The 144,179-nt window shown below is 38.2% G+C and overlaps 1 long non-coding RNA gene and 1 pseudogene across 1 annotated transcript; both read right to left on the reverse strand.

Annotated features, from left to right (window-relative positions):
• Nucleotides 1-15,813: 15,813 nt before the first annotated feature.
• On the reverse strand, nt 15,814-121,541 carry LOC142858957 (uncharacterized). Its single transcript, XR_012912104.1, has 3 exons — nt 121,482-121,541; nt 79,753-79,795; nt 15,814-15,852 (listed from the first exon to the last, which is right to left on the reverse strand). It is a non-coding gene; the product is annotated as an uncharacterized LOC142858957 (long non-coding RNA).
• A 19,195-nt stretch (nt 121,542-140,736) lies between these two features.
• Nucleotides 140,737-143,020, reverse strand: LOC142858143 (F-actin-capping protein subunit alpha-1-like; annotated as a pseudogene).
• Between the last annotated feature and the right edge of the window lie 1,159 nt (nt 143,021-144,179).

A 144,179-nucleotide genomic window follows, 5' to 3' on the forward strand; every position in this document is an offset into this window, starting at 1 on the left:
ATACACACAAACTCTACGACTAAAAAAAAAAATGACCAGAGTTAACAACCACTGGTCATTAATATCACTTAATGTCAATGGTCTCAACTCACCTATAAAAAGGCACAGGCTAAGAGATTGGATAAGAAAACAGGATCCAACATTCTGCTGTCTACAAGAAACACACCTCAACCACAAAGACAGGCACCTACTCAGAGTAAAGGGTTGGGAAAAGGCCTATCAAGCAAATGGACCTAAGAAACAAGCAGGTGTGGCCATACTAATCTCTAACAAAGTTGACTTCAAACTTAAATCAATCAGAAGAGATGGAGAGGGGCATTTTATATTCATAACAGGAACAGTTCATCAGGATGAAGTCTCAATCCTGAACATCTATGCCCCTAATATAAAAGCACCCACGTACATAAAAGAAACATTGCTAAAATTCAAGGCAGCCATCAAACCGCACACACTAATAGTAGGAGACTTCAACACTCCTCTCTCACCAATGGACAGGTCAATCAGACAGAAACCTAGCAGAGAAATAAGACAATTAATGGAGGTAATGAAACAAATGGACTTAACAGACATCTATAGAACATTCCACCCAAATAGGAAAGAATACACCTTCTTCTCTGCAGCTCATGGAACCTTCTCGAAAATCGACCACATAGTCGGTAACAAAGCAAACATCCACAGTTACAAAAAAGTATTACTAACCACCTGTGTCTTATCAGATCACCATGGATTAAAGTTAGAATTCAACAACAAGGCTACCCCCGGAAAGCCCACAAAGTCATGGAAACTGAACAGCCAACTACTGAACCATACCTGGATTAAGGAAGAAATAAAGAAAGAAATTAAAGTCTTCCTGGAATTCAATGAAAATAAAGGGACAACATACTCAAATTTATGGGACACTATGAAAGCAGTCCTAAGAGGAAAGTTCATAGCACTAAGTGCCCACTTAAAGAAAACAGAGAAAGCTCACATTGGAGACTTAACAGCCCACCTGAAAGCTCTAGAAAAAAAAAGAAGCAGACTCACCTAGGAGGAGTAGGAGACTGGAAATAATCAAACTGAGGGCTGAAATCAATAAAATAGAAACACAGAGAACAATCCAAAGAATCAATGAAACAAAAAGCTGGTTCCTGGAGAAAATCAACAAGATTGACAAACCCCTATCCAAACTAATCAAACGGCAGAGAGAGAATTTGCAAATTAATAAGATCAGAAATGAAAAGGAGGACATAACCACAGACACAGAAGAAATTCAGAGAATCATTAGATCTTACTACAAAAGCCTATATGCCACAAAACTGGAAAATGTAAAGGAAATGGATACTTTCTTAGATAAATATCATTTACCAAAGTTAAATCAGGACCAGGTAAACAATCTAAATAGACCTGTTAGTCGCGAAGAATTAGAAGAGGTTATCAAAAACCTCCCTACCAAAAAAAGCCCAGGACCAGATGGTTTCAACGCGGAATTCTACCAGAACTTCCAAGAAGACCTAATACCTATACTCCTTAATGTATTTCACAATATAGAAACAGAAGGGTCATTACCAAATTCCTTTTATGAAGCTACAGTTACTCTGATACCAAAACCACACAAAGACTCAACCAGGAAAGAGAATTACAGGCCAATCTCACTCATGAATATCGATGCAAAAATCCTCAACAAAATACTGGCAAACCGAATCCAAGAACACATCCGAAAAATTATCCACTATGATCAAGTAGGCTTCATTCCTGACATGCAGGGCTGGTTCAACATACGAAAATCTATCAATGTAATCCAGCATATAAATAAACTGAAAGAAAAAAACCATATGATCATTTCATTAGATGCTGAAAAAGCATTCGACAAAATTCAACATCCATTTATGTTAAAAGTCTTGGAGAGATTAGGGATACAAGGGTCATACCTAAATATAATAAAAGCTATATACAGCAAGCCGACAGCTAACATCAAATTAAACGGAGAGAAACTCAAAGCCATCCCGCTTAACTCAGGAACACGACAAGGCTGTCCACTTTCGCCATACCTCTTCAATATAGTGCTGGAAGTTCTAGCAATAGCAATAAGACAACATAATGGGATCAAGGGGATTTGAATTGGAAAGGAAGAAGTTAAACTTTCGTTATTCGCAGATGATATGATAGTGTACAAAAGCGACCCCCAAAACTCCACCAAAGAACTTTTACAGCTGATAAACAGCTTTAGTAATGTGGCAGGATACAAGATCAACTCCAAAAAATCAGTCGCCCTCTTATACACAAAGGATATGGAAGCAGAGAGGGAAATCAGAGAAGCTTCTCCATTCACGATAGCCACAAACAGCATAAAATATCTTGGGGTAAACCTAACCAAGGAAGTGAAAGATCTATTTGACAAGACCTTTAAGGCATTGAAGAAAGAAATTGAGGAGGATACCAAAAAATGGATGGACATCCCTTGCTCTTGGATTGGGAGGATCAACATAGTAAAAATGGCAATTCTACCAAAGGCAATTTATAGATTCAATGCAATCCCCATCAAGATCCCATCAAAACTCTTTACAGATCTGGAGAGGACAATAATCAACTTTATATGGAAAAACAAAAAACCCAGGATAGCCAAAACAATCCTATACAATAAAGGATCTTCTGGAGGCATTACCATCCCTGACTTCAAACTCTATTACAGAGCTACAGTAATGAAAACAGGGTGGTACTGGCATAAAAACAGAGAAGTCGACCAATGGAATCGTATAGAAGACCCAGATTTTACCCCACAAACCTATGAACACCTCATTTTCGATAAAGGAGCTAAAAGTATACAATGGAAGAAAGAAAGCATCTTCAACAAATGGTGCTGGCACAACTGGATGTCAACCTGTAGAAGAATGAAAATAGACCCATATCTATCACCGTGCACAAAACTCAAGTCCAAATGGATTAAAGACCTCATTATCAGCCCGAAAACACTGAACCTGATAGAAGAGAAAGTGGGAAATACCCTACAACAGGTGGGCACAGGTGATCGCTTCTTAGGTATAACCCCAGTAGCACAGACAATAAGGGCAACACTGAATAAATGGGACCTACTAAAACTGAGAAGCTTCTGTAAAGCAGAGGACACTGTCACTAAGACACAAAGGGAACCTACTGACTGGGAGAAGATCTTCACCAACCCCGCAACTGACAAAGGTCTGATCTCCAAAATATATAGAGAACTCAAGAAACTAGACTTTAAAATGCTAATTAACCCAATTAAAAATGGGGCACTGAACTGAACAGAGAATTCTCAACAGAAGAACTTCAAATGGCCAAAAGATACTTAAGGTCGTGCTCAATTTCCTTAGCAATCAGGGAAATGCAAATCAAAACAACTTTGAGATACCATCTTACACCTGTCAGAATGGCTAAAGTCAAAAACAACAAGGATAGCCTTTGCTGGAGAGGCTGTGGAGGAAGGGGTACCCTCATCCATTGCTGGTGGGAATGCAATCTTGTGCAACCACTGTGGAAGTCAGTGTTTCGGTTTCTCAGGAAATTCGGGATCAACCTACCCCTGGACCCAGCAATACCACTCTTGGGAATTTACCCAAGAGATGCTCTATCACATGTCAAAAGCATTTGTTCAACTATGTTCATAGCAGTATTATTTGTAATAGCCAGAACCTGGAAACAACCTAGATGCCCTTCAATGGAAGAATGGATGAAGAAAGTATGGAATATATACACACTAGAGTACTACGCTGCGGTAAAAAACAATGACTTCTCGAATTTTGCATGCAAATGGATGGAAATAGAAAACACTATCCTGAGTGAGGTATCCCAGACCCAAAAAGAAGAACATGGGATGTACTCACTCATAATTGGTTTCTAGCCATAAATAGGGGTCACAGAATCTACAATTGGCGAACCTAAAGAAGCTAAGTAAGAAGGTGATCACAAGGAAAAACATATCGTTATCCTCTTGGATAAGGGAAGTAGACAAAATTGCCGGGGAGAAAAGTGGGATCTTGGGGGTGGGGTGGGAAGGGGGTAAGGGGAGATGGGGAGAGAAAAGGTAGAAGGGAAGGAGGGGGGACTTGGGGAAACAGGAGGATCGGGATAAAGGAAGGTTGGATAGGGGAGCACGGAACCACAATCCTTAGTTAAGGGACCCACTTTAGGGTGGGCAGGAGAATTGACCCTAGAGGGGCTCCCAGGTGCCCAAGCTGAGGTCCCCAGTTAGTTCCTTGGGCAGCTGAGGATAGGGAACCTGAAATGACCCCATCCTAGCGCAATACTGACGAATATATTGCATATCATCTTAGAACTTTCATCTGGCGAGGGATGGAGATAGAGACAGAGACCCACACTGGAGCACTGGACTGAGCTCCCAAGGTCCCAATGAGGAGCAGAAGGAGGGAGAACATGAGCAAAGAAGTCGGGACCACGAGGGGTGCACCCACCCACTGAGACAGTGGAGCTGATCTACTGGGAGCTCACCAAGGCCAGCTGGACTATTACCAAAAAAAGCATGGGATAAAACTGAACTCTCTGATCATGACGAACAATGAGGGCTGATGAGACGCCAAGGACAATGGCACGCAGTTTTGATCCTACGCAATCTGCTGGCTTGGTGGGAGCCTAGCCAGTTTGGATGTTCACCTTCCTAGATATGGACGGAGGGGGGAGGACCTAGGACTTACCACAGGGCAGGGAACCCTGACTGCTCTTTGGACTGGAGAGAGAGGGGGAGAGGAGTGGGGGGAAGGGGAGAGGGGTGGGAGGAGGGGGAGAAGAGTGGGAGGAGGGGGAGGGAAAGGGGAGGCTGGGAGGAGGTGGAAATTTGTTTTTTTTTTCTTTATTCTTCTTTTATCAATAAAAAAAAATGTTAAAAAAAAACTGTAAAGGTATACGGACGGACTTGCGAACTAAAATCAAACTCCGGGGGTCCTTATGAACAGGTACAGAAAAAAAGGCATTTGCTAGATCAATAGCTGCATACCATATACTAGAAGATGTGCTAATTTTCTCAAGTAAGGACACCACATCTGGTACTGCAGCTTCAATCAGGATCACTACCTCATTGAGTTTCTGATAGTTGACTGTCATTCTCTAATGTCCCTCTGTTCTCTGCACTAGCCAGATAGGAGAGTCATAGGGTGATGTGGTAAGAACCACCACACCTGCATTTTTCAAGTCACCAGTGGTGGCACTAATTTCTGCAATTCCTTCAGGGATGTGATACTGTTTTTCATTCACTATGTTCGTTGACAGAGACAACACTTAAGGTTTCCATTTAGCCTTTCCAACCATAGCAACCCTCACTCAGGGAACCAATGTGAGAATTCTTTCAACTTTTAAGTATATCCATCCCAACAAATCATTATGGACCTGGGGAATAGACACAGAATGGGTTCAGGAATCCACCGGAGGCTCAGCCAAAATTCCATTAATCACCTGACCACCATAAGCCTCTGTTTTAACTTAAAGAGCCACAATGATCCTTGGGTCTCCTGGAATAGGATCAATTCATAGCCTGTATCTAATAGATCCCAAAAAGTCTAAAGATTTCCTTTCCTCCAGTGTACAGTTACCCTTGTAAATGGTTATATGCCCTTCTGAGGAACATCTGAAGAGAGGATAAGAGTAAAACTTTTAGGTATCTTATCAAGGTTCTTTAGAGGATCCTGACCATCCTTTCATTCAAAGAGTTCTCCGTCTGCAAACTGGATCATATCTGGAATTGATTCACCAGCCAAGACTGTAACTATAGTCCAATGTAACCATTCTTTCTGTTGTTTGAGAATTTTTCCACTTATACAGATCAAAACTAATTCAGTAGACTTATCTATTTCATACCTAGAAACACCATGATTAATTAGCTAGTACCAGAAGTCCAAAGGAGTTTTGCCACCATGAAATTCACTTTGCCTGTGCTGAGTATTATGGGTTAGGCCATTACAACTATTGTTTTGTCTATACTTCCCATTATAATAAGGATCACCTTACTTTTAGCAATTCAATACTTCCACTTGGCCCCTGCTATGTCAGGGCCAATTAAACCCATTGCAGTCAATTTATTCAACTGAGCAGCAGCATCTGGAACCCAAAAATCTGGCACAAGGAAAAGCAGAAGAACAAAACCCTTCAAATATGCTGGTGCCGCTCTCACCATTTTGCATCATAGAGGATTAGCGAAGGCCATGCCTTTTAAGTCTTCCCAATGTGTAGGACTAGGTTTTACACAGAGTGCCCACATTAGCACTGTAATTTCCCTGATCCTTAAAACTATCACCATCAACACTAAGTCAAGGAATATCAGGCATCTCCTATGCTTCTTCAGTAGGCCAACTTTTGATAAATGCTTCAGCCAACCAGTCAAAACGCCTTTTGACACATTTTTTTAAAACTCTCCAAGCTTTGATATTAAACCTAGACTCTTCACTCAGAGGGCCAATATCTTTGCATCATTATCCCATACACTAAAAATCCATTCACACACACATTCCTCTGATGTTTGCTTGAATGAATTAAGAAACTCATTAAGCTCTTCAGTAGTGTAGCATATCTCTTCCTGGACTATACGTGCTCCCTCTCCATTAAAAGACTACTTTCCCATCAATCTTGTAATAGGTCTAGAAACAACTATTGGTAGGCCCTGAAGAATATCAATATTGTCTCTCCTGACATTTTCTTCAGGGAAAGTCACTAATGGTTTAGCAGACAATGAAGAATTAATTGCTTTGATCAACTATGAAAATGAAATATTTCAAGGGATGTGGCTTGAGGGACTACTTCCTCAGGTGAGAGAATCTGAGGATTAAAAGTTCTCAGCTCCAATAGCATCTTTTTTTGATTTTTATTTAGTTTTTTATTATTTTTTTATTAAAAATTTCTGCCTCCTCCCTGCCTCCCTTTTCCCTCCCCCTCCCCCCACTCTCCTCCCCCTCCCTCTCCAGTCTAAAGAGCAGTCAGGCTTCCCTGCCCTGTGGGCAGTCCAAGGTCCTCCCCCCTCCATCCAGGTCTAGGAAGGTGTGCCTCCAAACAGGCTAGGTTCCCACACAGCCAGTAAATGCGGTAGAATCAAAACCCAGTGCCATTGTCCTTGGCTTCTCAGCAGTCCTCACTGTCCACCATATTCAGAGAGTCCGGTTTTATACCATGCTTTTTCAGTCCCAGTCCAGCTGGCCTTGGTGAGCTCCCAATAGATCAGCCCCACCGTCTCAGTGGGTGGGTGCCCCCTCGCGGTCTTGACTTCCTTGCTCATGTTCTCCCTCCTTCTGCTCCTCATTTGGACCTTGGGAGCTCAGTCCATTGCTCCAATGTGGGTCTCTGTCTCTATCTCCATCCATCGCCAGATGAAGGTTCTTTAAAACAGTTTCCTATACCAAGTTGTAGGATCCCATTCTTTACCAATAAATGCCCTTATTTTAACTGACAACAGCCTCTCAGGCTGTGACTAAAGTTCTCAATGTAATTTAGCCAACATTATAATGAAGGCTTCAGTTTGATTCTCTACAGCTCAAGCCCTGTGGCTGTGAGAGAGAAGATTCTTTTCCAGGGCACACTTAGAAATCTTTAGATTGCTTACGCACATGTGCAGCTGGTCTATTTGATAACTAAGTTTTTTGTTGTCCTTCCTTGTGTTCTGAGATTCTGGAAGTTGGTTAATTTAATCACAGAGCTCATCAGTATCTTTTATCAACTTATTCATGGATGGTAAAAGCAACCATCCAGCATCATTTTCCTTATTTCCTCCAAACTGTCAAAAGTTTCATAAACGGCATCACCACATACATTGCCACTCGCAATGGGTGAATGAGGATAAAATCAAGTGCATTTATCTCCATAAGTGTGTAATATAGTTTACATCATTGGCTCCCAGTACTCTCCAGCTCCCAGGAAAGGGAGTGACTTAGAGAGACTTTGAAATCTGTAGGTACTGGGGTTTTGGCAAACTAGAAAGCTTCTTTCAGATACTTAAAAGATTTATTCTTATACTTTACATCAGGTACAAAAATCTGTATTAACAGGGGTTATCTAATGTAACAGAACTTATAGAATGAATCTTTCACTCTCTATCTCTATCTATCTATCTATCTATCTATCTATCTATCTATCTCTTTCTCTGTCTGTACACGCACACACATATGCACATCTAGAATTTATTGGAATAAATTACAAGCTTCAGTATAGCTAATTAAAAATGGCTGGCTATGATCAGATGCTATAGAGATGAATAATTTGCTTTGGTATAGATCTTGGTTTATTGATACAAATTGAAAGTCAGGTTTGTTATACGTATATGTATTTCTGATCTTAATTAAGCTATTATGTTTGTGTAGCTCATTTAAAAATGTAATGTATAATTAAGAAATATAGCTTAATAGATAGCCATCTATAATAGTCAAGATTGTAGTCATTTTAGGTTTTCTAGATATATGGAGAGATATTTTGGTTAGATAAGTATTCTTCAAATCTTTCAGAGACCTTCAGAATATGGTATTTAAATGTTTTAAAATTTTAGGACTTTTTATGACAGTGGGACACATCTGCTCCTGGCAGCATGTTTCCTACTTCAAGAGGAAAATGGGTGTAACATGAGGGCCTGCTTTTGGGGTTTCTTTCCAGCCTGGTTCCCACAGTTGTTAGGTCCCAAAGTAAATCACACAGAGGTCTCCATAAGTTATAAACTGATTGGCCCATTACCTCAAGCTTCGTATTATCTCTTATAACTTATATTATTCTCATCTATCTTAGCCACAGGGCTCAGTGCCTTTTTTGGCAGGGCAGTTCACACCCTGCTTCTTCAGTGTCTGGACAGAACTGGGGAAAGAGATTCCTTCTTCCCAGAATAGTCCTGTTCTCATTGCCCTGCCTGTACTTTCTGTCTGATTGTCCTGTCTATACTTCCTGCCTGGCTACTGGCCAACCAGCATTTATTTAAAACATAATTGACAGAATACAGAATTGTCCCACACCAAATGGGCATTGAAGAATCTTCTTATGGAGTTGGTTAGCCATTTGGCAAAAAAAACCTGCTCTTGCCTGGACTGCTGAACTAGACATGCAGGACCACAGAGAAATGACTGCTACACTTTTCTAAAGGTGAGATGGTCCTTTGGGTTTGCTGCTTCATGAAAGAGTCTAAGAGATATTCTGCAGGTTGTAGAAGAAAGTGACTGGCAAACTGCCTACATAGGCAGACCTGTCTTTGAAATTTCCTGCTTCATGGAAAAATCTACTGGATACTATGGGCCTGTAGGCTAAAAATGGATGCCCCAACAGTACAGAAGAACTTTGGGTGACTGTCCAGGCAGCGAGATGTCTTTGTCAATTCTAGAGTTTTGGAAGTTGTTTGCAATGCACTTCCTGTTTATGTAAGTAAAAGTATATCCTTCTGGATCTTTGATGGAGTTGAAGAATAGATAGTAATAGTTATAGTTTTCCTTAGTTATGATAAAATATAAAGTAAATAGAAGTATTGTAACTGTAATTCTTGCTTGATAATTGTTTTGTTATATGTAATTTTGCTATGTTAATGTTAAAACCTACTTTTTTATTTAAACAGAAAAGTGGAGGTGATGTGGGGGTCCCCTCTCTGTGCTGTGACTGCTATTAATGAATAAATAAACTGCAGTGGCCTGTTGATAGGGCAGAACTCAGGTAGGCGGGGACAACTAAATGGAATCCTGGGAGAACAAAGGGTGGAGTTGAGAGACACCATGGATCTGCCAACAGAGATAGACATGCTGGAAATTTGCTGGTAGGCCACAACCTCGTGGTGATATACAAATTAACAGAAATTGGTTAATTCAATATGTAAAAGTTAACCAATAAGTAGTTAGAGCTAATGGGCCAAGTAGTGATTTTATTAATACAGTCTTTGTGTGGTTATTTCAGGGCTAAGCTAGCCAGGGGTCCAGGATGAACAAGCAGGCTCTTCTCCTCTTACTATCAGAGAGTCCAAAACTTCAATAGTTGCTCAGCCCACAGGATGATATCACTGTTGATATTTAGTACTTGCTGGAATCCTAAGGAAATAGGCTCCAATGCCAATGTAGGTATGACTATGCGAGCAAGGCAAGGACAAGCAGACAAGAAGCAACAGGTTTTTTCTTCCATGTTATTACAGAGGTTTCCAGCAGAAGGTGTGGCCCAGGTTAAAAGATCAAATGTGTGTCTTCTTACCTCAAAGACAAGAAATAGATTCACCCACTTCAGAATAAGCAAAAATAATCTCTCATAGGTGTGCCCTCCATTTCTAGAATTCAGTTCATTTCAGATGTAGTCAAGTAGACACAACTAAGAATAACCATCACAAACACCAAGGTGAGGAATATGGCAGCCAATCAGCAGGCATTGTGTTGACTTGGGAGCTAAGATCCACAAACACAAGGAAGAAAGAGCTAACTGGGAATGACATATGTTTCTGAAATCTCAAAATGGTGTGTTTATCTGCATGGTAGTCTCCTGATTTCAACCAGCTTACTCTCTTCTTGGATATATGGAAAGAGTTGCCTGGAAAATGTATACAGGGATTTGATTTATATGAGGAAAAATGCACAAAATGGATTGTGTGGTCCAGAAGAAATCAATAGAACTTTATTGACTTCACAGATTATAACTCAGCCACATCACAATCGAATGATAAGAAAAGGGTTCTATTATGAATGAGGTGTATTTTCTTCTGGAGAGAAGATGTGTTATCCAGATTCACAAAGGTGATTGATTCTTCCTAAAAACTCTTTCATGTGCTTTTCATCTGTGCCACTTTACAGTGCTTGGTTGATCTCCCTTTTCTTTTTCTCAAGCTTTCCAGCTTTCTCTCCCAAATGACATAAATTCTTGAAGAATTGATGCTATGTTTTAAAGCCCTTGTATACTTTTCAAACCATAGTTCAATAAAAGGATGCTCAACTATATTACAAGGATACTTCCTCTACTACATTTATAGAAGCTTTAATTGTAATAGCCAGAAACTGGAAGCAACCTAGATGCCCCTCAGTCAAAGAATGGATAAAGAAAATGTGGCACATTTATACAATGGATTATTACTTGACTACTAAAAAATTATATTATGAAATTTGAAGGCAAATGAATGGAACTAGAAAAAATATCATCCTGAGTGAGTTACCTCAGACCCAAAAGCAAACATAGTATCTACTCACTCATAATTGGATATTAAATGTAAAGTAATAATATATAATATTATATTTTTATATAATAAAATAAAATAATCACACTACAATCCACAGACTCAGAGAGGCCAGGTAACAAGAAGGACCCAAGGTAAGGATTCCTGGATCACCTTGGGAAAGGAAAATTGAAGTGATCTCCTGGATGGACAGGGGACAGGTGGGGATGGGAACTTGAGGGATCAGGTTGGGAGGTAAGTAAAGAGGAGAGTACTGAAAAAGAAGACTGGAAGGGGGTGTTTTGGGAGCACCGGATACAAGGGAAACCTCCAGAAATCTACAAGGGTGACCTCAGCTAAGACACCAAATAATTTTGGGTATGTAGTCTGAATTTGCCATCTCCTGTGATCAGATCAGTGACTATTCTAATTATCATCAAAGAGCCATCACCAGTAGATGATAGAAATAGATGAAGAGATTAACAGCCAAACATTAGGCCAAGCTTAGGGATCCTGCTGAAGAATGAGAAGAAGGATTGTAGGAACCAAAGGGCAAAAGGGCTTCACAAGAAAATTCATAGAAACAACTAACCTGACTCACAGGACCTCACAGAATCTGAACCGGCAACTAGGAGCCTGTATGGAACTGATCTAAGCCTTCTACGCATATGTGAGAGCTGTATAGCTTGGTCTATTTGTAGAACTCGTAACAGTGGGAATAGGAGCAGTCCCTGATGCTTTAGCTGGCCCTTGAAAACCTATTCCTCCTACTGGATTGCCTGTCCTAGTCTAAATACAAGGGGAAGCGCTTAGTGTTACCACTACTTAATATGCCATACTTTGTTGATACCCATGGGAGGCCTGCCCATTTCTGAACAGAACCAGAGGAGGAGTAGATTTAGGAGGAGAAGGTGGGGCAGGGAATGACAGAAGAGAGAGGAGAACCTGCAGTCAGGTTAAGAAAGGAAAAAAGAAAAGAAAGAGAGAGAGAGAGGGAGGGAGGGAGGGAGGGAGGGAGGGAGGGAGGGAGGGAGGGAGGGAGGGAGGAAAGGAAGGAAGGAAGGAAGGAAGGAAGGAAGGAAGGAAGGAAGGAAGGAAGGAAGGAAATAATAGGTAGAATTAATAGCTACCATTAATACATTAATAAATAAAATTACTAAGAAATGAAGCAACAAATGATAGCATCATTCTTCTTTACTTCTATTATACACTTAACACCATTTTACTAAAGTATCTTTATCACTGACTGCTGCCTGTAACTGTCCCTGCTAACAAGGAAAACCACCCCTCACATGTTCATGTTTTTCCTTCAGGTTCACAACCAAACTGGATTAAGATTTGTGGGCTAATCAGAACTTCTGGCTTTGTTGTTTTTCTAATAATTTAAGCCAGTGCACAGCTATAATACTCTGAATATTTCTGTCGTGTCTAATTATTAAATCTGATTACTTCTCTCTGTATGTGTTGTTGTTGTATTGCCATGAGTGCACTATAATTATTGGCTTCTTCCAACACAGGTTTGCACATTCCTAGTTTATTAATCCCCATGTATAATTTGGCTCTGACTACCTGCATGTCTAACAAGTTCCTAGATAATACCCATGCTGCCAGTCTAAGAACATAAAATTATAGTCACTGAATCAATCATTTATAGAATTTTATATCAAATTTTCAAACTTAGTTATTAGTTTTTAATGATAAAAAGGAGATTAAAAGGTGAATAAAGTTAGGTAGGGCTAGAGTTATAGTTAGTGCTAGGGCTCAAGGTTAGGAATCACGGTTAGGGTTAGGGTTAAGGATAGAAAACAAAAGAAAAGAGTGAATAAGACCGGCAACATGTAGATCAAACTGTATTTCTCCCCACCAAAGTCATGAATAACAGTTCTTCATCAGAAGGAAAATAACAGAATTGGCTGTTTCCTTCTTTGCTGAGATTGTGAAATTTCCCTATTAATAAGAATGGAACACACATGAATTTCGAATTACTAAATTACAATTACTGACATAATAATATTGCTGACATCATTTCATTATTTCTACAGAGGACTAGCTAGCACCCTAACTTGTTGTTGTTGTTGTTGTTTAACTGAAAAAAAATCTACTTCTGCTTTGAAAAATTAGTTTCTTGAAGCAAAAGAAATTTGGACGTCTTATTCATTGAAGACATAGATGCATTTTTTAAAGTTATGTTTAAATGTAAATATTAAAGTCAAAAGTATTTAATTTATTGACTTTCATATAGTATCTGAATAATACTACCTTACATAAAATTAATATATTTGTGGTAAAATAACAATAAAAGTGATTTGAATGAGAATGTGACTCGTAGATTCAGATATTAGAATACTTGGTACCCAGTGGATGGTACTGTTTGTGGGTATTAAGAAGGTATGGCTTTGGTGGAGGAAGTATAAAAGTAGCAGAAGGCTTCAATAGTTAAAGCCTCACACAACTTCAAGTTCATTGTTTCTGCTTCATACACATTTGAATGTGTAAGATATCATCTGTGCCTGCCATTTCCTGCCATGCTCCCCCACCATGATGGACACTTACCCCTCTGGAACTGTAAGTCAAAACGAACTTTTCCTTCAACTGTTTACCATGGCCATGATACTAATTCAAAGCAACAGAAACCTAACTCATGTAGCTAGGAAATAAATCTTGCAAAATGTGAAATCAAAATTTTACTGTCAATTACTATCTCCAAACTGGGAAGGATTTCTGTCAACAAAAAATTGGTAGCTCTTTGGAACAGGTAGAATTAACAATGATTAAATATAGCATTAATGTAATGGGGAGAAGCTATTATCAAATCCAACTACATCTATTGGTTAAAAACAACAACAAAAAAAATCAAAAACTTTCTGGCATTAAAAGAGTCAACAAAACAGCAAAACACAGTTTGTCATTGCTTCATCTAGAACTGTTCCATATGTGTACATCTGGCTTCAAGGAAACGGGGGAAACATCAGTGCACAGACAGGGGTTGGGATGGGTGCGGTATGGTTGTACGGTCTCAGCTGCAGAATCAAAATGATGTGCCCAAGAATGGAAGGTGACCAATATGCCACCAAACTCAGATGTAAGCTGTATCAGTATATGTTTGACATATGTATCAACAATTGGTTCTTGAAGCAATGGTAAATTTGAGTTTGTGACAAAGTCAGGGTGTGGTGGCTTGAATGAAAAGGCCCCCATAGACACATAGGTATTGGCATTTTTGGAGTTGTGACATTGTTAGAGTAGGTGTGACCTTATTAAAGAACGTGTGTCACTGGGGGTGAATTTTCAGGTTTCCGAAGCTTAAGTTAAACCCATTGGCTCAGTCTATCTTCCTGCTGCCTGCCAATTCAGATGTGGTACTGTGGCTCCTTCTCCAGCACCACGTCTGCTTGTGTACTATCATGCTTCCTGCCATGACAAAGACAATGACACATCTAAATTGTAAGCCAGATCCAATTAAATGTTTTCCTTATTAAGAACTACCGTGGTCAGGGTGTCCCTCCACAGCAATACAAACTCTAGCTAAAGTACAAGGGAAAATGAAAAGGGCTTGTATTATCTCACAAAGTTGCTAATTGCCTGATTTAAACATTCTGCCCTTCGACAACAGGATGAAACTCTTCATTTCTTGTGATGAGTTCACAAGTATTATACAGTAAATGCACAGCTGACAAATCTATTGGACTATCCACAGGAAGTGTATTCATACACATCCCCTTGGACTAACTCATTTTACAGAGCTATGGACACACCTATCCTTTGGAAAAGTCACTGTCAATTCTGTAAAAATCTTGTGAAATTATAGCATTTTCCTCCTTCTATAGTATCCCAGCAGTATATAAACCTAACTTTTCCTGTAGGACAACCAGATACTTGCCCCCACATCATGAAGCCAAGGTGTGAAAAAAAATTCATTCAGTCAAAACTTTGTTCTCACACTCAAAATCTACATAAAAATAGTCCCCCACAGACTTTCTTTATTTACAGTAGTCACTGATAAGGAATGAGCCTCATACAGAAGGTAATATGTCTGCTCTTACAGCAAACTCAGAAGGTGTAATCTACTGGTCTTCTGCTCTGCCTTAACAGGCTACTAATATTCTTGGTGTCAACTAACATTTCAATGTCCCAGAAAATAACTGTTCATAAGAAAGAAACCTGGTTTGCTAAAACTAGCTGCAGAGAGAAATAGTCTCACCTGGGCACCCTGCTGGAGTCAAAAGCAGCCCCCACCCCAAGAGATTCCTTTTAACTCAACCAGCTGGGTTTTGAGACAAATCAAACCTGCAGGTTATTATTTTTATTCCTAAGATGTTTCTAAGATGTTTGCGGGCCGGCTGGCGGAGCCCGCCATGAGACAAGCGGCTACAGTTTCCCACCAGCGGGAGGGCACACACCATAGACACAGGAAATAGCCATAAGTATTTATTAAGGGAGAGAGAGAGAAAGAGGGAGGGAGGGAGGGAGGGAGAGAGAGAGAGAGAGAGAGAGAGAGAGAGAGAGAGAGAGAGAAGGAGGAGAGAGGCAAAGCCCCATGTGTACACCAGGAGAGAACAGGAGAGAGAGAAAGATGGCCGTGGAGGTCAGAGGTAAAAAAGGAGTGGGCGTGGCTAGGGCAGGGACCAAAAGAATAACAATTATAGCTACCAATGCTGTGTTCTTAGTTGCAGTAGAACTTCATAGCTATGCCCCCTCTGAGACATAAGGTACCTCTTTGCCAGATCCAGATCCACCGGTTTCCTGTGACCCTATGAAAATGTATAGTTGATAGTATTGTTACTGCCTATGGTATTGTTACTTGTCTGTATGCTTATAAAAACTGAAAGTTTTGTGGAGACCACCTTTTTTTTACCCTTATGCCCTATGTCTTTATGCTTCTTCTTCTTTCCCCCCCCCCTTTTCTTTGCATCTTTCCCAAGGAATAAAGAATCACGCAAGAAAAATGTGCCTAAGTCAGTCAGTTTGTTTTACCCTTCAGATCCTGTTCCCAAGTCAGTTTTCACTTGTTGGAAAAGTCCTATTCTGAACCCTGAGGGAGTGCTGAGCTGGTACTCAATAGTGCCTGATAAGTTTTAGCTGAGATAATAAAATCAAGATTTCCCAAATGTCTTTGTAGGTGACAAATTATGGTTAAGAAGATGTAGGTGAAAACTTCAAAATGCTGAACTACAACACAAATAACACCAGAGGGGTAACTCTTCTGGGAAGGGACTCTCTTCTGCCCCTCCTCCCTCATGTGAATGGTAGCTTAGACATATAATGAAAGGGCTCCAAGAAAGAAGTCATAAGAAAATACCAGAAAGGTGCAAATAAAACATCCCTGGAAATGCCTGAAAGTTATCAATAATCCACTTTGTCCTTTCCTCCCAACACTCACAAAGAATGTGACAGAAAAAAAGAGCATTTGTAAGTCACTATTGTGCCACGTTTTCATTACAGAGGTGAGCTAATATGAACTGACAAAGAAAATGATGAGTAAAGTTAGGAACAAAGGAAGGAGGAAAGGGAAGGAAGCAGTGACTATAACAATACATACACTGATATTTAATTTAGGGATTAAGAAGGATGTTGTAGGAGGCTGCTTGTTTAACCTGGCCACCTAGAACTGAGATAATCACATGGAAACTATATTAATTAAATCACTGCTTGGCCCTTTAGCTCTAGCTTCTTATTGGCTAACTCTTAAACCTTAATTTAACCCATTTCTAGTAATTTGTATATCGTCACATGGCTGTGGCTTACCAGGTAAAGTGTCAGCCTCTGTCACTTTACCTGGGCTATATGGCTTCCTTTGATTCCACCTTCTTTCTCCCAGCATTCACTTTACTTTTCCCCACCTACCGTATTCTGCATTGTGCAGGCCTAAGACAGTTTCTTTATTAACCAATGGTATTCACAGTATACAGAGAGGAATCACACATAAAAAGGAGAGGCTGGGAAAGATAGCTGAAGGAGACCTTGAATAATGGTAATGTGTGTATGTGTGTGTGTGTGTATGTGTATCACATGCATTTGAGTTTGCATGCATCTCTCTACACATATATGCTGAGTCAGGAGGCAGACAACATGTCTCCCTCTTTCATTCTCTGCCTTATTTCATCGTGGCAGTGCCTGTCATGGAGCCTAAAGAGCCATTTTGGCTAGACTGGTTGACTAATGAATGGCCAGCATCTACCCATCTCAGTCTACCCTCACACCCCATCGCCAGGACCCCTGGACAATGCTGGGGTTACCGTTTCTTACAACCATACCTGACTTTTTATGTGAAGGCTGGTTATGCAAACTCAGAACCTCTTATTTATACAGAAAGCATACTTACCCACTGAGCCATCTCCCCATACTCAAAGTTTATTTTTAAGGTACAAGCATAAACAATTTGGAGAAAAATAAATTGCAACTAAAAAGTATAGACAAAAGGTATTACTTGTTTAGAGATCATACATTTATATTCATGAAGCAGATAATGTACAATAAAACAAAACAGTGACAATTTTAATGCTCCAGATAATACAGTACAATCTATTGCAAAACTTATTACACATTTTTGACTAACTTGACAGAAATATAACCATAAAACATGAAGTTCTTGCAATTCCTTAGTTAACAGTAATGAAATATAAGCAGAGAGGACCTGAATGATGTAAGTAGCTTTTACATTGTTGCTATAAATCAAACTTATAAATGGCTGTAGATGGTTCCCTGGTGTAATCACAACAATTAATGTACAAAGAGAAAAGCTACAAGGAGTATAAAATAGAAAAACCACATTTTCACCACAATACAAAAAAACTGGCATTCAATAAATAGCAGTGTAATAAAAATAAGCCCTGTTACCTAGGAGTTTCAGAACACTTTTCAAACTAACTTGTCCATCTTAAAACATTTAAAATTGCTGCTTAGACATAAAATAGTAAAAAGTGCCTTTTTGAAGAAAAAAGGAAAGGAAAAAGAAACACTTATGGAAAGGTAGTGGGGTTACAAAATATTTAGAACCATAAGTTATGGACTACTCAAAATGTAGAAAACTAAAATAAGAACATATGGGAATTCAACTAATATCTAAGACAATAGAAATTTTGAATTCCAAAGCTAATATCTGGAGCTCCAGGTGTGATGGAAACTCCAGGATATGTCTATACAATCAAGTGGGAAACATTCAGATGCAAACAACAGATTCTATTATTTATCCTATGAGAGGTGAAGATAATACCAGCAGCCTGAGTGGAGATTTCTTCAAGTTAGCAGTGTCCAGCTGCAGTATGCTGCTTCTGCTGAAATCAAACTCTGTTAACAGGGAAGTGCTTTCATGGCTGAGAACTAGGAAAGGGCTGTCAGAACACACACACATACAGAGAGAGAGAGAGAGAGAGAGAGAGAGAGAGAGAGAGAGAGAGAGAGAGAAACTTAAGGCAGTATGAAGAAAGGGAAGCTTGTTGAAATATTGCGGTGAAATAGTAGCAGATGTGTGGCACAAGCCTAAAGATGAGACTAATAGATATGCCTTGAGAGGGAAACCTCCCTCCTCTACCACTGCTTGGAAGAACAAAGACGAAGCTGTAAGACTTTGCCCAGTATTCTGATGAAGACAAGTAACAGCGGGTTATTTGACTCACAACTTTGTTCTTCAGCCACACAAAGCCCTGAAAGTGAAAGAATCATTCCCCAACACCAGACCCAGGGTTGGGGTTCACTGGTGTACCACCTCAGATGAGGGAGTTATGACAGAAAAGAGATGTTTGTCACAGATAACTTGATATCTTCCTTACCCAGGGCAGTCTGACGCAACTGAGCTAACTATATAGGAACTCTCCCTACTCCTGTGGAAATGGATACTAATGAGAATTTGGAGAAGAAACAAACAATTGTCACAGTAAGAAAGAAATACTGGCAGGGACAAGTTGTGCTCTGTTTTCTATTCTTACATATTTTGAATATTTATGTTTTTGTACTTTAACTGCTCAGTTGTGTTTTAACTATTACCTCATTGGACAAGGCAAGTAGGCTACCATTTCTTTTCACCTACTTTAGAATATTTTCTCAGCTCTTTCTCATTTATTTAAGCCATATGTTCTTCTCATTATTTACCTCTCTTTGAGTCCTTTCTTATTATCTCCCAATTTCACTAATATCCCTGTCCTTAACTCTCAAAGCAACTGTAAGCCACATTCCTCCAATCAGTCTTCCAGTATGACTATCCAAAACTTACCAGAGATGCAAATTAAATTCACATCATTTTTCCTCTGCAAAAGCAATGCAAAAACATGATATTAAAAGCCACTACAGGAATAGGCTAACACATATGCAAAAGCAGAAACAGGCAAATGTTTCAGATAAATCAAAGCCAGGAAAGCATGATACAGTCCAAGCCTAGAAAAGAAAAAAAGTGTCAACTAAGATTCCTGTACTCAGTAAAATCATGCCTTATAATTAGAGACATAAAAATATTTCAAGACAAACACTAACTAAGGTGATACAAAGCAACCGAACCATCAATATAGAAGTCACTATGTGGAGTGAGAAGAAAGTCACTGTCACCCACAAGAAAAAAAGTAAATAATGGACGGATAAACAGAGAAGATTAGGATTAACTCATACAATTCAGAAGCACAGAAAATGCCTGATGTGGACAGGACAGGAAGAAAAGAAAAAATAATAATCCAACCAATGAGAAAAAAAAACAAACAATAGGATACAGCCAACATTTTTTTCAAAAATGCACACAAATGTAAACAGCATAAACTCATCAATTAAATGATGCATAGTAACAGACTGAATTCTACTTTAAGATTCCTTCTTTTTTTTTTACTTTTTTTTATTAATTTATTTATTTATTAAAGATTTCTGTCTCTTCCCCGCCACCGCCTCCCATTTCCCTCCCCCTCCCCCAATTAAGTCTCCCCCCAGCCCGAAAAGCAATCAGGGTTCCCTGTCCTGTGGGAAGTCCAAGGAACCCCCACCTCCATCCAGGTCTAGTAAGTTGAGCATCCAAACTGCCTAGGCTCCCACAAAGCCAGTACGTGCAGTAGGATCAGAAACCCATTGCCATTGTTCTTGAGTTCTCAGTAGTACTCATTGTCCTCTATGTTCAGAGAGTCCGGTTTTATCCCAGGCTTTTCCAGACCCAGGCCAGCTGGCCTTGGTGAGTTCCCAATAGAACATCCCCATTGTCTCAGTGTGTGGGTGCACCCCTCGCGGTCCTGAGTTCCATGCTCGTGCTCTCTCTCCTTCTGCTCCTGATTTGGACCTTGAGATTTCAGTCCTGTGCTCCAATTTGGGTCTCTGTCTCTGTCTCCTTTCATCGCTTGCTGAAGGTTAATATTCAGGAGGATGCCTATATGTTTTTCTTTGGGTTCTCCTTATTTAGCTTCTCTAGGATCACTAATTATAAGCTCAGTGTCCTTGGTTTATGGCTAGAAACCAAATATGAGTGAGTACATCCCATGTTCCTCTTTTTGGGTCTGGCTTACCTCACTCAGGATAGTGTTTTCTATTTCCATCCATTTGTATGCAAAATTCATCAACCCAATTATAAAATGGGGCATTGAGCTGAACAGAGAATTCTCAACAGAAGAACTTCAAATGGCCAAAAGACACTTAAGGTCATGCTCAACTTCCTTAGCAATCAGGGAAATGCAAATCAAGACAACTTTAAGATACCATCTTACACCTGTCAGAATGGCTAAAATCAAAAACACCAATGATAGCCTTTGTTGGAGAGGTTGTGGAGAAAGGGGTACACTCATCCATTGCTGGTGGGAATGCAAACTTGTGCAACCACTTTGGAAGGCAGTATGGCGGTTTCTCAGGAAATTCGGGATCAACTTACCCCTGGACCCAGCAATACCACTCTTGGGACTATACCCAAGAGAGGCCTTATCATACAACAAAAGTATATGCTCTACCATGTTCATAGCAGCATTGTTTGTGATAGCCAGAACCTGGAAACAACCTAGATGCCCTTCAATGGAAGAATGGATTAAGAAAGTATGGAATTTATACATATTAGAGTACTACTCAGCAATAAAAAACAAGGACTTCATGAATTTAAGATTCCTTCTTATACCTCCCAGAAGGCTAAGATCAAGAACACAAGGGACAGTTAATGCAAGGATGTGGAATAAGGGGAACACCATTTCATTGCTCGTGAGAATGCAAACTGGTGCTGTCACTATGAAAAACAGTATGGTAGTTATTCAGAAAGGTGCAAATTGATCTACCTCAAAAGCTAATATACTATTCTTGGGCATATACCTAATGGGTACTTCATCCACTTCATGCTACCATGAAGACATTTGTTCAACCATGTTCACTGCTGCTCTATTCATAATAGACAGAAAGTGGAGACAACCTAGATGTTCCTCAACAGAAGAAAGGATAAAGAAAATACGGTAGATTAACACAATGGAATATTACTCAGTTGTTAAAAAAGCATCATTAAATCTGAAGGTAAATGGATGCAACTAGAATATATCGCACTGAGTGAGGTAAGCCAGACCCAGGAAAAATAAATATGTAATGCCCTTATATGGATATTGGGCATTAAATAAATTATGATAAAACTACAATCCATAGTCCTGGAGATGTCAGGTGTATAGGAAGGGACAAGGAATGGCACATGGATTTCCCTGAAGGGTGTAAATAGAATAGATTTTTAAGGGTGGATGAGGAGTGAGGGACAGGAATAGAAAAGTCAGGTGAGGAGGGAGAGGGGAGATGGGTTTGAAGGAGGAAATGCAGGGAGAGACTGACAGAACTGAAGGGCACTTGAAGGGTGTCTTGAAAATCCAGTGCAGTGGAAGCTTTCTAAAATATATGACGGCAATCCTAAAGAAGTCTCCAACTATTGATGGAACAACGCGTTTGATCTATAATGCTGTCCTGCCTGCAAAATCTGCTATAGCAATTGTCTCAGGGTTTCCAGTGCTGTGAAGAGACACCACAAGTGGAGATGAAAAATATCAGGAGAACAAGACCCTCTAAATCAACTGAGCAAAGCTCAGATGAACTAACAGAGACCAAAGCAGCAAGCATGGAGCCACCATAAGTATATATATCAGGTTCTTTGTGTATATAGTATAGATTTAGTTTAGTATTTTTATGGGACTCCTTCCAAGTTTGGTAATTTTTACCTTATTATGTATTACTTTGTTATTTCCTAGAATCCTGATATTTTCTGATGAGAGACAGAAAGGGAGTGTATACAGGGAGGGGAAACTCTACTTAGGAAATACTGTAGAAAAAAAGAATCTATTTTCAGTAAAAAGGGATAAAAATTTACAGCTATCTTTGTCTCCAAAAGCATACTTTACAAGAAAATGCATGCAAAATTGAGAATGAAAGTAATGAAATACTCCCACCAGATAAACAGAAATGTTAAACTAGCTGGTGTAGTTATTCTCATATCAGGTAGCATACGCTTCAGACAAAATCTGGTCCATATTTATACAAGCATCAACTCTTTTCTTTCATTGTGATTGCTATTTGCATATATATATATATGCAAATACATTAAATGCACCCTGCTCAGGCCATTATTGTTACTTGTACATGATTTTAGTTCTGACTAATTGCATGGAGACCCTTTCAGAAACTCACAACTGCTCAAAATGCAGAGAATCACTGATTATGGAGTGTGTAGCACCAATAAAATTCATCTATAAAGCAGCACCTGCACATAAGGCTCAGTTAACATTGATGAGAGTGGGCAAAAAGATTGTAAGAGCAGGAGGAACAAAAAATCTGATGTGAAATGGTAGCAGGGGAACTTTACCAATGATACCTGAACAATCTGGCTGCCTTAGCAAGACCTGGTCAAGAACAACACCAATAGACATTCTAAAAGGGGAAGAGGAAACCTCCTGAGGGTTCATCCCTAAACAAAGAATATAGGTTACTAAGGAAGCCTTAGGGCAGAAAAAAAATAGTTTTCTCTTGGGATGAACCTCCAAATGGGTTATGCTATAAAATTTTGAATGTATTTGAAGAGAGAAGCATAGATTAAGAGAAACATTTTTATTTTTATGCAATAGGCATATATTACAAAATGACTATTAGATAAAAGAAGGTAGAGATGTGCTTTGTTAATTTGATATATGTGCCAGTACTCAGACACTTGAAGCAGAAAGTCCCAATGATGGATGCTAGCTTAGGCTACAGAGGACATTGATGCCAACCTATGATGCAGGAGAGATCCCTGGTTCCAACAAATAAGCAAAAAAAAAATGTAGGTTACTATTTCTTTTAGAGCAATTTGTTGTTTTCATGGTAGTGGTGATGACAGTATTTGCTACATTTTAGATTTTACCTTGCTTTTCTTTGTCCAGGCAGCTTCTCAATATACAGCCTCCAATGGCCTCAAACTCAAGACCTGTTCCTCTACTTTCCGGGTGCTATGATTTCAGGTTTGTGTTACCATGCCCAGCTCAAAAGATTGTTTTGTTATTTTTTATAGCATATTAACCTTCCCTGACCATGCTTTACTGTTTTAACACTATGATAAATTTATATTCAAGGGAAAATATATTTGACTGATCATCTGCAGAATATAGTGAAATAAAAAGTCTGGAATTAAACTTGACTAGAATAATATGTTAATAGAAATTCAGAATATTTTATTGGTACTTCTATATTTATATTTTATATTTATATGATGTTATTGTTTGTTGACAATGGCTGAAGAGAAACCTTTTCAACTATTCTCACACAGGCAAATGCTAAATTATTTGCATTTATTGAGTGACCATTTTGTTCCAGGACCTTCTTTTCATATCACTATATATGATAAGATAAATATGTAGGAGAGGTTTGATGGGTATAGTTGTTCAATTTATTCTACTAGAGTTTCATTACCAACAAGTAATTGAACCATGTGCTTTCTTGGTTTGAAAGAATAGTGGTGAAATAAGGTGGGCCTGCAATTTTAGTTTCTGTCATGTATTTCCCCTAAAAGGATCCTTGCTCTATGTCACCTCAAAATGGTTTATTAGAACTACTTGTCCCTAAATTCTGTTCCTCCAGATTGCCCTATTTTCTCTACTTTTGAATTGTAAAATCAAAGCTATTTTCCCACAGAGGTGGCTGGAGGGACATGCTAATTTTCAAGGCATGTGAAAACCAAATTTTAAAGGTCAATGACAGATCCAGACTTCTGAGTTAAACAGCAGTGTACAAGCTATAGCTAAATGACCTCATGAAAACACAAAGTAAAATATAGGAAAAAAAACACAAAAAACAACCAAACAAACATTCAAAAACAAAACCAGAAGTAAATTGAGGCAGAAATTCTTTTTTCAGAAAAGAACAAATTTTTGCCAGCTCTATGTTAAGCCAGAGATAATACAATTTTCCTAATCCATAAATAATAGACTAGAGAAATTAATGGACAGTTTCCAAAGAATTCCTAATAATATTTTAAGAAGTATTCAGCATCCTTAGGCATTAGAGGGAAAAAGAAGAGGTATTTTGAGATTCTAGCTCTACCATGTCAAATGCAGGGGAGAATGTGGAGAATGGGAAACCCTCATTCACTGTTGGTCGGAGTGTACTGACACAACCACTGTGGAAAGATGGGGAAAGCTTTCAGAACTTATGGCACAGTGATGCCACTCCAGGGTACTCACCTAAAGAACTGACCTCGATCCTCCCACTTAGGTCCTTATAGATCCACGTATGTAGGTAAAGAGTTCACAATGGCTAAAAACTGAAGCCATGCTATATATCCAGCAGTGGATGACTGGGTAAAGAAATATGTGTATACACAATGAAATTTATTGAGGCATAAAGAAAAAAGAAATTACAGGATTTATAGAAAATAAATAGAATTTGGAATTATCAAATTAAGGTAAGTAATTCAGACTCAGAAGGAGAATACCACATGATTTCTTTTGTATATGGAGCCTAGATTTATAGGAGGAAGCAATGATCATGAGGAAAGGGACAAAGGTGGAGAATTAAGATCAACAAAAACAAAATATGCAAGACAATATCATAATAAATCAAATATATTTTATGCTAATTTAAAATTAATGAGTTAATAAAAAAGTCTAATGGCAAAGATCCAAGAATTATCTTTTGTAAACTGACTATTTCATTGCCTGGCTGTGTTTCTCCCACCTCAGCCCGATTTATTCTAGAATAAGGTAGTCATTTGCTGGAATCGTTAGCAACACAATCAGTACTAAAAGATGAGTATGCATTTCTCGGTGACTAGCAATGATTCCAGAGAGGCTGGGGCTGTCTAAACTCATGCACAGCAGCGTACCATAAAAGATTCTCTGCTCATTGTTTAAAAGTTTTAGTAAAGTAGACATATAGAGATTGCATAGATCCTAGTAAGATAAGTCTATATCCCAGCAAATCATGGTGCTAAAATAAGAAGATCTTAAATTTAAGGTTAGGCAGGGCATCTTAGCAAGATCTTTCCTTCAACTAAAAATGTTAAAGGTTTGTATTTAAATATTAGAGCATGTGCCTGTCATGCCTGAGAACATACGTTCCATCCCCAGCATCATATGACCAAACAAATGTTTAAGGCTTTGTGGGCCAAGCAGTTTCTTTCCCAGCTCTTCAGCTCCATAGCTTTAGCACATATGTAGTTTGTAAGCAATTGAGCTGTGTACCAGTAAAACCCTATTTGCAGAGAACACACCAGCTATAGTCATACTGAATCCTAACCTACAAACACACATAAACTTCATTTGATTTGTTTACACATTTATTATCCAATATAAGGATAGGATTTCGGATATAAAAACTTAGAAGTGTCCAGGCTAAGGAGGTTAAATAAAATATAAGAGATAACATCTAACATGCCAGGCACCTAATAAACATGAAATGAAAGTTGGCTGCATTGAAAATCTAATTCACACCTCAAAAATAAATTCAAAGCACAATGTTAGCTAAAACTACTTGAAAGGGAAATTTTTTTTTCTTTTGTGTTTACCATCCTTTGTTTTCAATCTTTAGACTTTTAAAAATATTTTTCAATATCTTCATCACTTTGCCATTTTTATATTTATTCAGCAACTCTACGCTTTCAAATAAGCTGGAGTTCTTCAATATTGCTGTCTTAAGGGAGATTATAATAGGCTATTGACTGCAGTTCACTCAATGTTCCATTCATTATTGTTTTGAAGGCTAAGTTCATAAAATAATGGATGTCATCACAAAAATCAATGTAAGTTCACATGCAAGGATGAAACTAGCTCAAGCAGTTCGTTATTACTTTTGTGATATTTTGAAATTATGTTGGACATATTGTTCTATCCACTGTCATTCTTTGACATTCAGAGATATCTATATAGATACTTCAATAGTTTAACAAGTTGTTTTATTATGGGGTCAAGTAAAATTTTGTATTTTCCATTTATATTCAAATCATTATTTTCTGTTTCCTTGAATATTCCTGCCAACGCAAAAACACAATTTTTGTCTCAAAGTAGATAAGAGATAGTTTATCCTAGAGTCAAATATGAGAGACAATAGTTCAGGAGCTCAGATTTAGAATATCTCAGATTGTACATCCCAAATTTTTAATAGTAACAGAGCAAAGAAAATCAGAAACATGGATGACGACGTTGGGCGGTTACAGGAAAACAGGCAGACCTCATCTACAAGCCTCGGGTAGTACTAATGACTCAGTCTTTTGGTTGCTGGGACCAAGGTTTTAAGTTCACATATTCCACACATTTCCAAAATATTTCATATGTCAGTCACAGGATGCTAGATCAGACATAGAGATGGACAAGAAATGCCTTCTTAGGCCTCTAATATTAGTAATAGATAAATTGTGATTTGGTTCTGAACCTATAATACTCCAACCTCAAGGTCATGCAAATTCTAATTAGTTAATCAGCTTCCTCGATGATTTGGTGAAAGCTGTGGTTGTTTCTGGTTACTTTAACTCATACCCAATATTTTACTAGAGACAGGCATGTACAAAATGGTTGCAAAGAGCCACTTGTTCGTCCCGGCTGCCAAGAACCAAAATAATCACACAGAAACTGTATTAATTAAAATACTGCTTGGCCTGTTAGCTCTTGTTTATTATTGGCTAATTCTTACATCTTAATTTAACCCATTTTATTAATCTGTGTATTGTCACATGACAGTGGCTTACTAGATAAGGTTCCCATTGTCTGTTTCCAGAGTCTCCATAGCTTCTCTCTGACTTTGCTTTTCTTTCTCCCAACATACAGCCTACCTTTCCCCCTTTCCCCACCTAGTTCTGTTCTTCCCTGCCATAGGCTCAAAGCAGTTCTTTATTTATTAACCAATAAAAGCAACACACAGACAGAAGAACCTCCCATACCACAAAATGTGGGATCCACACTGAAAAAGTCTGCACATAATCCATGTATTCTGGGTAATGCCATGAAACACTGTCACGTGTTCACAGACTACTTGAAATAACTATCCAGACATACATTCAACCATATAACGCAGTTTCTACCATCCTGCTTAAAGTAGGAATACATGTTTTATAAATAGATTTAGAAATGACTTGGACTACACAATTTGTAACAGGCTCCTGCTGAATTTCATGGATGGTATACTCCAAAAGTGCATACTCTTAAGACAGAGTAGCCTGTCTTTTTTGCCAAGCATTTGTGATTTCCCACACTGAGGTTTCTGTTGACCTTCACTTACTCCTGCTTCCCTGCTTCATTTCTCCATGAACATGAAGGAGTGTCTGACTGGACTGAACTTTCAGCAAGAAAACATTAGTTCTCCAATGTCAGCCATTCTTTGCAGTAGAATAGTTTTCACTGAAAATTTTACCGTATTTTTGTCCAAAATGCAGAATACTCTCCATTGCTAAGGCTTTTTCCCATATGACCTAGAAACAACTCTTTCACTATGCCAAGTTTATAGTAAATCTTTCTATCCTGTCTCAAATTCACTTGACAGTTCTCCAGGCTCAGACTCTGCATGTAGTAGGCATCAGCACTGAGAAGGGGAAAACTAAAAAACTATTTACAATTTATTCATGTTGTCTTTGCAGAGGGAAAATCAATATATATGCAATAGAGTGTTACTGGGTATATCAAGCCCACTTCTGGGCAAGTACATGACTAGGAGTAGTTGGCCAACACAAAATTGACTCCATGTTTGTTTGTTTGTGGTATTTTTGTTTTCACCTCTTTTTTTGTCTTTTTACTTTTTGTCGAGAGAAAGAACATGAATTTGATTAAGCATGAAGGTGGAAGAGGATCTGGGAGTAGTTGGAGGAAGGGGGAAAATGATCAAAGTATGAAAAGAATTAGTAGTTAAATATTAGTATGAAAACTAATAAAAATAAATAAAACCTTGTCTTCTTCAAAAATATTGCACATAGTGAGGATAAGGTTGGTACCTCTAACAACGTCGTTTGCTTCCCCCTGAACAGATCAGACAACCTGTAGCTTTCCATAAATATCAGCTTTATGCAAGCCTCAAAGAGTAGTTTCCGACTGTTATTACTGAGGAAAGAAACCAAGGTTGGTTCATGAACACCTACTCCCATTAACAGGATATTTTAAAATGGACTCAGAGCCAGGTGTGGTGGCATCTGTCTCTAATCCCAGTCCTGGGAAAGCAGAGGCAGGTAGACTTACATGAGTTGAAGACATCTTAGCCTATGTAAAGAATTCCAGGCCAACCAGGGCTATTAGTGAAACCCAGTCTCAAAATAATAAATGAAAGGAAGGAATGTAAAAAATAATGGAAGGAAGGAGGAAAGGAAGGAAGGAAGAAAGAAAGGAAGGAAGGAAGGGAGGGAGGGAGGGAGGGAGGGAGGGAGGGAGGGAGGAAGGAAGGAAGGAAGGAAGGAAGGAAGGAAGGAAGGAAGGAAAGAAAGACTAGGAATGCTGTTTGAGAACAACTTTACCAAAGTTTGAAAGAAAAAACAAAAAACAAAACAAAACAAAACAAAACAAAAAAAACAAGACAAACTGAGAATCCAGGCAGGCAACAGGAGAAGATAATGCCATGACTTGTCAATGGATGTCAGCAAGCAACTACACAGTTCAGGGAGAGTCTAAGGATTCAGAAAAGGGGTAAGAAAGTCCAGAGTATCAAGAACATTTTTAATTATTTCACTAATGAGAGTAAAGACTCAGATAAGGGATCATAGTTTCCTGGTAATCTGTCGTCCCTCAAGCATGGGTTGGGATTAAATCCCCATTTCCCTATTAACTCTGAGGACAACTGGAGGAGGAAATTAGCTAGGCAGGATAGGGTTAAAAGATCTTAAAGAAAAGTAGCCAGTATGATTCTTGCCGGAAAGTCAGAAAGGTCCTTGGGTCTGTTGGCAGAACTGTCTTAGCTGAAGACCAGAGATGACAGAGGTGTTAAGTCAAAGAATCTCTGATTCCACCATGGCCAAAGTGTGAACATTTCCAAAAGGTGATTGCTTTTCAATATTCCTTTTCCTGAGACAGTACTCTTTTCTGGAAATAGTACTGAGGCCCTGGCTGAAACTGCAAACACCTGAACACCTGAAACAGGAGCTGGACTAACCATCTCAATCTCTTTTCCTTCTCCTATCCCACAAAGCCTTAACTTCTAAGGCAGTGAGGCAAAATCCCACTGTCAGGTACCTCTCTGCCTCTCTGCCATAGGGCACTATGCCTTCTTTCTTTGCTTAGGCTCCCTATGGAGAAATAGTATTTTTCTAAAGCTCATTCCCCATGGTCCATGAATTACATTCTTTGAGTTTGCAGGAAATGAACCTGATAGCAGCTGGGGTATTAAGTCTCTAGGACCCTCACTCTACAAACAAAAGGCTGAGAAAGGCTCTACCACACCGAAAGGCACCCCATCATTCTATTTCAATGCTGTTACATTATCTTCTCTATATTATAAAAAGAAACCAAAATGTAATATTGCACTGTAACTGCCCGTGGCCTGAGGATTTTGCAAAAGTAAGACTTAGGGACACAAAAGAAATGTCACCGGTAAGGTGTTAGAAAACTTACAGAGTCAAAAATAGAATGAATCTTGAAGGCTTTTCTTCCTTTTATGGTTGAGGAAATGGGGGTCAACTCGATGATTTCCCAAAGTCAACCCATCAGAGTTTAAAATTAGATCTGAGGTCCTAGTTCAACTGTCCTATATTCTGCAGTTCTTCCCTTGAATGTGTGTGTGTGTGTGTGTGTGTGTGTGTGTGAGAGAGAGAGAGAGAGAGAGAGAGAGAGAGAGAGAGAGAGAGAGAGAGAGAATGAGAGAGAAGAGAGAGTATGTAAGATGCACAAAGAGAGAAACAGAGAGATGATGAAAGTTAATCACATGGTTTCAGAACAGACAGTAGATAAAGAGGTATTAAAGAATGTAAAGGATGGAAGAAAGAGAGAAATGCCATGGGTGTGTTTATTAAGAAGATGACTAAAGACAGGAAAGGAAGAAGGAAAGGAAGGACAGATGAAAGGAGAAAGAGGAAAAAGGAGAATATAGTGGTGGTCCTCACTGGAAGGCATGACAAGTGACTTGACTTGATAAAAACTTAAAGACTCATAGGGATGTTTGCATTAGTTTCTTGACCCTGAGGTTCAGATTTACTACCCAGTAGAAATCAGTTAGCAAATGCTAACTGATATTCTTAAATAAACCAAATGGACTAGCAGATATTTAGAGAATGTTTCACTCAAACAGAAAGAATATACCATCTTCTCAGGACTTCATGGAACCATTCAAAAATTGATGATATACTCAAACACAAAGCAAGTCTCAATAGGCATAAGAAATTTTAAATGGAACCCTGAATTCTATCTTTAATCCTACCCTGGATTAAAGTTGGATATCATCAACAACAGAAAGCTTACAAACTTATGGAAATGGAACAACAAAATGAAAAAAGTGGGTCAAGATAGAAATTAAGAATAAAAGGTAAATACTTTCTTGATTTGAATGAAAATGGATAAACAACATATCCAAACTTATAGAACACAATAAGAAACTTTTAATACAAAAGTACAGGTCACTAAGTGTATACATACACACAGAAAGAGAAAGAGAGGGAGACACACACACACACACACACACACACACACACACATAGATCTCATGTTATCAGCCTAATGCACTTCTGAAAACTCTAGAATAAAGAGTAGAAATCTCATACTCAAAAGGAGTAGAAATTAAAAAATAAACTCACCGCTGAAATCAGTAAAATAGAAAAGCAAACAACAACAAAAAATACAAATAATCAATGAAACAAATGGTTGGTGCTTTGAGAAAATAAAATTCACAGACACTTATCCAAATTAATTAAAAGACAGATAAAGAACACTTAAATTAGTAAAATTAGAAACGAAAATGAGGACATATTAAGAGTCAATGAAATAAATCCAGAGAATAGAAAAGTAATACTTTTAAAGCCTAAGATCTATGAAATTGGAAAATCCAAAAGAAATGGACAATTTTATCAACACATACTATTTACAAAACTTAAGTCAAAATCAGATAATCAATTTAAACAGACCTATAAGCCCTAGTAATATAGAGGCAGTTTTTAATAGTCTACCAATCCAAAAAAAAAAAAAAAAAGCTCAGAGTCAGATGGTTTTAGCACCGAATTCTAATTCTACTAGACACTCCTGTACATTTTATATTATTTATAGATTTGTAATTACTGATTCAATTAAATTCTCCCTAACAAAATGTTTTTTACACTGTCATATTTAGAGAGATGACAAAGAACCATGTGTTCATTATAAACACATTTATTTCAAGTACTTTTGAATTGTAGTTGGTGGAATCAGTGAAATAAGAACTAGCAGATATAGTGACTAACTACATTTCAGAAAGATTGTTGAGAGCTGGAAAGATGCTTTAGCAGCTTAAATTTTAATTCCCAGTACCCACATTGGGTAGCTTCCAACTACTTCGAACTCCAACTCCAAGGGATCCATTACCCTCTTCTAGCATCCACTGGCACCTGAAAACATTCAAATTTCTCCACATAAACATACATACATATACATAATTAACATTTTTAGTCTTTGTGTTTAGAGATGGGATTAGTGCATCATATATATGGGAAAAATGTGAACTATCTGTGTTTTCTTTTTTGGTACCTACGCTGTAAAATAACATTTGACTTAAATTGTACCATCTATTTTCAAGGATTCTACTATTGGCATATAGATATTGTCAATATAGATTTGTGCTGGATGAATCACTAAGTTCTTACCCTGTATTTTCAGGTTATATATCTATTTCTCACAGTGTTTCTTTTTGATTCATATTCAAAATCATGGACAGCTTTAAAAATATGAAAATAATAAATACCTGACATCTCAGAATCCAAATATACTTATAGAAAATCCACCCAATTTTCAGACATGCACATATAGTTTAATCTCAGTTTAGTATTTCAGTGCCTCTTTTTTTGTCAAATAGCATTGTATCATAAGCACTATTCTAGAAGGTTAAAAATATCTTTCTAGATGCATGCAATTATCTATCTAGTTGCTCCTAAATAATTTTGTAGGCTGAGTATTTCATCATACTCTCCCCCTCTTTATCACACACAGAAATAATAAAATACTAAGATGAACAAAAGAATGTCTATATCTCTGATAATTTCCTCTAAGAAGTGTTAATTAGACAAAGGACGGGGACATTTAGGGATCTTAAAATAACAAGATGAATTGCTAGTCTTCAATATCTGCCCAAATTGACACTACAGATGCTATATGAGGGCATTGCTTTCCTAGTCCTGGTGGTGAAGTGAATTACATTTTAAAGAAATTTTAACAGCTTTCTTGACAAATTATCACAGTACTGCCATATTAATATTCTCCTATATTATTGTTGAAAAGTAAAGGTTTTCCCACAAATTTGCATTTCTCAGATTTGGTGAAGCTTTCTAATTTTGTGGGAATCTATATTCATCTCCATGTCTCTTCAGGATTTCAATAAATATCCTATTGATTTTTTAAGAGTACTTAACATACTTGAGATATTAGCATTTACATACATGTTTAAGATGAGCTTTATAGTCAAGATATATGAGGTTCACAAAAAGTGATGCTGCTTTTAATCATTACATATTTTGTAATGTGAAATTAAACTTGTATAATTGACATTTTGGGGTTTTGAATTTTGGAGATGTATGGTGTAAACATTACATATCGGATGGAGGTTTTTATATGCAGTTCTTGCTTTTGCTTTGATGTGACTCTGAGTTGGCAATCACTTGGGGACCTGAGTATATGTACTGATGTGTGCAAAATTTCCTAGATGACAACTCTAGAGTTCTGGATTTTATCCGATAATATGGTGATTAAAGCAGAAACCGGAGATGTCAATCACAAGCTGAGCACTGCTAGTTTTATGAGCATGCAAGAGGTATTTAATTTTCATAGAAATTTGCCTCATTTGCTTCCTGTGGAAAATGGCCACCAGTTTTGTAAAATGGAAGGAAAAGTATTTCTGTTAGGAATACAGAAGTTAGAGCTTTGAAAGCATGAACAGTCAGTCATCTAGTATGCTGAGCAATGGACACTCTGCAGAGATGGTAGTGTGCATATCCCCTATATCAAAGAAAACATCTCTTCTGGCTTATTTTTCAGTTGTTTGGAGTGAATTACAAGTCTACCAGTGATAACAATGGCTAATGTTTTTCTGAAGCACTTGGCAGCATTTACTGATAGCCATGACTTATTCAACACTTAGCTATTGACTATTTCCTCAGCTGTAAATAAGACCAAAAAGAGCCCTCTGGGTGGAAAGTTTTCATGCCAACCAAAAAGTTTTAAAAAGAAAACGCACACACATACATACACACCCATGCATACATATATGCGTACATGTGTGTGCACACAAGCATTTCAGACAGAGATGAATAATATGAATCAAGGGGTCAAGAGAATATTCTAGATTCTCTGAGTTAATTCTGTAAGTAGTCCTAGTAGTACAGGGACAAGGAGAGGCATGTTCTGGAAAATTAGGAAGAAAACCCTTGGGAATGTGTGTCATGTTTACTCCGACACATAACCAGAACAGGTAGACTATTAGAACTAAATATTTTGGAAGTTTTTGTTTCATTTTGTTTTTCAAAACAGGCTTTCTCTGAAGCTTTGGAGCCTTCCCTGTAATTCACTCTGTAGACCAGGCTGGCCTCAAACTCACAGAGATCCTCCTGTCTCTGCCTCCTAAGTGTTGGGATTAAAGGCATGTGCCACCACCGCTGGGCTAGAATGAAATATTTTTGTTTCACTAAAATACATATATTTTGTTGTAGGGGAAGCCCAGCCAATCACCTTGCTTGTAGGGCAGGGTTCCCTGAGGATATTATTTACTTATAAATATTGCGGGTGTGCTCCCCGGCTTCCCTTCTGTTTTCCTGTTCTCCGCAGGAACCTCGGCTTTGTAAGTCCTTCCCTTATTAAAGCTGAATGTTTTATTATAATTTCTGTCTGCCGTTCATTTACGCAGTAACATCTTGGTGTCCAACGTCGGGCTCTTTGCCTCTGCCCCTCACGGGGATCCTCTTGTCTCTGCCTCCTAAGTGTTGGAATTAAAGGCATGTGTCACCACCGCTGGGCTAGAACGAAATATTTTTGTTTCACTAAAATACATATATTTTTTTCTTAATGCAATTGTAATGTTCATGCATAATACAAAAATATGGCTGGGGACGCAAAGAACAAACACCATCTGTCATCCAATGGCCAATACTTTGTGTTTATGCCTTTTATCCTTTCTTCTGTATTTATCCATATAATGCATTTAACATACAGAATTGCCTCTTACATAGAGTCTGTAACCTGATTTCTCCAAGGAGGAATTTTCTCACAGCGTTAGAGAGTCCTCGAGAACCCCTCTTGAAAGCAATACAATCTTACATTGTGTGGAAGCTTAAAGGCTGGGAGATATACCCCATAAAGTTAGGGTGCTCATTTAATGCTGCTTTCCACCTCATCTTTTCCCTGTGTAAGCAATGAGGCCACTGGGAAGACTAAGAAAGAGATAAATAGATATTGCTTAAGGAACTGATAATGTCTCAGATAGGCCAACAATAATTGTGATACTCAAAATGAGGCACTGCAGGAGATGATCCTACCACTGGGTAAGAGTAATTTCAAACGCTGTGCTGCATTCTCTTTCTTCTTGTTCTTATATGAGCTGCTGCTTAGAAAGAAGAAACAATTTATATCGGTTATTTTATGAGACTTCAAAGACAATCAGAAAACAAAAGTTTCTATTTTAGCAAAAGTTCTTGGAGTACAGGATGCACTCTATTCTCCATGTGGGCAAATGGTGGAGATTTTACTGAGCAGTTATCAATCAAGTTGATCTTTCCAGATAGCAGATGTTCACACTTGAAACAGAGTGTGGTCTTGTTTTGCTTTGTTTTGTGCTATTTATCAAATCCTGAACTATGTGTGTTCTAGAAAAATACTCTAGCACTGAGTTACATCCCCAGTACTTGTTATTGGTAATTTTTTTTCTTTCTTTCTTTTTTTTTTTTGTGAGATAGGATCTCACTAAGTAGCTTAGATTAGGCTGAACTTGAACTCTTTGGGTAACCCAAGCTGAGCTCAGATTTCTAATCTCCAGCATCCAGTTCCCATGTGCCACCATCCTGGTTGCATAGTACTCTTTAATAATTGCTTTAACCACACACTACTTTTTATCTCTAAAACTCCCCAAATTGCCTAATTTCACAAGTACCAGACAATACTGTAAAATCCAGGACCATGACAGCATGTTACCACAAAGGCTTGGTCTATAGAAGGCAAATCTCATTATGCATTCCTCCTTTTAGAATGACCACAGCTATTTGGCTCATGGACAAAGCACAGTGCCTAGATGTCCTCGCTTTTTTTTATATTAAAGAGAGAGCACCAGCCAGAGGACCATGGCTGTATCAGTCTCAGAAGAAGCATCACTTCCCCTCAGGCTACAGGATAGGAACCACAGAACATGAGACTTGAAAAAATAAAGCCCTTGGGAAAAGAATCACCGATCTGCACCTGGGCTACATACCATTTACTATGTCAGTCTGTGCAGACTTGAGAAAAAGGTTATAAATGTGTGCAGCAACACACAAGACACCAGGGACTCTGGGCTAATTAAAGATTTCTAATTGAAGTGTAGGAGTTATGCCTACTGCAATTCCCTGATACAAATGAGAAGTTGTTTAGTTTTACAGAATGTTTTTAATTTGAACTTGAGCAAGGAGACAAAGTAGAAGTTGTAAAACTCAATTCAAGGCAGGAAAGTGGTCACAGTTTCCTTCTTCGTAATGGTAAGTGCAGAAGAGAACTCCCGAAATGACGTAAGCACTCTAGCAGTCCCTCAGTTACACTATACAGCTGAATCAGTCATTCAGAGTAATTCCGTTTAGTGTTTCTGTGGGGGCACAATTATATGCTTTCATCCACATGCTCAAATACGTCCTAACAACATTCATTTTCATAAACATTTTCAAATATTTTGGGAGGCTGTATGGGTCACAGGTGTATGTGGAAGTCAGAGGACAACTTACAAGAATAGGTTCTCTCCTTCCACCATATGATCCTTCCACAATGATCCATCGGAAGTCATCAGGGTTAGAAGTAATTACCTTTACCCAATGAGCCATCTCACTCCCCATAATCTTAATCTTCTAATAAACAGAGAGGGTCCTAACTAGTAATGACAGGAATGGGAAGAACTTCTAACAGAAAAAAACTTCACTGATTGTTATATGATTCCCTCCGATAGAGTATAACACAGAATATGAACACACTAATTTTATTCATCCAAGAACTGTTCTTTCTTGTTATTCATGATATATTAGGCAATACTTCAAACGTTTATACGTAATCTATTAGTTTAAATCATTCCCAGGGTATGTGGTATATTAGAAAGACAATCTCAGATTCCCTTGCCCTTGTGAAAGACTGATGTAGAGCTGACAGAGAACATACTTTTACATAGTTTGCCATCCTTGAAAACAATATCACTTATTGATAATGCTTTTCAAGTTCGAAAAATGATGCTGCCAGTTCTGTTTGTTTTTACTTGCAGTACATGGAAACTTCAATCTGATGGAGATTCCTCATGCATAGCAAGTTAACATGACATAAATTCCATGCCAAAGTTTAGAAGAAATTCACGAGAATTTCAATGATGAGACAGATGGATTTGATATCAAAGGACACCTTGAAGGCTATAGGAAGACAGACTTATTCACAGAGATGTGGTCACAGAGAGAATAAAGAATTAAACCACTTTAATTCACAATAGGGCACAATCAAGCCAATGTCAATCTCTCTTATGTCTTCATTTCTTTATCTTTTATATTAAGCAGGATTATTTTGCCTATCAGAAATATTAGCAAAGTGAATTGGACTCTGGAGTAGCAGTTCTCTCCACTTATGTAGGCTTAGAACTCAGTCAATGTTCACGGATTGGAATCTACTACTGGAATAGATCTTTCTCTTTTTTCAGCAACTTAAACTTCTAGTGAAGAGAGATGGCTCAGAGTTTAAGAGTTCTTGCTGCTTTTCCAGATAGATCTGAGTTCCCTTCCCAGTACTCACATCAGACAGCTCTCCTCACAGCTGCCTATAACTTTAGCTCCCAGGCATCTGACACCCTCTCCTGTCCTCTTTAGTCAACTTCTTACAGGTTTGCATTGACAAGTGTGCACACACAAAAATTTAAAAAATGGTTTTAGAAAATCCTAGTGAATAATTTTTAAATTTTATATATGCTATTTTCTATAACAGAAGAGGCACAATGGTAGTGAACAACACAAACTTAATTTAAAGGACCTTAATTACTTGGTCAATAAATTATATAGACTGTCAGTAGAAGTCGAACAAGCATCCCATTGAATCTAATCTGTAGACTACATTTGGTAATATGGACATGTAGCTCTTCAGCATATGCATAACTTTGGTCCATATCACAGGTTCTTTTTGACATGTATCAGGTTAAGACTCATTAACTCATTAAGCGAGTTAAACACTTCACTCCAAAAGCAGAGTACTAAGTGAACCAAGAACACATTTAGATGCCAATCAAGCAGGTTGTTTGGCAGGCCTTGGAGTAACAGAAGTAAATAATATATGTTGAGACAGAGGCCCTAAGGTGTCTCCTATTAGTTACTTCCAGGAAGGTTTAATAATCTGGGTTTCCTCCTTTCCATAACATATCATGAATATATTCACTTTGCAGTTCAGTGATGTTTTTATGTACAGACAAAAAAAATGAAAGAAAAGAAAATCTTGAATTTGAAAGCCAAATTCTCCTTTGGAAACAATTTAAATCCTCCAAAGTGCCTATAATCCTGGTATGTCTCCATTTAAGTCTGTAAGTAGTAAAGCTTAACAAATGCAGTCAGAAACAGGCGAGAAAATGGCTAGGATACTTACTGCTAGCGGGTTAAAATTAACTCAGAGTATTTTAAGGGATTGCCAGGTGTGTAGTGCTTGAAAACACAGTACTGTCGGACCAGCAATAGACTACAGAGAGAGATGTGGTGTTATATAAAGTTTTATTCCCTAATATTTGTATTAAATCCCCTAATCCTAAACCAGCTATAGAAAGCTTAGAAGAGTAGTAGGGTTTGGGGGATCATGGATGGAACATGTATCTTTTCCTTTTCTACCCCTCAGATTTTTATAGGAGAGAGAAAAGTTAAAATTTCAAAATCTGTTCACCAGCATATATACATTATTAAAACTATAGAAAACCAATTATTTCCTAATGGTTTGGGTACAGAATTGCAGAATGCTGTCAGATATTTTCTCTGACATTTGAATTATCTGTGCTGACTTGGCCTCTGGCTGAACTTTATCTCCTGGAATTTCCAATGACCCTTGGTGAGAATTAGGAGCTCATAACCAAGATAAGCAGAATTGCACGGGTTTGACCTGTGTAGGGAAATATAACCATCATCACACTTCTCTTTTGCTTTGTTCTCTGATTGAACAAATGCCACATACTGCTTCTGTTAGATTTATGAGGAAAGGGAGTGAAAGTAGAAAGCGTTGAGTCTGTAATATGTAAAATTAACCATATCTATAACTTGTGTTATTTTAAGCAAACTGCCCGGCAGTCTAGCGCAGAAGAGTGATGAGGTGGGTAGAGCCAGGACGGGATGCATGGAAACATGAGGTGTATAGATCTGAACTCACATCTCTACTCTCTCATATTCCACTCCAGAACTGTACTACAGCTTCCTTCCGTTTAAGCAACTGTGAGCAATCACGTTGTAAATTTTCTTAGTCATGCATCTTCATTCAAGGGCTTGGGAGAAGTCTCAGGAGCTAGGGTCACTTGCCTAGAACTCACATGGCAGCTGACAACTGCCTGTGACTCCAGCTCCAGGAATCCAGTTCTCTTTCCTGGACTATGGGAGCACTCACACATACATTTACACATATGCAAATACACAAATATATATACAATAAAAATTTTGGAATCTTAATTCACCTTTGCACCTGTCTTTCTATAGTATATAGATAATGAGGAGTTGATATGCTGCCAAGCAAGGAGCTAAGATGTTTTTCAAGCCACATGTATTAAGTTTCTTCTAATAAGTATGAAGGTTCTCATTATTTCTTTTCAGCAGACTACAGAGTACTGCCACAATTTTTACATTCTTTCCCAATTTAGTGGGTTTGTAATGGTGTTTTAACTTGCATATTTCCAATTATTAACAGTATCATCTATTTTACAGTATACTCTTGGGTCCAACTTCCTTCTTTTTAAAATGTTTGTTGGAGTATTTTCTGATTTTCCATTGATTTACATATTTTTGCTGTAGATCTGAATGCATAAATCTAGATAAATTAATTTTAAATCTGAAATATAAACATAATAGTTGGTGAAAATGTCAACACACAAATGAATATAAATATTATTTCTTTTGTATGTACTTTAAGTAGAAACATTAGCTTGCCAACAAATGGATTTCATAAAGCATAAAGTTTTTAGAAGCAACAAAGCAAATCAACAAAGCAAAGACACTTTAATGCTGGAACAGACTTTGTTATAGGAAATGATCTTTGTACCTCTTATCTGTCAAGGCTCTTAATCTTTGTCATTTAACCTTCAGTGTCCAGGCTTTTTAAAACCAAAAGTGAACCAAATCCAAACTCCAAAATCAAAAGAAAATTGTTTATGGGAATGAAGAGATGGCTCAATAGTTATGAGCACTTTGCTCTTCCAGAAGTCCTGACTTTCTTCCCCAGTACACATGCTGGGAGGTTCGCAACCACCTGTTATAGAAATCTGACAGCCTCCTTGATCTCCACAATCACAGATGGCATTCATTAAAACAGAAACATCACACAAACAAAAAAATAGTATAAATGTTTGTAAAAGAAAGAGAAATGTGAGACCATGTTTACATTAGATAAAGTAACATCAAAATGAAGAAAATGATCAGATACTAAAAGAGAAGCTGCAAAGTTATAGAAGAATCAATGTACTAGGCCTGGCAACTTTTAGGATGCCAAAAAAATGAAACGACAACCTGAAAAAGATGCTGTTTGGGGCAAATTAATATGGGTTAGATCCAACTTCAAATACTATACTTCTGTCTATATGATTATCATTGTTCTCGTCGTGAACAAGTTAAAACTTCAAAGAAGTTGATTATTTTGCCTAAAGTTAGTGATCACCAGTACCTAAACCAACTTTCCTTCACTTTTTATTCTGCCTCCTTTAATATTCCTCTTATAAATATTTAGAACATAGCCATCATGGTTATCCTATTTAACACTATATTCAACTGTCTGCCTCACTGGCCATAAAAATGCCCAGAGTATGTTTCAGTAGAAACAACAGCAAAACAAAATATCACTGAGTTCTAATTGAATCACAGAAAAGAAGTAGCCCTTGAAAACATCAGTAAGAACAAAGAAGCAGAGAGGGATATAAAGTAGAAGATTTTGACGAAGATGAGAGGCACAATATGGCCAAGGTGATCCTTACGTTGTCACAACTGCCTTATAACATTTGGAAAGCTAGAAACTATACAACTACAGAGTTCATATTAAGACAAACTAAACAGATCATCATGTAATATCTATAGTCAGAACCTACAGCAGGTGATACTTCATGGGATTTGAGATAGTAATAATACTTCCAGAAATTAATGCCTTCAATTCTGCTAGTACAGAATACTGTTTGTAGCATCTATATAGGTCCTATGCTCTTGAATAGAGACAACTGCCCAATTTATAAAAACTAAATCTTTCTGCAGTACCCAGGCAGTTATGGATTATTAACCAGAAAAGTATCTCCAACATTTAAATGAATCTACAAAAGTTTGGAACTTTTTATTTTGCCACCCACTTCTTTTCCTTTAAATTTGTGGTTATCATCAAATTTACTAAAATAAATAAACAAGAAAACAAAACACATATTCCTCATTTTATTCAAGCCTCAGATAATTAACTTATAAATAAGCATCCACAGATAAATGAGCACCTTGGAATAAAGTCACTGAGTGAGTACGTTAACTTTGCATAGCTATGACAAAACAATGAGAAAATCAACTTGAGAGGAACGATTTATTTCACTTCATAGTTTCATAGGTATCAATCCAAGGTCAGTAGATCTCTTGTTTCTGTACCTGGAGTCAGACAGAATATCAAAATAGAAGCACATGGTGGAAACCACTCACCAGGAAGCAAGGTGAGAGAGAAGGGGTCAGGCTCTCAATATATAATTTAGTGTCTACCTAATGCTCTACTTCCTCCAACCAGACGCCACCTTCCCAATAACACCACCAGATGGTAACAAACTTTAAAAATTGGCTGGTAGGATCCTTTTCAGATACAAACCGTAGTAGCTAGCAAGTAAGGGTGGAAAGACAAAACAGGAAACATAGGGAGAAAAAAATGTTTTTAGTTGGGGCTGGAGAGATGGCACAGCAGTTAAGGCCACTTACTGTTCTCACAGAGGGAGTAGGTTTGGTTCACAGCACCCTGGGTTGTTGTACAACCACCCAACCCTTAGTTCCAGGGATCCACTGCCCTCTTCAGACCCCCAAGGTTTCCACCATGAATATGGTGCACTCTACATATACTCACGCACATACACGTAACATAAATTCAAATGTATTATGTATTTCAATGAAAAAACATCATTCATTGTGTCCTCTCTAGAGTTTGCTCCCCCCATCCTAAAACCAAAGGATGCACCACACAACTTGATGATAATTTCTGATAAAGCCCTTACTAATAAATGACCCCTAAACTATCTAAAAACACTTGCCTTTGATGGAATCTGTCAGCACAAGTCTGAATCTGTCTTTCTAAGCTATTAGAAATTGCAATTGTGAAGGCCCATTTCCACATGCCATTTTTTCTATGAAGCTTAAATATCAAGCAGGAGACAAACTCTAGATACAACATTCATTTATGTAATTACTTCTATCTTGTCTCTCTTCTTGGAATCTAACACTATAGCAAACAAATATGCACCATACCAACCATGAGAGCCCAAGAATGTAACACGGTAATTTTCTATATAGCAATGGCCAACAGTAGTCTATTCTTTTAAATAATTCTCTGTATTGATTACATTACAGAGTTAAAATCATATCTTAGATACAACAAAAATGCTACTTGAATTAAATGCAATTTTAGGTAGAAAAAAATGTCCAAGCGACTCGGTGCCTTATAGTAAAAGGCAGACTCCTGTATTCAGGAAGAGAGAAGGTGGAAATAATCACATAAGTGAATGCAGTGGTTTGAGCATGTCTCTTGTTGGAAGATTAACTCCCAGAGCTAACTGACATTTGGAGGTGGTCTTTGTGATCACAGAGGCTGTGGAGGTGGGGCTGAGGACTGCAGGCTCCCCACCTGCTGTCCCTGACTATGTCTATCATATACAACAGATGGTAGTACTGGAATTCCAGGAAAATGAAGGAAATAAGCCTCTTTTCTTTATAAATAGCAAGTCTTTGGTATTCAGTTTACAACAATAAAAATTGAAATAGGGACAATGAGTTTGAATTCTGAACTTGGGTCAGAAGCTGGTATGAATTGTTCTTGTCCTGCAAGTTTCAAAACAGCCAACAAGGTGGAGGGATGGGTCACAGATGCCACTGTGAATTGTTTTCCTGATACAACAGAGGACCTGCATAGCTTCATCAGGCAAGCCTGGTTTACCACCTTGGTTCTTTTGAAAAAGAGCTTCTGTCTATGGTTCTGTTGTTACATATTTATGTTATTTATGTTAAAAGTAAAATGTTCCAGAATTGAACCAGATCCTGGATTTCAAATTTCAAATTTTCATTCTGGAGTTAGCTACTTACTTGATATGAGACTCCAAGCTAAATTGTTAACTTTGTGAAACCTACATTTCCAACTTGTAAGAATGGTTTCAACCTCACAAGTTCCTGAAGAAAAAATGAGATGGTGCATGTAGAGCTCACCATTTCTATGTAGCTCAATGTAAGTGCTATTTATTGTTATTCTTTGAATAATCGAACTGATTAGGAATTTTGAAGAATATTTCTATACTCTGAAGTGTGATGGCAGCACTTCTGGGAGACATCAAAGGAGGATAAGAGGATTTGAAGTTGAACAAAGATAAATAGCATGGTACAATATGTAAAAACATTGTTTCTTATAGCAAGGAGAATAAATTGACTGGACTAATCCTCACTCATGTTATCTATTAATTAGTAGTATCTTTTAATTACACAGAAGCAGATTTCATGGTAAATAAAGGACTACTTTTTAAATTCGGTTTGCTTAATTCCCACTTCTCTATATCAGAAAATCTATTTCTAAAGGATCAAAAAGCTCTTCTAGACCAAGGTTTATGAAAATCACCATACAGCTACCATATACTCCATAGCTGAATCAAAGTTAACAAATTCAGAAATATTTACACATCTATTTATTGCTGCACTATTTACTGTAGCTTGAAAATAGAATCAGCTTAGATACACTTCAATGAATAAATTAAAAATTTGTATGGAAATTCAAATAATGCACATAAATACAGTGAAGGTTAATTAAGCCATGAAAGGGAATAGAGTTGTATTTTTGCATATGTTTGCGTAGAATTAAAGAAAATCATGTTAAATGAGTAAGGCCGTTTACAAGATAACTGCCCATCCTCTTAAGTGCAAGGTAAGATGGGAGTAAGTTATGTCAGCAAAAGTAGGAGCCCTGTTAAAGAAGGAAAAATGGAAAGGGAGCATTAAGAAATAGTAGAGAGGATTAATGTGATCTGAGAATATTACATATATGCAGATGAATTTATAATAAAACTAATTTCATCATAAAACTAAAATTTAAAGTCAATACTAAGAGGCAAAGGATATCATAAGTTATTCAGGCCACTTGATATAACACTGCCAATAAATTGACTTTTGTCAAAAGTTCTAATACTTGTGATTTTCTACTTCAAATGTGAAAAGTGCTTGAATGGGATTGACAGAAGTATATCCCTGATTTGCCCTTGCAACAAAGACTATAGAAAGCAGCCTTCCCCAGCCCTGAACCCTAATAGAAAACCAGGCCAACTTGAAGCAAGAAAGCGAAAATGTGGTGGTTTCACCTTAACAGAGACCCTCCTGTATATAAACACACACACACACACACACACACACACACACACACACACACACCTGCCTTTTTTTAGAGTATGGCTTCCTGAGCAAATTGATCACCACTGAGATAGAAGACAAGAGAAATCAGATGTTAGAGAAGCCATACTAGTATCTGAACAAAGAAGAGAAGCCAACCTCTAGAATGATTCCCTTCCTTAGGTTCTCCATATGACATCAAAAAAAATCATTAAATCTGCACAGTGCAAGAACCTGTGCCACTAAAAACTTCCTTGAGATCTACCACTGCTTGCCTTTCTAACTTCTGTTCATCTTTCAGCATATGAACTATGAACTACTACTTGGCAGAGATCTTTTGTTCATGTGGCAGTGTGTATACACTGATCCTTTTAAGGAAGGCGCCTTATTTTCCTACTCATTATGAGGGAAACTCTTGATTTACAAGCCAGACATTCAGATTATCTTTACAGGAAAATTTCCTTTTGTACCTTGCCTAAGTTCCCATTTTAAGTCCATTAAATGTGATTCATGCTAATTTATGTTCAGAACACTTGCTGTAATCAGTAATTAATTTGTTCCTGGTATATTTGTGTCTCTAAGACTGTGATATCTTTGACAGGAATGAACAAGACATTTATACTTAGGTCAACAACATCTAGTACACAGCAAAACTTTACACATTTAATAAATGTGTCAAGTGGTTAAGAAAATGTCTCTGTAAGAACAGCAAAGTATTGTAGTTTTCTTGGGTCATGCAATTTGTAGTAACTTTGCCATTTTATTCAAAAGACTTTGGTTCTTTCATGATAGAACAATGCCTATAATCAATACAAAATAAGCAACTGTATATATCTATAGAACAACATTTACCCAGTTGTTATGTGGGTAAGATTTGGTCCATTTTTGAGAGCTAACTGACCACTGACAAACTAAAAGAATCAACAGGAAAGCTGAAACTTAAAAAAATAACAGAAAAGTCATGTAAAAGTTGTTTTGTGTTTTGCTTTGTTTTGTTTGTTCAGAGGAATCTGAAGTCTTAGAGGAGACATGGTGTTAGATTGGTAAAAAGTGGGAACAGAGACGGAATGAAGATGTAGCACAAAGAAGGACTTTGCCTGCATGGGGAATAGAAGAGGTCTCGCTTAACCCGAATGTAACTGAAAAGGCACAGACCCAGCAGCCAGTTTAGGAAGCATGCAGACAGTGCTTGCTACAGTTGTGTTCTAGTGTTAATATGACTGGGTACCTTCAGATGGAAGACAACTAACTTCCATGCATGGTGTGTTTCCCCCAACGTTGTATTGTAGCTAAATATCAAGGGAAGATACTAGGCTACCCAAAGTACAAATGCCTGAACCATCAAAATGAAACACTGGAGATGGAAATTTCTGTCTCAAAAAGGAGTAACAATTTGGACAAAAAAATTTATGTAATATAAAAAAGTTAAAAAGAACTTTAAAATGCGAGATCAATGACTAGTAAGAACCTTCAAGAATTATTATAATTTTTCAATTGTTTTGTTAAAATGATAAATAAATGCCCCACATTTTCTTTATCCATTCTTTGTTTGAGGGGCATCTGGGTAGATTCTATGTTCTGACTATTAAAAATACTGCTTCTATGAACACAGCTAAGCAAATGTCCTTATGGTATGATTGTGCATCATTTGAGTATATGCCTAAGAGTGGTATTGCTGGGTCATGAGGTGACTGATTCCCAATTTTCTAAGAAATTGCCATACTCATTTCCAAAGTTTGGAAATTCCCAAATGGCTGTACAAGTTTGCAATCTCACCAGCAATGGAGGAATGTTCCCCTTACTCCATATCCTCTCCAGCATAAACTGTCATCAGTGTTTTTAATCTTAGCCATTCTGATAGGTCTATACACAATGTAGTATTACTCAGGGGTAACAATGACATCTTGAAATTTGTAGGCAAATGTTTAGAAATAGAAAAAAAAATCCTGAGTGAGGTAACCCAGACCCAGAAAGGCAAACACGGTATGTGCTCACTCATAAGTGGATATCAGACGTAAAGCAAAAGATAATCAGGCTACTATCCACAAACACAGAGGAGCTAGATAACAAGGAGGACCCTAAGGAGGACACACGTGGAGGGCCCCAGGAAAGAGAAATAATTAAGATCTTCTAGATAAAAAGGGAGAAGGGTAGAAGTGAGGGGATGGGAACATGAAGGCTCCAGATGGCTGAGTTGGAGGAGGAATAAAAAGGAGGAGAAATGAAAGTGATATCATGATAGAGGGGGCCATTTTGTGACTAGGGAGCAAACTGGTGCTAAGGAAATTCCAAGGGATACACAAGGATGATTCCAGTTAAGACTTCTATCAATAGGGTAGATGGTGTCTGAACTGGCCTTCCGCTATAATCAGTTTAGTGACTACCTTAATTGTCATCATAGAACCTTAAGCAGTAACTGATGGAAGCGGAAGCAGTGATTCACAGTCGAGCACTGTACTGAGCTCTGGGAGTTCAGTCAAAGAGAGGGAGGAGAGATTATATTAGCAAGGGGTGAGTGTGGGGGGGGGTCAAACTCATTCCTCAACATGCTAGGGCAGCCCTACCTCCTGTGAGGAGTGGATGGGTGAAGTGGGACAGGCAGCAGAAGGGGATGGAAGAGAAACTGGGGCTGGTATGTAAAATGAAAAAAAGATGAAAAATGGATAGTCAAGCCAAGTGTGGATATACACACCTATAATCCCATCATTCAGGAATCTAAAGCAGGAGGTTCAACATATATTGGGTCCAACATATATTGCTGAGTCCTAAAGTCTTTCTCCGGGGAGGGGTGAAAAGGCATGATGTCAACAAACACAGGCTCTGAGAGTCAGGTAGAAGGCTTACAGCTGATTTGTTTATTTAACAATGGTGGTTGAAGGGTGAGGGAATTTATATACCCTCCCAGCACCCAGGCATTCTGATCCCTTTACAGTTGACATCTCATGCTCATCTCTCATTGGCTAGGCACCATCAGGACCTCTGACAGCGACTGTTGCTAGGCAGTCAGGAAATATCACTTTGTTGCTTCTTATTGGCTAGGCAAGTTCAGGGCCTCTGAGAACACCAGGCAGACTCCAGGTTGGCTCCTTTTGGCCTGGTAGGCCTTACCTTCCAAACCAAGAAAGTAACTAATGTATAAACCAGAAGCTCAAGCAAATGATATTTGATTTCATCTTTAATTTCAGACAGATAACTATTTTAACACAAAAGGAGAAAGCATGTCAACAGCCCACTGACCTTGTCTTAAGGCTGAAGTAGGGGTATCATTTTTTGCTACTTTGTGTTTTTCTGCAGATTGTGTGGGAGAAGAGAACAAACAGGTCCAAAACTGCAGCACAGTGAGTTTAATCAGTGAGAAGAACTGAATGAATTCTCCTTGGTTTCTAGCCCACATTCACATGGGGAGCCAAAATTTGAGAACTATTTCCAAAAAGCAAACAGCACAGACAAAAAGCTGCAGTGAAGCCTGAGCCAGCAACATCCCCGTGTCTAAAAGGCAAGCTATCTTATACTACAATAAACACACCAGCCAAGCGGTCCTGATTGAAGCAAGAACACCATTCCCAGAATCACCACCTGTATGCTGTGGGACTGCATGAGATGGGGCTTCAGAGAGAGCACTTGCAAAAATATAAGCACAATCTAGACATAACAGAAGCTGGCTGTGTTTAGTGCTCTTTGCAGGAAAGCGCCTGAGGGAATCAACTGCAATCAGCTGCAATTCCTAGTGCCCTTTTCTCTCCTAACAGCTTGTCTCCAGGTTTTAAGACAATTCCATCAAGTTGGGTGCTTCATGAAGCCCTAATTCACTGCAAATGATCAGCACTGAGCAGAAAAAAACTGGTGCCATGGCCTTTCCTGTTTCATCGACATTGAGAGCACAACCTGAGACTTCTTAAAACATCAATGATCTTTCTACCCAAAAACATTCCATATGAAGAAATCAAATCTAACTCTGTCAGAAAATTAAAAATAAAATAAACATTGTAGGGACTCTAGAACAAATTTCCTTCTGTAGAAGGCTGTTGTTAGAAACCACGTGAAAACAAAGGGTATTTTTCTCTAGAATTTTCTGGACAATTAGTACATCACAAACCCAAATCACTTTGGGGTTACAGACACAAGAAACCATAGTAAAAATAAATAAGCAAATGCCTTCATGTATCTCTTAATTCCAAAGTAATTAATGTAATCTCAGACCATGGAGACCAATGTTTGAGATCACCCAAACAGCACTATATAGTGAGTTTCAAGGCCACTCTGAGTCTCTCTGTGTCTTGAGGTAAAGAGACAGCTCAGTAGAGAAAGGAACTTGCCACTGAGCCAGATAACCTTAATTCCATCCGTGGAAGCCACGTAGTAGGACAGAACTGATTCCCACAATCTGTTTTTTGACCTCCACAAGCACACCATGTATATGGCACAAACATACAGCCCTTAAACATACACCTGTGAACATTCATTTTATCACCCCTGCATACAATACACACATGTGCACATCCATACCCACAAATGTAAATATTGTACACATACACATATTCATGCACATATACATATATATATATATATATATACATATATATATGCACAGCCCACCCTCTACAAACACATCACAACCTCCATAAAAATGTACACACACTCATGTAAAAGTACACCCCTATTCCATATATACACACACATACACAAAACACATAAATCATACACCACAAGTCAACCACTCATATATAAAGGTAGAACTACAGATAGAGAGGGTCTTAATTTTTCTACACTGACAATCACCATGTATGTAAAATAAATGAGAGAGAGAGAGAAAGAGAGAGTAGCCCAAAATATGTACTCTAAGAAAACAAGCCTCCAAATCGTTTTTCTGCATTAACGCGCCTTTGACTCATTTATTCAAGACTGTTTTGTTCCTCTAGACTGTGAGAGGCAGAGAGCCAGAGTGCAGTGAAGATGCAGGAGAAAGGCACAGCTGACTTCTGTAGAGTATAAGAGTAGATAATTTGTGTAGATAGGTTAGGTAGGTATGTAGGTGTAAGAAAGGAGGATGAATGGGTGTTAGAAGGAATCTGGATACAGTTAGCCAGGACAAATGAGTTCTAATGTTCTACAGCATAGTAGGGGCCAAAATTCACAATTAATTGTACAGTATATGAACAAATAGGAGAGTCTAAACCCCCCCCCCAAAGATAAACACTTAAAAAGGTGCAAATGCCTTTTATGATCAATAATCTTTGTATACTGTATGAAATTATCACATTGTATCACATAAATATACAGTTGGTATATAATAATTAAAAAAAATAAAAAACAGTAAAGGAATCTAAATATGCAAATATGTGCATATGTGCTTAATTACCACATAATATAACAAATATTTTAAATAAGTCTCATTAAACTTTGTAAAATATATATAGGATTTCACACTGAACATTTTCTGAATTAGACACAGTTGGCTACATGTTTGCTTTAAGCAGATACCCTTCTTACTGTAGCTGTTCATGCTTCTCCTGTGATGACCACTGAAAACTTGCAGACTCTAAAGACAAAATCATGAATATGTCCTTTCAACAAATGTAGCATGGCTGAAATGATCCACACTGGTCTCTAAAGCTTTCTGTTCATTGACCTAATCTCCAGAGCCACCACAACAATCTTATTTTTTCTTTACAGTGTTGATTTGGGGACTAAATAGACATGTTTGACCTAATTAACAGTATAGCTATCTTTAAGAATGCTCTTCTGTGCACTAAGCACCTTATGCAACCATTATAACTCTTCATGGCCCTAAACTGAAATTCTGCACCACCCAACCCTGATTGCCTCTTGTGGCCTTCTACCACACCTCTGTTCTGCTCTCTCTTTCAGGGAACAGGTTGCTTTGAAAATGTTATTTTATGTAGAGCCCCCTGCCTCTATTGTTCTATCAGGCTTATTTTACTGACAGTCTGCATGGGCTTTATTTCTCTGTTTTTGCACGGTCTAAAGCAAGATTTTTGGAGCCATCCTACCTATTCCAGAAGTTGACTTTTTCAGTTGGATCTTTGCAAGTATTATTCAAGTGTACCTGCACACCTTCACACACCCTAACTCTTTGGCCTGGTATTTCAAGCATGGTGTGGTTTTTATCTAGATTTCACACAGTCTTACTGTTATGATTTGAATGTGAAACATTCTCATTAATTATTTGTTTAAACACTTGGTCTCAAGTTAGTGGAGCTATGTTGGAAGGATGTGGAAACTTTAGGAGGCAGAAAGTAGTGGGTCATTGGGGGCTAAGCTTTGAAGTTTACAGGTCTGTCCCACTTCTTGTCCTCTCTTCCATTGTGACTATGGATACAATGTGAGCAGCCTCTAGACATTTCATTCCATCTACCATGCCTTCCCATCATGATAGACTGTATCTTTTCTTTACATAAGTCAATGGAATATTATGAGGGTACACCCCTACTAAACACTAGGAAACCTATGACTGGTACTTTTAATCTGACCAAGAACTCATTGTTTAGGAACTCACAACATCTAGGAACAGATCTGCTTACTCTTACTTTACTCTGTTAAATGGACATCACACGAAGTTCCTGCTAAATTTATATCTCCCCATGCATGGAACTGTGCAGTTCTTAGACCTCATCAAAGAAGTTTCTTTATGTCATGTGTGAAGGTTAATGAAGAAACTTGTAATTTTGTCACAGTTCAGTGGCTCAGAAACCACTGAAGAAGAGGAGATTGAAAGATTGCAAAAGCCAGCTCTCATGGAGGACCCAACATAAATAATGTCCTCTGGGTATGAAGAACCACTGCACTAGTGGTCTCAGCAGCTGTAGCTGCTTACATAAAACCTGCAGAAGATCCACTCAGTCTACATTCTAAGGTGGAAAGCAGATGGTCTCACATATCTTTTCTTTTAGTTTTTGTTGGTTTTGTTTTGTTATTTGTTTTTGTTGTTGTTGTTTTTGTTGTTTTGGTTTTTTGAGACAGGGTTTCTCTGTAGCTTTGAAGTCTGTCCTGGAACTAGCTCTTGTAGATCAGGCTGGCCTCAACTCACAGAGATCCACCTGCTTCTGCCTCCCGAGTGCTAGGATGAAAGGCATTAGCCACCACCGCCCAGGATATTCTTACTTTCAAATGAAGAGTTAGGGACAGTTGATGGCTTCTGGTATAACAAGAGTCAAATTTTTTAGGATATGGCTCCTGGTAGGTTGCTCCACTGGACAGTCCCATGTTCAGAAGTAGTAATCACAAATTTGAGTTAATAACAAAGAGAGAGAGAGAGAGAGAGAGAGAGAGAGAGAGAGAGAGAGAGAGAGAGAGAGAGAGAACAAGAAACTGGGTTAGGGATGATAGGCAAGGGGAAATCTGAGAGGAGTTTGGCATATCATTAAATTACTTTGTATGAAATTTTAAAGATTAATTGAAAACATTTTTAGGTAAAGCAAAATAAAGCCTTCCTTCTTCTATTTCTGAGTCAGCCTCACACTTACCACCCATGACAGATGAGTGTCCAAAAGCATTTGTTAGAAGTTGTAGCACGGGGATTCAATATTCACAAACACAATATTTCTTACATTTTGCCTATCTTTTTCTGGGACCTTTGTTTTTGGTCAGAGTATGAATAAATCTAATCTCAGAAGTCCTAAATGAAGCCACTGTAGAAAATAAAACAATGCTAAGAGTGGCTCTTTAAAGCGTTGACCACTTGGCTTCACTACTACCCAGATGTGTGTGTCTGCTGCCATAGACATGCTGTTATTGTGCATCATTTACTGAGATCTCTTTCTGGCACTGAATATTTGGCTTTTATGACAGATTATTTTCTTCTCATGTTTTAATACATTCCTCTTGTGTACAATTTATTGTGCTTCACTGGCCTCCACATGTATATTTTTAACAACATAACATTATTTAGAATTGCTGCCATCTCAGTGACAAGTTAATTTGTGCACTCTGACAATGATTACATATTTGGCTAAGTCACTTCCAGTGATAGATATGATCTCCATTTTTTACTTGCTATCTATCTGTTGGGCTCTGCCAGCCACATTTCCCTTCTGCATTCTTTTATTTTGTTCTGTCCTCCTCTGGAATATGAATATGGTTTGTTTCTCCTGACCTGAGTTGACCCATATTCACTATATTCACTTCGTAAGTTACAACTTACCATTCTCTTCTTACAGTCCATCTTAATGTAAAACAAGCAGCTAAGTGGAATACCTTATTACAGGCCACTTGGGATGTATAATCTTATGGGAATAATATGGCAGAAAGCCACCATGCAAAAGGCAAGTCTGGGCAGGAAAATGCTTTGGCCATCAGCAAAGACCTCCTGTGGCGACCCAGCACGATTAGCAGGGAGAGTGTCTTTGTGTGCAGAATGTGAGCTGACTCAACAAACTTGTGCAGGTGCTCAGGTCAAGAAGCCTAAAAGGTGCTTCAATTTTGGAGGTACAAGCAAGCTTTTTCAAAACCCCTTCTGTAGCACGTCTCTCAACTTGAGAGACTTTTAAACCAAAAAAATGAAATACTTTATCCTTGCAGATTTACTTTTAAAAACCACCATAGTGCTTTCACTTTTAACATTTTGTACTATTTAACTGACAAAATTGTATGTATGCAAAGTATACAACGTGATACACACAAACACACACACACACACACACACACACACACCATCAGATGGAGCAGTGACAGAATAGGAGCAAGAAAGGGAGCATTTACAGGCAGGGGGAGGGGTGTAGCTGCCTAGTGAAAGGAAAAGCAGGCATGCATCCATGGCTGGATTGAAACTTTAATATCTGCCTGTTAACTGATAGAAATTAGGAAGCTCCCACTTTAGCTTGTTTTTAAGGGGTATGTAGTCCATTTGTTAGTGCAAAGGAAAGTAAGGTTAGGAATCTGTAAGTAAGGCATTAAGCTTAAAGATTGTAGAATCTCGAAAAGACATCCTCAGGAGGCAGGTTGGAATGAAAGTACTTCTTATGGCCAAGGACATGAGAAAGAGACAAAACCCAAAGGCTAAATGTCTGCAAATGTCTTTGAGACAGAGCAAAGATCGAGTGATCAGTCAGGCCAATCTGAGTTCCATTAGTATAGGAATTGAGGACCAGGCAGGACCACCCCCAGTGGCCCAAGATGAGGACAACCGTCTGAGAAGGGCAGTGGTCCCAGATTGATGTGTGAGTGTCATATATCAATCTGTTGATTTCATTGGTTAAGCAATAAAGAAACTGCTTGGCCCTGATAGGTTAAAACATAGGTGGGAGGAGTAAACAGAACAGAATGCTGGGAGGAAGAGGAAGTGAGCTCAGAGTGATGCCATGCTCCCCTCTCCCTGGCGAACGGGATAGCTCTGCTCTCTGAGGCACACGAGATGAAGCTCTGACCCAGGATGGACATAGGCTAGAATCTCCCTGGGAAGCCACCTCCAGGGCTACACAGATTATTAGAAATGGGCTAGTCCAGGTGCGAGAGTTAGCCAAGAAGAGGCTAGATATAATAGGCCAAGCAGTGTTTAAAAGAATACAATTTGTGTGTTGTTATTTCAGGGCATAAGTTATCAGGTGGCTGGGGTGCTGGGGACGTAGCCCGCCGCTCCTAACACTACACCAGATGAGACAAGAACAACAGTTTGAAATGAGAAACAAGATCCTAGGCCTCAGCCATGGGGAATCAACAGAAATGAATGTCAGCAAAGGCTGACTGGAGAAGAGGACCTTACCATTTGCAGCAATGGAGCGGGCACAGGAAGTGGTCCAGATACTTCCTGCACCCCTGTAGGCAAAAGGGAACATGAAGAAAGCCTGGCTGAGTCATATACCAATGTTATCATTCATGACAGAGGTGACCCGAGCCCGGTCCCACGAGGGGTGGTGATGGGTGACTCAAGGTCATATGGGTGGGAGACAGACAGATATGCCATGTAGAAAGAGCTTGGGTACAGAGTTTATATAGTGGGTATTGGGAACAGTATAAGAGTATAGGGTTATGGAGAAGGGGAAGATGGGAAGAAAGAAGGGTAAAGAGAGGAGAGAGAGAGAGGCAGAAACTGCCTCTTCAGGAGGACAGAGGGAGGGAGAGAGAGAGGGGGCGGGGGAGTTAAGACTGGCAATCAGCTTGCCTCAGTGGGAACAGAGAGATTGGAAGTGAAAGGCTTTTCTCTTAAAAGCACAGGGCACCCAGGTAACAGGCCAAGCCAGCAGATTATAACATCCACTATATCATGTGTCTCTTTGCGTGTTCACATGTATGTGTTGTCTTCAACTCACAATATATATTTCAGGTTGGGTCCACATAAGAATGGGTTGCATGAATGTACAGGACCCTCCCCAAAATTTCTGAACAAAATTGGCCCCTTTAGAAAAACTATCTTGGAATAATTGAGGAATTTACTGAAGTCACGAGCTAGAGGATAACATAAGGAAATGGATAAAACTTCATGGGAAAACTACAAAGTTCTCTTTGGCAAATGTGAAAAAAATAGAAGATACAAATTATAATATAAGTTACCAAAGCAAGATCTGGTTAGATCAGGCAATGCAGACTTCTTCACAACCCGCCTGTATCATGATGTTGTCAGTACAATGTAGGGAATACATCCTTTACAGTCAATGTGTTTATGATGACAGCTAATTCACAGCCAGGATATTCAGTTCTACTTCCCAAAGAAACAGAGGCAGCACAGTCATACCCATGCTGGACATAGCTAAAGAGCTCCTGTCTGTGCCTGTGGCACTGGGACAGAATGCAGAACATTAGGAAGTGACCTGGAATTTAACTGGTCAGAGTAGACTTCCCTAAACACCTAAATATAGCTGCTCTCATCTCAACATAGAGCAGAACTCTATGCATTATAGTATTACCTGTAAGTGAGTTACAGCTAAAGATTTCTCCATAATCACATTTTCTAAACTCATGGTGTTTGTCTCCATTAAGTGAAATAAGGAAGAAGCCAAAATGAAACAAAGATGTAAGCCCCACAGAAACAAAACTGTGAAACACCAAAGTGCCCTGACTAACTCCTGTTAAATAATGGAAAGCCTGTGACCTCCTACTTTTTTAAACAGAGGGGGGAAAGCATTAGGTGATCATTCCTAATCTCTTCTGTTACAGCTTGACTAATTTTAGTCAGCGAAATTAAGCAACTTTTATTTGCTCTCCAAGTGAATGAAAAGAAAACTTTAAAGCAGCGAAGGCCTTCGGCTTTCAGGGAAAGTTACAGGTAGCTTCCAAAGGAGAATCTTATCAGCAAAAGAAGCAAGTTCAGCACTTAGCGGTGGAGCTAAGAAAGTCTGGAGATAAGATGTGCTATCATTTAATTAGCAGCACCCAGTGCTGGTGCAGAAGAGATTGATCCTTCTGCTTAAGGAGCTAGCACCAACCTTGATTTCTACAGCAAAACCTGCTTTAACCAGAGCTGCTCTTTCCTTTAGCCCCTATTTTCCCTTCAGATTCTTTCAAATCCTTCACATCCATTGTGCCTTTCTTCCTTCTTTTGCTCAATAAAACCAGGACTGCTCAATATAATTTTTTAAATTTATTTATTTCCCACCCAGATTGCACTTTAGCCTCCCTCCTCTCCTCCCAGTTTATCCTCCATGTCTCCTCTGCCCTTCCCCCACTCCTTCTTTGATCCTATTCAGGAAAAAGCAGACCTCCCATGGATATCAACAAAACATGGCATATCAAGTTGCAGTATGACCAAGCACCTCCCCTCTTATTAAGGCTGAACAAGGCAACCCAGTATGAAGAATAGGGTCACAAACAGTTGCAAAAGAGTCAGAGACAGTCCCTACTTCCATTGTTAGAAGTCCCACAAGAAGACCAAGATTCACAACTGTGAGGGCCCAAGCCAATACCATCCAGGCTCGCTGGTTGTTTGTCCAATCTCTGTGAGCCTCTCTGAGTCCAGTTAAGTTGATTCTGTGTGTTTCTTGTACTGTCCTTGACCCCTCTGGCTCCTACAGTACTTTCTCTCTTCTTTAGGATTCCCTAGGCTCAACCAAATGTTTGGCTGTGCCACTCTGCATTTGTTTTCATTAGTTGCTGAATGAAGCCTCTCTGATGACAACTGAACTAGGCACCAATCTATGAGTACAGCAGAATATCCCTAGACATCATTAGATTGACTTTATCTATCTATCTATCTATCTATCTATCTATTTATTTATTTATTTATTCTGTCAGTCGAATTTGATTATATACTGGGTCTCTGAATGTCTTGGTTAGGGTTTCTATTGCTGCAACAAAACACCATTACCAAAAAGCAAGTTGGAGGGGAAATGGTTTATTTGGCTTACACTTTAGTATTGCTCTTCATGGCTTAAGGAAATCAGGACAAGAATTCCAACAGGGCTGGATCCTGAATGCAGGAGCTGATGCAGAAGCCATGGTAGGATGCTGCTTACTAGCTTTATTCCCATGGCTTGCTCAGCCCATATTCCTATAGAACCAAGCATTGACAGTCCAGGGATGGGATTACATACCAGAGGTCCTCCTCTCTTCATCACTAAGCAAGAAATCGTCTGAGAGCTGGATCTTATCCAGTCATTTCCTCCCTCTGATGACTCTAACTTGTGTCAAGTTGACAAACAAAACTAGCCAGTACATTGGGAGACCTATCCTCTGGGTTTTAGAGTTCCACACAATGACAAGAGTGGGTTTATCTTTCTGCATGGATCTCAGACTGGAAAAGTCATTGGCTGGCCACTCCCAAACTCTTTACACCACCCTTACCCCAGCACATTCCATAGGCAGGACAGACTGTAGGTCAATGATTATGTGATTTCCAATTCTCTCCACTGGAAGACTCACCTGGTCCCAGAAGATGAGCAGTTTAGGATACATATCCCATATGGCTAGCAGTCTTAATTGGGATTATCCTTGCAGATTCCTGGGGGGTTCCTGGCACTAGGTTTTGACTTTACCCTGAAATGCCCCACTGTTTCAGTCTCCACACAATACCTCATGTTTCCATCTAACCCACCCCCAGTCCTCCCACAAAATCTAGTCTATTTCCCCTTTCCCAGGAGATCCAATTTTCGCCCCTTAAATCCTCCTTGTTACCTAGCCCCTCTGGGTCTGTAGATTGTAGCATGGTTATCCTTTAATTTATAGATAATATCCACTTATAAGTGAGTAAATGTCATCACTGGCTTTCTGGATATGAGTTATCTCACTCAGGATGATTTTTTATCAAGTTTCATCCATTTGCCTGCAAATTTTATGATGTCATTATTTTTAACAGCTGAGTAATACTTCATTGTGTAAGTGTGGCATATTTTCTTTATCCATTCTTTGGTTGAGGGACATCTAGTTTATTTGCAGGTTCTGAATATTACAAATAAAGCTGCTATGAACATTGCTGAGCAAATGTCTTTTCATTATTAACAGCCTTTGTGTATATGACCAAGAGTAGCATATCTGGGTCTTGAGGTAAATCAATCAGCCATTTTCTGAGAAATTCTTTCTTGTATTGTCTTCCAAAGTGGCTGTGCATGTTTGCACTCCTACAAGCAATGGAAGGGTATTCCCCTTGCTATCACTTGTGCTTTTAATCTTCTGACAGGTCTTAGTTGGAATTATTTTGATTTGGATTTCACAAATGATTAAGGATGCTAAAATTTTCTCTAAGTGCTTTTCAGCTTCTTTTATTGAGAATTCTCTGATTAGAAAAGATGTCAATCGGTATGTGAATTTATGTTTGGGTCTTTAATTAGATTCCACTGACCAATACCAATATTTTATTACCATAGCTCTATAGTAGAGCTGGAAATCAGAAACTCTATAAGTTCTTTTATTGTACAGGATTGTCTTAGCTGTGCTGAGAGTTTTGTACATGTGAACTTGATATTGTTTTTCAAGGTCTATAAAATTCTCTTTGGATTTTATTGAGAATTGCTTTAAATCTTCAGATTTCTCTGATAAGATGTAGAGTTTTAGATATTTTAATCCTACTGATCCATGAGCATGGGAGATCGTTCCATCTTCTGATACCTTCTCTAATTTCTTTCTTCAAAGACTTAAAGTTCTTCTCATACCAGTCTTTTACTTGCTTTATTAGAGTAACACCAGGGTATTTTACATTCTTTGTATGTGTTAAGAAGGGTGTTTTTCCGTGATTTCCTTCTCTGCTCCTTGATTGTTTGTATATAGGAGGGCTGTTGATTCTTTTGAGTTAATCTTTATTCTTGGGGTCATTTATGTATATTAGGATATCATCTGCAAATAGTGATACTTTAACTTCCTCCTTTTCAGTTTATATGCCCTTGATCTGCTTTAGATGTATTATTGCTATAGCTAGAAATGCAAGTACTATATTGAATAGATATGAGGAGAGTGGACAGCCTTGAATTATTTTTGATTTTAGTGAAATTGCTTTTAGTTTCTCCCCATTTGATGTTGGTTATCAGCTTGCTGTATATTCACTTTCGTTATGATTAGGTATGCCCCTTGTATCCTTGATTTCTCTTTTATCATAAGGGTGTGTAGAATATTATTAAAAGCTTTCTGAGCATCTAATGAGATGATTGTGTGCTTTTTCTTTATTTGTTTATATGAGGGATTACATCCACAGGTTTTGATATATTGAACTATCCCTGAATCTCTGGGATAGAGCCTACTTGATCATGGTGGATGATCTTTTTGATGTGTCCTTGGATTTGGTTTGCCAGTGTTTTATTAAGTATTTTCCTATCAATGTTCTTGAGGAATATTGTTCTGTAGTTCTCTTTACGGAGTCTTTTTGTGGGTTTGGTATCAGGGTGACTATGACCTCATAAAATGACTTTTAGAATGTTCCTTCTTTGACTTTTTTGTGGAATAATTTGAAGAGTAGTGGTATTAGCTCTTCCTTAAAGGTCTGGTAGAATTCTGTTACATTTGGCTCAGGGCTTTTTTTTTTTTTTGGTTGAAAAACTTTTAAGGACTGCTTCTATTTCCTTTGTGTTATGGGTCTATTTAAATTGTTTTTATTCTGATTTTAATTTAATATTGGTAAGTGCTATCTATTGAGAAAGTTGTACATTTCTTTTAGGTTTTCAAATTATGTGGAAGACAAGTTTTTGAGGTATGACCTCAAGATTCTTTGGATTTTATCAGTGTCTGTTATGTCCCATTTTTCATTTCTTATTTTGTTGATTTGGATGCTCTCTCTGTGTCTTTTAATTAGTTTGGATAAGTGTTTGTCTATCTTGTTGATTTTCTCAAAGAACCAACTCTTTGTTTCATTGATTCTTTTTGTTCTCTTTGTTTCTATCTTATAGATTTCAGCTATGAGTTTTATTATATCCTGACATCGACTCATCTTAGGTAAGTTTGCTTTATTGTTCTAAAGCTTTCAGGTGCACTGTTAAGTTCTGGTATGAGAATTTCTTCATGCAATCACTTAGTGCTATGAATTTTCCTCTTAGCACAGCTTTCATGGTGTCCCATAAGTTTGTGTATGTTATGTATTCATTTTAATTCAATTCTAGAAAGTCTTTAATTTCTTTCTTATTTCTTCCACAACCCATTGATAATTCAGTAAACAGCTGTCAGTTTCCATGAGTTTATAGGATTTCTTCTGTTTCTGTGTTGTTGAAATCCACTTTTTCACATCCATGGACTTGAAATCCATGGTGGTCTGATAGGATGAAGAGTTATTTAAATTTTCTTGTATCTTTTGAGAGTTGCTTTGTGACTGAATAAATGGTTAATTTAGGAGAATGTCCTAGGTGATAAGAAAAAGGTATATTCTTTAGCATTTGGATGAAATGTTCTGTAGATATGTTAAGTTCATTTTTGTCATTTTTTTCTCTGTTTATTTTCTGTCTAGACAACTTGCCCATTGGCAAGTGTGGGTTTATTAGATCTTAATGTGTGGGGTTGAATCTGTGATTTAAGTTTTAGTAATGTTTCTTTTACAAATGTGGGTTCATTTGCATTTGGGACATAGGTGTTCTGAATTGGGGTTTCAACCTTGCAAAATTTTCCTTTAAAGAGTATGAGGTGTCCTTCTCTATCTCTTTTGATTAATTTTGGTCCAAAGTCTATTAGATATTAAATAGCTATACTAGGATTCTTCTTAAGTCTTTTTTGATTAGAAAATCTTTTCTCAACGTTTTACTCTGAGAAAACATCTATCTTTGAAGTTGAGTTATGTGGGTGGGTCCTGCTTTCATATACATTCTGTTAGTTTCTCTTTTTATTTGCAAATTCTGTTTATTGATACTGAGAGATATTATCAACCAGTGATTTTTAATTCCTGTTAGTTTCTTTTGGGGGAGATGGTTATGGTGGTAATGTGTGTGTGTATTTGCAAGTTTCACTTTTTTGGGTTTTGATGACAAGAGATTATATGTTACCTTTTTTTGTGGATATCTTTAACTTTTTTGGGTTGGAGGTTTTCCTTCCAGTACCTTCTGTAAGGATAAATTTGTGGATAGACATTTTTTTTAAATTTGACTTTGTCATGAAATATATTGCTTTCTCCGTGCATTGTGATAGAAATTTTTGCTGAATCTATTAATCTGGGATCACATCTGTGCTTTCTTAGAGTCTGCAAGACAACTGTCCTGGCCTTAGTGTCTTTAAGAGTCTCAGTTGAGAAGTCAAATGTAATTCATATAGGTCTGCATTTATGTTACTTGACCTTTTTCCCTTGTAGCTTTCAATATTCATTCTTGTCCTGTATGTTTAGTGTTTTCATTATTATGTGACGTGGGAATTATCTTTTCTGATCCTAGCTATTTGGTACTATATGAGCTTCCTGATTCTTTATAAGCATGCCTTCTTTAGGTCAGGGAAATTTTCTTCTATGATATTCTTAAAAATATTTTCTGGGATTTTACCATGAGATTGTGATACTCATTCCATTCCTATTCCTCTTACACAGCAAAAACCAAGTGTAAGAATAACAGGAATAGAAAGAGAAGAATCTAAACATAAAAATCTTAAACACATCAGACTGTTTAGCTCACGGCATACTGACGAGGATCATGGTGTCCCAGATTTCCTGGATGTTTTGTGTTAGGAGTGTTTTTAAAATCCAACATTATGTTTGACTATTGAATCTGTTTCTTCAGTTTGTTTACCTTGTCCACAATTTGATTAAAGGGATTTTTCATTTCTTCTTTAAGGAACTCTATCATCTTCATAAAATTTTCTTAAAGTCCTTCCCTTGTGCTTTAGCTGCCTTAAAATATTCAGATCTTGCTGTTGTAGGATACCTTGGCACTTGGAGAGCCATGTTGTCCTGAATGTCATTTATTGTATTTTTACATTGGCTTTTAGGCATCTAGGTATGGAATTATTAGTTCTAGTCCTTGATTTCTGAGTTTGTCTTTGTTGGATGAGAGTTTTTTCCCTTTGCTTTCTATTTCCTCTTTGGTTTTCTAATCTGTGTGACCTGGATTTCTGGTGACTGGTATGATCGCTGGTCTAGTTGGGAGTCTTTATCTAAGTTGTGGCCCAAGAAATGGGACTCACTATATTTCTTCTATAATGTCTTGTATATCTGAGAGGTTTTTTTCATCTCTTCTAGTTTGAATGGTTTTATTAATTTCCTTCACCTGTTTGTATTTTCCTGGTTTTGAGAGATTTGTTTATTTCCTGTTTAAAGACCTCTATCGTTTTCATAAGATTGACTTTAAAGTCTTTTTCTTGTGCTGTCACTGTGTTGGAATATCTAGGGCTCGACATAGCTGGGCTGAGCTGATGCAATATTGCCCTGGGAATTGGTGACTATATTCTTATGATAGCCTCATATCCACACCCAATTTCCTGAAGCAAAGGCTATAAGTTCATGAAAATAATATTGTGTAACAATATTATTATATTGTTATAATATAAAATAACTGCTACTATGGGCTTCTATCTACTTCTTCTTCCCAACCTGACTGCCCATCTTTTTTCTACCCTTTGAAGTTTTTAAGCTTGAAGATGTTTCCTAGAAGCATGAACATCCCATCTGATTTATATATGCATGTAGCAGAGAATTCCACCAAAATTGAGGGATTTTTTTAAAAAAAGATTACTAAAGCCTGAAACAGAGCAGGAAATATTTCATCATTTAAGTGACAACAAAAATGGATGCGTGTATAAATCTTAGATGGAATCCTCTTTTGAAACATGATTCAATATACCATATTGAAAGGTATTATAGTTGGGCTCAAGAAAGAATAAATTACTATGACAGAAACAGTAACTGGTTTTGTGAAAGTGATTCAACATGATTTTAATAAACTTGTACAACAAACCACAATCTGGAAAGCATATTAAGCACATGAAGATATTGCTATAAAGAGAAATAAGTAATGAAATTTAATTTTCCCAACTATTACATTTTCCTGGGCCAAAGACAAATTTTACAAAACATATTGAACCTCCTTACTCATATAAGATATAAGTGTGTGTGAGATATCTATTGTGCTTAATAAAATTGTGTGAATATACTCACCAACATAACCCTTTCAAGCCCAAGTGTAATTCTGTAGCTTCTTTATGGAAATGGAATAAAACCAATGTCACTGTCCAATAATAAACATTTTAACTCATGATGTATTTCATTTGTATGTAGTTTAACACAGAAGGTGCTGCTTCTGAATTCTAGAGTTTGATAGCCTTTTAACTGGGGTGAGGAGTACACTTGTAAGGGATAGACGCCGACATCAAAGACTGAGGCTGAAGTACTAGGCAACATGTTAGTCAGCTTCCTATCACTGTGACAAAATGCCCAAGGTGAGCAACGTAAAGCAACAAAGCTTTACCCAAGCTCATAATTCCAGAGATTGCTAGTGTTGACCCTATAGTGGAGCAGCGCATCACTGCAACAGCTTCCCTTCTCATGGTGGCCAGGAAGAAAAGAAAAAAATATAACATGCCCGGAACAAAATGTGCCCTTCAAGGACATGTACTCAATGACCTCATTCCTTTAACTACCTTCTGTCTCATAATATCCCCACCATCTCAAAATAAACTTAAGTTCTACATTTATGATAGAAACATTCGTATCTGAGACAAGACCCTCATGATCCGATCATTTCCCAAAAGCCCTGCCTCTGAACCCTGCTTACTTGGAGGTCACGCCTTCACCACATAACTTTGTGGGGACGTTTAAATTTAAATCACATGAAGTAAAAAAAATTGAATTATTAAACATAGAAAACTTTATGGTAGGATAGAAAGGTACAAGTTGTCCTTGGTTGTGTGGTAAGACCTTAATTAATAGCAGAATCTGCAATTCCAACACTGTGCCATCTTTCTTAGTTGTATCGTGTGGCGTGATTATCAGGGTAGCAATCCCTCTTAAAAGAGTCTGTCAATGTCCCTTCTGTCTCTATTGTGTGAAACAATTTGAGGAGTATTGAAATTAGCTCTTCTTTGAAATTCTGGTAGAATTCTGCTCTGAAACTCTCTGACACTGGGCCTTTTTGTTTTTGTGGGGAGACTTGATGACTGCTTCTGTTTTCTTAAGGGATGTAGGTCTATTTAAATTGCTACCTGATCTCAATTTAATTTTGGTATGTCGTGTCTATCTGTTTTCTTAAAATTCTCCAAACTTGTGGAGTAGAGGTTTTTGACATATGACTTGATAATTATCTGAATTTCCTTGGTGTCTGTTGCCCTCCTTTTAATTTCTGAGTTTGTTAATTTGGGTATACTGTCTGCCTTTTAATTAGTTTAGATAAGGGTTTGTCTATCTTGTTGATTTTCTCAAAGAACCAGTTCTTTTTCTCATTAACTCTTTGTATTGTTTTCTTTGTTTCTATTTTATTAATTTCAGCCTTCAATTTGATTATTTCCTGGTGTCTATTACTCCTGGTTGAGTTTGTTTCTTTTTGTTCTAGATATTTCAGGTATGCTGTTAAGTCGCTAGTGAGAGATTTCCCCCAGGTTCTTTATATAGGCACTTAGTGCTTCGAACTTTCCTAAGTGTCCCCTAAGTTTTGTGTATACTGCACATTCATTTTCATTGAATTCCAGAAAGACTTTAATTTCTCTCTTTATTTCTTCATTGATCCAGTTGAGCATTAGTCAATTTCCATAAGTTTGAGGGATTTCTGCCATTAGTGTTGCTGTTGAATTCTAACTTTAAGCCATGGTGAGATGATAAGATACATGGGGTTATTTCAATTTTCTTCTATCTGTTGAGTTTTGCTTTGTTACTAAGTATGTGGTCAGTTTTAGAGAAGGTTCCATGAGTTGCTGAAAAGAGGATATATTCTTTTGTGTTTGGGTGGACTGTCTTTTAACCCAATTAAGTCATAACATTTGTTAGTTCCTTTATTTCTCTGTTAAGTTTCTTTCTGATAGTCCTGTCCAGAGGTTAGAGCGGGGTATTACAATCTCTGATATTACTGTGTGGAGTTTGATGTGTGATTTGTGCTTTAGTAATGTTTCTTTTACAAATGTGTTTGCCATTATATTTATGACATAGATATTCAGAATTGAGACTTCATATCAATGTATTTTTCCTGTGTTGAAGTATCCTTTTTCATGCATTTTGATTAATTATAGTTTGAAGTCTATCTGGCTAGATATTATGATAGCTACACCAGCTTGTTTCTTAGTCCATTTGATTGAAAATCTTTTCCTAACCCTTTACTCTGAGGTAATGTCTGTCTTTGAAGTTGAGGTGTGTTTCTTGTAAGTAGCAGAAGGATGGAGCCTGTTTTCATATCCATTCTGTTAGCCTGAGTGTTTTTATAGGTGAATTGAAACTATTGATATTAAGAGATATTAATAACCAGCGATCATTAGTTCCTGTTATTTTTTTATTTTGGTGGCGGGTATTGTGTGTGTGTTCCCCTTTTTTTGGTTTTGCAGGTGTGGGATTTGCTGTATTTTTGTAGATGTAGCTTCCTTGGGTTGGAAATTTCCTTGAAGTAATGCAAAATTTTACTGCCAAAGCATTACTGCCATTGAAAATTAGATATTCATTGTCTCTGTTCAGCATTTGTGAAAGGTTTATAAAGATGTTTTTCCCAAAGTCAAAGTCTTTTTGGGAGTGATGCTTAGACTTTTAAATCCCATTAGCCACTAACAGCTCTCAACAGAAAAGAATACAACTGTGTAAACTTTTTAAATAATTAATGATGCAACTATGATTTGGATTCATCATCCTATTGTAATAACTTCTCGAGAGCTAAAAGAAAACAGAGATGTACTTGGGCGATACTTATACAATACCTCTTTTCTTTGATACATCATTCAAATTCATGTATGACATTTCATTAGTGCTAAAGATGATGTTTGCCATATATCTTTGAAGTTGTAAAAATTAACATCATCTTTCATATACAATTATTAATTTGATATTGATTATATAGAGCACATGTAATTCATAAAAAAAGCTAATCTTGCTCTTACTGCCTCCTTTCACTGTGCTTGCTACTAAACTCACTAATGCAGAACCAGAGACTAGTATCTGCGAACAAGAAAACATTTCTTTAGCATGAGAGGCAATAGATTTGCAAAAGATTTTTATTAAAGATACATTAAATAGTTGATGATGAATCCCTAGGTGGGAAAGCAGTACTTCATGATACTTAGTGTTGGTGTATTAATTAATATTTGTGCATTTCTGTTTCTCAGAAGATGATCCATTGACATGTTAGGCTTACTTTGTATAATACTTTTAAGAAGAAATAATAATAATAAGTAAGTGGATAATTTTTACAAGACCTTGAAGGCTTATTCTTGATTGATTTACTTATAATTATAGTAGAAAATGCCTGAAAGATAATGGCTGTGAAACTCCAAAATATGTCAGACATACCCTTAAACACAGTAAGCAGAATTAATGAGCACTGTAGCCAATACTAAAAATAGACAAACTTCTCTGTTGATGAGATGATGACTGTAAAGTCTACAAAAGCAAACCAGTTCTGTGATGACCACAACACACCTCCAAATTCTCCAAACTGATAACAAAAAGAAACTTGGAAAGAAATTCAGCCCTTTTTTTTTTTGATGTCTTAGTTTTCCTACTTTGACATTAACTACTGTCCAAAAGCAAATGACACTAGGAGGCAAATGTTCAGGTCAAAAAGCAGTGGACTCTATCTAAGGTGGTACAGAAGAGTTCCATGTTGATACAGACATATTAGCTCAAGCATACAGCAATAATACACAAATACTTAAAACTGAAATTTTTAAAGCCATCACCAAGGTAAAACATATGAGAACAGGAATGACTGAGTGGGTGGCAAATGCCACGTAACTATTGGGTGGGCTATTTTAAATGATGAGTTCAGATCCCTAGGTTCAAATCCTTAAAAGCTCTCATAGCAAGCCAGGTGTGACTATATGAGCCTGTTACCCCCACTCCAGGAGGGAGCAGAGAAGAATAGCTAGGGCTTGCTAGACATGGTCTCATGGTAATTAAGTAGGGTAATAGAATAGGATACCAACATCTCCCTCTCACTTCTGGTCACTTGTGTGTGCACCTGCATTCAGCACACACCTACACTGTACACACACAAAGTAGGGAGGGGGGAGGGAGAGAAAGAGATTTATAGACAGAGATTATCAAGATGGATTTATTCGTATAAATCTCTATTGCTTTTTAAAATCATACTGTTTAGTCATATCTTCTCAGGGTGGTGCTATTGGAAGATCACGTGAACCCAGAGTTCAGGTTCATCTACGGCAACATAGGAAGAATTGTGGAAGAAAAAAGAAAAAAATAGAAGAAGGAAATGAAAGAAGCACTGAAAAGAAAAATTGACATTGAAAACAGTTCAACATTGTGTTGCCACTGGGGCCATGGTGACGTCAGGACAAGAGCTGCTGCTGAAGGTCATATTTAGGCTCATAGTCTTGCTGCAGTTGGTGTCTGTGTTGATCTCTGTGGACCAAGTTAGCACATGAACCATGTGTTTTGAAATCTGAGAGCTGTGCTGAGCCAGCACTGGCCTTCACTGGTACTGGGAAAGCTGACCCTGGCTACTGCAGCAAAAGAGCTGACTCTGCCCCTTATCAGGAGAGATGGCTCTGCCATTCATCATGAATGTGGAAGAGCTGGTCCTACTGCCATGGGCACAGTGTCAGTTCCAGCAACCCAGACTGACCAAGTCAGCTAACACTCAGACTCACATTCAGGGCTTTGAGTTGGTCTACCCCAACATCTACCCAGACCATGACCTGCCAGATGCATGCAGGGACGGATACTGTGGGTCTCCATGACTCAGGCAACAGAAGAGGAGCCGAGAGAAATTTCAGTGAGCGTCCGGTATTGGTGGTGTACCAGAAGTCAGAGGCCTTGAACCAGACCAAAACCTCACTGTGATGAATGTTTGGAAATAAAGCTGAGTGGACAAAAGGGTCTACTGTGTGACACATCGCATCTCCTAGTGCCACTAACAGGGAGGAAGAGGTGTGGAAGAGTGGGAAAGACAGATAGAGGAACAAAGTGGGTTTGTTCATTCGTTTTGATTTGATTTTAATTAATTTTTAAAATTTTCTTTTGTGGAGGATGCTATAGAGTGACAGGTGGATATGGAGGGACTAGGAAATGGACAAGATTGGGGTGCATGTTGTTGAATTCCTAAAGAAACTTTAAAAATTATGTTAAAAAACCAATACAAACATTAAAAAAAGAAAGAAAAAGAGACAGAGAAAAAGTGAGAGAGAAAAGAAGGAAGGAAGGAAGGAAGGAAAGAAAGAAAGAAAGAAAGAAAGAAAGAAAGAAAGAAAGAAAGAAAGAAAGAAAGAAAGAAAGAAAGAAGGAGAAAGGGCAAACAAAAACTGTTAAGATCATTTGATACCCCATAACCAGCATTAAATCTAGGCACATATAGATAGTATGGAAAGAAAATGAGAGGTTTCATGAGTGTTTACAATTGACTTAGGTAAATATGACAAATGGATGTGGTGGCTAAGAACAAAAAGCTGACTGATATGATCCCATATATCTCATGTGTGTTAACTGGGTTCCTGGGTTACTAAAATCCTTACTAAGTCCTTTAATGGCAACAATGACAATACAATGGTCTGTCAGAAAAAAAAAGTGTGCTCTTCATTGTCTTCAGAACTTGATAAATGTTATCAGAGGTGGTCTACAATAAGCCTTTCATTATCCTTTGCCAGTTGCTTTCTCTTTTTTTAAAAAAATTAATTTAATTTATTTATTAAAGATTTCTGCCTCCTCCCTGCCACCGCCTCTCATTTCCCTCCCCCTCCCCCAATCAAGTTCCCCTCCCTCATCAGCTCAAAAAGCAATCAGGGTTCCCTGACCTGTGGGAAGTCCAAGGACCACCCACCTCCATCCAGGTCTAGTAAGGTGAGCATCCAAACTGCCTAGGCTCCCACAAAGCCAGTATGTGCAGTAGGATCAAAAACCCATTGCATTTGTTCTTGAATTCTCAGTAGTCCTCATTGTCCGCTATGTCCAGCAAGTCCAGTTTTATCCCCTGCTTTTTCAGACCCGGGCCAGCTGGCCTTAGTGGGTTCCCGATAGAACATCCCCATTGTCTCAGTGTGTGGGTGCACCCTTCGCGGTCCTGAGTTCCTTGCTCGTGCTCTCTCTCCTTCTTGCTTCTGATTTGGACCTTGAGATTTCAGTTCGGTGCTCCAATGTTGGTCTCTGTCTCTGTTTCCTTTCATTGCCTGATGAAGGTTAATATTCAGGAGGATGCCTATATGTTTGTCTTTGGATTCACCTTCTTATTTAGCTTCTCTAGGATCGCGAATTATGTTCATATCAGCATTGTTTGTAATAGCCAGAACCTGGAAACAACCTAGATGCCCTTCAATGGAAGAATGGATGAAGAAAGTATGGAATATATACATATTAGAGTACTACTCAGCATTGCATACAAATGGATGGAAATAGAAAACACTATCCTGAGTGAGGTAAGCCAGACCCAAAAAGAGGAACATGGGATGTACTCACTCATATTTGGTTTCTAGCCATAAATAAAGGACATTGAGCCAGTTGCTTTCTCTTGTCCAATGAGACGTAACTTTTGGAACACATCCCCTTCTTCCACATTTTCAAGTCCTTGTAGCTTGATTGATATCTTATCCTCAATTTACGTAGATTTCAAAGTCATTTTGTTTTCTACTATGTTCTCACAATTTCTTGCTTTTGAGATCACAGAGGATCACACAAACTCTTTTCTACATTTTTCTATATCTAATCATCTTAAACAGCATGTGCTAGATTATTCCCACATCTGAGCTAGGAAAGCTGGGGCTTAGCCTGAACACAATGGAGTCAGAATTTGTCTGGAGTTTGGCCAGATATCAAAACCTTGTGATTTTGGCCAGGCGATGGTGGTGCACATCCTTAATCCCAGCACTTGGGAGGCAGAGGCAGGCAGATCTCTGTGAGTTCAAGGCCAGCCTGGTCTATAAGAGCTAGTTCCAGGACAAGCTCCAAAGAGAAATCTTGTCTCGAAAAACCAAAAAAGTATGATTTTGTTCTGATACTAATTTTAAAGGTGAAGTGAAGTGAAGTAAACTCTCATAGATCATTTATACTTTCCAAATATCCAACTAATATATGGAAATTATATTGTTTAATATACATACTCATATAACTTCCTATAATATAAAAAAGAAATATGGGTCTATATTCTATGATCTTGTTTGCTGCTTTCAGAGCATTGGAAAAACATTTACTATAAGAAAGTAAAGCTTCTATAAATATACCAAATCATATTCTTTCTAAAAAGCTTTCTACAAAATAAGCCCTAAAAGGAAAACAATATAACAATAAATTAAAATTTAAAAGGAAAACAAGTCTTTCAAATGATAAACAAGAAAAAAAAGTGGAGACAATGGTAACAGCACAAATAATAGCCTTTAAGGCAAAATTTTTGCTAAAGATAAAGGGGGAAATGTGATAATAAGGAAACTGTCTAGAAGATGGAGTGATGATTCATTAGCCGACCTAACACAGGAGTTCAAACTTCTCCATTTCTCACATCTTACACAGTTACAACTATAGACTGCTTCATCCAAAATAGATTGGTTTTCACCAGAGTCAGAGACTGACAGTCCAGGTTTTCTCCAGAACAACAGCATCAAAAACTTTCCACGTTTGAGACTGTGTGAGTGTGGGTACCTGTGCTTGCATGTGTGTATACACACACATGCACACATAAGCATGATGTGGGATTCCCCTCTGTATGCTATCAATATTTTTATTACCATTGATTAATAAAGAAGCTGTTTTCGCCTATAGCAGGGCAGAATATAGCCAGATTGGAAGAGATATTGGGAGAAAGTAGGCAAAGTCAAGGAGACTCTATGTAACTGACAAAGGAGAGAAACATACCAGAACCTTAATGGTAGGCCACAACCATCATGGTTGGTACACAGATTAATAGAAATTGGTTAATTTAAGATATGTTAGTTAATAAGAATTATTAATATTATTACTGAGCTAATAGGCCAAACAGTGTTGTAATTAACATAGATTCTATGTGATTACTAGGGTCTGGTGGCCAGGAAATAAAAGAGTAGTCTCTTCTTAAAAAATGGTGCCCATATGTTTGGGGCTAACCTGTGTGGTCACCAAAACACTTCAGGTCTAGGTGCTTGTATGCCTGTTTAGGGTTAGGAGTAAAGTAGCTCTGAATATGCCTGCTGTTCAACATTCTTTTCTGAGCACACAGTGGATTCCCACCACCATAGATGGAGATATTTTTAGATCACACAGCACACTTTATGGCAGATTTAGCTTTTACTCATGCAAAACAGTTTATGTACTGCACGGTGCTTCCTGGAATTGAGGAAGTGACTACTGGCTCCCACACCAGTAGTCCCAGACCTGGTGGTAATGTACCTCCATCACATTGAAAGGCCAAGAGAGGTGGAGCCAGCATCCAAGGATATCGCAACCATACTGCTTACCATTTTAAAATGTTCCTTGATAGAAAATGATTTCAGATACACAGTAGGACAGATTCAGACATAAAAGACCTCTAAACAAGACACAGTATGTCTAAAAATGCACATAGGCTTGGGAGAGAGAGGGAAAAGTGTATAGACAGTTAAAAAAAAGAAGCGGTCTTTAAAGACATAAACACCATATAAAAGAGTATAGGCAAAAAATAAAAATTAAAAAAAAGAAAAAATAGTATAGGCAGTCATAGATTAAGGAAATAAAGAAAAGATAAATATTTAAAAAGTAATAAAATAAAAAGAAAGTCACATAAAGATGGAAAATACACAGACAGTCTGGATTATGCATATTATTATATTTTCTTTGAATTTTTTGACTGCAGAGAAACATTTGATAAAGGTATTTTTACTTCAAATTTGAGTCTAAGGATATGTAATTTGGGAAAAGAGGCTCTGCTTTTGTTACCAAAGAAGATGAGAACCTCTAGACTCATTCCAGGCTAATGTGGCTTGATTGAACAAGACTCCACAAAGGTCTCCATGAACCCTAAAAATGTTTTGCCCAACAAACAGCAGGAAGCAGTTTGAAGAAAACTGTGCTCAAATTCCCAAAAGATTGTTTATGAATGTTTATTTTCATTTAAAGGGGGTTGATTACAAATGATTAACAGTCACAGTCAATTCCTCAAAAAAAAAGGGTGGAATCTTGAATTGCCATAGGTATATCCTTCTTTAAGTCAGAAACTTTTTCTTGTATGTTTTTGTTAAATATATTCTCTGTCTTTGACTAGGATTTTCTCATTCTTCTATCTCTATTATTCTTCAGTTTGCTCTTTTCATGGTGTCCCAGATATCCAGGGACTTTTCTGCTGGGAGGTTTTTTTTTTTTTTAGATTTAACATTTTCTTTGACTAATCAATCTATTTCTTCTATCATATCTTCAAAACCTGAGATTCTTTTTTTTTCCAACTTTTAAATTCTGTTTGCCATGGCTGTAGCCTCTGTTTGCTTTCCAGATTTTTCCATTTCCAGGATTCCTTCATTTTGTGTGTGTGTGTGTGTGTGTGTGTGTGTGTGTGTGTGTGTGTGTGTTTTATTGCTTCTATTTCAAGTTTCAGATCTTGAATAGTTTCCTTTAACTATTTGGTTGTTCTTGCTTTTATTGACATTCTTTAAGAGATCTATTGATTTCCTCCAAGTTTTTAGTTATCTTTTCCTCAGTTTCTTTAAAGGTATTTAAAATTTTTCCTCTTTAAGGATTCTTTATCATCTTTATAAACTTGTTTTTAAGGTCATTATTCGTGATTCATCTGCCTTAGAATATTTAGATCTTGCTGTCATAGAGATCTGGTGGTGACATATATCCCTAGCTTTTGTTGATTGTATTCATACGTTAGCTTTTAGGCATTTGGGGTTGGGATGATTATAGGTCTAAGTTCTGATTTTTGAGTTTTTCTTTGTGGGATGGCTGTTTTATTCCTCAATTTCTGTTTTTTTGTTTGCTTGTTTGTTTTTGTCTTCCAGTTTTTATATCAGTGTGACCTCTGATCCAGTAGAAAGTCTCTTTCCAAATTGGGGATTGGCTTTCTGATAGGCAGCTTGACCTTTGGTGCATCAGTAGGGGTGTCTCTGTTCTTTTGACTGGTGTGCTCAGTTTTTCTGACTGCTGTGGTCTACATCTTTTCTTTTAACTGGTATGGACTGCGCCTAGGTTATAAAGTCTGCCAGAGCTTGGGAGAAAGGCTTGCCACAGGGAAGATGATGAGGTAGGAGGTCTTGAAAGTCAGAATGGGTCTTAGAGGAACAAAATACAAGAGGTGATGTAGTCCCGCTGGCAGGCAGGTCATTCAACCACTTGCCAACTGGCAAACACTGCACCTGATCAGGTGAATTCCATCAGAATGGAGGGCCCATCAACGGTGCTGATGTTGAGATGGGAGAGGGATCTCATTTTTATTTGTGGCTGAATAATACTCCATTGCTTATATAACAACCACAGTTATTTTATGTATTCATCCACTAATGGGATGCTAGGGTGATTCCATAAATTGACTACTGTGAAGTGGTGCAGAAAACTGCGGTATGCAGGTGTTTCTACAGTATGCTGATTTTTGATTGGAGAGGAATAGCCAAATCCTATGGTATTTCCTTGTTTTGTATTTTCCATACCATTACAGCATTTGTTTTTTGGATTTTTTGAATGATAGACATTCTGACTAGGGTGAGATTAGCACTTACCTGTTAACTAAAGTGTTGGATAGTTTTTATATCTTTATTGCCAATTTAAAATAATATATTAAGATTTATTTTATTTTATGTATATGAATGGAATGCTTTTCTTTCATGTATGTTTATGCACCATGTGTATGTCTTGTTCCTACAGAGTGAGAAGGGAGGATAGGGTCCCCAAAACTGAAGCTGAAGAAGGCTTTTGAACCACTATGTGTTTTCTGGGAACTGAACAGAGGTCCTTTGTAACTGCAGTATGTTCTCTTACCCACTGTGCCACTGATCTTGTCCCAATTTGTTCTTGTTTTGAGAAGTATCTGTCCAGTTCATATACTCACTTATTGACTAGATTATATATTTTTGTTATTAAATTGAGTTCCATATTCTGGATGATAATGTTTTATCAGATAAATAGCTAGCAAAGATGTTCTTCCATTTTGCAGGCTTTATTTGCTTTGTTGATAATTTATTTTGCTGTGGAGAAGCTTTTCAGCTTGATACAATTTAATTTACCATTTTAATCTTTATTCCTGAGCTATTGGAGACCTATTTCTAAATGGGAACAGGAAGGGAAGAGGGGCATGAGGAAAGATAATGAGAAGTTAATAAAAATCAATAACCAATATATGGTATGCATACATATGAAGGCGTAAGTCACAAACAATGCCACACCAAGTTGGGATTATGATTAATAGGGTGATATTTATTTAAAGGGGAAAAACTTACAGATCACGGTCCCAGGCAACAGCCCTCTACGCGACCAGGAGTCTAGTCGCCGGCGGAGCAGGAAGTGAAGAGAGCTGTTGCCTGGGACCGTGATCTGTAAGTTTTTCCCCTTTAAATAAATATCACCCTATTAATCATAATCCCAACTTGGTGTGGCATTGTTTGTGACTTACGCCTTCATTTGGCGCCCAACGTGGGGCTCGAACCCACGACCCTGAGATTAAGAGTCTCATGCTCTACCGACTGAGCTAGCCGGGCCGGGCAAGCGGCTGGGGTTTTGGGGACACAGCCCCGCCGCTCATATTACTACATACATATATACATACAGATAGATAATTAGATAGATAAAGCTATAGGTAGACATGAACCTGCCAAAATGACAGTTATTCAGTTTTCTCAGGTGTTAGAGAGAGAGAGAGAGAGAGAGAGAGAGAGAGAGAGAGAGAGAGAGAGAGAGAGTTGACAAGGATATACATAGATATGAAATTATCACAATGAGGGCTATACAGTTTGTTCAGGTGTTAAACTACCTGCTATGACTGAGTTTCTTTTCCAGGACTCATGCAAAGGTCCAAGTGCTGTGACATTCATTTGCAATCCTAGGAATAAAGAAGTGAGACGGAAAGATCCCTAAGGCTTTCTGACTGACTTACCTTACCTAATTAGCAAACCTCTAGACCCAGCTAGGAACCCTATTTATGAGGCAAATGATTCATAAAATAATCACACCCAATGTTCTCTTTTGGCCTCCACACACTAACACACATACATGAATATGTACATATGTGAATGCATACCACTTTACACACAAACATACACACTTGAAAATGAAAGAAAATGTAATAATAAACTCATTATTTTATAAAATTAATATAAGCTAATGAAATATGAGAACGAGACATTTTTGTCTTAGCAAAATGAGGTTCTTAAATCATTTGCATCACCAAGATGATCTTAGGTACAGAATAGACTCCCTGAGCAGCTGAAACACACAGGAACATAGAGAGGCTCCTTTACTTAACTGGCCATATTTAATTCACCCAAGATCCATGTTTACACTGCCTTGATCCATCACTTCCAGTGACAACAGCAACTGGAGAAAGTGACAAAAAGAGGAATGGACAACAGCCCATGGAGCAAGAGTTGGGGCACTTTGTGAAGATAACTTGGCAGCCTTAGAGGCTTTGGTAGTAGCAACAGAGTTTGGCAATTGATCCCCAAACACTACATATCGAATTTGAATGTACGATATCCCAGTAGGCTCAGATATTTGTATACTTGGTGCCCAGATGGTGGCACAGTTGAGAAAACTGTTGAACCTTAGAAGGCTCTCTCTGGTTTTAGGAAGTACACCCCTAAAAACAGGCTTTGAATGTTTATAGTCTAGTGTTATTTCCTGTTTGAGCTTTTGTTTTCAGATGCTTCCTGCTTCTGACCACGGTGCCTGCCGCTTGCTCTCATGTGCAGGCACCGTGATGGACTCTTGGAACCATAAGCCCAAATAAACTCTTCCATAAGTTGCTTGTAGTCACAATGTTTTGTCTCAGCAACAGAAAAATAGTTAGTAAAGCACACTTGTTCAGCTATAGGGAATTGTTTTCTAAAAATGAAAAAAAAATCTGAGGTTTTACAAAGAAAATAAATATTGCTACTTTTTGGATTGACGAGGTATTCCTTTAAGAAAAAGTATGTTTGCTCTATAAATATGGAATCATGTTTGTGGTCAGGCAAGGAAAGTATCCAAAAATGTCATCTAGCCATCAAGAATTACATTTATCGGACCAGCACAGTGACATATCTGCAAAAGGCATTTGCTGCCAAGACAGATAACATGCATTTAATCCCCATGACTGGCATAGTGAAAGAAAAAAAAAAACTACTTCCCAAAAGTTGTTCTTTGACTTCCACAAGTGTGATATGGTGAACATGTGTACATATGTGTCTGAAGAAATATGTTGGCACACTTTCATGCACACACACATAATAAAAATGAATTAAATAATTGAATTGCTTTGAATAGATGTATATATGTATTTGCATAAGTATATGTGTATATGTGTGTGGATGTGTGTATGAATATGATGTATATATGTATATATGTTCACACACTCAGACGAGAGAGAATTCCAATACAAAAATGATTAACATTCTGAGAACTGTGTGAGTATCTTCCATATTTTCATGGGTATCCATCTGCCTTTGATTTTCTTTCAAGCACTCACCACCGTAACAGTTTAGCTTTCTTCCATCTTGGACACCTTGGGTGACCCTGTTGTACTCAATGGATTAAAAAGATCATGGTTGCTTCTAGACTACAGAGGAGACTCAAGCAATGGACTCTGTTATTGACTGTAAGAAAAGAAGTCAGGCTTATAATGCACAAGATTAGCATGAGCTTGCTAGCTCTGATTGCATGGATATATAGCAGGCTGAGAGATTCACTTGTTTTGTGTTGCTGAAACCAACTGTGTCCCATTTGTAATAGACTAAGTATTGATTTCATTGATCCTTTTCCCGAGACCACATTAAAGCCTTTGTATCCTCTCTTTCCATGAACACTCAGACACCCCTTTCCATCTACCAAGTCATTACTTCACACCCTTTCATTTTATTAATGCTATGTGTACTGAGGGTTGAAACAACGGCAGATGAGCAGAGACCATCCCCACTCTCTTCCTACTAAATGTCTGCAACATTTTGTTGTTCTGGGAATGTTTCAGAATAAAATTAATACCCATAATTTAAAAAAGTCAACTTTTCAGCCAGTGACCTTTGAAAAATTATAAGGGAAATGACTTTATAAGAATTTCAATCTCCATTTTAAAAGCAGAACAATGTCCTTTAACCTCATTCAACAGTCTACAAAAGTAATGGAGCAACATTTCTTGGGTGAATCAATACTGTATTAAAGCAACGTGCTATCATTGAAAAGTTATGAATACAAAACAGGTCAATGATGAATTATTGTTGCTGCTTGGTGTCTTTCTCAGTTTTTTTTTTTTACCTTACTGAATATAAACATCAAAGGACCTCTTCCCTCTTAGATTTACCGGTGAGATACGTTGGCTCTCCATGCTTCCCTGTTAAGGTATTCTACAGCTCCCATTCAATGCACCACAGGCACAAAAGCAATATAAATAGCAAGACATCCACTGATGCTTGTTCAGTTTGTGAGAAAACTATTGAGGAACCCGTGCTTTAAAATCATTTTGCCACTTGTTCCTGCAGGAAGACAGCCTCTTCCTGCCACACTCCTGTTATTTGGTTTCTAGAAAGACACAAGGCAATTCTTTCAAGGTCACTTAGCATAGACTAAGATATAACCTTCGAAATCCTTAGGCTTTCCAAAGCTCAAAGATATTGGATAAAGGACACTGGTAAATGAATAAGGGCAAGGTAAACCCCTAAATATAAATTATATTTTGCAACAATGCAGGATTATTAAAAGGAGTGTTGGCTATTGGGCCATATGTTAACAAATGCTTTACTAAAAGGAATTCAGTGACTTGGTGTTAAACTCTTTAAAAGGTTTTCCCCTATGATGCAAAGTGCTTTCATGTCTCTGTGTTTACCCAGAGGAAAAGTAAAATGCTTATGTGTGGTGATCAAGGGTTCTCTTCCTATCATCAGCAAATTGCTGAGGAGCTGAGTACTTTGTGGGTAACCAACAACACGGTGCTGTACGAAGTAGATCTTATTTCCAGTGCAGTACCAACTCTTTTGTGAAATCTCAAAATAATTTTTATTGATTAAATATGTGACTATTCACTTTAGAAAAGAAATGCTATACTGCCCACTGCCAGCCACCATTCAGATACCCATAAGCCTAGTTTTTGGACTGTCTTTTGCTAACCTTTCTTGGCAAGCCACCTTCAAAGGGTAAGTCACTCCTTTGCTACTTCCAAGTGTGTAGCCATCTCCACACCTGCGGGCATGATTTCAGAGCTGTACCTCAAGCACAAAGTTTGTTCTGTAGTTGCCTTTACCTGGTAACTCATTTCTTCCCTTTCCCATTCTTTACCTTACCTACATCCATCTTCACCATCACAGGTCTACCTCCAGTTTTATGAGACCCAAACCTGCTTGGCTTGAAATTCATTTTTGATTGTTGAAGTGCTCCCTTCTTCTCCCACCCTTCGCTCCATATTTTGACACTCCTACATCCATAGAACAAGCTCCAGACTTGGTTTCAAGGCTTTCTTTTCCTGGTTCAATGAAACAAACAGCTTGTCCATCAGTTTTGGTTTACCTAACTCAGGTCACAAAGTTCATACACTAGCCAGGACTAAGGTAGGAAAACTTCACACACCTGATACACAGCCAAGGAAGTCCACATTCTCAAGAGACAGAACTATAAACAAAAACATTGTGAATGATTATCAAACCCACTAGTCCTGTAAAAGTAATCCCTAATTACAACTACCTAAATGAACCCAAAGGTAAAATTTGAAAGAATGATCGCCAATTCAAGAAATTTAAAGAAAACAATCAAGACCTTCACTGAATTTCATTCATGAAATTTAAATGCTTGAGTGATGTCCAAGAAATTTTAAATTACAGCTGAATTAAATGATTAATATAATTTAGGATTTGGAAAAATGAATTCCATAAAGTATGACCAAAATAACAAATATCAAAAAATATCAAAATATTTGCAGCCAACATACACCTTTCAATAATAATTTTAAATAAAAGTCATCTCAATTCTTGAATCAAAAGACAGACTACTTGAATGGATTAAAAAACAAAATCTACCTTTCTCTTTTCTACAAGGAATACATCTCAACTTTAATGATAGACATCACCTTAAATTGAAAAGGTAGAAAAATATCTCAAGTAAATGGAAGCAAAAAGAAGCAAAAAGGCTTTGTCATGCTGACATCTGGTAATAAGACTTCAAACTAGAATTTATCAGAAGAGACAAAAAAGGGAACTTCATTCTAATCAAGAAATCAGTTAATTAACAAAATATTCTAATACTAATCATACTTGTATCAAACTCTGGTACATCCAACTTCATTCATAAAGATGCATACTACTAGAATTAATAACAGAGTTTAAAACAAAGCCAGTAGTAGTATATGATTACAACACCCCACTTTTCCTAAGAGTTAGGTCATCTAAACAACAAAAAAAGAAATCAGAATTAATTGACATCTTACAATAAATAGATTTAACAGATATCTACAGAATATTCCATCCAAACACCAAAGAATATCCACTCTACCCAGAAGCACAGACAAATTTCTCTAAAACAGACTGTGTGTTGGTACATACAGATAAGCACTCACAAAATGTTAACAAATTCAGAAAAAAATTGAAATAGTACCTTGATGAATTCATTAAATCCTCCCATCAGGGCTCAGGAAACTCTGTGGAAGAGGAGATCAAAAGGATTCTAAGATACAGAGAACACTGATGAATCAAAAAAAACGTTTTCTAGACACAACAGTATTGATGAACTAATAGAGATTGGTGGCACTCACAGGACCTATACAGGTTCAATCGAGGCAGGGTTCCAGTGTTGACAAGGAAAATAGAACACAGTCTCTTATCCCTAACCAAGAAGCTCTCCTCAAGTGACACCTACTTGCAAAGAAAACATTGGTTTTCTCCACTTGGATATATTAGTTACACTTGAGGGTAGACCCGTGGTCAGTAGTAGACAGTGAACCCAAAACAAATTCAGTAGTATTTTTGAGACATTTTACTCACATTCCTTCATTTGGACATTCTTTGCTATTTGTACACAATGCAAATGTCAATGAATCAGGTGGGTCCTACTGCCAGTGACTACAGGCAGCATAGCTCCTGCATCTATTGTGTTAGGGGAACATCAGAAAAGAGGAAGCAAAAACAATTTGAAATGACAAAATAAAATAAAGTTTTCTAGGTGATTCTCATTTCCCACTGAGGTTTATTAAGCACTGCGATAGAATGCAGGCATCATAACTCAGACTCTCTACACTTCATTTTATTCTTAACATTGTTTCCTACTTATGTGCCTATAATCAGAGTAAGCTATTTACGATTCTCCTGGCAATTAGAAACATAGTTGGTTTTATGTCCAGATTTCTCTGAAAACAAAACATGGGATGAAATTGAAGAGTAGAGAATGCTTTTATTGACTCGCCTGGTCAAATCTTATTAATATGACTGCCAAGAGCTGTGAATTGCATTGTAGCAATCCCAGAAACAGGCAGCACAATTGAAATGTTAGCTATGCAACTAGGTGAAATCTTAATTTCCTCAGCTGTAAGGTGAAGGTATCCCTGTATTGCAAGGCTTATGGAGATGAGTCTAGACAGCTCTTTATCGCATCTATAGACACATTATCAGCAGCATCTGAGCCCATTCTGTGGTCCATGCTGGTTTTCTTAAGATTGAGAAGTTATATAAAGAGACATCACCCTGTGCTTGGGATCCGCTACAGTGTCTGCCGCACGCTGCTCATAAAGGATGGATGATTGATCGACCAACTGCTGGGATGAATTGCACTGAGACTGTAGAAAACCTTGCCCTTTCGACTTCTCCACTTGAGAGAAGTCAGCTGCTTAAGCATTATTGCTGTTAACAGAAAACTGACTGAGTAAGAAATGTCTTCAGTTCTTGCCACAAGCATTTATCCTACATGGTCTCAGCCTCCCCTCTTTCAGAATAGATCAAATCTTTCCAAATAGTTGACAGGCTGCCTTTAAATGGAAAAACTCTGGCTGCTAGCCACTACAGAGTAAGAGATAACATATACCTTTTCGATGCTCCACTAACTGGCAAGGTAAGTAGAAGTATTAAAAATACTGGAAACATAAAAGTTAAATGAATCAACCATTTATTTTATTTCCAAACTGACAATACTAACAGTAAAGATGGCATTAGCACAATAGTCTGAGACCTGGAAAGAAAAATCTACTTAAAATAAAACTTAATTCTACTTTAGAAGCCTGTTATAAGACTCTTGAAAAGAGTCTGCTTTGATATGAACTCTCCACACTACAGTCTAAATCCCAGGTTGGGCAGGTAGTCCGTGCAACAGCTGCCTGGTGGGAAAGCCAGGAAGAACCACAACATGGCTCCAGAATTACTTTGTGTTCTCTCCATAGTGGATGATGTAGTGATGAGCTGCGGGCAGGCCTGCTTTTCGTCCCACCCGAATCTCGAATGGTTAGCTTTGCACCTGAAATAACAACACACAATCTGTATTCATTTAAACACTGCCAGGCCCATTAGTTCCAGCCTCTTATTGGCTAATTCTCACATCTTGAATAACCCATTTCTGATAATCTGTGTAGCACCACGAGGTGGTGGCTTACCAGAAAAGATTCATCATGTCTGACCTGGTGGCTGGCTCCATTGCGTCTGCCTCACTGCCATCTACCCAGCATACTGTTCTGTTTACTCCACCTACCTAATTTTCTGTCCTATCAAAGGGCGAAGGCAGTTTCTTTAGTAACCAATGAAAGTAACACATAGACAGATGGGCCTCCTCCAGATTTCCTGCTTTTCATATAAAAAAAAGAAAATATACTACAAAAGCCTGTATGCCACAAAACTGGAAAATGCAAAAGAAATGGACATTTTTTTAGATAAGTACCATATACCAAAGCTAAACCAAGACCAGGTGAATGATCTAAATAGACCTGATAGTCATGAAGAATTAGAAACAGTTATCAAAAATTTCCCTTCCAAAAAAAGCCCAGGACCAGATGGTTTCAATGCAGAATTCTACCAGAACTTCCAAGAAGAGCTAATACCTATACTCCTTAATGTATTTCACAATATAGAAACAGAAGAGTCATTGCCAAATTCCTTTTATAAAGCTACAGTTACCCTGATACCAAAACCACACAAAGACTCAACCAGGAAAGAGAATTACAGGCCGATCTCACTCATGAATATCAACGCAAAAATTCTCAATAAAATACTGGTAAACCAAATCCAAGAACACATTAGAAAAATAATCCATTATGATCAAGTAGGCTTCATCCAAGAGATGCAGGGCTGGTTCAACATATGAAAATCTATCAATGTAATCCACCATATAAATAAACGGAAAGAAAAAAAACCATATGATCATTTTATTAGATGCTGAAAAAGCATTCCAAAAAATTCAACACCCCTTTATGATAAAGGTATTGGAGAGATTAGGGATACAAGGGTCATACCTAAATATAATAAAAGCTATTTACAGCAAGCCAACAGCTAACATTAAATTAAATGGAGAAAAACTCAAAGCCATCCCACTAAAATCAGGAACACGACAAGGATGTCCACTCTCTCCATACCTCTTCAATATAGTGCTTGAAGTTCTAGCAATAGCAATAAGACAACATAAGGGGATCAAGGGGATTCGTATTGGAAAGGAAGAAGTTAAGATTTCGTTATTCGCAGATGATATGATAGTATACATAAGTGACCCCAAAAACTCTACTAAAGAACTCCTACAGCTGATAAACACCTTTAGTAATGTGGCAGGATACAAGATCAACTCCAAAAAATCAGTGGCCTTCCTATACACTAAGGATTAGGAAGAAGATAGGGAAATCAGAGAAGCATCACCTTTCACGATAGCCACAAATAGCATAAAATATCTTGGGGTAACTCTGACCAAGGAAGTGAAAGATCTATTTGACCAGAACTTTAAGTCTTTGAAGAAACAAATTGAAGAGGACACCAGAAAATGGAAGGACCTCCCTTGCTCTTGGATTGGGAGGATAAACATATTAAAAATGGCAATTCTACCAAAAGCAATCTATAGATTCAATGCAATCCCCATTAAAATCCCATCAAAATTCTTCACAGATCTGGAGAAGACAATAATCAACTTTATATGGAAAAACAAAAAACCCAGGATAGCCAAAACAATCTTATACAATAAAGGAACTTCTGGAGGCATTACCATCCTTGACTTCAAACTCTATTACAGAGCTACAGTATTGAAAACAGCTTGGTATTGGCATAAAAACAGAGAAGTCAACCAATGGAATCCAATAGAAGACCCTGACTTTAACCCACAAACCTATGAACACCTGATTTTCGATAAAGGAGATAAAAGTATACAATGGAAAAAAGAGAGCATCTTCAACAAATTGTGCTGGCAAAACTGGATGTCAATCTGTAGAAGAATGAAAATAGATCCATATCTATCACCATGCACAAAACTCAAGTCCAAATGGATTAAAGACCTCAATATCAGTCTGAACACACTGAACCTGATAGAAGAGAAAGTCGGAAGTACTCTACAACACATGGGCACAGGAGATCGCTTCCTATGTATAACCCCAGCAGCACAGACATTAAGGGCTTCATTGAAAAAATGGGACCTCTGAGACTGAGAAGCTTCTGTAAAGCAAAGGACACTGTCACTAAGACAAAAAGGCAACCCACTTACTGGGAGAAGATCTTCACCAACCCCGCAATTGACAAATGTCTGATCTCCAAAATATATAAAGAACTCAAGAAACTAGACCGTAAAAGGCTAATCAACCCAACTATAAAACGGGACACTGAGCTGAACAGAGAATTCTCAACAGAAGAAGTTCAAATGGCCAAAAGACACTTAAGGTCATGCTCAACTTCCTTAGCGATCAGGGAAATGCAAATCAAGACAACTTTAAGATACCATCTTACACCTGTCAGAATGGCTAAAATCAAAAACACCAATGATAGCCACTGCTGGAGAGGTTGTGGAGAAAGGGGTACACTCATCAATTGCTAGTGGGAATGCAAACTTGTGCAACCACTCTGGAAAGCAGTGTGCAGTTTCTCAGGAAATTCGGGATCAACCTACCCCTCGACCCAGCAATACCACTCTTGGGAATATACCCAAGAGAGGCCCTATCATACAACAAAAGTATATGCTCAACTATGTTCATAGCAGCATTGTTTGTAATAGCCAGAACCTGGAAACAACCTAGATGCCCTTCAATGGAAGAATGGATGAAGAAAGTATGGAACATATACATATTAGAGTACTACTCAGCAGTAAAAAACAAGGACTTCTTGAATTTTGCATACAAATGGATGGAAATAGAAAACACTATCCTGAGTGAGGTAAGCCAGATCCAAAAAGAGGAACATGGGATGTACTCACTCATATTTGGTTTCTAGCCATAAATAAAGGACATTGAGTCTATAATTCGGGATCCTAGAGAAGCTAAATAAGAAGGTGAACCCAAAGAAAAACATTTAGGCCTCCTCCTGAATATTAACCTTCATCAAGCGATGAAAGGAGACAGAGACAGAGACCCATATTGGAGCACCGGACTGAAATCTCAAGGTCCAAATCAGGAGCAGAAAGATAGAGAGCAGGAGCAAGGAACTCAGGACCGCGAGGGGTGTATCCTTTAAGTTTTCCAATTTTGTGTAGTACAGGTTTTTGAAATATGGCCTGATGATTCTCTATTTCCTCCATGTATGTTGATATGTCCCCCTTTTCATTTCTGATTTTGTTAATTTGGATATTGTTTCTCTGCCTTTTGGATAAACGTTTATCTATTTTGTTGATTTTCTCGAAAAACCAACTCTTTGTCTCATTGATTCTTTGTATTGTTTTCTTTGTTTCTATTTTGTGTATTTCAGATCTCAATTTGATTACTTCATCCCATTCAATTCTCTTAGGTAAGTTTGCTTCTTTTTGTTCTAAAGTTTTCAAATGTTCTGTTAATTCACTAGTGTGGAATTTTTCCAGCTTCTTTATGTAGGCATTTAGTGCTGTGAACTTTCCTCTTAACACTGCCTTCGTTGTGTCCCATAAATTTGCGTATGTTGTGTGGTCATTTACATTGAATTTTAGGAAGTCTTTAATTTCTCCCTGTATTTCTTCCTTGACACATTAATGAGTCAGGTGAGCATTGTTTAAATTCCATGTGTCTGTGGGTTTTCTAGAATTAGTATCTCTGTTGATTTCTAGAATTAAACCATGGCTCAGGCATACTCCCTCTGAGGTCCCAGACCCAAGCCTTGACCCACAGAGATCTCTGGTTCCTGCATACTCCCTGGAGCTTTGTAGGTGTTGTATGATATTTGTACACTGTATGAAGATGCAACGCTGTTATTGGTGTACTAAAAAGCTGAACAACCAATAGCTAGGCAGTAAGGTATAGGCAGGGCTTCCAGACAGAGAGAGAATTCTGGAAAGAAGAAAGGTTGATTTACCATCCAGATGTGAAGGAAGCAGAATGGGCAGAATGGAGAGAAGGTAATGAGCCTCGTAAAAGAACACAGATTTAAAATGTGGTTTAATTTAAGTTAAAAGAATTAGTTGGAACAAGCCTAAGCTAATTAATAATAACTCTCCATGCCATTATTTGCACGCTGGCATTCCTGAAGAGAAGGTACTACCACACCTAGGTGAGGAATAAAGGAGGAAAGCAAGTTCCCTTGGGGTTCCCATTCCTAATAGTTACACTATGCATAGTAGATCAGACACACTTCCATTTTGCAAAGGAACAAGAGTGTGTAGGATGGTTCTAAATGGTTTACGTAGTAGAGCCTGATTCTTTGTATCAACAAGTGATCCACCTCCTCTCCTTCCTTCTTTTTCTTACTTTTGCTTTTCAGGTAGTGCATACTGAGGTTAAGAAGACTGTAATGCCGCATGAACTAGGCTCACTCACCTGTATCCCATAGGGCAGGTGAAATCCTCATCTCTGATGATCAATATTACTTCTAACAATGTAACAATGAATCTTCCCTTTCCCACTCTCTGTGATTTTAATAATCTTGTGAACATGCATATTCCTAAATCCTTTGTATACACAATTAACAAATCTACATTTATTAAATTTCCTCTTATAATAGCATAGTTAAAGGGACACTTTAGCCAAAGCTGGAACACATTTCAACCCCAAAGTGGAAACATCCACCTGCTTGTTAATCTCCATCTCAATCTATTTCCTCCCCAAATTCCTCCTTCTCTTCCATCTCCTCAAAGTAATACATCTTCATAAACTGTCTCATTAATCCAGTCCTCAGGAAGTGGAATCAAACTGGGTATATGAACTACTCCAGGGCAGATCTCATGTTCACCATATAGTAAAATCCACGTGGTTTTTGATTGTTTGATTTTTTTTGTTTGTTTTTTGTTATGTTTTGGTTTGATTTTTTTTTTTTTTTTGGTTTCCTGGTTTTGTATGTTTGTGCTTTATTTTGCTACAGTTTGGTTTGATTGTTTGGTTTTTTTCTATTTGATGTCTTGCTGCATTTTGTTTTCTTAGTTTTGGGGCATTTGTTGTTGTATTGGGTTTTTGAGAAAGGACTTAGGTGGGTAGGGAGAAGGACACAATCTGGAAGATCTTGGAGGAGGGTAAGAATTTAATAAAAATACATTTTGATTTAAAAATGGTGTTAATTAATAAAAAATTTAAAAGACATTAGGTCTAAGGAAAAAAATGTAGTTTTCCAATAATTAACAGTCTTGGGTTGGTTATTTAAACATAAAATTTTAAATCGCATAAAAATATACCTGGGCACATGGGAGTGTTTGCATGCTTATTTCTTCAACTGAATGCAGAGTTCTTAGGCTTAAGAGGACTTGGATTAAATAGAAATAAAAAATCCCATGAAGTAATAAAATATGGAATAAAGCTATCCCACTGGACTTCCATCCCCTTCTCATCTGCTTCTGTTGATGAGATATGGGAGGTTCAAAACTGGGCTATGAATATTTCTTGGATGTGATCCTCAGTCTCCACTGGAAAATGATATTACCAGATGTTTCCCTTCTTTTCCCATAGCCTCTAAAAATGTCAAAGCACTAATATAAGCAAACAGGAAAATAAGACAGAAGGAAATGTTTCTTAGCTCTGCTGGAAACAGGCACTTCACAAGCTTGATAAAATAAATGAGTGATTTCTCTTTATAAACTGTCACTCAATCCTTCTAGAAACCAACAAGAAACATGTAGCAAAATCAGGTTCGTTTTTCTCCCAAACTAAGGATTCCTGTTCTTGCATAAAATATTTTAAGTGACCCCAAGTGAGTCCATGAGAAAGTGTTTTTCTTCTTCACACTTTAAAACAGGGCAGCACATTCATCCGGATAAGTCCGAGGACCAAGTATAGCATCACATTTCCACAGAGAGGAAGTGCTGGGAGATTACTAGGTCAAGAGCCTGGCAAGGGCTCCAGTTCAATTGTAGAGTTCCTGTCTAGTGAGGGTCAAAGCCTAGATTTAATCCTTAGAATTCCCCCCCCCCAAAAAGATAAAGACAAAAATAAAAATCATAGAGTGGGAAGGGGAAAGGAAAGATTCATTGTTACATTGTTCCAGCTGCCCTATGAGATACAAGGGAGTGAGCCCAGTCCATGCAGCACTTATAGTCTTCTTAACCTCAATATGTGTTGAGAGAGCTGCAGACTGCGCTCCTGCCGCCCGGCTCCTGGCTGCCAGCTAACTTATGCCCCAAAATAATTACATGGAAACTGTATTCTTTTAAACACTGCTTGGCCCATTAGTTTCAGCCTCTTATTGTCTAGCTCTTACATATCTGATCTAACCCATTTCTAATAATCTGTGTAGCCCAAGAGATGGTTTACCAGGGAAGATCTTAACCTGTGGCTGTGTCGGGTGGGAGAATCATGGCGGCTGACTGACTTGGCTTCTTTCTCCCAGCATTCTGTTCTGTTTACTCCGCCTACCTAATTTTCTGTCCTATCAGACCAAGCAGTTTTCTTTATTAGTTAGCCAATGAAAGCAACAGATAAAATACAAGACCCACCTCCATCAAATATGCAGTAGCTGAAAAGCATGAGTAAGAAATAGAGGAAGGAGGAGAGGTGGGCAATTTGTTATTATAATTAATCAGGCTCTACTATACAAAAAAAATTATATTTATAATCTAATTTTAGTATACTTAATTATTATATGATGGGCTGTTTAACAATACCCTGTAATTGTTTTCTTGGGGAAAACACGACAGAAGGACCGTGTTAAATGCTAATTAATAAAATAATCTTTAGTCAGTCACAAAAAATCTTTGGTGTCACGGTATTCTCATCATTAAATTAAACAAGTTGGTGCACATAATATTTAAGGTATAAGAGCCAATGACTATGAAATGGTAATCTGAGATCCATCATTTGACTCACATTTCCATTCCTTTTCCCTGAAACCTCACAGCAGTTAACTATGTGTTTCAACTAGCAGGGAAAATTGCTTATTGCAAAGAATGTGAAGATCTGCATAACCTGGCTGGTGGTATTGGCCATATGAGGCCTTCACAGACTCAAAGCAGCTATTGGTGCTAGACTCCAACATGAGGAAAATCATCCACTCTTGGGTATGTTGCTAAATCAATAGAGAAAGGTAAAGCAATGGTTTAAATAAAATATGATTGTTTCCCAAATTGCAGCACCCATGTGATTGCTGGGGATTAAACCCAGGTCCCTGAGAAGATCAAACAGAGCTGTTAACCATTGTGCCGTCTCTCTAGCCACAAACCTCAAATTGTTTTAAACAGTTCAAAATGGCAATGTAGCAAGACAAAAACAATATGAAGGACATGAAACCAAAATTGAGAATACGGGAGGTGTAGAAAGGGAAGGGTAAGAGACGACAACGTAGGGAAGCAATAAAAGAGTCTGAATGACCCAGCTACATCCTATGCCTGTGTATTGACACAATGAAACCCTTACTCTAATCAATTAATACGTGCTAACAAAAATGTGACAACCATATGCTACTATAAAAATGCAACATTTTTTGAAATTTTTGAATATGGAAAAGTTTTTCCAAATATACCTTGAAGAACAGAGAGAATTGTTTAGAAAAGGCTTTCAAAGAGAATGTGTGCTTAAAAAATGTACCTGAGCCAAAGCATGTGGCAGATTGTGGAGGACTTTGCTTTTCTGCCATTTCCTAGAACCACACTGAATTTACTTCCATGTATTCAGGGGAAGTTCACTCATTATATATTCATAAGATCAGTCTTGGTGTTCAATCAAAGTAAACTCTGGGGACTTCATGACTTCTGTGGGATAATGCTTTTGTACACTGTAAGAATTTGTCACTCTCATTGATTTAATAAAACACTGCTTGGCCAGAAGTATAGGCAGGGAAAACAGACTAGGAAAAGTTTGGAAAGAGGAAAAGCAGTTGCAGTCACCAGCCAGATACAGAGAAAGCAAGATGAGAATGCCTCACTCTAAGATACCAAGTCTCATGGCTAAACATAAGAAAGAATTAATGGGTTGATTTAAGCTGTAAGAGCTGGTTAATAATAAACCTAAGAAAATGGCTAACAAGTTTATAATTAATATCAGCCTCTGTGTGTTTAGTTGGAACTGAAAGGCTGTGAGACAAGGTGGGGCAGAAACTTCTACCTACCCATATCCTTTAATAGTTCCTTATGTTTGCACATGAACTCTACCAGGACTGAGAAAACAAGGTAAATTCTTCTATGGAAATCATAACTTTAAACACACACGCACAAGCATGCACACACATATGCATGTATGCATGCATGCACACACATGTCCAGAATTCTCTTCTCACCTACCAATCCTGCTAAGGCAAGACTGTGAAACTTATATCTATTGCCGCCATTTTAAACGTCATCTTTCTGAACTCACCAGATTATTTAGACATAAAACATTCTTCTTAAAAAATAAAGATTACTTATTTCATAAATCAATTTCACTAAAACATTTTGTTCCATGCAGCTGAAACCAACTACACAATTATATAGCTCCAGAGATGGAGCATATTAAGGATGAACAAACATCAGCCATTATTCCAGTTGTGAGTCTGAGGAAGATGTTTGATGGTAGTCACAAGAGGACCCTCAGGAGATATGAAGGTTTACAAAAGTTCTGCAAAGCAGAAAAGGAAGGAAGAACAGAAAATACAAGCCCCACAGTGTCTCTTCTGCTCTACTTTCCTGTTAAAATCTATTTCTTATAAGTCAGGAGACCCCATGTCTAGAGCTGGGATTATTCACTATTGCCTAGTTTCTAGAAACTAGCATGACTACTGGGACTAAAAGTGTGTGCTATTGCTGCCTGATCTATAATGCAATTAACTCAGTCACACAACTGGACTATGTACAGAAGTGACGGGATAGAGCAACTATAGGGTACTAAGCCCCATTAAAATTCGAACAGCAGTTTTTAGAGAAATTGAAAACAAAATCCTAAAACTCATATGTAAATACAAGAGACCCTGGATGGTCACAGCAATCATAAACATAAAGAGCAATGTGGGAGGCATGCCGCTATCCTATCACATGACATATTGCATAACCATAAAACAGCATGGCCCTGGCACAGAAATGAACACTGGCATTATGGAATGGAACAGAGGGCACAGAAATCAACATACCTAGCCACTTCCACAGAATATTTGACAAACTTGTCGAAAACAAACACTGAAGGGTGAAAAAGAAGAAGAAACAGCTTTTCAAAACTTCTCTACATGGAAAAATGAATGGTTGGAAATCCCATATTTTAGTTTGCACATGTCAGTTAACACAGACCAGTTTCCCTAATGTGTGACCTAAAACTCCAAAATTGCTACAGTAAAACTTAGGGGAAACATCCCAAGATGAAATCACTTTCTTGAAAGGACCCCAGCAACCTTGAAAATAATTCCAAGAACTTACAAGTTTGCGTATTTTGGGGATCTCTTCAAGCACCAGGGCCCGCAGAGTGCCGATCCACATGCAGCAAGAAAGAAATCTATATAAGCATGACTCATTGGCCGGTGTTATTTAAACTTCCAGAGTACAATCCCAGGAAGTTTATTTTAGAGATATTTAAGAATAGCACAATTTTGGAAGCTTTCTGATGATAATTAGCTCCATCCCATGCATACAACAAAGCTTCAGACATGATTAAATTAGAGCTATTTTCAATATACACGTGATCTCTCCTACAATGATCGCTTCTATTGACCAAGAAACAATTCTCAAGATAAAAGTCTAGGGAAAATTACTGATGTAACCATAAAAGTCTGGGGGAGTCAGATGTGACCGGTTATACAAATAGCCCAGAAGTCACCAGGTTTTCAACCTTGAACTCACAGCAACACTGCCTCAGTTTCTCAAGTGCTGTGATTAAAGGCATGAGATGCTATGCTTCACTTATATAGGGTATTTCATTAATAAAATGATGTCACAGATGGAATAAGCCAGACACAGAGACGGATACTGCATATATTCTTTCATGTTCAGAGTATATGTTTAAGGATGGGTATAAATGACAATAGAAAGGGAGCTATGAGTACGGAGAAAAGAATCTGATAGAAAGGGTGAGTGAAGCCTGGCAGTGGTGGCGCATGGCTTTAATCCCAGCACTAGGGAGGCAGAGGCATATGGATCTCTGAGTTCGAGGCCAGCCTGGTTTATAAGAGCTAGTTCCAGGATAGGTTCCAAAGCTACAAAGAAACCCCGTTTTGAAAAACAGAAAAAAGAAAAAAATACAAGGCGAGTGAGAACAAGAAAAGGTAACTGGATGAGAAAGTCAATAAAGTACACATTTTCTCTCATGTGCAATATGGATTCATAGCAGAAGGGATACAGGTTGGGAGTGGGAAAGAGACCAACAAAGGAGAAAGAGGAGGTATAAAAAGGGTAGTGGGGTAACACATATGAACAAAGTACATGATTTCAATGTGTAAAAAATGTTATAAATGAAACCGAGTTTTTAAAATAATCAAAAACCACTTTGAGGCATCATCTTGGAGCCTGTAGCAAGCAAGCAGTCTGTGTCTGATGGACTGCCAACTAAGATACTGAAAAACTAAGCAGGAATCCGTTAGTCTTTATGAGTTTATCAGTTCCACATATTTGGTTTATTACACTTTCACCACCTCATAGGATTAGTATAAAACATGTCAGTATCATAATTCCGCTGATATGATCAAAAGTCATATCAAAAGTTGAAATGGGCTTCAATCTCTTTTATTCTTCCTTTCTACAGCTCTTGTCATGATTTTCAATTATTTAAAATAATTTAAAAATATCTGGAATTTTAAATGCACACATTTGATTTTTTTAAAATTAACTAAACTTGTGTATTCTAAGATTACTAATGAGGGCTGGAGACACTGCTCAGTGTAGGAGTATTGCCTAGGGCACTGGGTAGGATCCATGGGAAGAGCAAGTCAAATTGGTAGTGAACGTTAACACACACTTCGCTGTCTCACAGCTACACCAGCAAAGGCATACTGCCCTCTCCTATTCCAGAGATCCCATAAGGAAATCAAAACATGAGAGGTACACTACAAAACTTTGAACTCTTTAATGAAGAGACTACCAATATCTGCAATGAAATAACACTGAGAACTGAAGACCAGAAGACAAAAAGACAAGAAAGTGTCCTCCAATCTTGGTACAAATCTTGTTGCAACTTTGTTGCTGCCATCAAGGCTTGTGGATGGAATGACAGTGTATCTGACATGCTGTCACGAAATATAATATACAGGAGAGAAGGAAGAGTCAGAAGAGGAAAAAAAATCATATCTTCAAACTTAACAGGAATTGGACTCATAAGTCCTCCTCTGCTGCTGTCTATCAAGGATTAAAACACTCTCGGCCCATTGCTTCAACAAAATTGATCTTTTATGCTATATAAGACTTTTAAAAAAATTGCAATCCAGCGTTTAATTTTCCTCCTTCATTTTGGGATATGAGTGAGAGGTGAGAAAGGAGTATAGTTTAACCATTCTCTTTGGTCCACAGAATTTTCCCCAGAATTATAGCATAGGTCACAGAAAGTATAAAACATACGTTGAAAATCAAATGCACAACAGGAAAAGATCATTAGCAGAACACACATAACGTGGGGCATATTTCATTTTCCACCGTTAACTGTGGCACTGTCTTCCTGGTGCTATGAGGGCAGCCAAGTGTTTCACCCTACCTCAGAATGCTCAGGTGTGCAGGGGCCCACTCCACTCTAGTAATTAGATCATGGAAAACTCTGCCCAGCTGCATGTGGTCTAGTTTTCCTCCGCTATTTGCCCCCAGCAGTTCAACCCTTGTGTTACCTCAAGTGTCCTTTACCTCCATTCAATGTGCTCTGAATTCCCTCCCTCAAAGCATTCAGGGTGGAGTTGACGCCTTTTGTGTAATTTGTGTTCAGATGTCACCTGCCACTGGCATACAGACAATCTAAAAGCTGGCTTTAGTTTCCAGCCTTTAATTATAATGACGTCTCATTGAAATGAAACCACAGGATTCTCTTGGAAAACTATGCCTTTAGGATAATATAGGATTCTCACCCTAGGAAAGCAATCTCTGTGGAAATGGAGTTTCTGACATCATTCCTGGAAGAAACCTCATCAAGTGTCACTTTTTCATGCTTACTACTGTGGCCTTGAACTCAACTGAGTCTAATTTATAACCTGTAGTATGAGTCCAACGCTTCTTTACAGCTTCCCAAAGTGTTCCACTTTACCAGGCCCTATTTCTCCCACAAACCGCACCCACAAGTACCCATAAGTACCTGGTAGATCCCTTTTCCACTTTGTGTACATTTGTATGCTAATTAAATGCTGGCTTCCATGTTTAGTGTAACTTCCTGATCTGAAAACTATGGATCACTTCTCTGTAGACTTTCCTAATTACTTCTCCTATACATTTTGTCAATTATTCTCCATACCAAGGATTCGAGTTAAGGCCTCATGCATGCCAGGTAAGTACACTGAACTATATTCATAGCCTTTTCTGTATATCTTTACACAGGGTCTCCGTACATTTCCCAGGTTAATGCTGAACTCTTCTTGGGCCTGAGCTCACCAAGGAACTCTTCTTCCTGCCTCAGCCCCTTGAGTAGCTATGTATGCAGCATGTACCACCATCCCAGCAGTCATTTTTATTGTCATCATATCATTATAGCATTTATCAATAAACATTAAATTTTCTAATAGTCTCTATCATTGAGCAGTGCTGGAGACAGCAGCACATCTTTGCACATCACAGCTCATCTGTGGTACCTATTCTCAGCATCACCAATAAGGATGTTCAAATAAAATTAGAGTGCAAAGACTACCACTGGGATACTATCGCCATCATCCTCTACCGAAAGGAAAAATAGCCATACCATCTTCCTGAAAACTCTTCTGATGCTCTAAGTCTGGTTCCATTGTCCTTGCGCCATGCCTATTCTTCAAATACAGAGCTCTAGAAGGGAATTCATCTTATATGTATAGTTATTTGAAAATAGCTCAGTTGTGATTTATGTCTCCCCCTTGCTCATCAGAAAAATGAATAATCCATGGAGGGAACTGAATACAGACCAAAGAGTCCCTCGAGGTTGGCTTTCCAGGATAATAAAAGTGGGGCTTGTGCAGTTTTCTCTCAAGCTCTGTCACTAGCAAGCATTTTTCCTATCCTCTGCAATCAGAACTGACTCGACTCTTATAACACTATTCTGCTGAGACAAGAATGGAGATCATTGCAGCAATAGCGTTTAAAACGTTACAGGAGTCATAAAAACAATCACATCAGCTATAAAACGGTAGGTGATCAAGGTTGCTGCTCCGCTTCCATCATAACTTAGCTTGACATGCCTGGATGGAAAAACAAATTATGGGTAATTCCTAGCCTACCTTCCATTATTGTCGAAAATGATACATTGCACCTATCTCCAGGCAGACTGTCACAGTGGTAAAGAGAGAATAAATGTTTTTCAAATGATCGGAAATACGGCTGTAAAACACCATGCTAGGTAGATTCAGATAATAGTTTCTGAGAATTGGAGTAATCCTAAGACTGTTCTGGAGGATGTGGAGTTGAAGGGATAACTTAAATTCTCAGTATCTGCGTCCTGATTTATTATGGAAATGGCACAGAGTATAGAACCTGGAATGTCTTAAGTCATTCAAGGTCATAGTGACTGTAGTTATGACCCAAGGTCCATTCTCTGTCTTTGTCTTTATCTAATGCCAATGTCTACTAAAACACAGGAGTCCTTCTATTCAACCTGCTACTAATTCATCTCATGGGGCCCTTAAGGTTTTGGTAACATGATGCACACACTGGCACTAACCCAACCCTGGAAGGACAGCAGACTCTAAGTACATAATACTTAACAACCAACAAGCCCTTTTTCACCCACATCATGGGGTTCCTACTACTCAAGGAGGAGCATCGCCTAAATGTGCCTCTGTCCCTGTCTCTGAATCTTTTCTTTTTCTTTTCTGGAAGAGAGAACAAAAATGTACTCATCTATAATCTCTCCACAACAACTATTCTTTTCCCTTTCTCTCACTTTTTCCTATCATAATTTTCTTCTTAATGTAGGAAGGTATACTACACATATGCATGTGTGTATGAATATATATGATATGTATATACAGTGTGTGTCTGTGTATCATGTCAAATTAACATCATATAATGATGCACAAAAAAATTGATAACCTACTTCAGGAACTTTGGTGAACTCTCAAGAGTGATGCAACAAGAGCTGAAACTATCTCCCGTCCTTGTCATTTTTCTTTCTGGGCCTACCTGAACCATTCTCTGGAAGGGCTGTGTATCATGCCACATTGTGCTGCTGACAGGCTGTGCACCCATTTGGAAGCTGATGAAGTATAGGCATAGCTCAAAACTCAGTGGTACGGGTACCACAAATGACAGGGACATAACACACAGGTGACTGGCTACTACTGCAGGTCTTCTGAATTCAGAGTGGCTAAGTATTGGGTGATGGTCTGGAAATGTTCAGCCAGTTTAGGAAATCAGCAATAGGAAGAAAGGAAACCAATCTAGACCAGGATAACTAACAATGCAGCTCACATTTATAGTCACAAAATTTAGGAGGCTGATGCAGGAGGATTGCAATAAGTCCAAGAACAGCATGGGATACAATGTGGAAATTTATACTTAAACAGTAAATAGGAGATAGAGAGGGAGAGGGGGTGGGAAAAGGAGAGAGGGGGGGTAAGGAGAGAGAGAAAGACAAAGAGAGAGAGAGAGAGAGAGAGAGAGAGAGAGAGAGAGAGAGAGAGAGAGAGAGAGAGAGAGAGATGCAACTGAGAAAAGGAACACTGCAGAACCAGCGGGGAGTCAACCCTATTTTAATATTCTAATCCTTATGCACCCTTTCTCTGATGACTGGTGTAACTTTTTTTATTTATGGAGTAGGGCAAAGGACAAACAACAGAATAGATTTTATTATTGCTACTGCTGAGTTTTCTTCTTGGTGGTTATAGACATGAAATTTCTAAGTAGGAAAGGTTGAGGAACACTATGCTTCTAGTGTTTCTAACTAGTATACACTCTACTCCAGAAAACAAAACAAACAAATAAAAATAAATAAAATCCATTTTGTCTGGCTAGAGATCCTTGAGCCACTAGGGCATGGGTGCCAATTTCCTGATAGCTAGTGTCCTCTGATAGACACCTTCAATTTTCCTGCATTCCCCTGAAGTCTCCACTTCTCCTTCTGCCAGTCACTAACCCTTTCCCATTAGTTAACCAGCCCAGTCTGCATCTGTGTCATAGAAACATTCAGGTTTCCTAGAGGCTTGTTCATTATAGAAAACATTTCCTATAAACTTTATTTCCTTGATAGAGGTAGTGGGGTTCAGTCCCAGGCAGAGTCAGAAGCCCTTAAGCGATACTCAACTCCAGGCTATATGCCTCTTATCTTTGGGTTTTACCATCCGAAATGAGCAGACACCTCATTTTTCACAAGAAAATTATTATCTTCCAATAACCAATGGATTCATATTATCCCAGATACCAATTTTTAGTATGCCTTACTATGGTAAAAGCGTATATCCAATCCTATTTCCATATACACACACAATCTTTCCACATTTGTACGGTTAGAAATGCCTTGGGTTCTAGGGCTACTAGAGCATTTTTCACACATATGTCCTCTCCCCTCAACCTCGGGCTACTGAACTGTCAGTAAGTCATGACAGGGCATCTTTTCATCCGAGAGAAGCCCACACCAGAGAGGTACACCTGCAGATGAGGGCAGAAGCAGGCTTCCCATTGGGCAGATGCAGAGCACAGCTGGGAACCGTACTTCTATGAATTCAGGGAGGAGGGAGATGGCAAGACTTCCAGAAGGAGAGAGAGTCAGTCCAACTCCACTGATGCTTCATTCAAATCACTTTTCATACTATGTAGCAATTTCTTGGATGGATAAAGGATGAAAAAGCAGTCCAACCAGCACCTCCCTGTGAGTTATGCGCAAATTTTTACCAGACCGAAATACCATCATTCATGTCACTTTTTTGAATTAAAAGGGACTGAGTTAAAGTGTGTGTTACTCGGTCAGGCCTGTCTTGAGTTGGTAAATGGCAGAGGCATTTCATGTACTCTCCATCACAATAACTCACTGTTAATTCTTAAATAATATTGGTAAATATAACCCGGACAAGGGGTGTAGATAAATATAAACTGGATAAGCGGTATAGGTCAATGTTTCTCAAGTGTCCGTGAGAATCCTCTATTCAGTCCTCAACTATACACCAAAAGGATTAATTAAAATTAAAAAACAAACCAAAAATAAAAATTCAAGGACCACATGGGCCACTTCCTCCAGCCTTAGTGTTCTTCCAGGCATGATAAACACTGGTCTCACTCCACTCTTTGCAGGGTGTGGCACACATGTGCCAGCAGGCATCTGACTCCCCTCAAGCTAAGCTGCTCAACTTGGGGTCTCCACTCCTGGGGCTCCAGTTCTTGGCCATGCCATTTTTACATTTCTGCTCTGTGACCTTTCTTCTTCTTTGGTAAGCTAAAGAAGAAATCTTTGCACCCCATATAAAAAGGTGGAGCCATTAAGAGTAGTCACTGAACCCCAAGGCATTAGTGGAGTGCCTTCCTGCCCACAGTTTGTAAATTAATAGAGAAGCACTCATGGTTAACAACAGAGAAGACGACTGAACAGTGGAATCCACTACTTTGTACATGAATTTTTGAGAGATATTGCCTAGTAGGTGGCCTGAAGTTGGAAACAAAATGAAAAGGCAAATTAGTTTGGTGCCTTATAAAGTATAAAGTTCAGCCAGTAAATCATAAACACCAGTCTTCTCTGGGGAAATAATGGTGGCAGGGACAAGTAACTGAAATCAATTAAGCCCTTGCAGAAAATCCAGGGCTCCTCTAAAACCCTGCTCTGAAATACCTGGTTGATCAAGAAGACACTAAGCCATCCTTAAGAGCCAGTTGAGTTAATGAGTAACAGTACACATGAGAAATACAAGAAATCCACTAAGAAATGAATGTGGCATCCCCAAATTAGCCAATAGGGAAGGACTCTCTAGAATGACTATCTAAACTTAGCAGCAGACAGAATTCTAAGTAACTTTTAGCAACACTGATACAAAATGCCTATCAACAGGGCTGCTGGAAGAAAATCTCCCTCAAATTCCTAATGGTTATAATAAAACACAATAAAACACAATAATTTTTTATTTTTTATAATATGGTAGACTATAGAGTAGATTTCAATATCCAAAATTTGTGAAATCAGCTATGGTTTAAAAATAAAGGTGGGGCATAAGAATTCTATATTTCAAGATAACCATGTTATTGTAAGTCTCACCCAGTATTGTAACTTACTCATATTCCTGCCTATATTTAGATCCAAAGACTTTATCTTCTCAGTGGACCTGATTGGAAGTTCAGCAAAGTGTGCTGCTCAGTGTCAGGTGGAGGACGACACTGTCTTAATTTTGCAAGGTGCTGCATTTGCTGCTACTATTTTCATACAGCAAATCAAAAGCTTTGCAGCACAGTGAGAGATGAAATATTCTCATCACAAAAAAAATAAAACCTTTCATGTTTTGCACTTACAGGTCCTAGATTTTATGTAAATAAATAATATGGTATTATCTTACTATGTGTATAATATTGTGTATAGACACACACACACACACACACACACACACACACACACACACATGACTTGAAAGTGGAAGCTCATGGACCTACAGCAGCTTCATTCACTGGTATTCAGACTAGGAAATACTAGTTAGTACTACCAACAGTCAACTGAAGATGGAGGAAAAGCTTACAAGAGTCTAAGAATTTACTGCTGAGCTATTGGCAGCTAACAAGAATCTGGGGGAGAGGGGAAAACATAGTATCTAGTTATCTACTTTTTGGTGAGCCTACCAGGCCCAAGTCGATGGTTCCACACTGGTGGAAACATAGAATTCCCTGGCTAAACTCAGTGTGACACAAAACACAACACAAAGTCATGAATACGGAAAGTGATTTGAAGAGAAGAAAGAGAACTGAGAAGAGCTAGAGAGAGATAAGAGATGGTAGAAGAGAGTATCATATATATGTGTGAAATTGTCAAAGAATGATTTTTATTAATTAATTTAAAAAGAAAAGTAGAAGCAATACTGTCTAGGCAAAAAAAAAGGAAAGGAATGGGAGACTAGGGAAGAGAGAAATAAAAATGGAGGAGAGAAGAATGGGATAATAAGTGTTGTGGTGGTGCATGCTGGTAGGATTTGCTGAAGAAGACGGAAGCAGGAGGATCATGAGTTCAAGGCCAGCCTAGGAATAGGAGGATATTATTATGAAGGTGCTATTGCTATTGATAGTGTTTTTTCTAGCATCCACATAGGGTAGTTCACAGTCATCTGTGAACTCTAGATACAAGAGATCAGACATCCCTTCTGGTCTCTGATGTGAGCATACCCATACACAGATACACATGCATATACAAAATTAAAAATAAAAATATACTACTTTTACTGAATTTTGTTAGTGCACCATAATTTACCCATACTGAAGAATATTCTTGGAGAATACCATTGAGACAAACTGTATTAGTTACTTTATTGCTGGAAATATTAATGACCAAAAGCAACTTATAGAAGGAAGCTTTTATTTGACTTTGTTTCTAAAGGGATAAGTAAGTTCATTATAGCAGAGAGGCATAGCAACAGCCAGCAGGCATGGTGGCTGAAGCAGGAAGCTGGATGCTCTCATCTTCAAACTCAAGTACAAAGTAGAAAGACTAAAATGGGCATAATTCAAGACTGTAAACACCCAAAGCCCAGCTTCAGTGACATTCTTCCAGCAAGGACATACACACCTCCTAAACCTTCCCAAACAGCATCACCAACTGCAGACAAATATTGAAATATCTAAACCTTTGGGACACATTCTAACTCAAAACACTACAGTGTCATTCCTGACATCACCCTATGTCCTACTCAGAAATTAATAACTGTTAAAATTACTGTCAACAATGAAGACTAGATTGTTTTCTTTGACAATTGTTCTTTTAATCTTACTGAAGATTGAACTGTGTGTCTTGATTTCATCCCACTTTCATGAAAATACTAGGATCATCCCCCCAGTAAGTGACTATATACTTCTGCTCTATAATTACACTATTCTGCTTGCCTAATGGACACACCTCACACCTTCATTTTACCATTATTCTTCTTCCCTTTATTTCTTTCACGTATTATTTAGGATTTGTTTGTTTTTTAAGAAAAATAAAAACTATTTTAATACTTTGGTTTTTTAAAGTGTGTGTGTGTGTGTGTGTGTGTGTGTGTGTGTAGTTATGTGTTTGAGTGTAGGTACCCATGTAGTCTAGAAGACAGCATCATATCCACTGGAGCTGGAGTTACTGGTGGTTTTATGCTACCCAACCACAGTGCTAAGAAACAAAACCTGGTCCTTTGGAGGAGCAGAAAGGATTCTTAACTACTGATCTGTCTCAACAGAATCCAAAGACAATAATATAAATACTAATTTACAAAACAAACATCTATCTGTATAGCCTACCAAAAGACACCAAACACCAAACATAAACACCAAACCACCCAAAACCTTTGATCTACAATGTTATCTTGTCTGTGAAATATGCTAGGTCAATTGTTGCATATAACTTGCAGTAGCTAACCAAACAAGGGCTGATTCCACATAAGAACAACTCTACAAGATAGAACCCATTCTCACCACTGCTTGGGTAACCAAGAACCAGAGACTAGACAGCCCAGAAACCTAGTGTAAAGCCATATACTATTATTCTATTAAAACAATGTAGAAACAAAATGATGCCTACTGACACTCTACTATACTCACAGGTTAGTGCCGTGCTTAGCCATTATCAGAGAAGCTTCCTCCTACAGCACATGGCAACAGATGCAGAGAGAGAACCAAAGCCAGACACTAAGTATAGACAGAGATCTTGGAACACGCTGCTCTAAATGGGATATCTCCATCAAATCCTTCCCCTCAGAGCTCAACATCCCTGTGGAAGAGAAAATGGAAAGACTGCAAGAGCCAGAGGGCATGGAAGACACCAAGAGAACAAGGGCCTCTCTATCCACATTCAAGGACTCATAAACTCATCGAGACTGAAGCAGTAAGCACAGGGTTGAACAGGGTCTATACCAGGTCCTCTACATATATATTATAGTTTTCTGTTAGTATTTGTGTGGGAATCCTGAGTATGTGAATGAAAAGTGGGTATCTAAGTCTTATGTCTTTCTAGCTGCTCTTCTCCTTCTGTTGGTTTGCCTTGTCCAGCTTTGGTGTGATAGTTTTTATTTGATCTGATATTTTATTGTGTATGTCTGGTTGTTATCTCTTAGAAGCCTGTTCTTTCCTAAAGACAGACAGAAAGGAAGTAGATCTGAATGGGAGGGGAGGGAAGAAGGAACTGGATGGAGTAGAGGGAGGAGAAATTATTTATAGTCAGGATATAGTATATGAGAAAATCTATTTTTAATAAAAGGACATTTCATAAGAAAAAATAAAGTCAAATCAAGTATTTTCATAATTGTCTCATTGATCACTTGTTTTTTAGTAGAATAAGACAACACCTTTGATACTACAATTCAGAAACACTTGCCTCTAGTTACCTGTGCAAGATCACCACGAGGATGCCTCCTTCTATGCCTCCCAAGGTCATTTCCTTGGTGGGGGTGAAACCAGCATAGTGAAACACGCTGTTCTGCCCACCCTATATTGGTCACAGTGCCAAGACCAATCACAAAAAATCATAACCTCACTGTTTACGGATGTCTCCATATGAAAAATCAATCTCATTATCATCAACAAACTCACAACATCAGGAAGTCAGGAGCCTCCTTCGCCAGCCACTAGAGTTACTAGCAGTCTAACTGTTGGTTTCTGCAATAGGACACCGTGAGAGGTACGACGGCCTGGAGTGCTATGTGACAACCAAAGCTATTTGTGAACAATTTTCCCTTTTTACCTCTTCTAGTGTGTTCAGTTTGCATAGCCTCAATAGTTCCTCTCCACCAGAATATCTCCATCTCTCTGCTGAAATTCAAAGTTGAGTTTCAAGGTTTCAATGGAGGACCAACCAATAACTTAGATGTTAGATAGTAAAGTATACAGTCAGAATATTATTATTATTTGTCGGCAAATAATCCATTTGATGCTTGCCTGTCAAGGAAGATTTTTTTTAAAAAAAAATCAGGATGACTAAGCTATAGAAAAAGGTGTATGGTGAATGTTCTTTGTGAGAATTCTCTTCTAAACTTGAGAACAGTCCAGCTTTCAGGACTAAGTGAGTCAGTGAATACCTCTAATCCCAGCACTTGGGAGGCAGAGGCAGGAGGTTCTCTATGTTGAAAGGCAGGCTTGTCTATATAGTGAGTTCTAGGCCAACCAAAACCACATAGTGAGGCCCTATTCCCCCATAAATTCAAATACTAACATACCCCATCTAAGAATTCAGAACTTAAGTCTGCATATAATTTCTGTAACTTATTAAAGTATCTTCAGGGGTTTCAAGTCCCAAAATAGAACCAGGTTATGCAAAAGAGAGTTTAATAAATTTTTAGAATTTTATATGTAAGTACTATATTCATTTCTGCTTCTCCCCTTCCCTACTCTGACTTGCCCTGAGTCCTCCCCACCACACAACTCCCTCTCATATTCATAAGTTATTGTTACACAACGCAACACACAACACACACACACGATGTGCATAAATCTATCCTGATGAATTCATTTAATGTTATTCTATATCCATGTGTTTAGGGCTGACATTTGGCATTGAATAACAGCTGGGTTCATTGGGATTATAGGTTTCAATGCTAACGTTATCATGCTTTGCTTATTTTGCTACAGTATATTCCCCTTGAGCTTCCTGTATCTGAATCACATCACATGCTTCATTTAGTGCTTCAGAATTTAGAAACTGTGGCCTATATATCTGTACTTATAACAAGGTTTATACTACTGTGAAGTGTTAAAATAAAGAAGAATCAAGCACTAAGGAATACTAAAGGCATTCCATTTGGCTACAATGAAGGAAAAAATAAGTCTGGGGCAATGGCTCAGGTAAGAGGAGCATGTATTTTAGAGGGTGCAAATTTGATTCTTGGCACCCATATCACATGGTCCACAACCACCTGTAACTCCAGCACCTGGGAGATCCAAGACTTCTGGTGTCTGTACTCAGTCTACACTCACATGCATATACCCACACACTGACATATATTTAATGTGGCACAAGTGATTATGACACATTAATGTCATTAATGATGAAAATAAAGTTTAAAAAACAAAACTAAAATAGTAGGGTTCAGCCATAACATGGTAGCAGAGTAGCAGTACTGAATCAAGAAATGGAGGAAGCAAAGGAAGATGGCTACTGCAAAGAGAACAAAGAAGAAGAGGAGGAGGAAGCAGCAGAAAGTAGTAAGCAGAATGATCTCCTAAACCCTCATGGTCCAGCTTCCACTGGACAGAAATCTATCATCTCATAGAACACTGGAATTCATGGAGAAGCCAGCAAGAGTTCAACAGATTACCGCCTGACTTGAACCACCTCATAATAGTTACTCTTTTGGATTATCTACAATTTTATATATCATCTAAAAAAGAATGCTCCTTTAGGACATGGTGAAAATTGATGCGGGATTCCCCTCTGTATGCTGTGATTACCACTGGTTAACAAAGAAACTGTCTTGGGCCTGAGCAGGGAAGAGAAGTTTGTGGGGAAAGCTGAAAAGAATTCTGGGAGAAAAAAGGAGGAGTTAGGGAGAAGCCATGTAGCCCCACCAGAGACAGACATGGGAAATTTAGCAGGTAAACCACAGTCATGTGGTGATACACAGATTAATAGAAATAAGTTAATTTAATATGTAAGAGTTAGCCAATAAGAAGCTAGAGCTAATGGGCCAAGCAGTGTTTTTTTTCTTTTTTTTTTAATTGAAAAAAAATTTCTGCCTCCTCCCAGCCTCCCATTTCCCTCCCCCTCCTCCCGCCCCTCTCCCCCTCCCCCCACTCCTCTCCCCATCCCTCTCCAGTCCGAAGAGCACTCAGGATTCCCTGCCCTGTGGAAAGTCCAAGGTCCTCCCCCCTCCATCCAGGTCTAGGAAGGTGAACATCCAAACTGGCTAGGCTCCCACAAAGCCAGGACATGAAGTAGGAACAAAACCCCATGCCATTGTCCTTGGCTTCTCGTCAGCCCTCATTGTCTGCCATGTTCAGAGAGTCCAGTTTTATCCCATGCTTTTTCAGTCCCAGTCCAGCTGGCCTTGGTGAGCTCCCAATAGATCAGCCCCACTGTCTCAGTGGGTGGGTACACCTCTCGTGGTCCTGACTTCCATGCTCATGTTCTCCCTCCTTCTGCCCCTTTGGGAGCTTAGTCCAATGCTCCAGTGTGAGTCTCTGCTCTATCTCCATCCATTGCTAGATGAAGATTCTATGGTGATATGCAAGATATTTATCAGTATGGCTATAAGATAGGGTCAATTCAGGTTCCCTATCCTCAGCTGCCCAAGAAACTAACTGGGGACATTGCCCTGGGCACCTGGGAGCCACTCTAGGTTCAAGTCTCTTACCAACCCTAAGGTGGTTCCCTAAATTAAGTTATGTGATTCCCTGCTCCTCTATCCAACCTTGTTTTATCCCCAATCATCCCGTTTCCCCAAGTTCCCCCCATCCTCACCTTCTCACTTTTCTCTCCCCTTCTCCCCTTACCCCCATCCCAACCCACCCCCAAGATCCCAATTTCTTGCCCAGCAATCTTGTCTATTTCCCATAGCAGGGATAATAACTATATGTTTTTCTTTGGGTTCACCTTCTTATTTAGCTTCTTTAGGATCACAAATTATAGACTCTGTGACCTTTATTTATGGCTAGAAACCAATTATGAGTGAGTACATCCCATGATCCTCTTTTTGGGTCTGGGTTACATCACTCAGGATAGTGTTTTCTATTTCCATCCATTTGCAATGCAAAATTCGAGAAGTCATTGTTTTTTACTGCAGTGTAGTACTCTAATGTGTAGATATTCCACACTTTCTTCATCCATTCTTCCACTGAAGGACATCTAGGTTATTTCCAGGTTCTGGATATTACAAATAATGCTGCTATGAACATAGTTGAACAAATGCTCTTGTCATATGATAGGGCATCTCTTGGGTATATTCCCAAAAGTGGTATTGCTGGGTCCAGGGTAGGTTGATCCCAAATTTCCTGAGAAACCACCACACTGATTTCCAAAGTGGTTGCACAAGTTTGCATTCCCACCAGCAATGGAAAAGGGTACCCCTTTCTCCACAACCTTTCCAGCAAACGCTATCATTGGGGTTTTTAATTTTAGCCATAAAATATCTTGGGATAACTCTAAACAAGGAAGTGAAAGATCTATTTGACAAGAACTTTAAGGAGTTGAAGAAAGAAATTGAAGAGGATACCAGAAAATGGAAGGATCTCCCTTGCTCTTGAATTGGGAGGATCAAAATAGTAAAAATGGCAATTCTACCAAAGGCTATTTATAGATTCAATGCAATCCACATAAATGTCCCATCAAACTTCACAGATCTTGAGAGGACAATAATCAACTTTATATGGAAAAACAAAAAACCCAGGATAGCCAAAACAATCTTATACAATAAAGGAACTTCTGGAGGCATTACAATCCCTGACTTCAAACTCTATCACAGAGCTACAGTAATGAAAACAGAGTGGTACTGGCATAAAAACAGAGAAGTCCACCAATGGAATCGTATAGAAGACCCGGTTTTTAGCCCACAAACCTATGAACACCTCATTTTCGATAAAGGAGCTAAAAGTATACAATGGAAGAAAGAAGGCATCTTCAACAAATGGTGCTGGCACAACTAGATGTCAACCTGTAGAAGAATGAAAATTGACCCATATCTATCACCATGCACAAAACTCAAGTCCAAATGGATCAAAGACCTCAATATCAATCTGAACACACTGAACCTGATAGAAGAGAAAGTGGGAAGTACCCTAAAACAGATGGGCACAGGAGATCACTTCCTATGTATAACCCCAGCAGCACAGACATTAAGGGCAACATTGAATAAATGGGACCTACTGAAACTGAGAAGCTTCTGTAAAGCAAAGGATACTGTCACTAAGACAAAAAGGCAACCTACTGACTGGGAGAAGATCTTCACCAACCCTGCAACAGACAAAGGTCTAATCTCCAAAATATATAAAGAACTCAAGAAACTAGACTGTAAAATGCTAATTAACCCAATTAAAAAATGGGGCACTGAACTGAACAGAGAATTCTTAACAGAAGAAGTTCAAATGGCCAAAAGATACTTACGGTCATGCTCAACCTCCTTAGCGATCAGGGAAATGCAAATCAAAACAACTTTGAGATATCATCTTACACCTGTCAGAATGGCTAAAAATCAAAAACACCAAGCAGTGTTTTAAATAATATAGTTTCTATGTAATTATTTTGGGGCTAAGCAGCTGGGAACAAAACAGCTGGCCTCCCCCAACAAAAAGTTTCCTACGTATAGTTTCACTATACTAACAATAGATATATTACTTCAAGCCCCATTTCTAGGTATGCATTCACCTCACCCACATTTTCTTTGAAATGACACAAATAAGTTAAGTTCTACCCAGAGTGAGAATTTATTAAACACCTATCATGTTTCAAAGAAATAAAAACAATTTAAATACAAGACTGAAATGAATGGCTCACACGGTGTGGGGTGCAGCTCAACAGGAAGACAGAGTGCACCAAAAATGATAGTGCATTGTGATCACCTACAACAGATCTGCCATTATAACCCAGGAAATCATAGATAAATTATGCCAGGAGTTTCAGAGAAAGGCTCTTAGGAAAGGTCTATCTAATAAGTGTGGAGAAAAGTCAGCAGTCAGATGCTGTCTATATATGCCCTCCATATAAAGCAGAGGTCATGAGTAACTAAAGGTTCTAAATGACAACATGTCTCAAAGCTCTGAAATCTCTGGTCTTTTCATTAGCATGTTGTATAAACATCTGAAATATTGATCGCTTCAAACAGGAGGGATCCTTAATTCTACCTTTGTAGTTTCTGTGGGCTGAGACCCAAGACAAACTTTCTAGAGCCTCATATAAAAAACATAAAGGCAGGGGCTATAGTTATCACTCAGAAGTGGTTGGTGATATTGGATTTTAGCTGTATTAGCCTGTGTTGATAATGCTTTCTACAGAGGTTAGCTTGGGTCTTCTAAGAACAAGATAGTTTGGTTCCAAGAGTGAATATCGGTCAGAAGGAAGCATCACAGAGATAGGAGAAGGGAGGTAAAGATGGATGCTATTTTCTTTTTATGACTAAGCCTTGGAATTTCAATGCATTTTTAGCAGTTCCACAGATAATATATGAGGGAATGTGGATTCCTTTCTTATAGAATATCAATCTTAGTTAACGTTTCTATTGTTGTGGTAAAACAGCATCACAAAAAGCAAGTAGGAGAGAAAAGTGTTTGTTTTACTTTTCCTTCTACATCATTGTTCATCATTTAAGGAAGCCAGGACAGGACTCAAACAAAACAGGAACCAGGAGACAGCAATCTAATGCAGAGGTCATGGAGGGATGCTATTTACTGGTTTACTCATCATGCCTTGCTTATCCTGATTTCTAATAGATGTTATGATCCCCAGATCAGAGATGGTACCACCTAACATGGTCAGGGCCCTTCTTCACCAATAATTTATAAAAGTGCCCTACAGCTGGATTTTATGGAGGCATTTTCTCAATTGAATTTCTCTTCTTTCAGATGACTTGTCTGAGTGCCAAGTGGAAATAAAACAAGTCAGGACAGTTTCATACTGTAAGAATAGCACAGATGGCACACACACATACTTTTTAACATGATATGTAAAAAACACCAACATTTAACAGAATTAATATTTGTTATATAGATTTACATAGGCATATTTAGAAAATATAATTGTATACACCTAAGATATTAATATAAAGAAAATATTTCATCTAGTTGAGTAATATTCAACTGAACAGAAAATGAATTAATTTTAGCTATTGATAAAGTAAATTGCATACAAGACTTAAAACCATTCCAACACTCCACTATGTTTCTAAGACTTTAAACTCACGTGCCTCATCTACATAGAGAAATACAATATTTCATTACACTATCATCTAATATCTTTTAGAGACTTGAGCTTTTAAGAATATGAAAAAATATGCTGCCCACATTGTAAGATGTTTGTTGCAATAAAACTAAGAAATGATAACTCAAGATATATTTTATATAAATATATATGTATATAGTTATTAGAAAACTTTATCATTTCAGGATCTAGATGATCAATCTTCTGGTCCTTTGCCAGATGAACATAGTTATGCTCCTTTCCTATGCTCAATGTTCACGATTGAGTGTACTTGAACTTCATCATAAAACGTTGCTGTATAGTTCTATAACCACAGACCAGAAGCCATCAGGCCATCTTTTGTCACACTTCACATGGCCACTGCACTTTCTCCTCGCCAGGCAGAGGGACTAATATGTCAACTAGCCAGGAGTGTATTATAACAAAACAGACTTGTAAGGAAAGAACATTACAGCCTTTGTAAGCCCTTCATTCTTCCCTCCATCTCCCAAGAACAGCGCAACTGAATGCCAGCCCAGCATCGTTCCATCTGCCACATATCCTTGACAAAAAATATGGCAGGCTTTACATCTGGCCTGGAAGGGAGGAAGGACAGACCACTGTGAAATGTTGGAGAGGTTCTGTGACTTTCCCTTTATAGTCACTGGGTTCCAATTGCACCTGAGTAACCGCTGATATGACTTTTTCTGTGTGATCCAGCACCGAGAGGCCACAGACTATGCATTTAACCTCATCCCTAATCCTAAAGTAGGTGTTAGGGGTGTTAAAACCAAAAGTTTCTAACCTAAAGTGCATAAGACCATTGTATTGATCCAGTGGAAGATGTTAAAACAACTGTATGGACCATAGAGTTTCACAGTTAGTCAAGGAAGGGAAAGGTGCAAAGTTTTTCCAAATCCAATCTCTTTAAATCTTTGCAACTTCCCAGGGTGGTTGTGACAGTAATCCTTGCCCCAAGAATTCACAATACTTATTATAAAATGAAAGTGTCATTTTGATCTAAAGCCGATGTATTTTGATTGCTCTGTTCTTTGGTGTGACTTTGAGATCATAAGCATGTTAGAAAGATGGTCCTAAAGTGAATGATGGAAACATAAAAGAAAGTCTTTTGGAAAAATAGTGACTTTAAAGGAAGTCACATGTTAAAACATTTATTTTTATTGGCCCTAGTGAATATTTTCATCTTAAATAATTTAAAACTCTCTGATACAAGCTGGCCAAAGGAAGCAATCTCAGTATATGCTTTATAAATCTTTTTGGATTCTCCATGGACTTAAGGGGAAACCTGCCCTGGAAGTCCTCTAGCTGACGAAAAAACAACGCCAGCCAGGCTCATGCCTGTAACTCCAGAACTTGGGAGACAGAGGCAGGATACTTTCAAGTGTGAGGCTTGACCATGTTGCATAAAGAGTTCAAACATTTCCCCCCAAAGCGTCATTGTTAGGTAACAGAATAAATTTTTGTTACAAGATATTACCAACCTACTAACTGGGTAAGAGGATGTCCCCTCCAAATTACAATGCCCAAACCAATGATATTTTGTAAGATTTCCTAGTGAGCATGATGCTAGTCAATAATTTGCTCTACTTTTAGTAGGTTATATATCTAAGGTAAACTCTTCTGCTTTTCTTGTGCTTTAAGACAGCACTGGGTATGCTTTGTGAATGTCAGCCTTGTATGAGTGAGAAAGAAAAGGTTCTCAATTTTCCTGTGTTCTCTGGACTAGGTCTTTTGCTTGATGGTAACCACAGAATCAGTGGGATACAGGAGAGGGGCTATCACACACAGGCCTGCAGCTAACAATATAGTCCTTGTTTCTAACATGTATTTCTTGTCCCACTGTGTCTTCTAGCCCTCTTGGAGCTCCACAAAGCTTCACTATGACTTTCAGAAATAGTCTTGGTCTTTGGCTCTCCAGACACAAAATGGAGAACAGGACCTTTGTCCATATTCTATTCTTCACCCCCATTTTCTTCTGCCAACATCTCTGTTATTTTGGTTTTCTTCAAGTTCCCTGGTCTGGGGTCCTTACAGAAGCTGACATGTTTCTTTTTATTTTTCAAAGTCAGGTGAAAAACTTGACGATGATGCTTCCTAATCACTTCATCCATGTGAAAATGTCATCTCACAGTTGGGAAAACATTTCATTTATAATGTGTTTCTCTACCTATAAGCTATTCAAATGATAAAATTCATTAGGCCTGGATTTATGTGTATGGTAGAAGTCATCTCTCAATACCATTTGACTTTGAAAACCATTGTTGTGGAGAGTATAGAGGAAATGTCAATAAGTTTTCTTTGAAGCTTCTGAAATTGCTTAAGAAAAGGTCCTGAACATCTCTGTTAATCATTCAACCATCGTGAAGTCATTACAATAGGGAGTCAGGTTTGACAGTTACTGTTCTTGACTCTACATTCCTGAAGACTTGAGGCTCCTGGATCAGGGCACAGGTAGAGAGCTACACAGAAATGATTAAGAAGGGTAAACATACATTTCATATTTATATTCCTAGAAAGACAACAACCATAGCACTCACGTCATACTTATAATTTCCCAGTGACACCAAGGCTTGGAATGGACTTTTCCTTTTCTCACTAATCAGTGAAGTCCATTACTTTTCTGGATAACATTTATCATTTTTATAATGCCAATGGTATCTTTCAGAAATAAAAATCAAGACAAAAGTGTGATTGCTATCGCCTTTAAATACAGAATTCAGGAAGGTGATGCAGGAGGATCTTGAGTTACAGATTATTCAGGACTACAGAGTGAGTGAGACTCAGGCATGCATGCATCTATACATATATGAATGTATGCATGCAAACATATATGCATACATATAAACACAGTCATAAGAATAGCTTAAATTTTAGTTACAGAAAGGCTGAATACAATCAATAGCAAGGGAACAGCTGATCAGTCACGGTAGATCTGCTTTATGGAATATTAAACACATTAACTATAATCATTGTAGAGATCTATGCAGCAGCATAAATGTTTATATAACAAAGTAAGTAATAATTTAAGAAAATTATTTGAAGATTCATAAAAACCATAAATGCCATGCTCTGGTGATTAATGCCTTAGTTAATACTTCCTTTTTCTTCAGTTTTTATTTACTAATGGCTCCATAGACATCAATCATGACTCCTTAGAGGAATAATGCCGAGAGTATGTTATAGGAGAAAACAGTTTCTCAGGAGAGACACTTGAGTCAGATCCAACTTTTTTGTCAGTACAGGCATTATATATGCTAGTTCTTTGTCAATCACCAAACTCTCAAATTTGATTTCAAATACAATAAGTTTTAAATCCTGATAGTCCCCAGATGGCCAGCAAGTTAGAGATTTGCCTGCAGGTCGTAGCACCACAACTGTCATCAATCACTGGATTATTTTCCCACAAGACCTACTCCACTGACAACTCCTTGCACATCATCAGCCTCTCCATGGCAACCCTCCCCCAAAACCCTCCATACGCTCAGGTACAACCCACGCTAGTTGGAAGAACAGATTGCAAAAGCAGAGGTATAGATCACACCATTCAGAAGAAAAGGAAGATATGCTGAATCTATACACTCAAATATACAAAAATCTCAGTTGTGACAAATCTACTGAAACTAAGGACCTAATAATCACTGGAACGCTGGGCCATTAAGGCCAGAAGACAATAAAGGAAACAGAAAATAAAGGAACAAAATAGCCATGCAACAAAGGCAACACAAGAATCAACACCCATACTTATAAATCATCCCAAACCCAGATGTGTAAATGCTAGTGTAAGAATACATTCAACAACAGAAAGGGCAATATGGCTCCACCAAACCTGCCAATTCTACAACAGCAAGACTTGAACATTCCAAGGCAGATGAAGCACAAAAACACCACCTTAAAAACAGCTTTATGGAGATAAGAGAGACCCTTAAATAGTAAATAAAAAATTCACTTAAGGAAATTGAAGAAAAGATAAAAATTGGAAGAAATAAATAAATCCCTTAAAGAAATTCAAGAGAAAAACAATAGAACAGTTGAAGAAATGGTGCAAGACTTGAAAATAAAAATAGAAGCAATAAAGAAAACACACAATGAAGGAATTCTGGAAATGGAGAATCTAGGTAAGTGAACAGGAATTACATCACCAACAGAATACAAAAGATAGAAGAGAGAATCTTGGGCATTGAGGATCCAATAGAGGAAATAGATTTAACTGTAAAAGAAAATGTTAAATTCCCCAAATTCCTAACACAAAACATTCAGAAAATCTGGGACAACATGAAAATACCAAATCTAAGAATAAAAGGAATAGAAGAAGGAGAATAATCCCAGCTCAGAGACAAAGAAAATATACTCTATAAAATCATAGTAGAAGCCTTTGCCAACCTAAACAAGGACATGACTGGAAAGATACAAGAAGCTTACAGAACACAAATAGACTGGGCCAAATAAAGCCCTCTCACCATAAAATATCAAAGCAAAAAAACATAAAGACTAAAAAAGGAATATTAAGATCTGAAAAAGAAAAAGACCAATTAACATATAAAGCAGACTTATCAGAATTGCACCTGACTTCTCCATGGAAATTCTGTAAGCCAGAAGGCCCTGAACATACATTTTAAAGAAACTAAGAGACCATAGGAGCCAGCCCAGACTACTACACCCAACAAAGTTTTCAATCACCAAAGACACAAAAAACAATATATTTCATGACAAAACCAGATTTAAACAATTCCTATCCAGAAATCTAGCCCTACAGAAAGTACTAGAAGAAAAACTTCAACCCCAGGAAGTTAGCTGCACACCCAAAAATACAGGCAATAGATAATCTTACACCAGCAAAACACAAATAAGTGAAACACACACATCACACACACTACTACTACTGCTGCTGCTACTACTACTACTACTACTACTACTACTACTACTACCTACTATGACCACAAAACAAAAACAGGAATTAACAATCACTTGTCATTAATATCTCATATTATCAATGGACTCAATTCACCAATAAAAAGAGACAGGCTAATGGATATGAATGGATATCAAAACAGAATTCATGCTTCTGCTGAATACAAGAAACACACTCAACTTTCAAGACAGAATTAACTCAGAGTAAAGTTTGGGAAAATATTTTCCAATCAAATGGACCTAATAAGAAAGTGCATGTAGCTATCTTAATATCTAACAAATTTTTTTTAAAAATTAATCAAAAGACTTATTACATATTCATTAAGAGAAAAGTTCATCAGGATGATGTCTCAGTTCTGGACATCTATGCCCCCAAAACAAGGACAATCATATATGTGAAAAAAATTATCAAAGCTTAAATCACACATCAAACCCCACATATCAATACTAGGAGACTTCAATACTCCACTCTCAACAATGGACTGGTCTTCCAGACAGAAACTTAACAGAAAAATAAGGGAATTAACAAATGTTATAATACAAATGGACTTAATAGATATGTATAGAACATTCCCCCAAGACACTAAAAGAATATAACTTCTTCTCAACACCTCTTGAAACTTTCTCTAAAACTAACCACAAACACTGTCACAAAGCAAATCTCAACAGATATAAAAATTGTAATAACCCCCTGTATCTTTTGGTTCACCACAAGTTATGTTAGAGTTTACTAACAGCATAAACTATAGAAAGCCTACAAACTCATGGAAACTGAAAAACTTTCAACTTTTTAAGCAATGGGCCAAGGGAGAAAAAAAGAGATTAAAAGTTTACTAGAATTCAATGAAAATAAATGTACAACATACAGAAACATAGGAGGCACCATGAAAGCAGTGTTAAGAAGAAAGTTCAAAGCATTAAGTGCCTACATAAAGAATTTGGAGAAATCTCACACTAGTGACTTAACAGCACACCTTAAAGCTCTAGAAAAGAAAGAAACAAACTCACCCAGTAGATGGCAGGAAATAATCAAACTGAGCCCTGAAATCAATAAAATAGAAACAAAGAGAACAATACAAACAATCAATGAAACAAGGAGTTGGTTCTTTAAGAAAATCAACAAGATAGACAAACCTTTATACAAACTAAAAAGCAGATAGAGGATATCCGAATTAATAAAAATTAGTAGCAAAAAGGGGTACATAACAACAGATAGAGAGGAAATCCAGAGAATCATTAGGTCATACTTCATAGACATGTATTCCACAAAATTGGAAAATCTAAAAGAAATGTACGTTTTTCTTGATAGGTACCATATACCAAGATTAAATCAAGTCAAAATTAGATAAACAATTTAAATAGACCTAAAATCCCTAAGGAAATAGAAGCAGTAATTTAAAAATTGCCAAGAAAAAAAAGCCTAGGGCCAGATGGTTTAAATTCAGAATTCTACCAGAATTTCAGAGAACTAATACCAATACTCCTCAAATTGTTCCACATAATAGAAATAGAATGAGCACTGCCAAATTCCTTTTATGAGGCTACCCTTACCCAGATACCCAAACCACAAAAAGATGCAACCAAGAAAATAATTATAGCTCCATCTCCCTCATGAACATTGATGCAAAAATGCACAATAAAATACTGCTAAACAAATGCAAGGACATCCACCATGAGCAAGTAGGATTCATTCCAGAGAGATTAAGAGATGGTTCAACATATGAAAATCTGTCAATGTAATCCACCATATAAAGAAATGAAAAAAGAAAACATTATCATCTCATTAGATGCTGAAAATGCCTTTGACAAATTGCAACACCCTGTCATGTTAAAGGTCTGGGAGAGATCAGGGATACAAAACATACAGATAGCAAATAGCCAACATCAAATGAAATGGAGAGACATTCAAAGAAATTCCACTAAAATCAGGAACAAGACAAAGTTGTCCTCTCTCTTCATAGCTATTCAATATAGTACTCAAAATTTTAGCTAGGGCAAAAGGGGGATCAGTGGGGTAATAAATTAGGAAGGAAGAAGTTGAACTTTTACTGTTTATAGATGATATGATAATATAAGTAAGTGACCCTAAAATTTCTATCAGGGAACTCTTACAGCTGAAAAACACCTTCAGCAATGTGACTGGATACAATATTAACTCAAAAAAAGATCAGTAATACCCCTAGCCTCCCTAATCCCCCTATATATAAATGATAAATGAGCTGAGGAAGAAATCAGAGAAACAATACTTTTTACAACAGCCACAAACAATATGAAATATCTTGGGATTATTCTAACCAAACAAATGCAAGACCTGTATAACAAAAGCTTTAGATCTTTGAAGAAAACAATCAGAGAAGATATCAGAAAACAGAAGGGTCTCCCATACTCATGGATTATTAGAATGAATATAACAAAAAATGGTAATCTTACCAAAAGCAATCTACAGATTCAGTACAATCCCCATCAAAATTCAATCACAATTATTTACAGACCTCAAAAGAACAGTACTCAACTTCATATGGAAAAAAAAGACAGCTAAAAGAATTCTATACAATAAAGGAAGATCTGGAGGTATCACCATCCTTGACTTCAAGATCTACTATAGAGCTATAGTAATAGAAACAGCATAGCATTGGCATAAAAAAGACAGGTTGATTGATGGACTCAAACTGAATATCCTAACATGAATCTGCATTGCTATGAACACCTGATTTTTATGTAGAAAACAAAATTATACAATGGATAAATGAAAGGATCTTCAACAAATAGTGATGGCCTAACTGAATATCAACAATTAGAAGAATGCAAATAGATTCTTATCTATCAGCCTGCAGAAAACTCAAGTCAAAGTGGATAAAACACTACAACAAAAATCCAGTTACACTGAACCTGGGAAGTAACCTTGAACACATTGACACAGGAGACATCTTCCTGAATATAACACCAACAGCACAGACACTGAGATCAACAATTAATAAATGGTACCTCCTGAAAGAAAAAAGATTTTGTATAGTAAATGACACTGTAAATAAGAAAAACAGAAGCCTTACGAAATGGGAATAGCTTCTCACCACCTCTACATCTGACAGAAGACTGATCTCCAAACTATATAAAGAACTCAAGAAATAAGACATTAAAATACCAAAATATCCATTTAAAAATGGGATACAAATCTAAACACAATTCTCAACAGAAAAATCTGAAATGGCCAAGATATGCCTAATGAACTGTCCAACATCATTAGCCATCAAGGAAATGCAAATCAAAAGTCGCCTAATATATAATCAGATTAGTGACTACCTTAATTTTCATGTGAGAGTCTACATCCAGTAACTGTTGGAATGGATATAGATATTCAAAGTTAAGCACAGGGCCTAAATCAACAGGGAATCCTGTTGAGAAGAGGGAGTCAAGAGAGTCAAGGTCATGAAGGTGCTGTCCTTGCAGCTCAGGGACTCTAGCGGGACAGCTAGGGAGCTTGCATGGAACCAATGTAGACCCCCCTGAATATGTGCGACAGTTGTGTAGGTTGGTCTATTTGTGGGACTCCTAGCAGTGGGATCAGGAGCTGTTCTTAGAGCTTAAGCTGGCTTTTGGGAACCTATCCCCCGTGCTGGGTTGCCTTGCCCATCCTTGATGCTGGGGGAGAAGCTTGCTCCTGCCTCAATGTAGCATGCCTTGCTTTGTTGAAGCCATAGGAGGCCTGCCCCTTTCTGAATGGAGACTGAGGAGGAGTGGGAGAGAGGAAGAGGTGAGGGGGAAGGAAAAGGGAGAAGTGGAAAAAGGGAAAATTGCCATCAGGATGTATAATAAATAAAATTTTCAATTATTAAAAAAGTAAAGAATTAGACAAGGATGTGAATATTAAAGGAAACATTAAAATTAATTGGCTAATGTGTGATACATGTATTTAATTAAGATTTTTATTTTTCCACCTTTTATGATGAAGGTACAACTGGCTATGAATTTTTGTCTCATTCTAAATAAATGTTCACTTATACATTTTTTAAAGAATCTAAATTCTTTCATAATACTGAGAATTATAAGGTTTTCTTTGTAAGAAAAGAGAGAAAAAGAGACAAATGGAGCAAAACCTTGAAGAGCTACCAATACTTCTCCTTGAGCACTAAGTAAACAATCTTCTCCCACAGCAGCACAAACAATCTTGGTTTCAGATTCACTCAGGAGTTTCCATCAGAAAGTCTATCCATGTAATGGTGATTACATCAGTAAATGAAAGTAAATACTAAATAAGAGAATTGTGCAGTATAAAATCCCTGGGTTCTGGGAGAAAAGAAAGGTTTATAGTCATTCATTTTTCAGATTAATGGGTCCAAGCTGATCCCTGAACAGATAGGGTAGAAGGAAAGCCAACCCTAAACATGAGGACCCTTCTTTTCAGAGATGACTAGAAAAGTAAGAAATGTGGCTGTGGCATGAAAAACTAAAGATTAAATCAAATGAACTGATAGTATAGTAGGTCCTTCTGTTTTTGTGTTTCTTTCATTGGGTAATGAATAAAGAAACTGCCTTGGCCTAGTTGATAGGACAGAATTTAAGTAGGTGGAGTTGACGGAACTGAATGCCGGGAAGAAGGGCAGAGTGGCAGAAGCCATGGATCTCCTGCCTGAGACAATTAGAATCTTGCCAGTAAGCCACAGTCACATGGCGATGCATAGATTTGATAGAAATGGATTAAATTAAGATGTAAGAATTTAACCAATAAGAAGTTAGAGCTAATAGGCCAGGCAGTGTTTAAATGAATACAGTTTCTGTGTGATTATTTCTGGTGTAAGCTATCCGGGCAGCCGGCACAAACAAAGGGCTACCCGCTGTCCCTGAAACAATCTGAGAGCTGGTGAGGATGGTGCAGTATGGGTGAGAGAGCAGCTTAGATCAGAGTCAGAGAGAAGTTATCGAGAAAATTAAGAGGAGCCATCTTACTTCATTAATCTTTCTCTATTTAGAGCTATTGAATTGTGTATCTAATACATGAAGGTAATGTTTGCTATCAGACTCCTATTTCCATCAAATCTTTAGAATATGGCAGGATTCCATGACATGGAATCTTCACATTCATGACTCTGATTCCCACATTGGTCTTAACAGTCTCTCTCACCTCTGAGAAAGTGTAGTAATTACACCAATGACTTGTCCATGACATAGCTGGAAGCAGGTTACCATGTGATTTTTGGATGCAGGCAGTCAGAAGTGAGAGGTGATGACTATGTTCATTTTAGCTTATTCACCAAATCTATCTTGAAGTCTAGCCATGTCTAAGAACTATTTTTTACTGCTAATATGGAAAACAAGATAATAAATTCTCATTGTGGCTCTAAGAAGGTAGTAGGAAAAAATAATAAACACATCTAATGATGACTGTTTTCACAGTACTTTCACAAAACGAAGACTTCACCTCTATAATTCATTCTGGGACATCATTGTTGACTATATGGATGGATCACATTATACATACTCAAATTTTTAGTTTTTGTTTCTTGTCTCACTATGTAGCCCAGGCTCTATTTCAACTTCCTACCCTCTACCCTCAGTCTTCTGAATCCTGGAAATGTAGGTGTGTGTCATCTGATTTTATAATATCTTAATGTAGAAGACAGTACCTTCATTTTGTTAGATAAATACATAAGATAAAGGAGATAAAAATTCTGCCAAGGTCACACAACTGTGCAACAGGCAGACCTCAGAAGCCACGTAACTACAACTGACTTCCCACTAAGTTGACCCCCACTGAAACGGTGTGGGTCCTGCCCATTAGAATCAATGCCACCATTTAATAAACCACGATAAAATTCTAAATAAAAAGCTACCAATGAAACTTTAATTTTAGGATTTAAACACTATGAAAATATGTTAAATCAGCATGAGTTAAAGTCATTTTCTGGTATTAAAGTTCAATTTTCATAAGTTTCCTCCACTTATAGACACACATACACACACACACATATATACACCCACACACAAATAGGTAAAAATGCAATTCCTAAGGTGAAGAAAGTACCAGCAGAGAGCTGTTCTGCCTTGAGGAAAGTCACAGCATATAAAATACTTATGCATATCTAAGTCACTCTGAACAGCCCACCTTTTCTCCCTCATTTACACTTGGTTGTGTCACTTGAATACACATTCATTTACTATTCTCTCTCTCTCTCTCTCTCTCTCTCTCTCTCTCTCTCTCTCTCTCTCTCTCTCTCTCTCTCTCTCTCTCTCTCTCTCTCCCTCTCCCTTTTTCCCTGGCCTCCTTCTTAAAAGAGTAACATGTCACAGGATAAGAAACACTTGAGTACATAGGATCAATTTCTCACGCCCGTATGTATAGTGTAGTTCACTCCATTTCGCCAGTAACTTTCTTCCCAACAAAGTCCTGCTTCATCTCGAACACTGATTTTGCAGACTTCCAAACTCTCCCAATCTTTCTTTCCCAGACTTCAAGTAGTAGTATTCCCTTACTTTTTTTTCCTTGAGGAATAACATCATCCCCGCCCCCCCCCTCCATTATGAAGCGGGGGAAGGGAGAAGAAAGAAAAAAAAGAAGAAAGAAAATTACTCAGTCGCTCCAAGAGCCAGAGGAGACAGTTGCAACACATGGCAGCCTCTGGGCAAAAAATTAAAAAAAATTAAAAAAAACTAAGAACAAAAAGCGACAGGCAGAAACAGAGGAGCACGGGACAGAAATCTCAAGGTCCAAATCAGGAGCGGAAGGAGACGGAGCACGAGCAAGGAACTCAGGACCGCAAGGGGTGCACCCACACACTGAGACAATGGGGATGTTCTATCGGGAACTCACCAAGGCCAGCTGGCCTGGGTCTGAAAAAGCATGGGATAAAACCGGACTTGCTGAACATAGAGGACAATGAGGAATACTGAGAACTCAAGAACAATTGCAGTGGGTTTTTGATCCTACTGCACGTACTGGCTTTGGGGGAGCCTAGGCAGTTTGGATGCTCACCTTAGGAGACCTGGATAGAGGTGGGCGGTCCCTGGGCTTCCCACAGGTCAGGGAACCCTGATTGCTCTTTGAGCAGATGAGGGAGGGTGACTTGATCGGGGGAGGGGGAGGGAAATGGGAGGCGGTTGCGGGGGAGGCAGAAATCCTTAATAAATAAATAAATTAAAAAATAAATAAATAAAACAAAAAAAAACAATAAAAAAAGAAACACTTGAGTGCTGATGTGACTTCAGTAAACATGACCATTTGCAAAGCCCACAGTTATGAAACAATGATCTCTACTCCCCACAATTCTGTTGACCTGCTGATAAATGGAGAACACACTATCTGATGCCACTCTAGTGGGAGATAATGAGGGACTTAAAAACTTCCATGATACCAGTAGCTAAAGAAAGAAAAAATTCCTTTCCAAAATTTCTAGGGGAGAACAGAGAGAACATGAATGTCATGTCCACTTCTGCTGCCTCTTCTCCCCAACCCAACCCAACCTACCACTGTTCTCAGTGTTGGAGAAAGGCAGTGGTAAGGCTTGGGTGAGGAACGCTTGTTTCTTGATCCAAAAACTGCAGGGAAACAGTGGAATTTCCCACCACCTGAGAAAGCTTTAACTAGGTTCCTCTTGTTAGTAGGCTTTGGACACATAGAGTTGAGTCTGCTCTGAAACTCAGTGTATCTGGGAGAGCGTGTACAAATGATTTACTGTTTTGGAAGTCGGCATGTGATTTAGGCTGTCATAAAACACCATGACCAAAAGCATCTTGCAGCTTAGAGAGAAGAGATTATTTCATCCAGAGAATCCAAGGTAGGAATTCTAGGTAGGATCCTGAAAGCGTGAAATTATATATAGGGCCATGCACAAATGCTACTTACCAGCTTGATCCTTATAGCTTGCTTAGTGTCTAATTTCTTTCTTTCTTTTTTAAACTTATCAAGTCTTCTTTCATACATTACATCCACACTAAAGTTTAACCTCCCTCTACTTCTCCCAGGCTCTCCTCTACCTCCCTTCTCCACCAGCTCTACTCCTCCTCCATTTCCTTTCAGAGAAAGAACAGGCCTCCCAGAGATATCAACCAAATATGGCTTAACAAGTTACAACAAGCCTAAGCACATACTGTCATATCAAGACTGGACAAGGCAAACCAGTAAGAGGGGGAAAGTCCCAAGTGCAGGCAAAAGAGTCAGAAATACCTGCCACTCCCACTGTTATAAGTCACATAAGAACAGCAAACTACATAGTCATAAGATTCATAGGACCTAGCTCATTTGACCCTTACATGATCTGTGATTGTCATCTTAGTTTCTGTGAGCCCCTACCAGTCCTGCTTAGTTGATTCTGTGGGCCATGTTCTAGTGGTGATCTTGACTATTCTAGCTTCTACAGACCTTCCTTCCCATCTTCTGGTGGGTTCCCCAAGCTCCGCGTAATGGTTAGCTATGAGTCTCTACAACTGTTTCCATAAGGTGCTGGATGAAGGCCTCCAATTAAACCTGGGCTAGGCTCCAATTTTGCACAGGTGGCACTGCCAAGTTGAACTGGGCCCTCCCACATCAATTATTGACCAAGAAAATGCCCCACAGTCTTGGCTACAGCTGGATCTTATTGAGGCAGTACTAGGAAATAAACCAGGACCTGCCTGGTATCTAGTAGAGAAAATGTGAATTCAAAGGAGTATTGAGCAGGTGAAGCATCAGGACTCTGCTCTCAACCTAGAAAAGATCTTAACTGCCCAGAAAAGCCCAGAGACAGGGAAGAAGGATGTGCACTCACCTCTGAAGAACAAACTTTTACCCTGAAGGTGAAAAGTCATTCTGAACGTAATTTTTTAATAAAACAGATGCCTGCCTCTGTTTTTGCTTCTCTTACCTACCTCAGAACTGGTTCTGTAAAGACAGCCTGCAACTAACGCTCCAAATCACACCCTAGTCTTATCTTTATATGACTCTGATCAATACAGCTAATGTAATTTCAAAATCCATATATCTAAAAAAAATTACTACTCCAGCCATATCTTATTAGACAAGAGGTTTATTTATCTTTCTATCTCCAATATTTTAATATAATGAAATATAACTCAATAATATATTGTTAAATGAATGACAGAATAAATTTACCTACATGTGAGTGAGTGCAAATACATACAAGGCATGAATATAAGTATGATATACTTACTAATGTTTACCTTGGGGCATTGTTCAGCATCATAAGACATTAAGGTTTTTCAGAGATTGAAGTCTTGCTTTTTATGAGATCTGAATGAGCATTTATCTTGAATGTATTAATATTTAATAATTTTCACTAGGTACATTTCATACACTAAAATTATGAAAAAATTAATCATGTTTACTCTAGCCGACCTTAACTTTTCATGACTCAATTTCATTACATGCAGATTGTGTCTTTACTGCAGAACTAAGCACAGACTTTGTGGGGCACTGGCATGGCTACTGCCTGTGGGGTATAAGAACATCCACAGCTCCTCATGAGGACCTCTAAGGGCCCAAGTCCTTATGGACCTCAAAACTTGTGATATCAACATTCTCTAGAACAAAATCAGTAAGACTTCTCCTAGCCAGTAAAACAATGCTTATAATGCTCAAACTAAGTGTTGTATGTCAATATGGATGTGGCTCCTGTGCTCATGTGTACTAAAAGAGTTTCTAGGAAAGGAAGCCCAGGTTCCTGACCACATTCATTTAGAAGATCTCCCTCACATGTCTCTCAGAACAGTGGGAAAAAATTAATATGCATGAATGAAAAGATCCAAAACAAGGGTTAACTCCCTTGCTATATTGCCTTATCCTTATTTGTACACCATGAGACAAAGTGCCAATCACTCTTAATTAACCAGGGGAAAAAATAAAAAAGAAACTGGACCCTTCAGGAAGTTCTCCAGGGACTTCTAAAGTCATTGCTAGGAATAAAACCTCTGAGCAAGCCCATTTCCCTGAAAACACACACAGTCACACACTGCGGAAGATGGGTATATTAGCTTCTCATGGCAGTGCTTAGAACCAATAAGGGCAAAAGTAGGAGGAAAATGGAAAAACTAAGCTCATCTTCAAGATAACAATGTCTGCTACGTGATCAAATTGTCACAGATGGTAGAACAGTTCAAATGGTCTCCATTTTACACTATCCCCTCATCAAAATCTTGAGCCCAAAATAACCGTATGCTAACTACTCTCAGAACAGTTCTTAATGGAGAGATTACCTGATCCTCATTGCTGTGGTTCCTGCACAGTCATCAGTGATAGGGTATAGCCATCTTAGTTGTCAATTTGATATGAAATCCACTAAAACACAAACACCTACAAACACCTATGACATATTTTCTTGACTAGATCACACAAGATGAAAAGACCCATCCTATACCTGGACCATACTGTGCACTTTGCCTAAAAGGATATGAACTTTTGCTTTAGCCCACTTTCTCTCACTCTCCCTGGAAAGTTCAGTTGTCCTATGCTAGAACATTGCTTTGCTGGTATCAGAACCTACTTCTTGGGGATTCCAGTATATACTGAAGACCAGCTGAGATATCCAGGCTCATGGACTAACAACTACTAGACTGACCTCTACTTCCTTTGAAATACAGCCATTCTTGGACTAGCCTGAAAGCCACTCCAATGAATCCCCCTTCAATATATATAATAGTGTGTGTATGTGTGTGTGTTTGTGTGTGTGGTGTGTGCATTCATTGTATCAGTTCTGTTCCTTTTTAAACAACCCTCACTAATATATGAGGGTACCCACACTGTTCCCCATTATGACTAGTTCACTTTCTCTAGTGTTTCCAAGTAAACCTTTTGCTTACTGTCCATCTATAAATAAATTCTTTTGCCATGGAGAACAGGACCCTGGACAAAAGAAGTCTGACTTCTCCGATTGACCTTCACCCAAACAGCAAGAACACTGGCTGTTGTACCATTACACATAAAGGACCCGCCTAGCTTCCTCCAGTGCTATTTAATCCCCAAAGTGACTCACTGCTGAGTGAGGAGATGGGTCAGAGAATGATATTCACTCCAAGACCGTGAACTAGAAAATTAACCTCACCTGTTTTTTTTTTAATTTTATGCCTCTGTTACAACTCTCATCTTACTTTTCAACATACCAATAAATCTATTGGCTCACTTAACTCGGTCTTCTGCTTTCTGTTTCCCCCTCTCTGCTCCACTTCCAAAGAGTTAAATTAACAGCTCATTTTACCATAGGAAAGGGACTAGCTCCCAAATCTCACATAGAAAATGCATGTGAAGAAAACATCCTGCTTCAGGGAATTGTAAATAGAGACTAACAAAGAGAACAGGCATCTAACAATCCCATGAGTGGAGCTTGCCAAAAAAACATCGCTCCTGCTCCTATGATGCTTAGATCTTCCTTGTAAGATCACTGCTTGGTAGTTTTAGGAGAGGGGTATGAATGAGAAGCTTATCTTCAAAGAAACTATTCAATAGAAACACATCATGCAAACCTGGAGTAGTCTTCCTTTGTAGAACATTGGCCGGTAATTATTTTTTTATTATGCTATGTAGTTTGTGGCTCTGAAAGCAAAGTCTCCTTTGCCTTACCCTTTTTAAGCTTTTCGTTTATTCTCAGTAATGAGAATTGCTTCTTACAGTTGAACATAGATTGCAAAAGTTTTATATTGATTATAAATGCAATGATTTCTCTGCACAATACTATAGAGAACCACTATGGAAATAAAAAAGAAGAAAAGATAGGCCATTTATCTTGTTCTACATTTATGATGGGCAACTAAAAGACACATGACGGTCTAAAGGTAAATAACATAATTATTTCAATAATAATTTCTTTTTTTCAAAATGATTGAAAGGTCTAAAGTTGTTTTTCCAAAGGTTGACATGACTGTATATTGACGATATTAGACTCTAACTGCCAGTTTCTCTCATGATAATCCCACAACACACATACCCTCCCCGGAATTACTCTTCCCAAATCCCCTTAGCCATATGATAATCAATGTCTGAGTCACTAATGCGTACAAAGTTAATACACACTTCCAACAACAAAAAGTTGAATTGTGCCGGGCGATGGTGGCGCACGCCTTTAATCCCAGCACTTGGGAGGCAGAGGCAGGCGGATCTCTGTGAGTTCGAGACCAGCCTGGTCTACAGAGCTAGTTCCAGGACAGGCTCCAAAGCTGCAGAGAAACCCTGTCTCGAAAAACCAAAAAAAAAAAAAAAAAAAAAAAAAAAAAAAAGTTGAATTGTAACAAACTTCCATGAACTGCTTCTGGGGCCATGATGTAGCTGGTCAAGATTAGCAACAACAAAAGAAAACTATAAATCAGTCATGGAGCTGTATGCCTGCAATCCTAGCACACGAATGGCCGATGCACGAGGAGTCACAGATCCAGGACAACATGGACTACGTAAACATTTTGACCCTGACTCAAAATATTTTTTACCAAATTCTACACAGCAATAGCTTTGAGGATAGTAGAATCAACGCACAATGTTTAATGATCTCAGAAAGACAGAAATTGAGAAAGCTGTGTCCTGTGGTCTATCCAGCTTACATGCTCACTGAGTATCAAAGGAGTGCTAGACACAGGTATTACCTTCCTGTGGCCTCTGACCCAAGGAGAAACAAGCTTTTAGAAAGCCCACCATCTATATACACCACTTCAAGCATTTGAAGAAATGAACTTATTAGCTCCAAACCAAGAGTTCAATATCTTGAAAAACTTAAGTGCATCTTATTTTATTCTTAGCTTGCACGTTGTTTTGAAAAAAAAATGAACCATATTTTGTTGAGGGCAATTTTTTCAGTCATCTGCACAAATCCAGTCAATACTCATTGATTTGTGGTCTAATATTCATGAGACAACGGCTCTACTCTAAAGCAATACTCTGTTTTATGTGGCAAACAGCCAGCTGCAGTTAATGATGACTGCGTAAGAGAGAACACTAATGAAACGCCCTGGCGGAGTACAGAGAGGCCTTTGCAGATACAACTCTAGTGTAATACTGATCTCCACACCACTCTTCTGGAACCCGGTATGTGAGGATGGGTGAACTGGGAGAAAAAGAGGTGTTATGATTTAGGCACCTGGCTTTCTGAACAAAAACCTTATTTCTGTTTTAATTTCAGATACTAGGTGTCCCCTGATACTCTTAAAAATATTTTTATTTATTCTTTGAGTATTTCATATAATATGTTTTAATCAAATCCCTACCCTCCCAACACTGGGTCTCCTATTATATTTTAAGATAACTGATAAGGAAAAATAATCTCTTAGGGAAAACACAACTATGAAAGTATGTCATGATGATCTTACAAAATGATTCTTTGATACTGCTCCCATGATAAATATCAACAGGTCTCTGCCTGCTTTTATCAACAAACTAGAAGCGACAGTATGTGAATTCTTTTTTGGTTTGATTTATCATGGTTTTTTTTGTTGTGTTATTCTGGTTTGGATTGGGTTTGGATGGGTCTTTTGGGGTTTTAGTGGTGGTGGTGGTGGTGGTGGTGGTGGTGGTGGTGGTGGTGGTGGTAATTGTTTTTTGGTGGTGGTAGTTGATGTTGATGATGGTGATGGTGGCCGTGGTTGATGGTGGGTGTTGATGATTTTGCTGGCTGGTAGTGATAGTGGTGGTTTGAGACAGTGCCTCATGTAGCCCAGGCTGGTCTTTAACTTTATATGTAGCAGATGCTAGTTATCAGAATCCCTGAGTCCAGCTAGCTCTCTTACAATCCCCACTGTCCCCATGCCTCCTATAGCCATCCAGACCCCAAACTCCACACTGAGAACACAGCCCATGTGAAGAGGCCCTGTGTACACACTTCTGTCAACAGCTCCACAGACCCCTGGCTTTAAGCCACCTCCACCCACAATCCAGACATGTGAATGCAAAGGCTACAGATCATTTTAGCATCCACTAATTGAGTTACCTCTCAGTACATTAGACTCCTCCTACCCGAGGACCAAATATTGTACAAGCTTAAGATTTTAAAATATTAGAGTTCTTAAAAATACAAATTAAAGCACAAACAAACATGACAATACACAAGTCCCCAAATCTTAGTTTCTGAATGTGCTTCATAAATTAAGAGGTTTAGTGAGATGGCTCAGCAGATGAGAGTTTGTTGTAATAAGAGCTGCGGGCTACGTTCCTGGAACCCGGCCGCCCGCATGGCTACCTTATGCCTGAAATAATTACACAGAAACTATATTCTTTTAAACACTGCCTGGCCCATTAGTTCTAACCTCTTATTGGCTAGCTCTTACATATTGATCTAACCCATTTCTAATATTCTGTGTAGCACCATGAGCTAGCTTACCAGGGAAGATCTTAACCTGCGTCTTTCTGGAGTGGGAGAATCATGGTGACTCACTGACTCGGCTTCTTTCTCCCAGAATTCTATTCTGTCTCCTCCACCTACCTAATTTTCTATCCTATCAGGCCAAGCAGTTTTCTTTATTAGTTAACTAATGAAAGCAACAGATAAGATACAAGACCCACCTCCATCAAGAGTCCTTTCCAGAAAGCCTGACAACCTGAGTTCCATTCAAAAGACCCATGTCACAGAAGGAGAAAAACAACTCCATGTGCTTTACACACACACACATACACACACATGCATGCACACACACATACATATAAAGAAATATTTAAAAATTAAAACTGAGAGTATTTTAAACTGTTAACATTTAACTCAGTATCTTTTTCCAAAAGTAATTTTCAATGAGAATTAACTTTCAAAACAGAAGATATCTCCATTTTACTGAAGTTTGGAATTTTCCAAAGCTTTGATTTTTGTTTAATACCCTGTAAAGAATATTATCCATTTTAGCAGATTTTTAAAATACTATCACTCTTGTAAGTGAAAGGACTAAGTAGTAAGTGAAATTTGAAACAAAAATCTTCCTCATAAATATGTTTCTCTGAGGGTGGAAAAAAACTTAAAATATACTAAATACCTCTCCACAAAGAAAGGAAGGACATTCATCATCCTGATGTTAGCAATAACCTCCCTGGAGAGAATTTTGAAAGGATGTCAGCATCTTAAATGTCCTGAACTCAATTAGTTAATTAAAAATATGGGCAAGCAAAGTCTACTGGGGTTAAAAGAGAGAACAATTGTTGGCAGTCATTTATCACAGTGCCCTGTGCAAGGATTTCTAGATAGCTGCTTAACAGTGGTAATTCTCATTTAGATTCAGTATCTGAGGCAGCAGGGTGTTATTGATCCCACAGCTGACCTCACTGCTAGCTCAGAGTGACAGTGATAATCTCTCCACACAGCTCCTGCACACATCGACAGGTTGAGTGATGATTGGAGGAAACTAAATAGCTAATTTCAAAAAACCTTTCATCCCATTTCCATCAATGCCTCAGACCTTTCACAATTCTTAGCTCTCCTTCCTTTATTCTTTCTTTCCTCTTTTAAATAACATATGAAATGTTTAAAAAGGGAGTTTTAGTAAAGGTCCATTGCTGGAAAGGATGGACGCTTTCCCTGATTTCTTGATTCTAAGGTGTCTTTTGGTATAAAAACCTAAGCTTGGTACTGTAATATGTTGAAAGTACACAATGTGGTTTCAGTCATCACAGGATCTTACAGATAAAAGACTCACGACTTTGACTGTTGTGACTCCTGAAGACTTTGGGACATTTTAAACTTGGATTATATTGTGATACGCGCATGAGGTCTTGAGTACAAAGAGAGCTTACGGTTTGACAGTGATGCGTTTGCATACTGAGTTGACAAGTGGTAGACTTCTAATGGACAACGTTGGTTGTCAATTTGATATTTTGGAGGAAGAAGAAACCTCAGTTGAAGAATTTTCTCCACCACATTGGCTTATTGGATATTTTCTTGGTTACTAATTGGTATCTGAAAGTCTAGGACACTGCAGGGCAGTGTCATCTGTAGGCAGGTGACTCTAGCCTCTATAAGAAAGGTAACTGAGAATGTGCCTATGAGCAAGCAAGTAAGAAGTGTTTCTCCCTGACTTCTACTTCAAGCTCCTGATTTAAATTCCTGTCTTAGCTTCCCTGGATGACAGACTATCACCTGGAAGATAAGGTAAACCTTTTCCTTCCAATTGCTTTTGGTCATGGTGTTTATCACAGCAATAGAAATCGAACTGGAACAAATGTCTTCCTTTATTTGTTGATTCTCAATGGCCTTCATCAAAATAACACTCAGATAGAAGTGACATGCTCAGGAGGCATGCTCAGGACCTCTGCAATCTTTACTTTTATTCCATTACATCTTAATGATAAATTAGGAATATCTTTTCGGCTGACTACATAAAATGGTCATTTGTCACATAGGAGAAAACATAATTGAATGTTATATTTTGTGTTTGTTTGTGGGATTGAGCGTTGAACAAGATCTCATCTTCCACAAGCCATCCAAGAATTATTCAAGTTCTAGCCCCAAACTATAGTTTTTATGAAAAAAAAATAGATTATGAACCTGAAACTAAAGCTTCAGCACTTCTACTAAAAAAATCACGAAATGCCTCAAAACATTAGGTGTGAGCTACTTTACACAGTACTGAAACATCTGTAAAGGAAGCAGAGAATGTAGGCAACTGCCAGATACTTTGCCTATCCTAAATTCTGCCAACCAGATGTTTGCTTTCTGAGACCAAACTTCTTGATGGTTCTCAGAATCCCTCCCTCTTCTGTTTATATAAGTGAGAATGTCTTGACTGTTCTTATTTTAACAATGAGTCACATTCCTCTATGATGAAATTCTAAACATATTAGCTTCCTACCCAATACTTTATCTTCTTTCAGTGTAAATATATATATTTTGAAAGCAAAAAATGAAAGAAAATATCACACTGGCCAGGCCTTCTTTATTTTAGGGTAAATAAACCACAGAATGATGTTTTACTTTCCTTGCAACACCTAGCACACCAGGTGCAGTCAATAAACATTAAGGCATCATATAAATCAGAATTGTAAACTGTGGTCTGAATTGAAGAATACATTATACTCAAATGCTTTTGCAGCAGGGGGAATTTCAGAAAAAGGCTTGATTGATTGGCTCATCCCAAACGTTCATGTGAGTACAAATCTCCTGGGAAAGTTTTAAAAAATGTAGACTCTGATTCAGCGAGAGAGTCTTGGCTGTTGCCCAAGACACTGTGTTTCTATTAGATTCCCATGGTATACGGAAATTATAAGCAAATGTGATATTCACAAGACGGGATGACTAAAACTGCTTTCTCCCCAATTCTAAATATATTGATTAAAAACAACATTTCACATATATCTTATTATCAAAGAAAAATCTCAAAATAAAATAAAATGCTATTTTTAAACAAACATGAATTAACAAAGTCTTTAAAAAAAAATTAAAACTCACAGAGATCTACCTGACTCTGCCAGCCTGATCTATTAGAGCTAGTTCCAGGTCAGGCTCTAAAACTACAGCGAAACCCTGCCTCGAAAAAACAAACAAATAAATAAATAAAACTCTACAAATAGAATCTGAAGCTGCAATTTAATCAGCCTAATAAAAACAATAAGGTTTGAAAAACTATGAATTATATTGGAGTGGATAAGAGAAGACAAAAAGGTTGTCTTAAGCCAACTTTAAGTCAACGCGTGGTATGGCACTCATCTTGACTTCCCCTCCCCACCAAGTTTAATCTTTCTGACCTACTACAAAGATTCAAACATTAATCGTATGTTCAACAATATTGCAACAAACTTCATATGTCTCCATACACTTCAATAGTTTGTCAGGCATGACACCCCATCTCAATGCCTTTATGACTTAGAAGTTTATAAGATATTAAGTTATTCCCTTTGCTCTTCTCTCTAAATTAAGTAGTGTCTCATACAGGAAAAAAAAATTACTTAACTAGGTTACACTGGACTACACTTTAAGAAAACACTTGCTAGGACTGAAAAGCTTACCTGGGGTGGGTTCTTACATTGATATTGTCTCGCTTTTGATAAGTTTTTATATTTATATTTCTTGAGAATTTTATACAATATATTTTTATCATATTCTTTCCCATCTCTATCAAACTTCATGTTTTTTATTTTTCTTAAAAGCAAAACAAGACCCCAAAGAAAAACCCACATAAAGACACACACAGGATTTGTCTTTGCCTGTCCGTCTTTTGCTCAAAGGAAAAATTTTCAGCTTGAATTCTTCTCACTTGATGGAAGAAGTGGCCTTTTATGTTATAAACAGGAGCAACATGATATTGTCTTTTAATAAGAAAAATGTCTACATAAGTAACTCAAATATTAATTCACTGTGGTAACACCTATGAGAATCATGCAAAAAGTGGGATTCAGAAATTAGTAAGTAGAGCTGAAAGGATCCTGGGAGAGACAATTTGTTCTACTGGAAACTGAAATCAGAGGCTGAGCTCAGTGGATCCAGAAAGAAAAGTGGAGACTAGCTCATATGGATAATCTAGAAACTGAATGTGGTAATCTGAAATTGAGGTATTTCTAACATCCTCCCTTGCTTGGGTAACAAGGCATTGAAGGAAAGCCCAGGAAGGGTACAGGAGAATACTGTGCCAGCCTTGATTGAGCTTCAGACCCTAACAAGGAATCACAGATAACAGCAGAAGTTGATAAGGAAACCCGAAACTGCAGGATTCTCAACATTCCTTTCCTCAGTCACAAAAAAAGCTACATAGATTGTGAGGAGTTAGTGATGGAATACATTGCTGTATCTCTGATGGACCGAACTAAGGTAAACACATAGCTTCTCACTGGGGAAGATTTTTAGTGTGCTCTTTTTATATTCTTAATATCAAATGTTTTCTCTACTCATTTTATACTTTTAATCCGAAGAGTAGAATGTTAAGGCTGGAGCATGACCCTGAACAGCACCTCTCTGAACATTATTGTAACTACCGCTGGCCCACTTCACTTATGTATCAGGTCATAAACTGCTCTAGGACAGAAGCAGGTTTGTTCATCACTGGCCCACTTCACTTATGTGTCAGGTCATAAACTGCTCTAGGACAGAAGCAGGTTTGTTCATCACTGTGTCTTTTTGTTTCCTCTTCCATAACTCAGCACAAAGTACTTTAATAAGTATTTGTGGAATTAAGATTTGTTGATTTCATACTCTTTCCAAAATAATTTTCATAACTCAACCTCATAAAATCAAATAAAAATGTCAATACCAAAATGCTGATAACCACAAGTATATTGACAAAATAAAAGATCTTCAATGTTTTATGGTTAAGAAGCCTAACCTAAGGCTAAGGCTGTAGTTCATGGGCAGTGAACTCTACTAAAATGCATGAGGCCTTAGGTTCAATCTTTATTGCTGTCAAAATATGCTTTCTTTAGTGAAAGAATCCTCTAATCATAAATGTTAGTATCAAATGTGGACATTTTAAAATATAAAATAGACACTCTTGATAATTACAGGAAGAATTGGACACAAACTGACCTTATATCGGATGAGCTAGATTTACAATCATCCTGTCTAGGAACATGACCATACATATTGGTCTGATTATGGGAATAACTGGTGAATAGATCTCTCATTTAATTGAGAAGCATGAGATCATTGTTGAGTCACTAGAAGTCACGTACAGGTAGAAATGTGGTTACAACTCACCTCATTGAACTGCCATTTCCAAATCTATTTCTATCTTACTTAAACATCTTGATTTCTGAAATTTCAACAATTCATTGCTTGACTGTTTCACAAAGAAGACAGATGTTCATCTCTTGGAATATCATTTTATCATGCAGAAAGTCCTGATTTTGTATACAATGAAAAGCAAATGAGATGACATCTGCAGACTGCTTGTCTCATGAGAAATGCAGAAGTAATTTTCTTGTGCCCCTAACAGTTCCATGGCCAAGCAGGAAATCGGCATTCTCCTCTAAATTGTCTTCAAGTGTCCACAAGTCTATGTCTTATGGCCTACAGCACCACTAGCTAAAAATTATTTCATTAACACAGATATAATATTCATCTCTGTTCAGTTCCTCAAAAATATGTACATTCAAGCATCCTTAAAACTTTTGAGAAACCTTATAAATGAAAAAGAGATTTGATTTGTAACAGTGTTGTTGTGGTATTTAGTGTCACCTTGAAAGGACATAGAATCTCCTACAAGGCAAACCTCTGGGCACACCTGTGAATAACAGACTGCCCATGCATGCTTTGTTCCATCCAAGTTAGGAAACCCTTCCCTGTGAGTGGCATCATGAGCTGGCCTCCTTGACCAACCAAATGAACAGAAGCAAGTGAGGTGAGGACAGGCATTCATCTTTCACCACTTCCTGGCTCTATGTGAAATGGAACCAGCTGCCAAAAGCTACCCCCGTCAGGACTTCCCCACCATAATAAACTGTCTACACCTTGAAATTGTGAGCAAAACAAACCCTTCCTTCATAACTTGCTTTTGTCAAATATTTGATAACAACAGGAGCAAAATATCTAAGACAAAAAAAAAGGTAAAATGAAGCTGTGTCCTTCATGAAGATATTTCTGGTCTCTCCGTCTTATGAATTTCTACTAGATCTTATCAAGTGTTCCTCGTGTATTTCTTCTCCTTTCTATTTATCCTTTCTATTTGTCTTCTCTTTCTCACTACACTGGGAATTTAACCACAAAACTTTCTCACTAACTTATCACCTTTTTCCTGTCCCAAAGCCTTGGTTTCTTCTCACACACTTAACCCTTAATATGGCACAAGTATTGGATGAGTACTGGGTACTGTCTCCCAACCATTTATTCAGTGAAAATAAACATGTACGATTCATGGGCCTATATGAAAGCAGTAAGTACCCTGTGTTCCTTTAACAAATTTTATAATTCAAAAGATAACTAGATTTCCTCCAAAATAAATAATGGCATCTTAAATTAGGCTGATAGTGGTGGCTATGAAAAGGAATAGAGAAGGGAACCTATGGACCTAGAAGCTCAGAAACAGTATCTAGCTGAGCAATTGAGAATAGAAAAGATAGAAAACACAAACCCAGGCCTCAAACTGGGAACCTTCTTAGCTAACAGCTTCATTTAGAAAGACAGTATGCCATCATAGCAAACAAATTCAAAAGGACATGTGACGGCTCCAGTTTTGGAAATGCTGAAAATGAATTGCCCATGATATACCCCCTGGGATATTCTGTCTGAAAGCTAGATTTATGTTTGCTATTCCAAAGGAAGATTGTGACCACAAGCTAGTCATTCATGTAACAGTCCCCCAGACTGTAGCAGAACTAATGTCATGTCAGAGACACCAATCTGACCTTAAAGCCAGCATGTGAGCCTCAAACACTGCTAAACACAAATTAGAACCTACTTGAAATTCCAGAAGAGTCCATGAATTGCCTAAATTTACTATCCTTGATTTTGACATTTACATTTCTACTTCTAGATACCTGAAACGTGCTCACACAAGAGGGTGTAGTTTTAGCACGTAAAAGACAAGGAGCTGTAAGCCTAGGGATCCAGCTTCTAACTCATCTCTCATGATGCATATACTATGGGAGGCTAGGACCTAGATAATTAGTCTTTATGTTGCCTGAACTGTGGAAGGCTCAGGCCCATAACCAAACACTCATGTGGATATGTTGTAGGATGTTCATGGCTATAACACATCACTCAAAGTTCATATACTGGGGGAGCTCATGCCTGTACCTCAGCACTCATGCTACATTCAACAGTGGGAGACTCTTGGTGCATGTAATGTGGAAGGCTCCCAACTATAAAGCATTACCCATGATGCATAGTCCATGAGAGACAACCACCTGTAACTCATCACTCATGTTGCATGAATTGTGGGAGGCTGATATCTTTATACCACTACTCTTGGTTCATGTACTGTGGATGAGCTCATGCCTGGAACATAGCTCCCATGGTGCAATCATTGTGAGATGTTCATGATTATAACTGAGTACCTATGTGCTTGTACTATGTGTGTGCGTAGGGTGCTTATATCTGTACCCAAAATTTGTGGTGCATGTATGCCTATACCCAGCACTCATAGTTAGGTTCATGCCTGTAACCCAGAAATTATGCTACACGTTCTCTGAGAGGTTCAGGCCTATAAACCACCACTCATGGTGCATGTGCTGGAGTAAGTATCATATTTACAACCCAGCACTCATGCTGTATGAACAGTGAGAGGCTCATGCCTACACCCCAACACTCAGGGAGAATATACTGTCTGAGGCTCATGCCTAGAACCCAGCACTCACGGTGCATGTAATCTGAAGACATGCATGCATGCTTGTAATGCAGTATTCATACTGTGGAGACCTCATGTTAGCAACCAAGAAGTCTTGGGTTATGTACTTGGAGGAGCTAAAACCTGTGACCCAGACTTACGGTATAAGTTCCAGTAGTCATGATGCCTGTATTATTGGAGGCTCACATCTATAACTCTGGGCTCATGATACATGCATTATTGGAGACTGCAGCCTGCGACCGAACACTTATGGTGCATGTACTCTGGAGAAGTGCTGAAGCACACCACTTGTATTGTGGGTGCTGTGGGAGACTCACACTAGTAACCCAGAAGTAATGGTTTATGTACTATGTGGGACTCACACCAGTAACCAAGAACACATTCTTATAACATAGCGCTCACTGTGGATGCACTGTACAAGACTCAAAACAGTAAACTGGAATAATTTGTGCATGGATGAGGAGAGGCTCATGCCTGTAATCTAGAAACCATGTTCCATGAACTGCGGGGGACTCAGGCCAATATTCCAGATTTCATGGTGCAGTTACTGTGTGAGTCTCAGTCCTATAATTTAATACTCTCAAAGCATAGACTATGGGAGAGTCACAAAACCAACTCTATACTTACAGTGCATGTACTATGAGAGGCTCATGTTTATAACCCAGCACTCATTGTCAATGCACTATGAACAACTCAAAACAGTAAGCTAATATTCATGGTGCATTTACTGTGTAAAATTCACTCCTCTAACCCAATGTGCATGTAGCATGTGTTGTTTGAGGCTCATGTCTATAACCTAGCACTCTTTGTGCACATGCTCTTGATATGCATTCCAGTAATGCACCATTCATGGTACATGTGCCTACCATGTGAGAACCATGCCTATATTGCAAGAGGTATTGTGAATATACTGTGCAAGATTCTAAACATTAAGTAAACAGTCATGGTGCATGTACTGTAAGAAACTCATGCCCATAATGAAGGGTTCATGGTGCAATTATAGGGGTCGGCTCACACGTAAGATACACAACTCATGGCACATGTCCTTTGGAGATGCAAACCTATAATCCAGAATCCATAGTTTATGTACTATGGGAAAATTCCACCGCATATCCAGTATGCATGGTGCATGTACTGCAGTAATACTATGTTTTTAATGCAGCACTCATTGTCAATGTACTGTGTGCAACCCAAGACAGCAAGCCAGCTCTCACAGTGCATTTGCTGTGGGAGGCTCACACCTATAACACAGCACTCACAGAGCATTTACTGTGGGAGCCTCACACCTATAACCCAGTACTCACAGAGCATGTACTCCAGAGATACACACCTATAATGCAGCACTCATGGTGCTAGGAATGTGGGAGAAGGACATTTGCAATCCCAGAATTCATGCAGCTTACACTGTGGGATGCTCATGCCTATTATCCAGCACTCACTGTAATTGTACATTCGAGAATCAAAACAGTAAGCCAGGACTCATTCTACATTTATTGTGTGAGGCCCACATCTGTACCTGAGAATTCATAGCACATGAATTGTGTGTAGCTCATGCCTATTAGTCAGTACTCGTGGTATTGTTATGCCCAGATCCACGAAATCCCCCCAAAACCAACAAGGAGACTGAGTCCCATATGAAAAAGCGAAGAACCTTTATTTTATACAAGTTTGCAAACTCGATCTCTCTGTGTTTCCAATGTATTGGAGTAATCAGAGAGCCCCGAGCTCAGTTAAAGTTGGGGTTTTATAATAGTAAAGGTGGGGATAAGGGATTTTTAAGTTTCAGGATCCCTGATTGACTGACATTTGTCTAGGGGTGTCCTGGTGAGTATGTGTTGGAAGGTGATACTTTCTACAATGGTTGGAACATTAGGCATTTACTTTGGATGGCCTGTTCTTGGATAGTATCTGGACCATAATCTCAGTTTATGGTCCTTCCTGCAACCAGGTATTACCTCCAAGTAAACTACTGAGACTCAGGCCTCCATTAATCTTATTGATAGCCAAGTCCTACACTGGCAGGTGATAATGGCTGGAAGTAAAGAACTTCCTTTGGGTGGTCTATTTCTATTCAGCTTACCATAGTGGCTGAGTCCTACAGATATAACTTATTCTAGAGTCACGCGACTGTAATATACCACTCAAGGTGTGTGTACTGTGGGAGACATACTAGAAAACTTCACACATTGAATACTGTGCGAATTTAAAAACAGTAAGTCCCCAAGGTGCATGCCGCATAAACTCTGTGTGCCTGTAATCTGTTACTCAAGATGCATACCCCAGCACCTATGGTTTATGTACTATGGGAGATTAGTAACTAACTCAGAGTTCATGATGCAAGTACCATAGGAAGCTTATGTTTTTAAACCAACACTCATTGTAGATTTGTGTGCACAATTCCAAACAGTAATCCAACACTTACATGGCATTCACTGTTGAAAACTCACACCTATAACCAAGCACTTGTGGTGCAAATACTGTGGGAAGCTCACAAAAATAACACATTCCTCATGAAGCCCATATCCTGAAGATACACAATTGTGTCCTAGTACTTATGATTTATATCCTGTAGGAGACACACACTCCGACCCAGCACTCATGGTACATATACTCAGGAGATGAAAGTCTATAATATAGTACCCATGGTACATTCACTTCAAGTGGGACGCTTATGGTTAGAACACAGCATTAATCATTAATGCATTCTGAAAACGCATGCCTATAACAAAGCATTCATGTGCTTACACTCACTGTGAAAGACCATGCCTATAACCTAGAATACATTGTGAGTGTACTGTGCCAAGTTCAAAGCAGTAAGCCAGCACTAATGGGAAACGTACTCTGGGCATGAAAGCTAGTAACCCAGCACCTTTTTTATTTAAGAATAAAACAGGTGTACTTCTATTGGACTACCTGATACAGAAAATAGAGTAGCATGGATGGATAGTATCAATGACAAACAATACAAATGTATTTCATTTGAAATAAACAAAAATGCTTGCACAGCTTTCATCTGCAAACAACTCCTGCTTGACTGCATTACTAAGCAAAAAAGAAAAAAGAAAAAAAGCTGAAGCCAACACACTTCTGTTTTGACTTGTATTTGCAGACAGGTAGACATTACATGGATTTTCAAAAAATGACCTTCCCCTAAGGCCTGGCCATAGAAATGTAAACAATATAAATGAATCTACGATTATCAGTTGTCATAGGTCACATCACATTACCTGTGTGCTCTGAGATCACACACATACCTCCAACATACCTGGAAAGATAGCTATATCTCAGTACGTGAGTTCTAAGAAGGCAGGATGATGGAGAAAGACTTTTGGAATGAGTTTTACATCTTGTTTACCATTTTCTGAACTCCAGGATAATCGAACAGACCCTGCCAAGGCATTCTCCTTTTGACTTTGGTTCATTTCAGCTTTGTGAGTGACATAGCTGCTTCATTCCTCTGCTTATAGAACAACCTTGCTAGACAGCATTAAAACAGATATCCGTCATTTCTTCAACACCTATGTTTTTCAAGTTTTACTCTCTATTACATCCACAGTGTGTCACCAATTCCTGAATATTAAACAGAAATACAAGTGGGCAAAACTCTCCTAAAAATGCTGACATTTGTTGACACATTCCTGCAGGTATTGCCACTGGAAGGAAAGCAGACTGAGGGGAGAGAGAATGAAAACTTGGTGCAGCCAGTCTTGGTCAGACAAGATCAAGACTTCTAGAATCTGATACTGTGTTTTAATTTTTCCACACATTTAAACATAGTAGAACTTTGGGGGAAAGGTCTCCATGTGGCAATTATCAAAACAAAGCTTCGGGGATAGCCCATTGAGATTCCCTTGCCAAACAGTAAAGTACCTGTAGCCTTTACAATAAGAATGAGTTTTCTTTGCCAACAAACAAAATTTAGAGCTGGGGCCTAGAGAGGAAGGCTATGTAATAGGCATAAGTCCTAGTCATTGAGAGACAAAGCCCAGGATTAGGGCCTAAACAATGCTCAGAATATTGTGGGGGGAGGGGTAGAGAGGAGGGATTCAGTTGGAAGCTCCTAATAGAAGAGCAAAGATCTTCAGGTTATTTCATCCTGTCATTCCAGCATTCCAGGTGATCAGGCATCATTTCTTTCCATTGAAGAAAATAGGCCCATGTAATTGGCAATCCTGGTTTCCCCCCAATGCATTCTCTAAGCTCCACTTTCTGCAGACATCTATGGCTACAGTGGAAATATATGAAAGGAGACAAGAGAATAAAAATGAACATTTATGTATAAAGGATGCGGTTCAAGTCTTTGGATTTAAAAACAAGTTCCCAGAAAAGTTACTACCATGTAATATTCAGAAAATTTCCTTTGCCTCACAACCTGGAGCCAAAAAACCCCAATCCAAATGTATAAAAAACTATAATTGTGAGATGCTATAAATGATCAATGCAGACATACAGAGGAGTGTGTCATCCACTTAGCTACAGTTTGTAACACAGCCTCTTTAGCAATTGGTGGATCAGTAAAAACCACTGAAGCACTGGAAATGCTTTAAAGTATGGGGTACAAAGTACTGACTAAATACTCTGTAAAAACCAGCAATAGGATGTCATAGCTAGGAAATTTTCAAAACAGTAAAATGACTTCAGGATAGATCCCTTTGGCACTAAATGTAGCAGAATTTTTAATATATATATATATATATATATATATATATATATTTACAAGTAGATATAGTGATAATAGAAAATTACAAGGCAGAGAACACATACACAAAAGAATCAAGACAGCACTGTCGATTCAACAGCATTCCATGAGGCTAGATCTGTTAACTTTGTTAACTAGCAAAATATCACTCTTGTCTGTTTATAAATCACTTATTAATCATAGGACCACACCATGGTGAATCCTTTGCTTTCCTTGTACTGGAGAATCCTACCGCTGGCCTTTAAGCATTCTTCATTTCTTTGCCAATCTTGTGACTGAGTATCTTGTTCCATTCGATTTTGGTGCGGGCAACTGGAAGTTACTGGTGCAAGGCCTTGAATGTGGTGTCTGACATTGACAGTTTTCACTGATTGTTGTCTGATTATCATTTTCTGTACTCTCTATGAGTTTAATACATTCCTTGGCGGTTTGGGCTTCATTAGAAACAGTTACTGAATCCTGCACATCTTTATGCCTGACCAACTGAGCACTGCCATCTTAATAATAATGAACCTGAATCTTGAGCACCCCAACAACCAGGGCCATAGTGGTGTGATGGTGAACTTCCATTCTCATCTCCAATGACCATTCCAAAATTCTTTGGGCTGAAACTAGTGTCTTTCAATGCATGCAATAATAGTCTGTTGCCCGTCTATAGTTTTAGCACAAACGGTACAGAAGCCAATGGAATAATAATCTTTCACACAGACTCTTAAAGCCCTGTCACAGGACTCTCTCCAAGATTTCAAGCCTCCATCCATATCTTCTGGCTGGGGGGTCATGTGCTCCTTTCTGTAAATGATCAAACTTTAAGTAAATTTTGTGTCTTGGATCTAAAAATATGCTGTTACTGAGGTTACCATACACTGTAATTAAGACCTGGTCTTTGTAACCTTCTATCTTCACAGCTGTGTGTACCTTCTCTTTATCTGACACTTGATCTTCAAAGCTGGATATCTTGGCTGCTCTAACCCAGCCTGGTGATAATGGGCTGAAGAAGGAACAGACCAAGAAGGAAGCTCAAACACAGCGCTTGTAATCCATCATTTATGTACTGTTGGAGACTCACACAATTAACCCAGCATTCATGATGCCTGTACTGTGCACAGTTCATATTTGTAATCCAGCTTTTGTTATGAATGTACTTTGTGAGACACAAAACAAGGAGCAAGCACCAGTGGTACATTTTATGTGGGAGACTCAGGCTTATAAACCAGCACTCATTCAGCATGTATTGTGTGAGACTCATGCCTATAACAGAGCACTCATTGTGAATGTACTCAAGAGACGCCCCTATAACAGAGGACTCAGATGCTTGGACTGATTTTACAAGGTCCATGCCTATAAGTCAGCACTCACTGTGAACTTACAGTGCTCCATTCCAAGCAGTAAGCATGTACTATGTGATATGCACACATGGAACTTTGGAGATGCATGCGTGAAACCAAGCAATCATGTTTCATACACTGTGGAAGACTCACAACACTAACACACCATGCTCTGTGCATGATTCAAAACAATGAGGCAACAACCATGGTGCCTAAACTTTGGGAGCCTCGTGTCTATAACCTAGCATTCATCAGGAATAATTCAGAATGAATGATTCAAAGCAGTGAGACAGCACTCGTGGTACCTGTACTGCGGGAAGCTCGTGCCTATAGCCCAGCACTCATGGAGCATGAAATGGACAAGGCTAATGCCTGTAATCTGGCACTCATGCTGTTTTTACTCCGGAGATGCGCTCCTTTAACCCAGCACTGATGGTATATGTACTATGAGAGACTCACACAATTAATCCAGCTTTCTTTCACAGTGCCTGTACTGTGGGAGGCTAATGTTTATAACCCGCATTCATTGAGAGTTTACTGTTCATGACACACAACATTAAGCCAATACTCATGGTGCTTTTAGTGTGTGTGGCTCATGTCCATAATACGTCATTAATGGTGCACATATTCTGGAGACTCAGGATTGTAACCCAACATTCATGGTTTATGTACTGTGGGGGACCCAGTCGACTAACAAGCACTCATGGTGCATATCCTGTTCTCATGATTATGAGCACTCATGGTGAATCTAGCTTGCAGGACTCCAAACTGTAAGTCAGTACTCATGGCACATTCACTGTATGATGTTCATAATTATAACCTAGCCCTCATCGAGGATGTACTGTGTGCAGCTAATGTGTTTAACCTCATAATCTGAAGAAACACACCTAGAACTCAGCACTTACTGTTTAAATGGTGCTGAGAATCACACCATAGACCCAGAACACTTGTCAATATACTGTGTGTAACTAAAAACCTATAAGACACATTCAAGTACCTTATGAGTAAGTTCATGCCTATTACCAATAACTAATCAAGAATATACAGTGCTAGATTACAGACAGTAAGTCAGTCTCATGATGAATGTACTATGGAAGGCTCACACATATAACATGTGATCCATGGTGCATATAAAATGGAGACACATAATTTGAACTTGGAATTCATGGTTTAAACACCATGGGATACTCACGTCATCACCAACCCTAATGGTAACCCTAACATAAGTATTATAAGCCACCTAATCATAACAATAACCCTAACCTTAGCCCTAAAATTAATGAGTTCCATAAACCAGACTCTTACAATAATTTCAAATCCTAACACTAACCCTAATGCTGAATTCCAGTAGTTACCTACCCTTAACCCTTTCCATAATACGAATTCTAACACTACCCCTACACCACCAACTATAACTCTAAACCTGTGCCTAAGTAACTCTAACCCTAACCTTGTGTTCCAGATACTATCCAAACAAAAACCTAACCAAAAAACTAACCAAAATCTAACCTTGAGTCACAGAAGTCACCTAATCCTAAACATCACCCCAATCCTAACACTACACTAACCATTCCTAATGCATTAAAAATAATAATAATAATAATTTTTAACCTAACACTGAGTTAAAGAAGTCACCTCACCCTAACCCTAAACCTGTGTTCCAGTAGTCAACTAAACCTAACCATAATCCTAACTTTAAGACTTTCCCTACCCACTAAACCCAACCCAAGTAATCCAACACTGACATATATTATATCCCTGTACTGTGTCAGAAGGACCCTTGCAATCTTAGTATAATGTACATATACTTTGGTGGGCACATTCCTATAAGCCAGCACTCACTGTAAATGTACTGTGATCAAAATAGTGAACCAGCATGTGTGTACTGGGCAGCATTCATGCCTATTATCTAGCACTCATTGTGAATGTACCATGCTAGACTCAAAACAAGACAGCTCCTATGGTCTATGAACTCTGGTGGGCTCTTACCTAACATTTAACATTTATGGGGCATGTACTTGGGTAGACTCATTTCTGTAACCCTGCAATTCATTGTGCATATCCTATTGGAGGCTCTTGCCTATAGCCCACCACACATTGTGTGTGTAATATGTAAATTTCAAAACAGTAAGCTAGTATTCATGTACTGTGGGAGGCTCATGCATAAAACTCAGGATCTATGGTGCATGTTTATGTCAGTCTCATGGACCAGCAGTTATGGGTATTCATTGTACATATATCTGGAAATGAACACCCACAACACAGCACTCATGGCGCATGTACTGTGCAAGAATCATGCGTATAACCCAGCACTTACTGTGAATTACTGTGTGATACCCAAAACACTAAGCAAGAA

The sequence above is a fragment of the Microtus pennsylvanicus genome, chromosome 10 (assembly GCF_037038515.1).
Source record: "Microtus pennsylvanicus isolate mMicPen1 chromosome 10, mMicPen1.hap1, whole genome shotgun sequence".
Lineage (NCBI taxonomy): Eukaryota > Metazoa > Chordata > Mammalia > Rodentia > Cricetidae > Microtus > Microtus pennsylvanicus.